This window comes from Ammospiza caudacuta, chromosome 6, assembly GCF_027887145.1.
Source record: "Ammospiza caudacuta isolate bAmmCau1 chromosome 6, bAmmCau1.pri, whole genome shotgun sequence".
Taxonomy (NCBI): domain Eukaryota; kingdom Metazoa; phylum Chordata; class Aves; order Passeriformes; family Passerellidae; genus Ammospiza; species Ammospiza caudacuta.
This window is the reverse complement of record NC_080598.1, coordinates 53,831,419-53,950,771: the sequence shown is the minus strand read 5'-3', so window position 1 is coordinate 53,950,771 and position 119,353 is coordinate 53,831,419. Positions and strand designations below refer to the sequence as shown.

The 119,353-nt window shown below is 40.1% G+C and overlaps 1 protein-coding gene across 4 annotated transcripts; it reads right to left on the bottom strand.

Moving 5' to 3' along the window:
* Nucleotides 1-29,492: 29,492 nt before the first annotated feature.
* EML1 (EMAP like 1) lies at nucleotides 29,493-109,742 on the bottom strand. 4 transcript variants are annotated; one of them, XM_058807542.1, is made up of 23 exons: nucleotides 109,633-109,742; nucleotides 81,985-82,167; nucleotides 76,612-76,744; nucleotides 67,625-67,759; nucleotides 61,316-61,344; nucleotides 59,887-59,913; nucleotides 56,663-56,792; nucleotides 52,366-52,515; nucleotides 51,260-51,329; nucleotides 48,960-49,070; nucleotides 47,295-47,390; nucleotides 46,624-46,758; nucleotides 45,073-45,172; nucleotides 42,817-42,971; nucleotides 41,437-41,562; nucleotides 41,047-41,178; nucleotides 39,654-39,721; nucleotides 38,046-38,134; nucleotides 37,420-37,517; nucleotides 37,207-37,294; nucleotides 36,927-37,022; nucleotides 31,332-31,462; nucleotides 29,493-31,047 (listed from the first exon to the last, which is right to left on the bottom strand). In XM_058807542.1, exons 1-23 carry the CDS (start codon nucleotides 109,697-109,699, stop codon nucleotides 30,922-30,924), a joined length of 2,475 nt encoding a protein of 824 aa, XP_058663525.1. In that variant the 5' UTR covers nucleotides 109,700-109,742; the 3' UTR covers nucleotides 29,493-30,921. The 4 variants fall into 4 exon arrangements, with proteins under 4 accessions (XP_058663525.1, XP_058663522.1, XP_058663523.1 ...); XM_058807539.1 differs by lacking the exon at nucleotides 59,887-59,913; XM_058807540.1 differs by lacking the exon at nucleotides 67,625-67,759.
* Between the last annotated feature and the right edge of the window lie 9,611 nt (nucleotides 109,743-119,353).

Here is a 119,353-nt window from a genome sequence, read left to right as displayed (position 1 = left end):
GATAGCAACAACCAAAATGGGTTGTTGCTATCTACAGCAACATGACAATATAAAAGCATTGAAGTATCACTTAAGATACTTCAATGTATAATAAAACCAAGATCTGTTTTCCTGTGCAACCAAACTGTTCTGCAATGAATCCTACATGTGTATATTCACAGACACTGAGCATTCAGTGTTGTTTCCCTCTATTCTGCCCCGAGGGATCTATTAACAAAGCCTGGGTTACCTTTGGCTCCTGGGGTGGTTGTAACACTTACACTTCTCCACTCTCTAGTTAGATGGCAAGATATAGGCAAGAGGAAAATGAAGGTTGTTTTACAGTTCTGCTCCTTGGCCAAAAGTAACCTCACTGCAGCTGATAAAAGTCCTGATGGCTAAACTATCTGTAGAGCAAGCTCTCTGCAGCACAAGATTGCAGCATCCAGCCTTAGGAGCTGTTGGCTTACGGGGATTTTACATACACATAATGTGAAAGCTCAGACTGGATCAAGGCCCAGAATTTCACCTGGAACAAAGATTTATAGAATGGTTTGGGTTGGAAGGGACCTTCAATATCATCTCATTCCAGCCTGTGCAACGGGTGGGGACATCTTCCACTAGACCAGGTTGTTCCAAGCTCCATACAACCTGGCCTTGAACACTACCAGGGATGGGGCAGCCACAGCTTCTCTGGGCAACCTGTGCCAGTGCCTCACCATGCTTGCAGGGAAGAATTTCTTCCTGATACCTAATTTAAACATCCCCTGTTTCAATTTGAAGCCATTCCCCCTTGGCCTCTCATTACAAGCCCTAATAAAAAGCCCCTCTCCAGATCTCCTTTAGGTGCTGGAAAGCTGCTACATGTGGGGGTTATTCAGTATAGGTGCTGTTGACAGAGAATCTGACAAAACTGAGCTGCTTTGCTATCACATTAGAATGTGTTCTCCCCCTTCTTCCTACAAAAAAAAAAAAAAAAAAAAAAAAAGGGAAAAAACCCCCAAAAACCACAGATTTTTCTTCCCTTGCATCTGATGCAAAGGACATTAGAATAAACACGTGCAGGAATTATTCACACACACTGTGGAATTCTTTGTTCAGAAACAGCTCCTGACAGCAGCACCAGACCTAAGCTGTGGCAATTTCAGAACAACATTTCTTCACTCCCATGAGAGCACACAACGTTCTGATTCCTCCAAGGCTTCATTACATCCTAGCACTCATCAGCACTTTCACACACTATCTGCAATGGCCTTGCTGGCAGGAGAGACTTGGTGCCACTGGAGCTGTGCTTCTGGCCAGGGGAGGTGACACCACTGTCACCCTGGCCAGGTCCTGGCCTGCTCTGCATGAACAAGTCTTGCCTCCAGTAAGGCTTCTGACATCACTTCATTATAGACACATTCACCACTCTAAAAATACAGAATGGGGGAGTAAAGAAGGCAGTCAGACTCTTCTCAGAGGTGACAAGAGGACAAGAGGCAATAGGTACAAATTTTAAAATACAGGAAATACAATTCAGAAATAAGAAGAAACTTCTCTATCGTGAGTGCTCAAACATTGGCACAGGTTGCCATCAGCATCCTGGGAGATGTTCAGAACTCCTTAGGACAAGGTCATGAACAAGGGTTGGACTCAATGATCTCCAGCTGTCCTTGCCAGCCTCCACAGCCCTCTGGCTCTGAGAGCAGGACCTTCCCATCCCCTGGGCACAGAGCAGTTTGCTCCTAAGTGTGTCTGGCTGCTACAGCAGATGTTCCACAGGCAGCACCAGGTCATTCCCACAGCCTCTCCCCTTGGTGACAGCTCCCATGGAATTTGCTTGCTGACCACGCCTGCTCCCCAAGGAAAGCACAGCCAGGGGAGGGGGACTGTGCATCATCCTTAACCAGAACCACTGACACAGAGAGGCCACAGTGCTGGGAATTCACACTGCCTTCTTCCTTTAAGGCTGGAGGAAAGCTAGAGATGGCCACAAGTATATCCTACAACCCAGGAGAACCTCAGGGGAGCTTTCTCTGAACTGCACGTGGCCAGGCCACGCCGCAGAGGGTCAATGGAAATGTGCCAAATTTACCAATCCCTTTGCAGAGCATCACTAAGACCCAATGTTTTTGAGGCAGACTTAGCAAGGAGAAATGTTTTATGATATTTATTCTATGGCAAATCAAAACCAAAGCAGGAAGCTTATGTTGCAAAGTATTGTTATGAATATTGTGTTTCTATCCCTCATTTGTTCCTCACATAAAAAAACCCCTGAAGATTGAAAATTTGTGGGTTTTTTGTTTGTTTTTGTTTAAGAAACTGAGAAATATCACAGCTCCCAGGTTTTTGTTGTTTTTTTTTTTTTTTCCTGCTTCTGCTGGACTCATTGAAGGGGGTCCACTGGCTTTTCCAATGAAACAGTATTATGTCTGACACTTTAATTAAAGGATGTGCCAAAATGAACACAAAAATATCTTTGTAACATAAGCTGCATGTTACCCTTTAGAGTCAAATGCATGAAAATTACAAAAACTGCATCACAGCAAAAGTCTTTGTACAGTCCATGAGCTCAAGCAGCATTTAGGACCCCACATCATCTGAACATCATCAGCTCTCCAGTTTCCATTGGTAGTAGGGATGAGATTCAATTTCCTAACAAAAGGACGAGCACTAAAATTCATAAAAGCAAAACACTAACAGAGACCCCATGTTAGGGGGAGGGTTTTGTTTGTGTTCTATAACCAGAATTTTCCATGCATCTCCTAATCTTCCTATCTCCTCTAACATGAACAGGATTTTGAAGGTGATGGCTGGAATAGTAAAGCCCCAATGTTTCCTTCAGGACTGTGTAGCATAGTTACTGATGAAACCTGAATTCTCATTTTGGCTCTGCCAGCCCCCAGACCTCTGCTCTATGCACAGTCTGAACCAGTGTTCAACAAATCAAGCCATTCCTGTGACCTGTCCCAACAGCCCTAAGCCCTGGCCAGCCACCCCTCCTGCTCCAGACCCAGCCAGGAGAAAGCAGGAGAGCCTGGGAGGAGGAGCAGAGCAGGAGGCCACACACACAGACAGACACACAGACACCACTTGCCCAGCTATAATTGCATGGCTTATCATTTCTCAACTGAATGATCCCCTTTTCTCACTCTGTCTTAAAAAAAACCTGCCTATTTAGCCTATACAACCATGATGAACTACCTATGGTGGAGCCAGTAGCATTTTTACAGCCAAGTAAGGAGCAGTAGCACAAACTGCCTTGCACTACCATGAATCCAGCTTAGTACAACACCAATTCCCTCCCTACCTGTGCTCAGGGGGCCCTTCTCATCCCTTAGGCTAGACTAAGAAGCAAGCCACAAAGGATACATCCAATCTGTCCTACAGTCAGGTCACAATCTTGGCAAAAGCAATGGGACACACTTCTGTCCATCCCAAAACTGCACAAAGGAGGCATCCAAGACCAGGTAAGGACAGAAGGGGAAATCAGATTGGGTTTTGCAATCACAGTGGTCTGGCTCTAGTTCCACTGACTCATATTTGTACACCAAACCCTACAGCAAACAAAAGCTTTTCCTTCCCAGCAGTGCCCACAGCTGAAACATTGCCTATTCCCACTGTCATCCTGCCTGGCAGTGCTTGGGGTTCAAATCCAGGGGTCCCAGCAGGTGTGCAGGGTCTGGCATCCAGCTGGGCTCTGGTCATGGCCATCAGTCCCATATCCAGCACTTGGACACTCCAGGTCATCTGAGAGGGACCTGGGCACCAATTCAGTTCAGACAACTGGCTCAAATCTTCAATTATTAAGTATTTGTTCATGAGTCAAATCCTGCTTCCCTCTTTGGAGGGAAAGAGAGGTGAGCATGACCTGTCCTTTAACATGAGATACATTTGTCTTTTCAAGTATGAATGACTTCCTGAAGCAAATGGTTCAGGTCATTCCAGATTAACATCCTAGTCAAATCCCTGCTTAGCTAATTTCTAATGAATGAAGCTACAGAGCAACCAGTGCATGACCTTGAAAGGGAGGACCGAAATAGCAAGGCTCTGGAAATCAACTCACAAGACTCATCAAATGAGAAATTATCACAAACCATCAAATACTATCTAAAAATGATTCCACTTTCTCCTGAAATTCCTTCTAAGTTTCCAGCCACAGACAAGAATCCCTATTCCTCAATATTTTAAATTCCCATTTCTCTCTCAGAGCACTGCCCATCAGCCTGACACGTGCTCCTTCCAGCCTCACGTTCCTAGATGCATTTCCCACGTCGGCTGCAAATAACTCAAGCTCTCTCAAGTTTCACAAACCTTCCCTTCCCATGCACTGCCATGGGCACTGCCCCTTTTGCCACCTCAGGCTGGTATCAATGCACAATATTAAATGACATTGGTACTGTGCTGGGCCCTTGGGTAGCTCCTGCCCCAGGTTCTCTGCCCTATCTCCCTCACCTTATCTAAACATTCCCTCTGTCCCTGCAGTGCAGGGCTGGGAACAGAGCCCAGCCTGTGCCTCCCCAGCTCCTCAGGAACAGAGAGGTGCTGGACAGAGCAGAGGGGAGCTGAAATGTGGGCTGGGTCACTACAGCACAGCAATGGCAACAACAGGCCAAGGGAAACCCTACAAGGATGCTGGAGAAGAGGATTCAATGTCCTGGGCAGAAGGGTATTTTGAAGGAAGCAAAATCTGAAGGACAGATACCAGTCCCAGAGCCAGACTGTGCTGACCTCACTCTCTTCCCCCAACTCCTCAACTTCCCCCAAAACTATAATGATTTAAGAGTATTGTTGATGCTTGAGGGTCTCCTTTCTGGTACCCATGTTGTGACAGATCCACATGGCATATTTGTACACCATTGAGCCCCAGACCCACATGGCATTGCCCACCACTGTGCCTCAGGTCTCCAACACCAGTGTGGCCTGAGGGCCCTTCTCCCCTCAGAACTCACTAAATTGTACAGCTTAAGTCTCTGAAGTAATTTTATATTCCACCTCTAGATCACATAGGGTATTCAGAAACAGCCACAGTGATTTTCAGGTTATAATCACACCTTTCTTCTCTAATTCCCCTTTCTCTTTCAACTACCTCCTCTGAAACCCTTTCAAAATGCTGCTGACATAATCTTTCTCCTCTTTCTCCCCAAACAACTCCAAGTCTAAAATGCTTCTGTGTTCTGACACTCTCCCTTCAGTTTATTATTTATCCTTATCATGCAGGCTCTTTTATGCCACCACAGCTCACAGGGTGTGAGGGACATAAAGGAAATGCTCCCAAGGAGTGTAAGGATCACAAGTGTGATGTCAGACCAGATTATTCCTAAACAATCCCACACTTACATAAACAGAAGGCAACACTCAAAAAATAAGTAGTGAGAAATAAAAAGGGTATAGAGAAGTAATTATGATAAAAACATGTGAGTTTGCTCAGGAATACTGAAATACCAGGAATTTTTCATTTTGTCTTGGAAAACCTGCCTTTTCTCTATATCCTTTGGACAAGAGAGGTCAATTGGGGTCTTTGGCCTCCTTTGACCAACATATTGGCTTCTCCTCAAGCAAATATTCCTGGGAAGGAGTAAAAAAGACACAAAACACTTGCAAGCTATCACTGCACAAACCCAGGAGACTCCTCACTGAAGAGCCATATAAAAGAAAACTGTCCCAGAGCCAAAATATTCTCCTGTGACAGCCAAGCTTCTTGCAAGTGCCCAAATAAGGCCACAGCTTTAAAGAGTGTGTCTTTTCAAGGCCTCATTGATTTCCATTGCCTGGTGAAGAGGCACATTGTCCACGTGCCTGGGTGTGCTGATGTTCCAGCAGGATGAGATGGGCACAGCTCGGGCTTTCAAAGCCTGGTTTGCACAGAAAATGAACCAGATAATCACAGGAAGCTCCTAAAGGCTGACAGCCCTGCTCTGGCCACTATCTGGCAGTGATTCCTGGGGCAAACTCAACTAGAAGGTGTGAAGATGCCAGCAGGAACAGCCAGCATCTCCTAGCACTCTGGGGATAGACCTCAAGTGAATTTTGAGGCACAATATTATGTTCCATCTCACGTTCCAAAGTTCAGAGGCTTTTGCATCAAAGTTTGGGTTCTTGTTAAAGTTCAGGACATGGTTTGGAGAATCTCTCTGTTCTTCAGATACCAGATTACTTCTATTTAGAGAAATAAAGAAAGGAAAAAACCCCAAGCTTTGGAATTGTATCATCTTTGCTGAATTTAGTTCATATTTACCATCTACTCCTCTCCTCAATGCTCTCCGGTATTTTCAATGTAGCAAATTCTTGAAAATGATCAGGGGCTTCAGTTCAAGTTTTGCACTTGAATCCCAGCACTGTTTCACACAATTCTTTGAAAACAAAGTCCATGCTTATGAAAAACCCTTCACAAAGACTTGGAGGGCTCAGCCACTCCAGCTCCCCCATCTTCACAGTTTTGGTGCGTCCATTGCCTTAATAATCCCACAGCAAAAAACATACTCACAGAACTTCAAGGCCAGCAAGAGAAAAGGAAGCAAAGCAGTGAGAAAGTGTGCCAGTAGAGCCTGTGAGTATTGAGGGCATGAGCTACTCGGGTGATGCTGCTCTGTAGTACTACTGAGGCACAGAGGAGACAAAAAGCCAGAGGCAAAGAGTACAAGCCAAAGCCAAGTAATACATCCCAGCTGTACCTAAACACCAAGAAAATCAAAATTGGTGGTATGTGACTTTAAGCAACTCCCACAAAGCTCATTTCTTCTGTCCACGTGCTGTGCAGCCCAACAGTGTGGGTGGAAGCAGGGTGTCTCTTGCTCAAAGGGTTGACCTGAAGTGAGTTCCCACCCTCTCCACCTTGATCACACATTCACACTCCTGTCTTCACCTGTGGAGCACCATGCAGCCACAAATCAGGTGAAAAGGTGACTAAGCCAACAGAAAACTTGCTGTCATCATATTGCAAAGGTCCAATACCTTCTCGGTGATTTCTCATGGACAGTCCCTGGCAGCACTGACTCCTTCCTCACAGCACAACCAACAAACTCCAGCCCTCTCCTCACCCAGCTAACCCACTCTTTTGTAGCACTCGTATTTTTATTGGACACAGCTGTGGCCTACTAAGGGCAGGCCTGCTCCTAATCTTTGGTGATTAGTGCAGCTGCAACTCCTCAGGTGTGAGACTGCCTTCTGCACTATCTTTATTTTCTTACATTCTATCCCTCCACAAAAACTGATGAATTTCCTTTGCCTGGATTAATAAATTAACAAAACATCCCACAACAAAATGAACTCATGAACTACAACAGGAGGAGAGCAGTGGGAAAGTCCTTCTAGAGCCAAGGGGCAATAAATACATAATTACACTAGTTTAGGCCTAACTAATAAACTGTCCTGTAAGGTTTATCTGCATGAGAAAACTCTAGAAAGGTAATCTGAATTAACATTTCTGTAATGAATGAAACCACATTAGATCCCTGCAGACACACTCATTATTAATTAAATCAACCCAATTTCATATTTGGTATCATTCACTGTGATGTGAATTAAGTTAAATCAAATTAGGGTCACTTGAATGCTGAATCAGATAATATATACAATGGTTTAATTTAGTTTACCTAATTTACTTTACATTCACATTTTTGGTGACTTGGATTAGTTTTCCTTCAAATCCTTGCTCAGGAATAGAGAGAGACCTGAGGAGATGCTGCAAAAATTCTCCCCATAATCAGCAGTTTGGAGTTGTCAATGAACTCACCCCCAAGAAGAGGGGTACTCAAAGCTGTGCATCCCACTAAGATCACATTGCCAGGGCTGCTGCTGCTCAATATCCATAAAGGTTCTGTCTCCACTAAATTCCCTGTCCTCACTAAAGTTCCTCTGATGCCCAGAGGCTGCAGAGAAAATCAGACCCTGGAAGTCTTCACTTCATCCTCCTGCACTGCAAGGGCTGAGCAGATGTTGATGGGCCATGAGAAATGCATGTCCTGAAGGAAAATGCAACAATCCTCAAGGAAGCTGAAGCATTTGATGTGGTTATTTTTTAAATAAAATAAATAAAAAACGAAAATATTTGACATGTTTTTTACTGTTGGGAAAACACAGCAGTTATCAAAGTTCTTGTTTGTAAGGAAATAACAAAAAATCATAAAAGCCTGCTTCTTCAGGCAGACATGTTAAATTGAGTTGCCATGTTTATTCACAGTTTTAAGGTCTTCTCATTTTGCTTACCCTGCTCCAACACATAAAAAGTCACCACTGAGTCTTGTAGCAAACTTCTTTCACATTCCTCTTATGTGACTATGCTTTTTACCATTAAAAAGATTTTCCTGTCTACACAGATGTGTAGACAAATGCACTCTGTCGTATTTAGGGCACCAGTCATCTAATATTTTCTGTGATGCAGGTACCATCTGTGAAACTGAGCTGCAGTTCAGGCCTATCATACTGAGATGGGTGCTGGGAAATCAGAGATGGAAATTGATATTAGATTATAATCCTACTGCATTCAAATAGAAGTCAAGGGCTCTAGCAAGGTCAGGCTTAACCTTTAATACCCAGGCATACCTTTAAATATTTTTTCAGGGAACCTTCAGCTGTGTTGTTTGTTTTTCAGTGTTCTTTCAGGATTATCATCTTTTAAGGGTCACAAAAGGTGTCCAAACCTCTGAAGCAAAAGGATGATGAGGAGGCCCTGATAGCAACAACAGATGACAGCTGGCATCAGGGTGCAGCTAAGGTTGCAGTGACAGACTTCGACCAAAGTGACAAAGAGATCAGAGACTGGAGACCACAGAAAGCATTCCTGGGTAAGGAAAAAGGACTATTCTTTTAGCAATTTAGCATGGAAGTCCTTAGCAAACCACTGGGTTAATCAGACCATGCAGTGATGTAAATGTGAGCTCTTGCAAGGACGGAATCAGCACTGTGAGGAGGGTCAGACACGGAGCATCATTTCCACTTGGGCTGTCCTGCTGCCTTGTGGGGCATCAGAGCCTTCTCTGCCTCTCCCTCTGGTGCTGACAGACATTCACACAGCTCCTTAGGGAACTGATTCAGCAGACTGGGCCAGCTGGAAAGTGGGAGAACTGACTGAACCAGGCCTGCACCCGCACTCAGGGCAGCAGTAACATCTAAGTGCTCACGCAAGGCATTCACCCTGCACACCTCTGAACACATTCATGGCCTGAGAAATGTCCTTGTGTGCCTTCATTGCTCCTACAAACTTGTTTCCACATTCCCTAGCTTGCTGGCTCAGTGGCCCCTCTGCTATTTCTGTAACACTCTCATATTTAATACCATGAAATTTTAAAATAGTATGCTGGCTCAGGCTTTTTGAGCTCCTGCATAGAGTTGCAGTCATGCAGTTCCAGCACTATTTTTATCTAGCAAGCCAGGACAGAAGAGACAAGCAGACCCTTGCAGCTCACCCCTGGGTCACATCTTGAAGAATATAAAATGAGGAGGCATTCCCTGGGGTCAATACACCAAGCCCTGAGGGAACCCCCCAGTAAGACACACACATTCCTCAGCTACACTAAACACACTGCACTGACCACCTTTCCTTCTTATTTCCACTTTTATTGCCTTCTCATTTCCACTTTTGCTTGTGAACCCCTGAAAGGGAAGGACCCACCTCACCTGCCTCATTATATTCCTATTTGTAGATGTTAGAGGTGAGGACTTCCATACAGAGGACAGGAATAACTTTTGTCTCCCCTCCTAACAGCTCCCAATTTCCCCTGTTGAGCTCTGCCCTAAATGAAGAAGAGAGCCTGCACAGCTCCATGAGAGCCCAAGCCCTTCAACACATGCACGTATACTCAAATTGATCACAGTCAGTGATCCCAGCACAATGGCCATTAGGTTCCCAAACCCCCAGGATGCTGTGCCCAGTAATCAGGTCAGGAATGTGTACAAGTCCTTTCAAGATTAAGGCCTTAATGCTGTAGCATCAGCCAGCTTTCTCCCTGCCTCCAGCATCACATGTGGGCAGCTGAAACCCCCAAGGATGGAGGCTGATGGCTCCAGGCTGACCTGCAGGTACAGACAGGTGCCTGTGACCTGCTCCTGGGTGTGTGATCAACCAGACATCCCTGGGCATCATCCAGGGATGAGCAGAAAAGTTGTCCATTTTTTTTAAAAGGTTTCAGAGTTCACAAGTTAAACCAATTGGAGTTCACAAGTTAAACCAAGTTGGAGTTCTAACTATCTGTTGTTAATAATTTCATGTTAATAGTTTTCCTTTAATTACTTGTTCTTGATGGTTAGAAATCCCCCTTTGTCAAGTATGCCCCTGCTGCTTCCTGGAGGATGGCACCTGGGACTGTGAGGATGAGGTGACATCGGGGTTGGCATGCAGATGAGGAAACCCCCCACCAAATCTAGCAGGAAAAACCCCTAGAAACAACAAGCCACCATGGAATTAAGAGACTGAAGTGATGTCTAGACGTGAGGAACAGAATCCAGTGTCCGCTAAGACCCTTTTTACCCCTCACCCTAACCTGAAAAGATGTCGGCTAGATAGAGGACCTCAAATGTCAAACTGAAAAACCAGGAATCTCCTGGTGCTCTGGTGAGGATGGAAGCCCCAGCTCTGCCCACAGAGCAGTGGACACAGCTGCACTCTTCCTCTTCCTCCATGGCATTCCTGGAAGCAGCGTCGGCCTGAGTGCGACACGTTGGTTCTTCCCACCCGAGCTGATTTTTAATAAAGGCATTAAAAAGGAGAAAGATCTCCTGCCCTATTTATTTCAGCCCCTCACCATGGCAGCCTTGTAGACATCTGTGTGTGGTTCTGGATGCTGTGAGCTAACATCTGACAGTTCAGCACCAATTAAAACAAATAAACACAAAGCCAAGAGGCAGCAGGCCGGGCTCTGGGAGGATCCATCACAGCACTGGGCCACCAGTGGAACCTGAACTGGTGCTGGGAGCTGGGATCACTTTGGTGACAGCTGACAAAGCAGCACTTCCAATGGACAATACTGCACGTGCCAAAGTGTGATGAAGGGATGTAACTCCTTGTTCCACGTACTAGACAAGCAAAACAAGGAACAGGGAGAGATAAAGGACATTTTATTAAGCACACAGGTAAAATGAATATATAAGTCCATGTTTTTGCTCTTCTACTTACTAAATAGTCAAAGAAACTAATTGCCTGAGAAGGCTGCTTCATTTGGATGATACAACCCTCACTTCTCAACATAAGAGCTGTGGCATCAAAAACAGTCTTACATTCACCTAGGTAATGTATTTCATTAACGAAAAGAAAGATTAGCATGCAAATGTATTGCAGCACTCAACACTAATTCATGATGAAGTCATAATATTAAAGCTACCTCATTCTGTCAAAATATACTCGTCCAGCATTTCTTTCATTTTGAATCAAAAATCCTTTTCAAAAAGAAATTCACAGATTTTCTCAAATCCCACTACTGTTTGGCAGGTGGGAGCTAGAATGACAGACAAAACAGCCATGTAATAAAATAATTTTAGTATCAAAAGTATTTCAACTGGGTAATAAGAACAGTAAGGGGCTAACAGGAATAGGTACACACACAAACTGCATGAAATATGTGCATATGGGGATGATTTTAACCTGCCTCGTTTCTGATTTTTAAAATTTTTGTAGACATTTTTTGATGTCCTCTGGACCACGAACCATGAATTCAACAGTGCTAGCCTGTTCAGTGCTGAAGACATATTCCTACATGTAACAGACATTTCCAACTGCAGCTTTTACACTTGAATTTACTAATTTCAGCTATCCTTTCGTCCTGAGCACTCAGCAGCCCTGGGTGTGTTTGCTGTTCCTGCAGCATGCAGGCACACACCCTCGGAGCATCGCTGCACCGAGCGCCTGAACCGTGTGCAGCTGGGGAAAGAAAAGCAGTCAGCATGCAATTAGAGGGATTATGGTGGCCATGGCCCTGCTTCTTGTTAATGCCATTTCACTGCATTTTCTAGATCTCCTCATTACTGAGGGAGTGGCTTACTGACAAGGGATAAAGGCAGGAAGCTACACACATGCTGCCTGAGGAGCAGCGAATGATGGGAATGGGAAAAGAAGAAAGGGGAGGAAGGAATGAGTGGATGGCAGTACATAATGAACTTTGCTGTAATGCTTAGCATTTGCTACAGAGATGGTTGTCATCCTCAGAAATGCTTTTTGAACAGGAGACTCCAATCCAGCAGAGCAAGGACTTCAACAGGACCAAACTTAAGCCTTAAATCCAGTGCTAGACTGAGACCCGGCTACTTAATCATCTTAATTCCCTCTCAGGTAAGAATTGTCATCCTCCAGCAGATAAAGCAATGATGCCAAGAAGGCTAAGGGATTTAGCAGCTGCAGAGCAGCCCAGGAAGGACAGCATGGAGCTCACCCCACCAACAAGGACTGGGGCTGGTCAGCCTTGCTGCAGCAACACACACTGCTGGAGCATCTCCCTGTGCCTGCACCCGTGGCACACTGTGAGTCACAGCACTACACAGCTTGCTTTGCTGCTTTTTTTTTTTTTATCTTTTACTCTCTTTTCACAGAAAAAGATGTCTATCCATCCTGACACCTATGTGAAGCTGAAGAAAGACAGAAATACAACTGTGAGATCTCAAGTTGCAGGAATGACACCTACTGCCTGGGAAATGAACTGCTCACCTAAACGAGATGGAACTCAGTGGTGAGGAGCTTCCACAGAACAAACCAGCACGTGGACACGAGCCAGCAAAGTGTGCTCACAGCCCAGAAAGCCAAGTGAAACCTGGGCTGCATCAAGAAAGGGTTGGCCAGCAGGTAGAGGGAAGTGATTCTGCCTCTCTTTTTCATTGTGTGAGACCCCACCTGCAGCCCTGCACCCAGCTCTGGGGTCCCCAGCACAGGAAAATGGGACCTGTTGGAGGGATTTTTAAAGTCCCTTCCAACCCAAATCATTCTGTGACTCTACAAAACAGGTCCAGCCCCAGTGCTGACTGTGAAGGTGATCACATGAAAGCCCACAGAAAATTCAGTAAGGGAGGGAGGTTCAGTGATTTAAAAATGGTGTTTAATTCCTGATAAACAGAATAAAGAACTCAGGGCAGGTAGAAACACCTCCATCATTAACTCAGGTGAAAAGTGCCTTTTTTGGACAGGGAACATGGTTAGTAGTTAGAAAATGCTCATCCATACCAACAGCTAGGCTACACAGTTTGTACCTCAAAGCACCAGGGAGCCTGCAGTGGAAGGGTCTGCAGAGCATAGGAGGAAGAACAGGAGCAGCATCTCAGTAAAAAAATATTTTAATTTGTAGCAATAGCATTCCCTGAAGAAATGGTTTCTTGAGCATTTCTATTGTCAGGGAACTCTGCCACAACCTAACTTCTATATACATATTTGCATATGGAAAGTGAATTTTCTTTTCTTCTGTCTTTCTATGTAAAGACTTCATGACCCAGCTCATCCTACCAAACCACAAGTGGCTAAATCAGCACAGCTGAGGGGAGCAAGAATGGGAACTCAGGAGAAATGTATAAACTAACACTGAACATGAAACAAATGTAATGCTTGAATGCCTGCATCAAGAAAGAAAGTGAAAAGTTTCTGGCGGCCACATGTCTCTGCAACTTTAGGACTATGAAATACCCAGTCAAATGTAATGCTGCACTGCTTGTTGTTGTATTACAGAATGGCACTCTGGATAGTCAGAAATGTGAAAGTTTCCAGGCTCAAATGTTTGGTAAGGACTTGCCCACTCTCTCTCATCTCACATAAAGATAGCTATCCTTAATGCTCCTACAGCTCTCAAAGGATGAATAGTTTTGGCAAGACTGTCAATAATATTCCAAGCATTTGCCCAATGCAAAAATGCAAAGTCTCACAGGAAGAAGCATTCTGCAGTGCTAAATACACCAGAAATGTGGGGAAAAAAATAATTAAACTGTTTTCAGTTCCACAGGGTCACAACCTGGACTGAAACACGCTTTGAGTGTTACTGGGTGATGTGCACACACACGCATGAACCCGGAGCTGTCACAGGAAAACGTGCCAGGTGAACCGTGAGGCTCCTGCAGCCCAGACCCTGGGAACAGCCTGCCCTTACCCTGCAAAGCTAACAGGAGCAAGGTGGGTTAACCCAGGCGAGGCTGGGTGCTGCCATGGCGTGCACCCTGGCTGGAGGTCTGGGGTTGCTCCCCGGGCTGCCCTGTGACAGGGACAAGGGCTTTAGGGTGCGCTGATCGAGTGTGCCCTGCTGGTTTTCGGTCCTTCCCCCTCATTAGAGCACATCAGATCAAACAGCAGATGAAATGGAAGTCTTGGGGAGGTGACTGCAGACAAAATCTGCCCGAGGGCGAATAACAGGCCCAGACAAGGAGCAGGGGCACAGCTCCTCCACCTCTCCTCCCTGCCCCTGATAAACTGAGCCCAGGCCACAAGGCTGAGAAAAAGGAAAAGGAGGAGGAGCACTGTGAGTCCCTTGAGTTCTGCCAAGTGATGACTATGAGAAAAACAAAAAATATATAAGGGCAATACCAATGTACAGCTGGGGCAGTTATTGCTGCTTACCAACTACAGAGAAAGTCAATACCAAAACATCAGTGAGATTTCCTTAAATGTAAATAAGGAGTGGATTAGATAATTCTAGGGTTCTGATTCAGCAAAAAACCCTGAAATATTTATAACGACCTTCTCAAAAAAAGAAAACCTGCAGCTCGTTCAACTTATTTTATTTCAACTTATTCTATTTCAATTCTGTAATTATTAGGGTTAAAAATTAGCTATAATTAGTTTCACTTTGGCATGAGTTTTAGAAACATTTTCTAAAGAGGTTCCATACTGCTCCTTACACAGTGCTCAGAACTGAGCAAAGCTATGACATGACATAACAAGAAAAAGGAAAGAAATCACGAAACTTGCAAGATACAGGAAATTATTTGAAACTGATTTTTGTTTGCACTTTGGAAAGATTTGTATGATTTCTTACAAGCAATACAAATATTTAAAGTAAAATACGTCAAAAGAGAGAAGTACTGCCCAAAGAAGTAGCCAGCCATGTGCAGACAGACCATGCAGACATCTTTAATTGTGACACACTTTAATGGAGCTGCTCTGTATCAGTGTATCTGCTGTTTAACATGGTCTGAGTGACCCAGGAACAGACAGAAGGGACACACCACACAAACCCACAACACTGAGTTAAACAGACCTGTGCACATTTGAAAGATTAACTTCAGCCTCAGCCATACCACTACAAAATACAAGACAAAATACCCCTAAAAAAGAGGAAATGCACAAAAATATGTCCAGGACCTATGCTTTATTTTAGAGAAGGGGAAAAAAAGTGTAAAGTGTACAGAATAACAGCATGAAAGAGGCACAGCTGGCCTGCCTGTTCCATGGCCTGACAGTCAGGGTACACTGATGGGAACCCAGCATTGCCCATGGAACAACTGCTGCCTTTACAGGGCCACAGCCAAAGTGGCACAACCTTCAGTGGAGCTCCAAAATCTCCAGACAAGGAGCTTGTCTGCAGCTAGAGCTTACCTAGCCCTCCAAAGATCAAGGATGAGCTAACAAAAGCAGTGTTCTGTCATCAGCACAGTACCCACACTTGGGATTCTGCTGACCAAACCATGACAGGCGAAGGGCTGGGAGCTTTCCTATTGAGAAAACACTGACAGATCTGCGTGGTACTGACAGCCTGAAAGGCCGCAAACCTAAACACATCCAAGGCAGGGCTGTGGAGGGTGCTCTGACAGCTCCCAGCTGACCCCAGAACACACAGCCACACACCCCAGCACACAGCAGGAGTCAGAACACGGCAGGACAGAGCCTTTGAATTAAACAAAAATTAGCTAAGTTACAGGCATATTGCTCCAGCTCAGAAATCAACTGCTAAGTGACAAGGTTAAATGAAATTTTATAGCCAACTTGATTTTATTATCCATCTCAGGATGTGCTCCTGCTTTTCTGCTGGAAACTCTGAGCTACAAAGTCCACTAGTCCAGTGAGGTTGGTAATCCCAATTTTGATGGCATTATAAATAAAAACATCATGTTCTCTCTTTTTTTTTACAGATGCAAACAGAAAGAAATGGTAAAGAGAGGAAAGTTAGAAAATAACACTGCATACATGCAACTCCAGTTACCCTCCATGCAAACTGAAAGAATTGGCAAAACTCTTGAGTTATCTCATGAACTGCTTAATGAACAGATAATGGGGAGGACACTGAAACGCTCAAAACATTTTGTTTATTGATATAAATGTAAAGACTTTGCTTGCTTATGTCTGAAAACAAAAGGGCTAAGAAGTATAATGTACATACAATACATACATGTTATTAAAATGGGTTTGTACTATGAATATTCAGTCCTCTTTTTCTCAATGTGTTGCTCCATCCATTTAAACTAGAGCTAAATACAACATCTTTTTCAGATTTCCAGTTGACAGCTACACAAAAGCTCAGAACAAAAAGGGTGACTTTAGCTGAACTTTAGGGTGCTCAGTGACACAGTTTTCCCCCAGAATTTCTGTGCTGAACTCATTACTTTGGCTTGGATTAAAGCACGTTATACCACAAAAAAGTAAGGAGGAATAGTTTTAATCTGAATAATCCTGTTTGGGGGCTGGTTCCATCTCCAGATATTAACTGTAGTTCTGTTTAGAAAAATACTAAGTGCTTAAAGTGGGAAGCTTCTCCCCCCACCATTGCCTCAGGAGCACAGCACAGAGAGCAAATGTACACTCACTACAGCCACGGCAAAAAGAGAGATGGATTTTGTCAGGGACACACACAAAATGCTATGTCTGGTTTTTATTTTTAAGAATAGGGGCCACTGAAACACAGATGCCTTATAAACTACAGGTATGACTAAGAAATTACAGGTTATGCCTCTGTTGACAGAATGTAAAAGTTTTATTTTCAGCCACAGCGATATTCATAGACATTTTCCCAAACATGACCTAATTCTGTTACTTCTAAGAATAAATGAATATCCACTGTCAAATAACCACTACATTTCTTGTACTAAAGCAGTATTTTTGTGTACTAAAAAATAATAACACCTCTGCACTTTAGCATTTTCCACACAGGGCTCCTAATCTGTTTCTGAGGCAGAACATCTATTATAACCTGTTTTATTACTAAGGTGGCTGGTACACCCACTATTCACACACTTCATACCTTTGAGGTGAAGACATAAAGAATTACCAAAAAATAGAAACCATCACATAAATGCAACAGTGCGAAGAATAGCACTGTAATCTATTCACCACAAAAAGCAGTATAAATAAAACACACATGCTTAAGCAAATGTTTCAAGGAGGTTTTTATTAAATGATTATGTAGCCTGCCAGGGTATTTTGGAATTATACAGCCTGTATTTATTAAACAAGAATTGTTATTGGAAAAGGTTTTAGGTGATTTACAGGCATATATTTACTGACAATCTATTCAGTAATGTCTGTATATGCAAGGGAAAAAAATCTGTGATGGAAGCGTTTAAAAACAGGAATCCATTAAAAAATCCAACAAAATAATAATGTGCATTAAGTATGAAAGTGGTATTTATAACAAAAGGCCACTTTAAGTGTGGTGCACCTGCAGATGCCAAGTGTCCCGTGGGGCAGCAGGAAAGGGCAGCTGCCCAAGGACAGGACACACCAGCAGCACCCACAGACCAGCCCTGGCTGCCTCAGGTACAGCAGGGGCAGCCTGGGGGTGCAGCCTAGAGAAGCACCCCACCCTCACTGTCAAAAGGGAGGATATGGGGAAGTTCTGGAGCCTCTCCTGGAGTTCAGCTGCTTTTTCCTCCCAAAACACCCTGTGGCTGACCTCCTCTGAGAGTGCCCTAGCTCTCCTGGTGGGGATCACTCTGGGCACATCATGATACCCTAATTCACAGTCTGTCTTGGTGGGCCTCTCCCCCTATTCCCTCTTCCAACAAAAAGTGCAACCACCAACTGTGGAAGTTCATGTGGAGCAGGACATCTCCAATGGGAGAAACCCAACATGGCTGCAGCCTTCCAATCTGCCCATGGTGCCTCCCTGGGGTGAAAGGTGGGCTTATGAGCCAGTAAATAAACTTTCCTTCTTCCTGGAAGAGCTCTCGCAACCCTTCTGCACGGGGCAAGAATTCTCCCAACTGTGCTCCCAAGTGAGCAGGAGGGAGCAAGGGAACACTTCCCCACCATCTGTTGTGTTTGAGGACTTCTCCCCACAGGTCTCTGACTTGCATTCTGAGCACACCAGGTGAGACTGATGCAGACACACCTTTTGTGTGGAGACCAGACACGCATGGCCACAGACACATGACACAGCAGCTCTGTGTGCTCCCCAAGAATGCAATTTTAAGCAAGTGAGAAAAATTAATGGTAATGTAAATGGCAAAAAAAAAAAAATAAAAAAAATTGATGCATCTCCAAGTCTTCAGCACACATGATGGTGCCAGGAGTAAATGTAACTGTAAATGCAGGCAAAGGCTTTTCTGGACTCCCACTGCACTTGCTAGGAGCAATGCCAACCCTGCAATTCAGGAATCAGGCACCACAGAAAGATATCTGGCTTCAAACTGTTATTTCCATTTTTAAGGGTTCCCAGAGCAATTTCACTTTGCTAAAGATAATTGTTAAGTGGGAAAATTCACTAGTGTTAAAGATGAATCAGGGACTGGGTTGCTCCGAGATACTGACAGCTCAAGCGAACTCGAATAAATGAGGAAAGAGAGAGGTTTGGACGAGTATAAACCACAGCAAATAACGCTTCCCCTCCACCCTTCCACCAGGAAATTGGGTTGGCGGGGCTTTTTTGTCCTTCCTTTCACAACTGACAAACTGACCTCGGGAAAATTACGAGCTGTAGCATCCCTGCTGCCTGAGGAGAGGGAGACTGGAGATCCGGCACGGCCCATGCTGGATGCTCCTGAGCAATAAATATCCCATCTCCGCTCCTGCGGGGCACTCCTCGTTCCCCTCCTCGCACCCCGCTCTCCCCGTCCGGGCTCCTCCGCCCGACGAAGCTCTCGCTGTCACCCCGGGCTGCACGGCCCGGCCCTACCGGGCGGATCCCGGCTGCGGGCCGGCATCACCGGGCAGACACCAACAGCAGGGCACGGCATCACCGGGCAGACACCAACAGCAGGGCACGGCATCACCGGGCTGATACCAACAGCAGGGCACGGCATCACCCGGCTGATACCAACAGCAGGGCACGGCATCACCGGGCAGACACCAACAGCAGGGCACGGCATCACCGGGCAGACACCAACAGCAGGGCACGGCATCACCGGGCTGATACCAACAGCAGGGCACGGCATCACCGGGCAGACACCAACAGCAGGGCCCGGCATCACCGGGCAGATTCCGGCCGCACGGTCCGGCAGCACCGGGCACATCCCTGGCTGAAGAACACGCCAGCACCGCCACATCCCGGCTGCGGGGCACCGCAGCACCGGGCACATCCCAGCATTAGGGCACAGCAGCAGCGGGCAGATCCTGGCTGCACACCGAGGCAGTTTCACAGGCGCTTACAGCCTTTTGTAAGCGCCAGATAATCTGTCAGATGGACTTAGGCACTGACAGTCAAACATGCCAAAAACGTCACCACCCACTCCTGCTATCCATCCGGTGAAGGACTAGGAAGCGCCGCATTGCTTAACCTCTCCTCCGCCTTCCACTGGCACAGGAAATCCCCACCCCCACGGCGTGACACCGCCGCGGGCACAGCGATCCCCCGCCGCCGCCCTGCCCGGCACATCCCGCCCGCACTCACCTCATCTTCCCGGCGGGGCGCGGCGGCGGCCGGGGCCGGAGCGGGGCCGGGACCGGGCGGTGGCGGCGGCGGGACGGGGGGGCTCCGGCGGCGGCGCCGCCCCAGCGGCAGCGCCGGGCCCCGGGGCGCTAGCCGGGCAGCGCGGCGCCGGGCAGCCCCTCCGCCGGCCCGGCCATGTTGCCGGCTCCCGCCCGGCTGCGCTGTGTCTGTGTGTGTCTGTGTGTGTGTGGGCAGGACAAAGCAGCGCCGCCGCCGCTGCCGCCCGCCCCGCTCCGCTCCCACGCGCGGCGGGGCCGCGCCGCCCCCCCCGCCCCGCCCCGCGCCGCCACCGCCCCCGCCGCGGGTGTCGGGGGGAGCCCCGGCCCTGCCCGGCCCTGCCCAGCCCCGCCGCGGGTGTCGGGGGCAGCCCCGGCCCTGCCCGGTTCCCCGCCCGGCGCAGGTGGGGCGGGAGCGGCCCCGCACCGTGCGCGGCTCCGAGCGGCGGCTCCGGGCTCCGCCGAGCCCCTCGGCCGGTGCCGGTGCCCGTGCGAGGTCCCCGAACCGTTCCCGGCTGCAGCGGGGCAGTGCCGGGGTTGGAGACCTCCCCTCTCCACAGGGCTGTCCTGTGCAGGCACAGAACCGGTGCTTTTGTGGGTAGAAGCAGGAACAGAAATGGCATTTCCAGCTAGCACCGGAGTGCAGCTGTGTTTCCTGCTCCTTCACCCTTCCCACTTGTCCCAACGAGTGTCCCTGCGACCTCTCCTGCCCTGCTTCCAGCCTCGTCCTTTCTCCACACACACCTTGCCACCACCTGCCTTCAAATCCTGTGTTTCTCCCACCCAAATCTCCTCCCCATTCCACATCCCAGTCCCGTCCCTAACCTGCTGCCCTTCTCCTTCCAGTCACCTCCTGCCAACTCCCCTGTGCAGCCCAAACCACAGGGTGATGATATTGACGAGGTTCAGAGCCTGGAACTTCCCTTGTGTCTCTCCATGTCTCTTTACCTCCTGCCATGCAACACCCAGTAGAAAAAAGATTATCTTGAAATTGGTACCACTTGAATATCCTCAAGGATCTGCCATGATACAGGACAAAATTATGCAGTTGTTTCTCAGGTCTTCCATACATGGATCACCATAACTTGTTTGCCATTTCTCAAGAGGAAAGGCTCTTCACTCTGACTCTCTAGTTGTCCCACAGAGATGGGAGATGTCTCACTGATCTCTCCCAGCTCTGCATCACCCAGTTTAGACACAAAAACCCCCAAACAACCATGTAATCCAAGAGCAAGCAGTGGGTATGCACATGGTCTGTCTGGTACAGAAAAGGCTTCTGGCCCTCTTCTCCCTTTCCCTGTGTGTCTGTATCCCAATTAACACTGCCCCCATCATTCCCTGAGACCCACCTCCATCCATGTGTGCCATGAAGGGCAAGGGAGCTGCATGAAGGGCAAGCCCCTGTCTGTGTGTGGGGGTGGATTTGGGAAGGTGCAGCCAGTGTGGCTGGGGAAGGTGGGAATTAGCAATTAGCAATCTGGGCGGTGTGGCTGGGAGGGTGGGCTCTGGGCAGGTGGGCTCTGGGCAGTTTGGCTGGGAGGGTGGGCTCTGGGCAGTGCCTATGGTGCCAAGCCGTGTGGGGGCTCAGGGGAATGTGCCCATGGTGCAGAGCAGACTGTGGGGCTGCACAGGAGGCGACCAGGTGTGGCACAGAATGTGCAGGAGATGAAGAGCAAAGCAATAGGGGGCATTTTCCACATTAATACTTTACATTTTTATTTCAATTTCTCTGAAAAGTTTATATACTCATACCAATACAACACTTTTACTGTAGTGGTAACCTATGCCACCAGAATAAATGTTGCAAAAATCAAGCCCATAGATTTGATGCCCTACAGAGCTCTTTCACCACTGGCTTGTCAGGCTTTGCTGCAGCTGTCCACTGCAGCTCCGTACCAAATAAAATATACTACAATAATAACAACAAAAATATGACACAACAAACCCCATGGTAGTAATCACGTAAATGATTTTTATTCAAGGCCATGCTTGTTTCTCGGTCACTAATACATATATCTGCTGTTTTCAATGATCATTAATATGTTAAAAAAAATAATTAGAGACAGGGTTACTGAAGGGCTGGGGGGAGGGAACCTGCAGCACTCCTGTGCTCACAAGCACAACTCCCAGTTCGTGATTTCCCTGTCCCACAGAAGGTCTGCTCCATCCTCTTCCCAAGCAACCCCACCAATGGATCTAAGTTCACTTCAGAAAGTGAGGGTCTCCTAAAGAAGCTGCTTCCCTTACATCTAAGGGGCCTCCTTGTTTGTTTGAAACCAAAACTTACAGTCCTTTCTTATTAGCAATTATCCTAAATCTCCTAGGAGGCACAATATGTTGTTTGTGTAAAGGAACAATTGTGTCAGACCACAGATCTGAGATGCAGTCTCCCCCAAGTGACAGTGGCTTGGAGAAACTCATTCACCTAATTTGTGATGAGGTTGCTGAAGGTAGTAAGCAAATGAAGAAATAATGAGCAAAAATAAAACCTATTTTCTTATTACTATCATCTGACTAATCCTTTAGAGTGTGGGTCACTGACTAGCTCATGGGACATATGGGAGACAGCATAAGGCAGGGAGGACACTTATTAAACTAGGGTTTCATGGTAATACTAGAATTTAAGACTTGATTAAAATAGAAAACCCATATGTAATTTCACTGATAATCTGTTTTTTAAAAATATAGTTTACTTAAGATAGGCTTATACAGGCACAAATCAAATAAGCAAATAAATTTATGTAAATCATACTGTGTTTGAGACATAAACTAGAATGTTTTGTTTTATAGAAGCAGAACTGTCTTCTGCAAAGACTTTTATCTCTGCACCTTGGCAGCACAGCACAAAGGGGCACAAAGAGCTGAAACCACCACGTGCCCCAGTACTGACACATCCAGCCCTGGCAGCTGCCCACAGGGGACTGCAAACCACTGGGTAAGGACAGGGGTGGCTTCTGCCACTCCCCACTCTGTACCTGCACTGCTCCTGGGCACAGCTACTCTCTGTCCCTGGGCAGGCTGCAACACCTCACTGCATATAAACTTGTGCAGCATGGACCCTTGCAAAGGGTTGGGAGGTTTAATTGCCCATGAGCTGGCTGAGAAGTGATGCAGAAATGCAGTGAGGTTACTAGACTAGACAATTGTATTTGCTGTTTTATTTATTCTTACAGAAAGAAGCAAGAGAGGAATGACAGATACCAATCTTGCTGGCCACTAACAGCACAAAAATAGAACAGCATTAAAAATCTTTCTAGTATCAGAATCCATGAGACTTCCTTATCAATATTCATTGGTTGACCAGCAGATCACTGTGTTGCCAGAAAGACATCACTGGACCATGTAATAATTGCTTGGCTGGGACAAATCTGACATTACATTGCAATCAGAACTGTATGTCTTCTAAGAGATTTAAAGCTGGTAATTTGTATTGACAGTTATATAGTCCTTGTACTCTTGTTAATTCACCTGCTCCTTGCCCAAGGGGAAATCCTGACCCTCCAGGGTGGTCTCCATCCTGCTGGACTCATTGGTCTTCCCTCTTCCCATTGCACCTCTCCCTGTCTGCAAATTCTCCTGCAGAGCCCAGCACAGACCTGCACAAGAGAAGTGCTGTCCCTACAAATGCACCTTTCCTGGCTGAGACCTCCTGCATGGCAAACCCTGATGGATCTGCTGCCAGGCCTCTGGGTCCTGCTGCAATAACTGCCCTGGGGCCTGCTCTGTTTGTTGTTTCAGAGATTTCATGCTAGGAGGGGAGGAGGAGAAACAGGATGCCCTCCTTATGCAGTCACACAGCCTGGGGCAACATCCTCTGTAAACATCCTCCTATCAGGAGCTCAAGGTCATCCAGCTGCTTCTCTCAGACGCCCCATGCCATGTCCAGGCTGGTGCAGCAAGAGCCTTGTGGTCATTTTTTCCCACTGAATTTGTCCAGCTCAGAGCTTTCTCTTGACACTCTGGCACTTTCTTGTGGACTTGTCCACAAAACGACCTCTTTTCAAGGAAAACAAATGTCCAAAGCTTGTTTTACACACTTACTATTGGAAGGCTTTTCCTAAGCAAGGAGGATTTAACCTTGTGAAAGTGACCCTTGAGTAGAACTAATTATATCAATTCATTATATCACATCCACTAATATATATATGCTTTTATTCCTAGAAGGAATTGTCCCTCAGACAGTAACGTGACTCAGAACTTTTGCCAAAGATGAAGTTGTACAATTTCACAGACACTTCACTGAGGCAGAAAGAATGTGATTTCCAATTTCAGGCGCAAAACAAGAGTCAAAGATTCCCAAAATTCAGGGAAGATCAGTCCTGGATGTTGGGTTTTCACCATCACCACATCCCTACGATCTTTGGCACCATTTGGAAAAGGCTCCACTCCAGGCTGTGGCAGCCCAAAGGAGCCACTCACTGTCTGCACCTGGATTCCCTTAGCAATACTTCATCCAGTTCTGGGATGAAGAAGAAAGGATGAGAAGAGAGTGGAACAAAGAATCAGGTAGCAGAAGAGTGTAGCAGCTGCTAAAGGGGAATGGGAAAATGGAGACCACAGAAAAATGAAGGAATTAATCAGTTTGGAATTTTTATTTTTGCAAGAAAAGGAGAGAAAAGGAAATTACATGAAAAGGGAAAAAATGAGGAAATAATGAAGAAGGGAAAGAAGTAAAATAGGAAAAGGCAGAGAATAAGTAGGAAAAATAGACTGTTGATATACTTGAATTCAACTTTATTACAGTTCCTCCAGTGAAGATGGGAGTCCATCTTTGCTTTCAGGGAGATAGTCAGTGCCTCCTCTTGGAAAGGGAGGAGCTCACTGGCACTTTTATTTTTCCTGTTGTGCCTTCAGAGAGCAGGGTTTACAGTCACTGGGGAGGCTGGAGCAGGAAGCTGCAGACTTCCAGGCAGCAGGGAGGAGCTGTGCCTTGCAGGCAGGCCCTGGGGACCTGCTCCAGGCCAAAGGTGGCATTCCCTCTCACCCAGAGCCAGTGGGAAGGGAGCTGGCACAGGGGAGGTGCTCTGCTCCCCAAGCCAGGGGCACTGGGGCTCTCCAGGCTGCTGGGGCTGCGTGTGGCCGCGTTTTCTGCTGAGCAGGAGCTGCACATACGGGAAATGCCTCAGGGCTTTTCACTTGGGCTGAGCCTCCTGTCAGCTCCCTCTGCAACTGTTCGAGTAGACAGAGACTCTCAGACAGAGCTCAGCTTCTGCTCTTCTTAGGGGTTGTAAAGAGGCCAAAACACTTGAACCTCTGGTGCAATACCTTTCCCTGTGGTTATACACTGATGTCATAAATTTGATGTAATAATGCCAATGAAAGCTGATGAAAAGGAGAAGCAGGGCAGGGAGGAAGGAACCCTAAAATTATGACATTTTTCTCAATGAGAAACTGAATCCAGAAAGAACAGCCAGGCAATTGATTTTGTAGAGAGGAGCTCTCTTCAGGCTCATGCAGACTGTTCCCCCTTCAGCACATCTCTGCAGTGCAAGGGCAAATCAAGGCAACAGCAAATTACAATAATCTAACGTGGCTGCAGAACTCACCCAGGCTTTTTAATTTTTTCTTTCTAACCATAATGACTGAACAGCCTGAAGGAGATTTCTTTATCCTGCAACCTGGAATTTGGAGCAACTGTAGCTCGTGTAGCACTGACAGAATTCACAGAGCAGATGAATTTGCTTCCCTCTGGCTACATGCTTATTCTAGGTAATTCCAAAGGGCAGATTTAAAAAATGTTCATCTCTTACAAGCTCATAATAAAAACCCATTCAGTTGCATAGAGACCCAGAAAACAGGTCATCATTCCTATGGTTCTGAGTTCAGCACCTCAGACTAGACCCAAAGAGGCAGCCTTTAAGGACAAATATGTCCACTACAAACAAACAGAAATGTCTAAATTCCTTTAGTGTAGTCAGCCAGAAGATGGTAGAATCAAACCTCTGTGAAGCTGGTGGGGAGGAACCACTTGAGTCCAAGACATGAAGCTTTCCTAACAAGACAGACAAAATGTGAGGTCCAAAGGAGTGCCTACAGTGTTAGGTGACACTGACAGGCCCTGGTGAAATGAGGCTCTTTCCTGTACTTCCACATTTGGCAGGAAATGGGGGGATCCACAGTGCTGTGACCCATCCTGACTGACACAGGTCTCTGAAGTGGCTTTTGAGCATTAGCCCATTGCTATTACTGCTGACTCAAAAAAGTCCTGTTGGCCTCAGAGCTAGATGGCAGCTTTGGCTGCACTGCCATTGATGCCTCCATGCAAATTGTCACTTGGTCTTCTGCCATTATTTAATGAATTCAGGGGGCAGAGTAGTTCCATTAAGAAAAATTAAATTGCCACAGAAGTTCATGATTAAGGAGAACCATAAATCTCTCCCAGCAAGAGCGTGAACTGCCAATGTCCTCACTCAGCCAGCAGCCTCCATCCACATGCAGACATCTGGGAGTGGTTCTGTCCTTCCTTCCCCAGGAGCTGCCTCCTCATCTCCCATCTCTGGATGAGGAGGGGCCCTGGCTTGAGGCAGCTCCTGTGCAGGGCAGGCTGCTGAGCTGGGGCTGCATGGCAGCGACCAGACTGCCCTGGCACAGCTGTGAATCCTGGCCAGCAACGGGAGAAGAGGATTTCAGTTCAGGCTTCCCATAATTCTGTTCTTTCCACAAGTAATTAAAGTGACATTTTCCTTGCCATCTGTAGGATTTTTTGAGGATGCAAGTGAGTGATCAGCCCCATTTCCAGTAGAAAACAGAGCAACAAGACTGCCTGCTTCCCTGAGCGGAACCAGAAGAAATTAAAAATGCCAACCCTTGCAAAAATGGGACTGTTTTGCCCTTGCAAGTTCTTGCACATGAATAATTCTGAAGGAAAATAATATCTTCTAATATTAAATCTTCTGAAGAATAAAAATCATCCAAACATTTCACATAGGAAATATGACCTTGAATTAACTAACCCCATATTAATTACAATAGTAAAAAATCCATTTTAACAAAATTGATTTGCTCCACAAGGAATTTTTCAAAAGAATTTGAAATGGCAGGGTTTTTTAATTCACCAGCATTACAAAAACTATTTTCGTTTACATTTATCACCTTTTCTTTTTTTTTTAACTTTTTTTTTAATATAGTGACTGGTTTTTGTAGAGCTTATCTGTTGGAAATTGTTAATACCTCTCAGGTTTCACCAACCTGTCAAAACTGAGCACTATCAGAAACATTTATGTAATAATAATCTTCAAGGAAATAATTAAAATACTACATATTGGATTAGGTTGAAAGAGGCCATAGTTTTGATATCATACAAATATGCATCCTTTCTGAGTAAATTAAATATATGAAGACAGACAGAAGAGGCAAACAAAATAATGAAAATCTCTACTTGGAATTGGGCAATGATCCTAAAAACCAGATTGAGTCTATGTTTATTTTAAAAGTGTGTAAAAGAGGAAGAAGGAAGTATTTTGAAAGCATTTGTATTGTTTTCTGAATAACTTAAGACTTAAGAGAATAGATAGTATCAACTTTAGTAGCTAACCACTTTGAATACTCTAACAGAGAAGCATTACCCAAGTACATGCTCACCAGTTTGGACAAATATGACAATCATACTGTTGGAGTGAGTATAGGATCCCCAAATCCCTTTGCGAAATGACACAGAACAGAGAAAAAAAATCCTTACCCTAAAAATATTTCAAAGTCTAAGTACATGGTGCAAATTAGAAGCTGCTCACAGACAAACAGACAATTAAGAAACAATGGGACAGTGCTGGTGCCCTCAGTGTCCCCACTCAGGGAGGTGGCGTTGCAGGGAGAAAGGGCTGGAAGCAGATGCACTCACTGATATCCTGAAGTACAAGTCACAGAAGTGTGAACAGAGGTACAATAAGGAACCAGAAGCACAGCCCCAAAACTATCAGAGAGGTAATCAGAGCCACTGGCTTTATGAGCAGGTAAGGGCAGCAACATGTGGCAGTCATGGATGCCGTCCTGGGAGCTGAACAGTAATGCTGGAATGAAGGGAAGAAAAGCAAGAAATGGGAACTGAAACCAAAGGAAGTTGAAGGGGAATATCTGAATGCTTGGTAGACAATAGCAATACAAAAAAGACATGAAAAGATGAGTCTCTTCTTTGAGAAACACTGCAGCTACTGCACCCAGGATGAGGGGAGGGAACAGACAGAAGCAGAAGAATGAGGGGAGGGAACAGACAGAGGCAGAAGCTCAGGTGTGTCTTCAGCCATGGACTTCAGACCAAACTTATGCTCTGTGGCAGGGCAGGAAAAGAGAGCTGCTGCAGATAGAGTGTCAGGTAAAGAATTCAGGTGTTTTTGAGAGAATAAAATACACAAAGCTCTTTCTTTATTTTATTTTATATTGTTCCCTTTTTCTTGTAAAGTGAAAAAGAAGACACTCCTGAGAAAACAAATAAATGCAAGAACAAAGGAACAAGGATGGAAGAGAGGAGAGCTGAAGATTAGCTGTAACAATGGCAAAATTGTGTAGAGTTTCCTGGATAAAGAAAGGAGAATAACAGTCATCAAATGGATATTTGGCTTAAGACATTACCCACCATTTGCCAATTCAGCTAGTACATTTATCAGGTTTTCATAGAGGAACAAAGACACATTTAACAGCAAAAGTTAGGAACAGAGGAGCAGCAGAGGCACAGATAGGATGGGATTGTTGAAAAGCCCTTTGATCAGTAACCCTAGGGATGAACATGCAGTATTCCTCATCTATTTCTTCTAAAGGATAACAGTTTAAAATGAAAAAGGGATCACAAATGCTTTACTATATCCCAAGAGTAGCACTATGTGAGAAGGATAAAAGTGAATGAGCCAAGCCAATTTGCAACTCCTGTTTTCTCTGCTGCAAGTAGTGACAAGTCACCTACAGTTCCAAAAGCAGAAAACCTGAAAGCACTCCATTTGCAAAAGCATATTAAAAAAAAATTAAAAATCAACAGAAGGAATTGTGGGTAACCAAGCATTCAGACAGTGAAAATCTGCCACTAGTGTGTTTTGGACTCTTATGACTGAGTTAACCTTAGAAAGGACAAGGGTATTGTGCTTTAGCTTCACACATTTCAAGAGGAGGCAGATAACCATCACTATTAAAAAAAGTTGTTCCAGTGCTCCTTTGGCCATTTATTTTTCACATTGCACAGCTAGATCAGAAACTGAGGAAACAGGATTTTTGTCTGCATTGGTTGTTGTGTCCCAGCTGGGTTCTGCTTATGGCCACAATAACTCTTTGTGCTGGTGCACAGGGTCAGAGTAACCAGCTGGGATCAAGACCTCTGCCTGCAGCGACAGCACCAGGTAACATCAGGCTAAAGTGACCCTGACACCATGGCCTGCAAAGGTCTTGCCTGAGCACAAGTTCCTAGCACAGAAATTGTCAGGAGCTCTTGCCACGAGCATAAATCTGAGCAGTGGAAGAACATTCCACCAGCTGAGTACCCAGAAATTGGAGATGTGCACTGGGAGGCAGGACCAAGGCAGTGTGTAGGTGAGGGCATGTGGTGTGTCCTTCCTGCTGTAAAGCTGGAAACTCCCAGGTATGTATTGTATGTAAAGTGAAACTCCCAGGTATGTATTGTCATCATGTCCCCAGGGTCATGGGCACACATAAAATTATGTACCCCAAAATCTAGATTCTACTGCCAACTGTTTTCAAATGCATCTCTAAATGAGAAATCACAAATGTGTGTTGTTAACTAAAAGCCTGTCTCTTTATCACGCTCAAACAAAGACACCTTACTAAACAAGAAGAATGCATTGAGAAGTCACTTTAATACATGTTTATTGGTGTCCTGCACTTTCAGTGTAGGAGGTTGGAGATGTAATAAAAAAGTTTCAAAATTTATTGGTTCAATTTCATTTAAATCACTCTAAACAACCAGTGCTTTAGAGTTCAGAGAATTAACATTTACTGTCCATTACAAGCAAAATTTTAATATTACTTTTTGCGAGTCCACTTAGAACTCTTCTTTTAAAATTCTTCAGATACATTCCTCATAGTAAACAATACATTTCAATCTGTGTCACAATCAACATTGATAAGGCCTTCTTAACCATTTTATACCACCTCCACTGTTACTTCATTGCAAAACACAATCTTATTTCATACTATAAATACCCATCCATGCACAAAACACAGGGGCAAGAAGTTACACATTAATATTTCATGTAGGCTTCCAAGTCTTCCTTTACCCTCTGCAGGTTTATGGTACACTTAAAAAGATATCTTTAGACTTGGTCTACTTGGTCTTAAAATACAAATATACAGTATCCATAAGCATAAAAAAGTAAAGCTAGATGGCCTTACCATTTGTTATGAACTGCTAAAATCTTATACATGTACAATATAGCATCATGCTGATTAATATACATATTAGTTAAATATATGAGCCAATAATGGGGATGTGGCCAAGCTTTATTGGTTTGTTTTCAAAAAGAAATTTTTCATATACAAGTAAAAAGACTTTAAATTCATATGGACTACCTGAACCACACAGACATCTGTATGCCCTGCTGAAAAATTCAGGTCAAACTGGGACAAAGCCTGCTGATTCATTGGAAAAGGAACACAACTCCTCATGGGTGACACCCACAGTGTGCTGTTACCAGGAGAATGCAAATTTACCAGCATTCACATTTTCAGGTCTAGAACACTAATTTTTGCATCTTAAATTGCAGTTTATACTTTATGTATCTATTCATCAGCCTCCAGCAGAAACAGTTCAGTACCTTGACATTGTCATAGATTTTTCTATATAAGTAGATATATAGTACAAAGTGTAGATAGTGAAACGAATAAGCACATATATACAGTCTTTGAAAGGCATTTTTGTGACCAGTTTAGCAGTGTTTATAGAAAACATTTAAGGTAGTCACATTCTGCTGATACCACTGTATTGCAAACTGTCAAGCCACATTTCTTATATTAAACTTGTACTGCATTGTATATTGTACAACAGAGAACGATCAATCTTAAGGTGTGACACAATGAAAAAAAATACTAGACTGAGTAAGGTAACCAGCACAGGGCTTAATTTTCCTGAGGTTTGTAAGAATTTTTTAAACAAAAATCACAGTGACCAGGCTAAACTGCAAACATACTGTTAAGTTTTAAATATACAGTTTATACATAAGTTCTGTGCATGGTCGACTCAACTGTGTATGCTCATGCTGATGTTTCCTTTAAATGACTCGCCACTGCATAATACTTGTGTCCTTTCCTCCTGTGGAGATGAGGTGGGTGTCTTCACAGAGAAAATCTACATTAGTTACATGACTACTGTGTCCACCATACACGTGGCTTGGAGCCTAGAAAACACCATATTAGTGAGAATAAAAGCATCTCATTAGAACATTCAAGCAACAATAAAACTAAGGCATCATGTCATTCTCTTGAAGTACTTTAATATTAAATTAACTTTTAACTTTAATTATTGTCTCAATCAACTTTAAATAAATCCCTTAGATGTACAAAACGCCCCATTCTTCCTGTTCTGATGTGTTTTGGGGTTTGGGTCTTTTTTTGTTCAAAGAAAACAACATTTAATGCATTTGTGCAAACTACAAGAGTAAATTTTTGGGAAATACCTTACCCTGAACTGTGAGCATGGGTATGAGAAGAGATGTACTTTGCCAAAGTCATCTCCTGTTGATAGCAGTTTTCTCCCGTGGGATCGACAGACAGCGTTGATATCTGTGCCATCTGAACCTTCAGGCCACACACCTGAAACACAGAGGGACTCATTAAAGGCTTTGATACAGGACATAAAAGTGACAGCCTAAGTTTCTGTTAAAATGTTAATAAAGGATGACTTGTTTAAGGAAAAGAAAAACCTATAAAAATAACTGCATCTGAGTCAGAATGTGTATACTTCCACACCAGCTAAAGTCCAAATCCTAAGAGGGAATCAAACACATAAAAAACCACTTTATTCCCTCTAGACAGCAAAGTGCTTTGTACTCTGAGAAGATGCATTCTGCTGAATAAGTCATGTGCCTGAGCCTGAAAGAATTTTCATATGGTTATGTGGAAAAGTAACAGTTACTGCCCTTATTTTCCCTTTTCCTTATGTATGAGTTAATAGACTTTTTTCATATTACACAGGTACATTTTTTAGACTAGAATATGATCCAAAAGTAATTTCTTCATATTACAAAAATCTAAAGTCTATGAAAAAAGACGTTCTATAGTTTAAATTATTATTTATTAATTAATAGATCCCTTGAAAATGAACTGAACCTACTATAAGGTTTTTAAATGCTTTTATTCTACTCCAAGTACTTTTCTTTCTTCCCCACATACTGTCCCCTTTGCTGTTCATGCATGAAGTAGTGTCCTAAAATCAAACTGTAAGGTCAACAGTGCAGAGACCAAATCTGTGCACCACATCTTCAAAGCCTCTGAATACTTGTCTGCAATAAATTGCAATTTTACTAAAATCCACCCAGTTATTGAAATTTCAGGATTTTGTATGTAGTTCTGCAGGCTTTTTTTGGTTATGATTTTCTAATTTAGATTTTATCTAATCCCTGCTCAACATAAAGGGCAGCAAGCTTTCAGAGATCACTGTCATCTTCCCATCATGACTTGGCAAAACCCCCGCTGTGTCTTGGCTCTGTGATTTTCAGTGCCTGTCCCTGTGTCACCTGTCCCCTGCAGTGTGCCCTGTGTCACCTGCCCTCTGCAGTGTGCCCTGTGTCACCTGTCCCCTGCAGTGCACCCCTGTATCACCAGCCCTCTGCAGTGTGCCCTGTGTCACCTGTCCCCTGCAGTGTGTCCCTGTGTCACCTGCCCTCTGCAGTGTGCTGTGTCACCTGTCCCCTGCAGGGTGCCCTGTGTCACCTGCCCTCTGCAGTGTGTCCTGTGTCACCTGTCCCCTGCAGTGCACCCCTGTATCACCAGCCCTCTGCAGTGTGCCCTGTGTCACCTGTCCCCTGCAGTGTGCCCTGTGTCACCTGCCCTCTTGCAGTGCGTCCCTGTGTCACCTGTCCCCTGCAGTGTGTCCCTGTGTCACCTGCCCTCTGCAGTGTGCCATGTCATGTGTCCCCTGCAGTGTGCCCTGTGTCACCTGCCCTCTGCACTGTGCCCTGTGTCACCTGTCCCCTGCAGTGCACCCCTGTGTCACCTGTCCTCTGCACTGTGTCCTGTGTCACCTGTCCCCTGCAGTGTGCCCTGTGTCACCTGTCCCCTGCAGTGCGCCCTGTGTCACCTGCCCTCTGCAGTGTGCCCTGTGTCACCTGTCCCCTGCAGTGTGTCCCTGTGTCACCTGCCCTCTGCAGTGTGCTGTGTCACCTGCCCTCTGCAGTGTGCTGTGTCACCTGCCCCTGCAGTGTGCCCTGTGTCACCTGTCCCCTGCAGTGTGTCCCTGTGTCACCTGCCCTCTGCAGTGTGCCCTGTGTCACCTGCCCTCTGCAGTGTGCCATGTGTCACCTGTCCCCTGCAGTGCGCCCTGTGTCACCTGCCCTCTGCAGTGTGCCCTGTGTCACCTGTCCCCTGCAGTGTGCCCTGTGTCACCTGTCCCCTGCAGCTGTGCCCACTCGAGGGCACGCTCCTCCTCTGCTGCTGCAGCTCAGGGTGAGAGAGTTCCTACTCCCCTAAGAACTCCCAAGGCACACTCCAGTTCCTCCTTTGGGATACTTCTAACCCCATAGTGGGCACTTGCCATGCACTGGGGAAACAGCTATCCTTCAGTCACTGGGATTCTTCCCAAATGTAGCCTTTGTTTCACTGCACAGCAATTCACTACGAGGAGGTCGTTCCATGTCTTCATAAGGAATTACAAATTGCTGTAAATCAAATGCAAAGTCTGATTTGTAGACTGCTAAAGTCTGATTTGTAGACTGCTCTTAATTTTCCTGATATGTGTGGAAACATCACATTGCTAGATCAGGGATAGTAAAAGAGGCCCAAAGAAACCTGCAAAGAAACATAATGATTGCTACTCCTGGAATTACAAATATGCAGAACAAAGAGACACAGAAAATCTTTTTTAAATATCTGCTTTGACAAGAAGGAGGCTATATGAACATCAAATGCTAGCTGAACAGAGGTAGGAGTCTTCTCAAGAGGTCACTATGACAAGCTGAATATATAACCCCTGAAGGATAAATAACCTCTGAAGGAAATGGTTAAAGAAACAAGACTGCCATTTTGAAAATGGGGAATGGATAATAGGAGGATTTTTCTTTGAATCTCTTGGTTCTTTCAAAAGTTATCCTAGTGCCTCACTCAGTTTTTATGAATATGCAAATTGAATGCCCTTGCTGAAAAAGTAGTCCTTATTTTTCCCATCCTCTGCAGACCTGTAAAAGAGAGCATTTAATTTCTCTCATTTGAAGACTGATGCCACGCTATTTTTTCCTCCTCTTCTCTAAAATTCATTCATTACATCTCTTCTCCCAGAGCAATATTTAGACGGATAATTAATTATTCTCACTAGTCAGCACATTATCTGTTGGTCCAATGTGCAAAAACCAGAAGCAGCCATTCCAGCTGTGACTGAAGCCAATACTGATAAATGGATGATTGCTTCACATTTTGCATGGCATCCTTTTCATTACACATCTCACTAATGTATCTGCCTTTCCTACAACAGCATAATGCTGTTGACTCATGTTCAGTTTGTACGCAAAAGGAATCTGATCTTTCTGTGCAGATCTGCTCTCAGCTGTTCTGCATTTGTACAACTGGGTCCTGCCATTCTGGTGGGGAGCCTCCTCTTTGACTCTATTGAATTCCTTCCTTTTGTCATACCACTCTGTTTCTCAAGACAACTTGCTAATCCTGCAGCATACACCACCTACAAACTTTACATGCATGCTATTAATAAAGATATTCAAACATAATAATCAATTTACAGTGTTCTAGTCAGTTTTGAACCCAACCAGTCTGAGTTCTGCTTTGCTTGCAATGTTGTCAGGCTTTGTACAGTATCTTGTATTTCTTCTGTTCCTGTCCTTCACCTCAAACACAATTTTTTCCAAAACTGGGCACGTGCTATGAACTGATCCCTTACTTGTTTATCCAGCAGCACATGGCTCTTGAAAGAGCTTATGGATCAGTAAGTGTTTTAAAGTCTTTGCTCCTTCACATTTATGTGTTTGTATCACTAAAACATCCCCCCTCAAGCACACTTCTTTACATGCTATTGACTTTCAGTTGAATCATCTCTAAACACTTGCAGGCTGACTAATCTGTTCCCATGCTCAAAGACAGATGTTCAAGGGATCAGAGCTCCCTTTTCCCCCTGCATTGGTTATGCTGAGCTGGGGATGCTGGGCATAGTTTGGGATTTTTATGTGGTTCTACCAGAGAGAGAAAATATCCCTGGCCTCAGTCAGCCATAGCTACTGAAAAATCAATATACTAGAAGCCCCACATCCTGGATGCTGTGATTGCTGCTTCTGTGTTCTGCTTCTGAGGCCATCCTAGCAAGCATGTGAAGAATGTTCTAACTGGCAGTTCTGAGGCCCTAAAGTACTGATTGACTTTAAATAAAAGTGGACTGGTTTCCATCTCATAATCTATGTGCTTCTTCAGTTTGTTATTCTAGCCATTCACTTTGCATTTTAGCCTCTCTACATGGGCTCTGAAGGCATATATATGATCCTGCAGATATTGATTTCATTCTCCAGTTTTTCGGTACTTTGCCTGTTCTCTGTGAGGTGTTGAAAATAAGTACTAATGATCTCAAGCTGGCACTAACCAGTTGTTTTTCACAGATATAAGGTTCATCACACTCAAATACTTTGAAAATACTTGACTTATTTCAACTTTCCAAATTACTCTTTCCCTACTAAAAGCAGTAGGCACTAACTGGGTTTGTCATTAAATTGTAGTAAGTCTTTTATTAAAGAAATATTTTAAAAAGCATTGGGTTTTGTAACACTTCAGTGTCATGTCTCCCCCCTCAGCAGATTATTTTGTCCCATGCTCTGGCTCAAATAGCTGATCTGTTGCAAGAGGGAGATTCCCTCTCAAGTGCAACATGACTCTGTCCTCTGACTTTCTATGCATCAAAAGCAGCCCCAGATTCTAATAGCATTGTATTTTGTAGGAATCTGAACTACAAAGTAAGGAACCCTCAAACAGGGTATTTAGTATCTCAGTATCTGAACCTGTGATGCTCAATGCAAGGACTTTGTAGCTTTGTAACTATGTGTAGGGTGTACTGAAACCCCAGAAATATTTTAATAGTTCCATAGAAGCTTCTATCCCTTAAATGAAAAATACATCATGTCAACATGCAGCCAATCTTGCAGGGTTTACTAAATCTGTGTGCTGTGATATCCAAGTGCTATCCAAGCACTGCTTGTCAGCTAAATTACAGAAAACTTGAAGGTGTTTTCCCAGCATACTGCTACTGCCATAGCATCTTCAGGCCCTTGAAAATGGAAACCATGCCCTTTCTGTCTGCCTTCAAACACATCACTGCAATCTATTCTACTTGAAACATGAGTGCAAATATTCCTTGTTTACCACTTATACTAAACCAGGCTCTGAACTTCTACCATGGCTCCCTATTTCCTCTTGAGGACTCAAGAATTTGAAGCTTCTTGTACTCAGTGTTTGTAACCATCTGTCCAGCCCTGCACATATTGTGGAATAAGTACAAAGCTTCAGACTACATTGGGGAAAGTGGATTATTCAAATTTAGCAAAAGAGAAGTCCCATGGAAACAAACCACTGGATTTTGTTATGTTTTTCCTTTTGAATTTCTTTCACTCAATTTAATTGCTATAGACTGTATCACAATACATGATAAATTCTTAATGAAGGAGACTATCATTCATTTTGTGCTTGCACAGTAACCAGAGCAAATGAAATCAGTTTTGGTAAGGGAATCGACCCAGTAACTGCCTAAATACATGACAATTTCACAGAACTGGTACTTTCAATTAAACATTATGAGAAGCTGCTCTACTGAGACAGAAAGGGCAGTATGTGATTTTTTCCTTATCTCCCACTTATGTTGTAATATGATATTTGTACTTGAAGCTAGCAAGAATATTAAATCAGAGTCTTTCTGGATTGAAATAAGGAGACAGATTGTAATAAAAATGGCATAACAGAAGTTCTGTATTTTTCCCTGAATTATGAATAGTCATGTTTCATAAGCAAAAGTTGGCATTCCAAATGTTTGTTAATAAGAAGAATGATAAGAACTTTTAAGAGGAAATATACTTACCAAAAACATGGAATCCTAAAGTACAGGTGTAAGTGGCCCATTCTATATCCCTAGTTGTTTCAACACTCACAACTTGTTTACAAGCAGAGGGGATCCCTAGAAAAGAAAAAAACCCCACATAACAACATATTTCATTCTCAAATTGTATAGATTTCTGATTACACCAGATGAATTAAAACATATGGTTGATCTTGGCAGTTATATGGTCTCATTTAAATTTTAAATCTGTGTTAGACTGCATGAACTTTGCACAAAAGGACTAAAAATAATTCTTACTCACAGTATAAGATTTCATAGTCTCCTGAATTTGACACGAGATATTGTGAATTAACAGACCAATCCAGATGAGTAATGAAGCTGGAATGACCCTATAAAGAGAAAATGTATTGTATCAACTGCACTAACAGTGTGCCACAATGTGACAGTGTTAATACAGTGCTACAAAATACCCTTTGGGTGTTGATACTGAACCAGGAGAAAAAAGGTTACTTACAGAACATTTGCCAATTCTAGAGTACTTTCTTCCATTTTCACTTACACCATATATATAAATACAGTTGTCATGGGAACCTATTGCCAAGAAGTTTCCATCTATAAACAGAAAAGTGAAACTGCAATTATTCCTGTAAGAAAGAACTTAGGCTAATTTTGTAAAGTTTGTTTGAAAAGTCACAGACAAGAGGAACTGTTCTTAAAGGCCTTGATATTAAAAAATGAATAAATTAAATTTTGTTTTAAATTTTCCAGTTGCATATTGATGTATTTATCAAGACTAAAAACCAGCAATTTAATACTTACAAATATTACTGTTAAAAACACATGACAGTTTTGGAAGCAGCTACAGTCCATTTAGGGCTAACCCAATTGCAACAACCAGCAGAGTTAAGTCTTTATTTTTTTTCCCTTCTTCACAGTGAAACCATATTGAACATGTTGGGGAGGGAGGTAAAACAAAACCAGAGCTTAAGATACCACCCATAAAGTCCTGCCAATGTTTCATTGCACACTTATTTTCAACTTCAGTGTGGCAAGAAGGGACTTATTATAAAACAAGCCAACCCCTAATTTAATAAAAAAATTCAATGCCTTTTTTTCCCCAGTAAATAAATGCTCTCAAACCTGGTGAGTAACGCATTACAGACAGCTGTTCGTTTCCATCTGTGTGTACAGTGACCAAGTCTTTTGTTTCTGTGTCAAACACAAACCACCTGTTGTGAACACAGAAAGAGGCCAATAAATCATTCCAAAAAGAATTTAAATCTACTGTAATCTTGACCAACTTTGCTTCTGTCAAAATAGCATAAGTTTTATACCAAGAAGAGAAAAACAGCAAATGCAATTTGGTCTATTTTTACTTTAACAAAAGGATAATTTCTTTTACATATTTTTTAACTGTAAAAATGCATGGGCATTGACCCCAATATCAGTCTTCAGATTTTAGTGTGTTTTAGTGTGTTTTAGTATGTAATGCATAAGAATAAAAAAAGCACTGCTTGTGATGTCCCTTCTCCTTTAAAGATCTTCCTGTATGCTATACTGAAAATTGCTATGTTTAAATTGATGGCTGCATTAAATCCTAGAGGAAGGGAAAACACAAGCAAGCATCAAGACCATTCTCTTCTGATAAAAGAAAGGGATGAATTAATTTATTTTAAAGTGAATTGATTCATTATTTTTTCAGTAGTTTAGTTTAATTGATTAATTTTAATGAACCAAAAATTAGTTTGTGAAAACATGTAGAAAGGGCAAACATAAAATTTGCATTTCAATACTTGCATCAGATTACTAAAGACAAAGAGAATATTCCTCAAAAGTTTCTCCTTCTGTTTTACTTTATTTAGTAGAGAAAGTACATTCAGTAACAAAAGTAAGTCCTCTATTTAGGATTGATATAAAATCTGAAATAAGCTCATAACTTTCCTGTATGTTCTCAGTGAACTGGAACTGTTTTCAGTACTAACAGCCAAGCCTGCCCTCAAGTGACACTAAAGCAGAGGGAGAAGTTAGGCAAAGGCAGTCCCTCCTGTGAGAGACAACCACAGATAAACCCTGCAGCTGCCACTGATGTCACCAAGGCTCAACCTGCTGCCTAAAATACTCTCCTGCACCTCAGTTTCCTCTGCCTTGTTTATCCCTCACACTCTGCAAGCAGAACAAGTCTCTTAATGTGCATTTTTACACTATGTCTAGCACAGGGGAACACTTGCCAATTTTTTTAAAGCCTCTCTGGTTGTCACTGCATTAGGGACCATGATTTTCCAACACACAGAATTTTTCTATGGGATTTCCTCCATGCAGCCCTAAAGGCCTTGGAGGAAATCTCCCTCCACTACATCAAACTCCCCCTTTAGCCTTTCCTTTTTCCCAGTGGACACAGAGATTTAACATTTAGATCACTGGTATGGTGACAGCACTTCCCATGCCTGGTCTCACAGCTCACCTAGATTTTCTGCCCTCTCTAAATGTCCTCCTCCCACTGATCTACACTGTTTCTCTCTCCCAGGGCAGAAACCATCTCTGTTCATGCAACACTCAGCAAACACAGGGTGCTGGCCCAAGCCTGGGGTTTCTAGGTACTGAGGCAATACAAATAAATTTCACTGTGACATTCAATAGAAATCAATAGGGAATGAAGATGTGTGATTACATACATCTACATGAGCTTGGATGTGAGCTGGAAAAATCAGAGTTTTTTTTGTGTCCAAGGTGTAGCTCTGCACCTCTTACCTTCCAGTTAGTGTCCCTACTGCAACAACAGATGCTGAAGGATGAAAACCTGAAGACTGTGCTGGATCCTGAAATGTTTCAGAAAGAAATATGCTTTTTTACCAGTCCATGCTATCAAGTTATAACAAAAATACAATTCAATTATTTGCCCTTGGAACAGAGTAAAACGATCTTGTTGATTTTTAGGGGTAATTTCTTCTCATTATATCTCTTTCAGTATAAACTTGAGGCATAAAAAAGCATTTTTAACTAATTGAAATATTTTATTTTCCCTCTATACAAGGCCACTCTTTTCTGCTTTTTAGTCTCTAAAAATAATTTGGTGAGTGATTTCATAACAATAACATTGGCAATGGCAGCTTCTCAATAAATCCAAAAGAAATAAGAGATAAAAATAACTTCTTAAACTGGAGCTGACCTTAGAATTAAGCATCAAAGCTGCAGTTTACCTGTAGTCTGGAGGACAAGCAAGTCCCTTATTCAACAAAGGTGTGTGGCACTTGGCAGGAGGGGTAAAGCCTAACTCCTACACACACCAACACCTTTTTCCAGCACCTACTAAGCTGCATCTCAGTGGCAGATTAAGGGCATAAACTGGGTTTCTTATTTGGATGTGCAATTTTAAAACATTTTACTTGGTAAAACTTTAGTGTTTTTCTTGCAATTTAAACATATGCCTAAAAAAAAGATTAGCATTTTCTTTCTAATACTTGTCCAGTTACAAAGAATGAGGTCCAGAACTTTTCAGGTTATAGCAGAAAATACCAATACAGGGTTTTTTTCCTTATACCATTAAAACATAATTTTAAAATGCAAGCAAAAACCCAGTTCAGGGATCCATCTCATGGAAATGCTTGTGTCTTTAATTTTCTGTATTTTAAAACAGTATCTCATTGTAGCTCTTTCAGTAAACCTGCTGACATTTTTGTTGAGAAAACATTACATTAATTGGTAATTACTAGCCCTAGAGGCTAGGTGGAAAGGATATTCTCATTAATGATAAGCAAGTGACTAATTTAAAATAATTACTAACTCTAAAGAAAATTTCAGAGAATTGCTGAGATCCAGGATTTCTATGCCCAGCTTGTAATACACTACAGCATTTCAGAAAGGAAAATTTCCTAATGTTTTTAAAGTATAATTTCATAGCAAATGCAAAGATATTTCATTGAATAAACCAGAGGTTCAAACCGAGCATTTAATCTAACTTGTACTCAGAATACCTGCATTAAAAAGCTTTTACATTGATCTCTATGACAAAAATAGGTTAACATGAAATGATTTTTTTTCCCTCAAGTTAATATTTTAAGGTAATTTTAAACAATAATCTTAAGAAAAACCAAAATGACTAGAGTATTTCTGTAACAGAGAGCTGTATTTAATAAATGTATACCTCTATAATCTTGTTCCAGATAGGATGGTGAGTGGTTGCATCCCAGAGTGTAATGTGTTTGTCATGTCCACATGTGAAGAACTGAGGCTTAGAGGAATGGACTGCAAGTCCCCAGAGCTCATCAGTGTGGCCCTATGCAAGCAGAGATGTTTTTAGACAAGAAGGTCAGGCCATGAAAACCAAACATGTTTAAACAGTATTAAAATGACCAAACTATATATTAAAACATTCCAAAAATATGTTAGCTCTAGATATATACGTATTTATAATTATTCTTAATGCTGAAAGTACTATAATAAATCAGGTGTATATTTATGAAAATTAATTTTAAACAGGATATTTACTGCTCTTACACATTTAGAAGTGTTCCTGTAAGGAAACCCAGCTTACCTGGGTGATTGGGAAAAAGTCTCCTGACAGGGTGCCCTGTAGGACGAAGTTTCTGGTGGTTCCTATTAATACAACATCTCCTTTTCCCTCTGCTACTGTTCTTATTGGACCAAACTGCTCTGGAATCTGTGGTCAGAACAGACAAAGGACAGATAAGTCAGACAATTCATCAGGTACTGCCATTTTTAAAGTAGTAAATGTGTTTTAATAAATATTGCACAGCGAAGAAATGAATACACATGCCTGTCTTGCAAAATTTTATAACAACTTGCATCAGCTCAGTAACTTCTATAACACTGCAAAACAAGACTTTATTATCTACAGAATACTCAGCTAAATCAAGCATTTCAAGAAACACAAAGGTTCCTTCATGCTGTGTTAATTCAATAGTATTTAATTGCAGCTGTGATATCAGAATAAGCATTTCTACTCTGAGCATTTTCTGGCAATGAATGTTTCTTTAATTGCAGCCTTGGTTCTGAAAGAGCCAGTGCAAATCTCTAAAATAAAGCTCAAGGGAAGATGTAAAACAACCAGGAATACCCAAATATGAACAAATAAGAGAAAAAAGAAGGACACCACAGTTAGAAACAGCACAACAAGCATGTCCCTTGTACTGTGTTAAAAAATGAATTACAAAAAGAGACATGCCAGTTGCATATATTTGCAACATTAAATATGATAAATATTATAAAGTTAATTATACAGTAGTATTATTTAATTATTATTTAATATTATATAGTACAGTTGAAGCTCTTTCTCAGACTTTTCAGCTGATTCTTCTCTTAGATTCAGTATGTAAACAAAGTAGTTCTGTCCAAACAAATTCTGCTTTAGTCTTCTAAGTTCCTACATAGCAGCTGGAGTAATTTTCAAATTTTGTTTAAATTACATTTTAAAATCAACAACATCAACCAAGAAATAAATGAAAAACTTTAATTATTAAAACCCTAAAAAAATCCTGACATCATTCTGGGAAAGAGGAATGCATAAAATCATTTCAATACTGTAATACTCTGAAATTAAACATTACCTCACATTATTAAATGAAAAGAAAGGAAGAAATAATATGGAAAGATACACAAGATTTGTTTTCCAGCTACCACAGACCTTAGAAAGGAAATATTAAGTTAATGAATAGGCAATCACAGGAATGACCTGAGGACTGAAAATTTGAGGTGTCCTGTGCAGGGCCAGGAGTTGGACTTGATGATCCTGATGGGGCCCTTCCAACTCAGCATATGAAAATACAGTATTTTACCAATGATTTGCTTTCCCATAGAACACAGATCCATAAGAAAAAACAAAATAAAAAGATGCTCAGAGAACAACAGAATTTTATTTTAAGTAGCAGAGTAATTTCAAGATAGGCAATATCACCTCAGTTTTGTGAATTTTTTGGTAGTTTCCATTCCAAGAGATCAGCTTTCGGTCTTTTCCTCCCCCTGATACCAAGGTGCCATCTCGCAGCATACACAGGGCAAAGATTCCACCCTCATGTGCTCCTTGAACTGCATGGCTTATTCTGTTGGTACCTGAACAGAAGGAAAAAAGGCATTATTACTGAAATGCTCAGGCTAAGAGCTCCTTTGCCCCCATTTTTTTTTCTCCATTTCTCTACTATCTCTCAAGGATTGCATTTAAACAATGATAACAGTGGGCATGGGATGCTGGACCAAAACACACAGACCCACAGAAGACGCTGAATTAGTATATTTTACAATATCTTCTCCCTACCTCAAAAATAAAAACATACATACTCAGTCCAGGTCAAGAACAAAATAAAATAGGTTCATTTAAACCTTTCAAGGGGGTTTAAGTGAAATAATTTGACCTCACATCTGACCTGTAGTAGCACTACACACCTTATCATCAAAAACCCATAACCCAGTCACTTTTCTCCTCCAGATATAAGATATTCTGCAGCCTCCACATCCTGAACTTGTTGCAAAATCTGACTAAGCTAGAGGTCCTTGTATATCTGGCAGAATGTGCTGATCACTCTCCACTCTCTGTACTTATTTACTGATGAACTTGGCTTGTTTAAGTAGCTTCTTAGACTCAACACTGTCAAAACCAACCACTTTAGATTAAGTATCTCTAATTTGGCGAATTATTACTATTATGAAGTACAAATAAATGATTACTGGTGATTCTATTACTGAAATGTGCACCTTGCATCAAAGCTTTGCTAACTTGATGTTTAGCACAAGTGAGGGGCTGATGGAAGTTAGGAAAAACAAACTGCCTTTCCTTCATCCATGTCTACGGATATAATGGGTCAGGCACAACTGATTTCTATTAAATTTTTGCTAAGGGTACTCTGACCTGGTGGAAGCAGCCCTCTCTTGCACATAGAGCTCTGAGTCAAAAGTAGTGAAGGCAGAGCAAGTACACTGTATGAGACAGAAAAACAAGAAAAAACATTTTTGCCCAACTCTACAGAGCTGGCAGAAGGTGGGATCTTGAGCACACAGAGAATTCCCTTTTATTTCTGGGAGAAAGGTCAGAAGAGGCTGCTTGCAGTCCAAGCAGAAATTGGTCTACCAGCATGATGGCAAACTGGCCCCTGAGCAGTGCACTGCCCCTGTCTCCCTTGTCTGCTGGCAGTCAAAAACAACAATAAAGAACAGGGACATGGGACAGTGCAATTTCTAAAGTCAGTTTAGAAGGAAAAGTGTTGAAGTGCCTTGCTATAAATTACCACAGGAAAAAGGAAAGGGAGATAAATGAGAAACCAAGTTACAAACGCCATATCCACCCCTGTCCCCAGCAGTGTACTGGTCAAGGAGATAATTAGCTGACAGTCCTTGGTTGAAAAAGAAAAAACAAAACAAGTAAGGCTCAACTGTATAATTGATTCACTGTATTGTTTTCAGGGTCTTATCCCTTTGAGTAGTATATTGGGAGAAAGCACTGAGTAAATAGGAAAAAGCTGTCATCCACATCCCTTCTTCCTTTGCTAATAAGGCCTCCTTTAAGGGATTTTCCTTATCCCTATGCATGGCATCTCAGGCACTAAGTACACATTTAGGATGTTGCTGCTGTTTGCCCACTGGGAGGCATTTCCTTCTGCTGCCTAAAAATAGATCTCTTCTTACTAGAAAATGCTTTTTAAGAAGTTCTTCCTATCCATCTGTTCTTCTGAAATAAAGGAATCAATTAGATCTGAATGCATTTTAGCTTGACTTCCTAGGAAAACAAATACTGCTATTTGTTGTCTTTTTAAAAGTGTGTGTCAATAGGCATAATTTCTGCAAACAGTAGAGAGGGACAGGATAGGAGACTGGAGATCATCAGTTACATCAACAATGTTTCTTTCTGTACAGTGATTAAAGAAGGAACTTTTCTTGGCATCTCTTACATCAGTAAAAGCCCCACATGCTGGCATAGCTCTGTGATTCAGTATTTGACCATAGGAAACACATTTGATAGAATTTTGTGCTCTTGTGCAGTTAGGTACAGATATTCTTTAGCTTCCTGTAGAAAAGAATCCAGGCACAATCTCCTGGATTGGTCTTGGGAAAGAACTCAAGATAAAAGAAAATTTCTTCTTCTTGAAATGAAGCTCTACACTCAAGTCTACTCTCATAGTCTAATATTAAGATGGAAGTGAATAGTGACATTCTCTCTTACCTTTCCCCCAAACCAAAATGTTTCCACTTGAGTCTCCTGTAATAGTATCACCATTTTCAGAAAAGGTCACACACAGGACAAACTTTGGCTTCTCTTGTTTCTGCATGGTTATGAAAAATATACATTCACAGCAACACACAACCCATGGATTTTAACTTTATGCATTTGTTAATTTAGTTTAGTCTTATACAGCTCTATTATCACTTAAATATCTATAAAAGTTAAACACATTCCTACAGTCTAAACAGAATAATCTGTGCAAGGGCAGAAGATGCATCCTCTGAGTTTTTTGGCCCAATCCTGCACCCTTTAATTGCAAGCTGGGGACAGAGTGAGTGAGAACACGTGCCAACATGTAACATATGACCAGGACTGCTCTGAGATAAACCCAATTCCCCAACTACTCCAGAATGCCAAAGACTTGGAGTATTTAGAAGTGGCCAATGTTTCAAACAAGCTTTATTATTATAATTCTTAACTCCACAGTATTTAGGAGAAAAAATTAAATATTACTAGAGGGTTTGGCCATAGTGTAAGAATGAAGGGATCATCTCTTGAAAGAAGCCCAAGTTTCCGTAGTGAAACTCTGCATTTAGACACTGACAGCAACAAAAAAATCCAATGTGTAAGGGAACAAAAACATCATTGGTAGCTTCTAAGGACATTATACATTCCTTGCTGACAATCTATGTGTATGATCCCTTTCTCCCCCAAACTAAGAGCTGTTCTTTGCAAGGACCACCACCCTTTTCCAGCTCTAACCATCACCAAGACCAACAGAGCCAGAAGAGGGAGAAAAATCCATTTAAAATGCATGAAAAATAAAATGTGACAAAATTTACATGCATTCTCTCGGCATCTCCTCCTGATTTCACACAAAGTATAAGAACTGACATTGTAAATATTGTTCTGACTCTCCTTGGGAGCCACAAGGAGCCTCCACAAAGCAGTTAACTAGCACTCACTGGAGTTATCTGCAGTTATTGCAAACATCCCTCAGTTGTGCACGCAAGTGCTGTACAGCTTAGTCTATATTCAAGAACAAAACCAAATCAAACCTTGAAATGAAAATGATATTTACCAAATAGTGGCCAGCTCAATCTGTATTTGAATGACATATGTGCATGTGTCTAAGTAGAACAGAGGAAAAGGGAAGAAAATTCATACAAATTCATACAAATTTTTATGGGGTCTTTCATAAAATAAAAATCTCCTCCATCACACATTCTCTCCTTTTTTTTAATCATAGAGAGTTTTAAGGTAATTTTATTTTCCACAGGTTGTGAGTGGGAGAGTGGGGTTATGTAGCAAAAAGAATACAGGAAAAAGAATAAAAGGAAAAATGGGCAATTGCATTTCAAAATTTCAGTGTGGAAATTTTATCCATGGAAAAGTTCTTTGTGCCATACCATGAATGCCACCTGAGCTTCTGCAACACTTTGAGTTTAATAATAATCACTTATTTTGATTTACTCAAACCTTATTAAACCTTATTTCTATATGACTATATCATTACTATAAACATAAAATTAGAGAAACATTTTATTTTACCTCAAATAATCCTTGCTTTTTAATAAGGGAATTTCCTTCTAGTGTCCAAAAATAAAGGTGTGATTTTCCACAGGTGACTATTATATTTGTATCAGTAGGGTGAAAATCTGCAGCAAATACAGCCTCATTAGAGCACTTGGAAGGAAAAAGAAAAACATTGTATCAAAATCTAAAATGCAAAGGAAGGAAAACAATATTACATGGTTCTCTAGTTAGGTAAACTGATACTTCTGACAAAAGAATAATTCTGAGCTATGAATTTACTAACATAGACTGGAATACTCTGTAGTCAAAAAATTAATGTTATGTCTTTATAAGTTAGTATCAAAATGTATCCTTAAAATCATGTCACATAATGAGCACTTCTACACAAAAGATTAGTTTAGGATCTTTTTCCTGCACATGCTCCTATCATTGCTGCCTAAAATTTTCTAATAAATTCTAAAATGACAATTCTAATCAATGACAAGAATGACAACAACAGCAAAATTTTATAAAAACCAAAACTATTCGGGTAATCTTAACAAAGAGAAAATATTCCCTTTCTTCATGTTCCCTGCCTTTTATACAAGTGTTAAAAAGGCACAAAAAGTTAAATACAGAAAGACATTTTATTACAAGAAACCAGATCTACATACAAGCAAGTAGTACAAAATATCTTATTGCAACACCTTGACATCTGCCAGCTTTTCTTCTTTCTGCCAGTCCCACACTGAAAGCACATGGTCATTGGAGTCATCCACAGAGCACAGGCTACTTCCTCCATTCTGAGGCAAAACATGGGAAATATTAATGCATCATCCAAACAACAAGAGGAACATATAAATACACATTCAAAATAATGAAATACTTATGTGTAAGTGGAGATATTTACACATATTTACTCTTTAACTGTTATATTTGTAGTTCAATCTCCATAAAATATAATAATTTATAGGGTCATCCTAAAAAGGGAACCAGAAGAAGGACTCTTGCAAGCTGCAGACAGGAACGTGGTAGGTATCTCTTTACAAATATTCAGTAGTGGAAATTCCAAAGGCAAACTACACATCATTATCTATTTTATTATGAAAGCTTTTCCTGATAACTATACTGGATTTCTTTCTTTGCAATTTAAACCAATTATTTCTTCTCAGATGCCTGTTAATACAGGAAACCATTTTATTCTTCATATTAGTATAATAGACCAAAATCAGAAAACATAGTAAGGAATTAGAAAACAACTTATTCTTGACAGGTGTCTTTTTTATAGTTATGACATTTATCATTCTTTCTAATCTCAATTACTCTAATTCCTCCATTCTTTCTTCATTCTTCAGGCCCATAACATGTCAGACACAGCTACAAAAACTGCTGCCCTAGCAGCCCATGAGGTGGGGCAGAGGCAGGACTAAGGAACCTGAAGAGAGGGCATCTAAAGTGAGAGAGCTGCTGCTACTGGGTGGGAAGTGATGCTCAGAGCAGGCCAAGCTGTGACCAAAATCACAAAGCAAACATATTAAATACTGACTTTCTTCTGGCAATTCTCCCAATACAGCCCTCTCTTTTCTACTTTCTATAAACATAAGTATCAATGGATTTCAAGTGTTTGTAGAAACTTCCACTGAAGTAAATTTTGCATAGGGAATAGACCAGGTAGTCATCTCCTGTCTAAAAATGCTGTCAGGACAACCAGACACCACCCCATACACTGCTTACAGATTCTGTTGTGCACAGGGGGCTTTGCAGCTTGCACGTGCCAGGTGACAGACTCAAGTTTTTATATGGAACTGAAATGCTGCCTATATCAGCATGTAAATATTTCCTTTATCTCTGTGACAGAATAGAGTTCAAAGGATAGTGCCAAGAGGCAAGCAACAGGATTCTACTTTTTTACAATCCTTTATTCATATGCCTATGCTGCTTTTTAGCAAAAGATTTTCATTCTCCTATGGGAGCCTCAATTTTTAAAAGTCTTTCTTCAGTCATTTTGGTCACAGTGAGAGAGTTAGAAGGTGCAGAGAGAGTAAATTTCTTATGCAGGGAGAAACCGAATAGGACGATTCAAGAAAATTAGGGATGCTGAAATCTCAAGTACACAAGTATTTTTCAACTGCTGAAGAAATTAATTGCAGTTTATTTTAAGTACATGGTAAATCTCTGAGAATGCTGAGATATTGTCAACTTTAATTGCAACCTAAACTGTTGGAAACAACTGGGCTGCAAGCTTTCCTCCTCTAAAGAGGAACTTGAGAGAAAAGACAGCTTGAAAGTTTGTTTTGGTCACCTAAATTTGAAAGATTTAAAGATCTTTCCAGCAAACAGTCTTGATATGACTATTCATATACTTTACTTACAGATTTAGAAAAAGCAATGCAAGTGACAGCTCGGTCAAAAAACCCCATTCCGATGACATGAAGTGTGTTCAGAGTTACAGAATCCCAGACACGCACGTGTGGTGGCAATTGCTATAAAACACACAGAGAAAACATCAGCTCAAACAATGATGGAGAAAACCCATCAGGATTTGAAAAAATGAGAATTCATCTGGAAAAAAAAAAAAAAAGCACAATTGAAGGTATAAAAATTGTCAGGACCTCTCTAGAGTCACCCATGTAAGCACAGATACATTACAAATGGTTTGCTGATTATTGTGCATAGGACCAGTATCTGGGACTGACTATGCAGAGGGTACAGCAAGTCAGATACCAGTTTGTTCACTGAAGTTCACAGCCACTGAGACACTTGGCATGAACTGAAAATTGTTGATGACTTTGTGACATGAGATTTACTGGTAGGCCCAGGTAGAATTGTAAGTGTACCAACTGAGATAACTCTGGTAAATGTAAAAGGTAAAAGTGTGAAAAGAAGCTCAGGAATTTTTAAAATGTATCAACATTATAAAAATGGCTGGGGAAAATAACTTTATGCTCAAACTCTTTTTTAGAACTGTAATCAGAATGAGATTGCTTTTGTAAATTATTTTGCAAATAAAATTCCAGATGTATATCCTGGCCCCAGATCATCTCCTCCCCTCTGCCTTTGGCTCCGGGCGCCCCGCGATGCCCCCCATGGCCACCAGGGGGCAGCCCCGGGCAGCCGGTGGAGTCCCGCGCTCAGAGGCCGCCAATTCTTCCTTTAACATAAATTAATACATCTCTAAAAACCCCAAGGACACAACAATACCTCAGTTAGATTAGTGGCTTTGATACACCTATATACCGTATTCCACTCAAGCCCAGACCTCAGACTTTTAGGCTTTATTTCATAAATCCAGTTGTAAGTAAAATAAAGCTCCAACACATAATAAAAATTAATAGTTTATGTTATTCAGCTAAGTTATCTTTATACAAAACTTATATTGCATAGCTGGTATTTCCTTTTTTTCCCCACTGTCCTGGTTTGAACTGGGATAGAGTTAATTTTCTTTTGAGTAGCTGGTGCAGTGCTGTGTTTTGGACAAGAATAATGCGGATAACACAGATGTTTTGGCTGTTGCTGAGCAGTGCTTACTCTAAGTCAAAGACTCTTCAGTTTCCCATGCTCTGACAGTGAGGAGCAGACATGAAGCCAGGAGGCAGCATGGTCCAGGCAGCTGATCTGAACTGTCCAAAGGGATATTCCATACCACAGAATAGCATGCCCAGTACATAAACTGGGGAGTTGGCCAGGAGAGGCCGATTGCTGCTGGGGGATGAGCTGGCCATCAGCCAGGGAGCCATTGCATTGTACATCACTTTCCTTTCTTGGGTCTTATTTATCTCTTTTTGTTGTATTTGTTATTATTATTATTATTATTATTATTATTATTACCACTACTACTATATAACAACAACCATACTTATTTCAAACCACAGAGTTTGTCCTTTTTCCAATCCTCCTCCCCACCCCACTGAGGGGTATGGGAGGGGGGTAGGTGAGTGGCTGTGTGGTACTTAATTGTTGGGCATAAATCATGACACTCAAAGTAATCAACATATTGATAATCCAGACTTTACCCCCAAATTCTCCTTTGGCATCTGCCTAGAAGTTTGCAATAGTTTGGTTGTGACAACAGCTGCATACTCTTCTGAGTAACTTTTTCCTCATGGTTTTTACTGCGTGTGCTTGTTCCCATTCTTTTTCCCCTTTGTTAGCTCTTTGGAGCAATGTTCATCTTACTCTGTTGAAATAGTCCCAGCTTACAACAAAGCTTACAATAATACAGGTGGCAATAGATAGAAAAATATTCTTGCCTAAATGATGGGAAGAGTAAGTTTTTTTTCCAGCAAATAATTCAAACCGGTTCTTCATAGTTTGGTTTTGGTGGCTGTGATGAAAAATGATGTTGTATATGGTACAATTTAATGTCCTCTTTTCTTCCACATCCATCTGCCCTCTCAGGTCTCCTTTGCAGCCTTACCCCTCCATGCTTCCAGAGACAGTTCCAAATTTACCTTCAGCCTAAGTCATGGAACCAGAAACCATTGGCCACTCTTGATAATGAAATTGGGTAAGTGCGAGAGCGTGCAATAGGAACCCTCAAATTAAGTTTTGCTTCTGTTCAGTCCAAAAATGTAAGACCAATTACAGTAGGAAAAGAATACAGCATGTATCTTCTTAATAACATATTCTTGTGAAATATAAACAATTATACATCAGTAAAGAAGCCACTTACTTTCCCATCCTTGGATGTCCCTGCAACTTGACCTGTTGCTATAGTAATCCTATCAGGATGAACAGCCAGGCTACAGAAGAAAAGAAGAGGCCAAACTTTAATCTATTGACGATCTATTTCAACAACTATTACTTGAGCCTGTAATAAATAGCCCTGTTTTAGTCATATAAAGCACACAGCACAAGTGTAAACTTTAAAGAATATAAAACCAGAACTGACAAAACAATTGTCACGCTCTTGTATTTTAAAGTCCTCTGAATTCTTTTTCACTGCATCTGCTTTGCATGCCATTCTAGAGGCCGAGTACCCTACAAAATGAACTGCTGCAATAATTCATTTAGCTTTACAAACCAGAAAGGCATTCTCTTTCCAGTAAACCTGATAGCTTTGAAATATCTAGAGACAGAAAATTTGAAAGAAAGAAATGAGATAGAACAGGTCCAAGGTAAAAATCTCCTTGTAAAACAACCAGATTATGCAAATAATTCAATTTATGAAACATGCTCACAATTCAAGCCAATTTGGTTATCAGACCTATTTTTGGCTTCGAGGTACAATGGGTGTTTCATAATGCCCAATCTAAAGAAGGGATGTCAAACTCATTTCACCCATCGGATAATCCAGGTGCTCTTTTTCAGCTACACTGCACAAGTAGACTGATACCATCAAGATAAACCATTGGTTTATTTGGATTTCAGTTTAATGATTCTGATGTTTGCTGGTATCCAGTAACCTCTGATCTTCAACAAACTTAAATCATTTTGAAGCCAAATCAGGCATGTGTGCATGGCAGCAAACAAACCAGGTCCAGTTTAGAGGTTATCTGCCATGGGGTCAGCATGCCTGAAGACTACCAGGAAGGCCACAGGTGAAATTACTATTATTTTGCTGGTTAGGTTGAACCTAAAGGAACTGTACACCTTGTGAACTGTACACTGGGTGGGAAGTGTGAAGGGCAATAATTCAATCCTACTTAAAAAATGCAAGGAGAAGATTCTAAAGAAGATAATTTTCAATCATCCTAAAAGAAGAGTAAGGAAAATGATTTGATCTCTCTCAAATAGATGTTTTATGAAGAGAAAAAGAACTGCTATGAGATGACTTACCACTTGACATCATCATTGTGACCAGTGTAATGTCTCTGGAGCTGCTCTTCCACGTTGAAGAGCACGACCACAGAGGCGATGAAGTACACGGTCTCGCCCGTCGGCAGCAGGTACAGATTGCTGCGGCAGTCCCGGCCCCTGTAGCCATAGCTAGAGTGCTGGTCAAGCTGCAATAACATCGTCTCCCCATCGAGAATGTTAAAAACAAGACAAAAAAAAAAAAAAAAAAAAGGCTTCTCTGTCCTTGTAGTCTGTAGTCTCTGTCCTAAAGTCTCCATCTCTTGGCTTGAGCACAGCTTTATTACTTGATAACCTTGAGAACTCTTTCCCTTACTACACTAGAGAGTTGAAGTACGTTGCAGATTTTAAAACCTACATATCCTGCAGAAAATACATAGCAAGGAATAGGGGAAATTGCAGATGTACTCTTCCTTTAGCATCCTCTAGAATTTGCTAAATACCATACAAAGGCAATACTAGTTTTGTCCCAGGTGTACTTACTATTTACACTGCTTGACTAATTAAAATAAAAAATTAGACTTGATAGAAACACTAACAAGTCATTCAGCACATCTCCCTGCATTACACAAGGATTGATTGCATTATCCCATGTGCAGGTTGATTCATTTCATTAATGTGGACATGACCAGCCAGATGGACAAAAACCATAAAAAGGTTACATCATCCATTCCAATTTATTTTTGTAGTATTTAAAAGGCAGTAGCCCAGATTCTGATGGTAGTCATACCAATACGAATATAAAATTAATTCAATGAAACGACTGGAATAATAATCTCATTTAAACTGAATGTTAAATCAGCCAAATGTTGTAGTTTTATTCTTCTGAAGAGTCATTAGGGACTACAACTATTTTGGCTTTGTTTTTTTTATGGAAACAGAAAGAAACAGCATTAGCAGAATCTTGGCAAAACAGAAGTGCATTCTAATGCAGTCAGTATGGAGGAACTGGCTGTGAAAAATACATGGGCAGATAATGAAACCCCATTTACATGCTCTAAACAAGACACTTGTGCACTATTCTAGATGGTCAATGACAAGCCACTCAAACTAAAATAGTCATGTTAACATTGTTGAAGTAATAAGGTCAATTGTTATCCTATAAAAATACCTATTTTATAAGAAACAGCTTGCTGATTTTTTCTTATAAATGCAATAGAAGTAGTGCAGCATACCCAATTATTAAAGTGTGAATTCAGAAATAGAGCTTTTAGTCTCATAAATTGAAACATCTCAGCCAAAGTTTCTTGAGATATTAAAGTGCAATGACATTGAAACAATCAATATCTTAAATTACATAGAATTTACTATCAATTTGAATCTGTGATGGTTGGTGTTACTACTCTAGATTGCCGGACAATGATTAATTTTTTTACATTTTTTTTTTTCTCTAAGGCCAGATAGCATTATGAATTGAAGCCAACATAATATCCCCTTAGTTCAACAACATATAATCAAATTTATAGTGAACCAGCAGCTGAAGTTAGTGTAAGGAATTGAACTTCTAAAAAAAGTGGAGAACATTACACAAACATGCATAAGTAACAAATCTCAGTGCACAAAAATAGCCATTAAATGGGAAAGATTACATTCTTTAGGGAAAATCTCCTTTCTATACTATTCTTCTTGTGGGGAACAATGCTGCATTCAACCCTTCACATGACTGCTGTTGTCAAACACTCAATTTCTTTCTATCAGCCTTTTTTCTCAAATGCAAACTCCTGGGGTTGATCCCTCCTTCTCCTCACTGTTTCCCACACTTGGATTTGGTGGCTTCGACTCGGATTTGGTGAGCTGGCATTTCAGGGAGTGTTACCTTGACCTTTTCTTTTCATTTGGCCTGCGGTTTTTGTTTCAAACCTCCTGCCTGCCAAGTGAGTTTCTCTTAAATGGATCTGGGCAGGCCCTGATGTCCCTAGTGCAAATTCTTACTTGGATTTTCCACCTCTGCTCCAGCCCCCCTCACACTTCATCACTCATTGTTTTTGTTTCTTTGTGTCCTAATATATATGATAATATATCAAAGGTGTGAACCTTTTTCAGCTTACCCAGACAGCTGTTAACGTGACTGTAATAACTCTTCATGGTTCTGGAATGCCCTGAAATCTGTACACATTAGGTTTTCTTCCTGCTGTTTCTCATCATACTCTGCTTTCCTTTCCATTTGTCCACACCACCTCCAATATCTTGTTTCCCTATCCCCATTCTTACATTATAGAGCATTTCTGGCTGTACTCCCACAGCTGCACTCATTTATCTGTTACAAAGATTTTTTTTCCTATTCCAGTTCCGTTACCCTCCAATCAAGCAGTGCAGCTTCTCCAGCTCAACTGGAATGAATGCCTGCAATATTGCTTGGTTTTCTGCTGTATTTATCTTTCTTCATAAATGATCTTATGCTCCTGCTCACAGTTTCTCTTCCCCTTGTTATAGTCTGTAAAGTAGGCATTACCTTCTCCCCCATTTTTAAAATTTATTTTTAATTGTCTTTCTAAATCTCCCATATACATTTAATTGTCTTTCTATACCTTCCATTGCTATAAATATTAAGTATGGATATCATGATTGGACTTAATTGCAAATAAATTAGAAACAGAAGAAGCTAGCACAGTATTTTTGGAAAAAAACTACCTCCTCCTCAATACCATTTAGTATAACCATCTAGGGTTAGTTAGATTGTTTTATTAATTCACACCTCTTCTATTCTTAGACAACCTTAGACAGGATTCTGCTGGGTATATGGACACACACCTGGAAGGACATATGAATATTCAAACTAAAAATAATAATCCATCTGGCAAATATTCAGTCATTTAAATAAGCTTAACTGAGAAACTAATGAGACTGAAATTATGACATACTCTAATGAGAATTTCTTGTAATAGTCTGAAATATTGACGTCAGGTTCCACCTACATGCTGCTAATGACACTCTGCTTTGTGTCATGCTTGGGTGTTCTGTTGTTTCCGTGAGCTTTCTAACACTTCCTCCTTACCATCCTTAGGCCCTTGAGTGAAGAGCTCCTTACAACTGCAAAAGACATAATTCAGTTCTGTTGTGATAAATGGTGAGAACCTGTACAATTAGATGGTAAAACGTTGCAAGCAGCATTTATCACTGTAATCTCACCTGTTTTATTAATTTTATGGATTTTTTTGTCTTTTTGACTCCTCTTCACTTATTTGTGCATGCACTATCTATGCAGTTCCAGCAGAATGGGATAGAACATACAGCCTCAGCTGAAATAGGAATAATAAGAATGGTTACTAAATCTGTCATTAATCCCTTGTGAATACAAAGGGACTTTTGGAAACTCTCTGAACATTCTGAAACCACATGCAGTTCTATTTATACAACTTTGAAAAAGACTATATGCAGTCTGTCTTCTTTTATGAAGTCAAAGTAATTTCCTATTTTCACTGCAACCAGAAAAGAGATTTTTCTTTCAAGAGAAAACCTTATGAAGACGTCATCTCTCTAGAGATAACAGATATTACAAATAAACTCAGATCTTGATTCAAGAAAAAACATAAACATATATTTGATCTTGAATCATTTATTATATATAAGATTATATAAAAGTGAAATGTCTTTTTTAAAATAAAGAATATATTCTATCATTATACTTAAATGTGAAATAGGAAAACTTTTTTATGTCATGAAACACTGATTGCTTTCAAGTTATATTTCTGCAGTTATGTCCATTCATAGAAGTCAGTGGAAAAATCTGGTTGCTCAGTATTTGTGGTGTTTAAGCCCCCTTAAGATACAAATCCAAATATTATTCTATATATTACATTTTATAAATTTTATGGCTAAGCATGTATCAGCTGCACAGCACTACTCAATTCAGGGCTTATTCCAGTTGAATGTACCATCCTCTTAAGGACAATGGTGTACATTTTATAAAACAGTTTAAAATGATAAATTACTGCTAAGAACTAGAAAAAAACCTGAGCTTGTCTTATGCATATTATAATTAATAATCCCATCTCACTACATTCTTATGCCCAGTTTAATCCTTAGCTAATTAGAAGGCTCCATACTTAACCTTCAGGCAACATTTAAGCAAAATCTTTCTTAAGCTGCCGCCCTGTACTTTACAAGGTGAAGAACAGCAGCCTCAGGAAGTTAACACCTATTTTCAATGGAATGTCACTTCAGCAATTAAATGAACCCTATGACCTTAATCCTGCTATACTTTAGCTCGAGAAGTTATTTAACCCAAATCATTATGGAATGATTGATTTCCAGTAGTCCTCCAGCACAGAAAGGATACACCCATTCCAGTTTAAGCCTCTTGGCTGGTAGTTCTACTTTTGCTTCCAAATTGTAAGATTCCACTTGCTCTTTGGGCATGTACATGGTAACAGGACGTCCACGAAGAAACATTTTTACGTATCCTTCCTCTACAAAAGGTCAGAAATGTTTAATGTTACACAAAAAAGCCATTGGGGAGAATTCCAGTGCTCCTCCATCCCTTCACACATAACAGTTTGGTGCATTACAATTATAAAATGACATGCAATCTCAAACTTAGAAATTTAGCAGGTTTTTTTTTTTCCTAAATCATAATCACTAAGCAGAATTTTTAAAAACATACAAAGTCCCTTCTTCCTCTAAATATTCTGAGCAGCAGAATTAGAACTAAACAATGTCATGAAGAATTACAAAACAGAAAGGTCTGAAATTGAATTTTTTAAAAAAATGTTACAATATTATGGTTCTTAAATATTAAAAATGTAGGGGAATACATCAAAGATTACAATTAACGCAGAAATGCCACTTAAAATTAATTTTATTTTTTAATCAATGTTTACAGTTGAGCATCAGCATCTAAATTATTTTCCAACACTCAGTCGCATTCTTTGCATCCCAGTGTAAAGATATGCTTTACACTTGATACAGTGTTAGAGATACATTCGAAATAAGGAACTCAAACAATTAATAAGAGGAATCATGCTGATGTACATGCAGAAAATAAATGTGCTTTAAGAATTACTAAACATTGAGAAAAGAATGACAACATTGACAGCACATTAAAAGAAAGGAAAATGACATACAGGAGAGAAGCTACAAAAACTCAATTGGCTGACAGAAGTAAACATTTCTAGAAGAAAATACTAAAAGTAATCTGTTGAACTGGTAAGAAATATTTTTGGGGCAGAGAAGCAGAGATTAATAACAGATCTGGAAGTACTGACTTGGGGACTTCATGGGGCTTATAAAACTAGGAGATCTGGGAAATGCCATGAAGGTCTGACTAGGACTTTTGGGAAGTGGCAAGGCCAAAGTGGGTGTCCTGTGAACTTCTGATGAAGTTTGTCCAGATTCAGAACGTGCTGGCTCTTGCTGCTCCATCGGCAGATCAAGGGGTTCAGCCTTGTTCGCATGCGAATCAAGCAGTTTTGGAGTCAGTGACATCTGTAGAGTTACTAGACAGAATAATCGTGGGCACAGAGGAAATGGAAGGGCAAAAGTAACAAAAATCATGTAAATGAAAAAAAAATTATACAATTTAGGACTGTTAAATTATGCTATGAATTTTTAAGTATCATTACAAATATACCACTATTTTTTAAATTTGAAAGCTAAGGCTTTATTTTAATTTGAAATATGCATATGCTACAAATCCTGACTAAATTAATAAGAATTATTGATTGAACAAATAAACATCATAGCAATGCTGTATTACCTAACTAGATGTGTATTTTGCCTTTACACTAAGTCATATGGGAAAGAGATCTACCTGACCTATCACAGTAAAGTTACATTTAGGTCTCTCTAGCTTCTTTACAGAACACATACATAAAGTGAAAGCAACAGAAAACTTAATGTTAAAAAGAAGAGATAATAATGATGAAATAATGGTGACAGAAGGTTGGAACTTCAAGATGTCTGTTAAAATGACAGAATATTGGAATTGTTTTAAAAATCTACTCCAATATATCTGTATTGGAAAATAAAATAGAGGGTAGAGCATTAAATAGCAAAGCATTACAGCACTATTCGTATGCGCATGCAGCATCTATTTAATGAGCTTCAAACACGTGCCAACACTGCTGATGCTGGTGCACTGGAAGTCAACAGATTTTCAGCAATGACAACTACTGGCTATACTTATCAAAGGCTGTGAATGAACCAAAGTTTAATTCACCAAGCTGCTTTTCTCACCTGAAGCTTACAGGACTCATAAAACTTGCATTTAGCCATCTACAGTGGGAGCATTTGACCTAGTCACACCAGACTAGGAAAATAAACTATATCAAGAATATTACAACAAGTATATGAATTATGCCTTTAGAATGTGTGTATGTTTCTCTCCTAACTGTAAAAAGGAACTTAGGCTGATTAGGCCCAGTATAGAGGTCATACTGTGGAGTTATTTCTAACTTCTGGTAATATTCCACCTCTACTAGTTTTTGTTCCTAACCCAAATACATCATCTACACAATCAATCTCCTCTTTTTCATACTTTTCTTAAGTAAGTTTTAAGACAGCAGAGTTCTAAATGTAAAGATATAGATGTAAAGAGAGACAATCATCAAACTACAAAGACAGACCAAGAGTGAAACTTTTAGACAAATGTATCTTTTACATCTGCAGTTTTGTAAATTTGATATTGTTTTTGCATAAATGAACAGCTAATGAACTGAAATAAGAAGGACATCAATGCCAGTGGGATCTGCAAAGGAGACCACCACCGACTGCATGTATAAATTTGTACAAAGAATACACAGAGGTAGAGACTCTCTAATAGACTTTGCTTTGAGAACAAACATTTTTTGCTTTGTGAAATTCACATTTATTGCAAAGCTGAAAGACGCTGATTAGTGGAAAAACTGTTAGGATAAAGCTATTTCTAAAAAGCAGATAAATCTGTGATTAGATCACAGATATAAACATGCATGAAAAATGTGCATATTTACACTACAACTTAACTAAAGCTTTAAACACCAACATGGTATGTTTACCAAATGTAACTCTGCTTTATGACACTAAGCAAAAAGCAATGAGAAATTAGTTGTAGGCCTAGGTCTGTTTATTTAAGATTCAGAAAAATCTACAATCTACTCAACAAGAAAAAGCAAGAAAAAACAAAGGCTTCTATGATCATGTTAGGCTAACAGCAAAACAGCCAACAAAGGGGCAAATTCTATACAAATTTCAGCAGAAGTGCAGAATGCCATTTCAAACACAGTGAACATCCACGTGTTGCCATATAGCTCTCTCAACATTTTTTATCTAATTCAAATTCTTAGGACTAAGTCCGCAGGAATGTAAATTATAACCCATTATTACGAATAAAGTGCACCTGAGGGTTATAATTCAATAGATCATATAATAAATGGTATAACGTTTTTGTTTCACTCAAAAGAACTAGAAAAGTTTTCACATTGCAAAATGTACACAAGTTAGAAAACTGCTGTATAAATATTGAGCTGTTATCCCACCAGAGCCATTTTGCTTCGAGAGCTATGAGGTTTTGGAAGTGAAGCCTACCTTTGCAGTGTGTCACACGGCGCTTCCCTTGTGATTACAGAGACAGAGACAGAAGGGCTAGATAAAGATGTGTTTGAATACAATAACTCTCTAAATACCTGCTCTAGAGGCTGTCCAGTCTTAGTTTGCTGCAGGCTAACCTGGGGCTTGACAAAACACTGAGCCATACACTGAGTAATTACCTTCTAAACCTCTTTCCTCAGTTAGGGGCCTCTGTTTGGTTCTACCATTAAAACACTGGCTTAAACTCCATTATGTAACCATGTACTTAAGTAAAACACCAAGTATAACCTTCTAAGAAAAAAAATTTATTTCAGTAGGAATTTTGTCTAGGTAAGAAGGACATCAATGTAGTGTCACATCTGTTTAATTACTGACTTTTATCTATGGGAAAAGTGGCAGAAGAAAAAATATTAAAAACACCTTTTTTACATGGTATAAGGGAAGGAGAAATATTAGGCAAGGAAACCATATTCTGTGCAAATCAGAAGTTTTGTTTTTCTAAACCATCAGTTTTTATGGAAGGGACATGAACCATGAATACATTGTCACAAGAGACTTAAGTGCTTATTTAATTTCATGTATTACTGACTTCAAAATCAGTTACATTAAACCCTGAAACATGGCTTAAAAGCCTTGTTGGATGCTGATCAATCCATGCAGTAAACAAAGGATCTCCAAATTTTTCAGCTTAATGTATGATTACTGTAATAGAACTATGCATAAAAATAATACAATACATCTGATACATTAACACAGTTTTTTCCCTTCCCTATTTTGCTAAAAGAAATTTTTATTTTAGTTGTTGTTGACTTTTCAGAACAAACATAACTGTTATATATACTACTCAGCTTCATATTTTCATTAAGACTCTTCAAAATTTTTAACTGTCTAATGACAAGAACAAATACTGCTTTCACTTATACCTGCTATTTCACTCTCAAAATCCTTCAGCAGGGATAATACCTAAGTTGGAAAAAATTGAAGTGCTTTTCAAATTAAAGAGAGATTACCAAAACTGTAGTAACAAACCACCTTTTTATTTTTAATTTGACATATTGCATTACAAGGCTTTGGGACAGATGTAGCAATCTTTAGAGGGCACCGTTTTATGATTAACATAAACTTGGCACTGCTTTAATTACCAAAACCTTAATACTGCTTTGAAAGAGAAGACATATGTGGAGTAAGAAGACATGGTGTTTTTTGTCCTTGTCTTCTTACAAACAATCTCAACTGTTAAATAAATCTATTGCATCAATAAAATCTAGAGTGAATTGATAAACTTTTTAATAATATATCAGCAGCAGCCTGTAAGTATCATGTTTAGATTCCCAATCCCAATTTCTAGGCAGCCACAGAAGAAAGGGGGCTAGTGGGGGAACCCAATCACAGTTACTATCTGCTTAAAAATTTTAAAAGTTCCTACCTGCACTGAACATTGGTTCCTTGGGTTTGCTGTGAAAATAATGAAGAAATTACTATTTTAAAAGCATGTACTTACAGTCTGCACATGTATATGTATCAATATGACATAAAAGTAAAAATAAAATAAATTTTTCTTGAGTGTATGTATGAATAAAAATACTTTTACAATTAAATTATTTACAAAGTAAATCCCCAGGCAAAAACAACTGAAAACAGTAAACATCCTTGATTTACACTTTCCATTCAATTCTCATTACATTCTCAAAATTATAGATATTCCTCTACTAACTACCAAATTCTCTTCTGCTATGAAGTTAGTCCAATTACAGGAGAACACAGAAACTGGCCACGAGCAGCCAGGTTTCCAGCCTGGATTTAAGGAGCAAATCAAAGTTTGAATCCTGCTTTTTCCAAAGACTTCACATAAAGCATGGAACTGCCCAGTTGTTCCTGGGTGAATGACAGTACTTGATAAAACACAGAAAGCACATAACCATGATTAAAATGTCTTCTGTTTGTCACTGCACAGCTGCCTGCAAGACAACTGGAAATGGGTTTTTCTTTTTGTCTTCAGAAAATATTTGGGAAAACTTGAGGGGAAAATACATACAGCATGTTGAGAAGCTCTCTGGATAGCACTACCCTGGCCATAAGGAAAGAATCTTTGTTAAGAAATTTGTTTCTAGTCATTTGTTGTTTTTGTCCTTTGCCCCTGTAAATCAAGTTTGAGAGTGTTGTTTCTGATGAAGAATGGAAGGACATGAAGTTATATTATGCAGGTATTTCTCTTCCCAGTTCCCTCTTTTTTAATGCAATAAAACTTTTGAAGTATAAGACAATGCTGAAAGTTTCTTAGGGTGATCCCAAAATGGGTGAACCCCCCATCATTCTGATGGAGAAATACTGAAGTATGAAGTATTCCTAGAGCTTGATGCCATCTCAACACCCTCTTCTAGACTGCAGTGGGCAATAAGGAGAAATCAAAAAAAGAAACAAGACTGTGTTGGATTTTTGCACACAGGTTTTTTTAAGCATAAAAGATTCTCTCTCAATAAAATGAAAGATTTAGCAAATAATTCTAATATATTTTCCCCCTTGCTTTGGTTTGACACTTATATTGAGAATAATACTTTACTTAATGATAAACCAAAACCAAACCAAATTAATTCTGATTCTACTCCTGATTTAGCAACTTTCCATAATATCAGCCTTTGTGTTAATCATGCATCAAAATACATGCTTCAAGCTGGCATACACAGCCAATGTCATTTATATAAATAGCATGATGTGCTGCCATTGTTAACACCAAGATGAACATTTTCTCTTACAAATGAAGATATTTTTAGAAAACAAAAAAACTTTATGGGATGAAGCACTAGTCAGAAATGCAGCCATATTAGAGACAAAACAGTCCCTAGCTCTAAACAAACCATGCCGACTTATTCAAGCTAATCAAGCAAATGTGAAAGGCTGATTCATGACAGTAATAAAGCAAATCATCTGTACTTCCTAATTACACAAACCCTAACCACACACAGCTCAGAGCTCTGACTACCCTTTTCTCTGAACTTGAGTCACATCCTACTTAACTAGCCCTCAGGAAGGCTTACTCCTGGCTGATAGCTACAGGAGGGGGGACACTTCACAGTAGCATGGGAGATTATGGTCATCTCCTTATGCTCAAAGCTTCTTGAAAGAGCTTTCTATAGCATTCTGGCTTTGCATAACAGCCTACAACCCTACAGGCTTTCAAAAACAGAGTCATGGAATATCTCAAGCTGGAAGGGATGCAAAGGGGTCAAGAACACAAACAGACTGTGAGTAGATGGTTAGGTTAGCACACTCTTCCTCACTCTTTCACACATACAGACAGCGTTTGGGGGCCAGTCTTAGTCCCAGCATACAGAATCATCATTTTCCTTCTCATAACTCTTGCTTTGTATTTTGCATGGTTGCTCAGTTTCAAGAGGAAGCACGAGGCAAGTCTTTAGCCAACCCCTTCCACAGGATAGGGACACTCATTCTTCAGGGAGGTGAAAGCTGGGGTGCTGAACAGGCTGCATGGGACAGAAATGAGGGGGAAAGTCTCTACCCATACAATGACTGTTTTCACAGTGGTACCAACATCACGAACACCACTTGAGGCAATCTAACATGTGCTCTTGATTAGTTCCTTGGAATACTTGCACTTTACTTAACCATTGCATGCCTTGTGTGCTGAATCTTCTCCCCAAATCCTGAGGGATTTCCCTCAACCTTTTGTTGCCTAACAATTGCAAAATGACATAACCATTGAGTTTCTGTTGAAATAGTGCATAAAAATTAAAAATGCATCTCAAGTACAGTGGTCAATCATAAAGGAAAACCAAAACATTTTGCAGATAACCATTATTTTGTTGCAATGTTTTTATTTCTCAGCTATTTTGGAATCAATTTTCAAGCATACAGTACATCTATATAGTTCATAGAAGTCGTAGCTTTCCTTAATTTAAATGAATAAACTAATAGTCTCACTTCATGTGTTCAGTAGCTTTAACATATAACTAATTTCAGATAATTGTCACCTTAAACAGGTAGCAGGATCAGAGATATATCCATAAACCTGACTTTGCAAAGCACTGTATTGTTTTAGATTTTGACCTCTAGATCTTCCACTGTACAACACACACTGAATTCATCTTTTGGGCACTTGATCTAATGCAATTTTTTATATAAAATACACAGAGCAAGGGCACTGTAGGATCATGTTTGTTAAAACTTTTACAAAAACTATAGTAAATTACTACAGCAAATTGGAAAAGCAATGAGATTCCCCACTGGTAGGTGAAATAATAGTTTTTCATATTCCAGAAAAAAGTCTACCCATCTAAGTATAAAAACTAGTTTTTTAACAAAAACTATCCATAAGATGTTTGTTTTGTTTATAGAAGATAAAGTTATTTTAATCAATGAGGTAATCACATAATGGCTGTTGATACAATTTGGTATGTGTGATAGAGTAGGAAGTTATACATAGATGTAAAATAAAAAGCAAAGCCTTAGGAAAAAAATCCAACCATTTCAGGAGATCAATACAGAAAACAGCAGCTCCATGCTAATAACTTCACCAAGTCAAAGTAGCTGCATGAAGTTACACATCCTTGCAACACTTTACAGAATTTGCAACTTAAATTAGAGTGAGCTGGTCTTTTAGCTGTCCCTTCACTGGTCATTATGGATTTTGATTTGTTTTGCCTTTAAAACCTTTCAGGCTCACTTGTCCCTAAGATTGTTGATGCTTGGTTTGCTAATTCAGATGTGTGCAGTTATATATTCTCTACAAGGGTAGAGAGATTTTCAAATCTGCACATGCAGAGAGACACTTTGTTCCCAAGTAAACTAATAAGAGATTGCTTTTCCTTTCAACATTAATATTATTTATGGATATTATGTATTGCTACAGTAAGTTTTTTTTCAGTTATATTTGTCTTTTAGAAATCTTGAAGTACAAAAATCTTAGAAACAAAATGAAACCCACATCTATTAGTTATTTGTTGCTTATAATTATCTTACAAAAATATTAAGGGAAAAAAAATTCAGATGCTAAGATAGAGTCAAATTTCTATAAGTACCAGAAGGCCCAGTCCTGTGGAATTCTGTTGGCTTATCAAACTTCATTCACATGCATAGATGCAGAATGCAAACAAGATGTTAATTTGTGTAAATATTACATCTTCCTTAGTTACAATTTTATAACGTTTTCTCTGATAGTATTTAAATTTTTTCATTATTCCTTTGATTTTCTAAGCCTTTCACTGAGTCACAAGTCAGGCTGGAAGGGATCACAGTTGTTCACCTGGTCCAATCTCCCTGCTCAAGCAAGGCTGTACCAGAGCACATGGCACAGAATTTTGTCCAGTTTTCAGATATCTCCACTGAGTGAGACTCCACAATATCTCTGGACAATCTTTTCTAGTGCTCAGTCACCCACACCATAAAAACATTTTCCTCCTACTCCTGTGCATCAGTTGCTGCCCATTGCCTCTACTTATTGCTTGGCATTACAAGAAGAGCCTGGCTCCATCTCCTTGACACCCTCTGCTCAGCTATTTGCAGACATCACTGAGGCTCCCTCTCAGCTGTTTTGAGGCTGAACAGGCCCAGCTACCTCAGCCTTTCCTTGTAAGAGACCTGCTCCAGTTCCTTGATCAACTTTGTAGCCCTCTGCTGGACTCACTCCAGGAGCTCCATGTCCCTCTTGAACTGAGGAGCCCAGAACTGGACACAGCACTCCTGATGTGCCTCACCAGGGCTGAGTAGAAGGGCAGAATTGGATGGTTGGACTTGATGATCTAAAAGGTCTCTTCCAACCTTGACAATTCTATGATTTTCCTCCCTCAAGCTGCTGGCAATGTTCTTCCTATTGCATCCTAGGATTCCACTGGCCTTCCTGGCCACAAGGGCACATAACCCATGGACAGCTTGCTGTCCACCAGAACGCTTTCTCCTTTATCCATGCATGCAGGTCTCTTGCCCACTTTTTCTGATTTCTTGCTCATGTGGATGCATGGTTCTTGAGCCTAGAGGAAGTGATCCTTGGATATCAACCAACTCTCTTGGATCCCTCTTCCCTGCAGGTCCTGTTCCCATGGGATTCTTCCAAGATTCCTGAGCAGGCTAAAGTTAACTCTTGAAGTCCATGGTGAACATCTTACTTGCTCCCCTGCTTCATCCCTTCCTGGTACTGAACTCCAGCTCATGGTCATGACAACCAAAGCTGCTTCCAACCTTCACATCTCCAACAGGGCCTTCCCTGCTTGTTATCACAAGGTCAGGCACCGCACTATTCCTTGTGGGATCTTCCACTACCTGTGACAGGAAGTTGCCATCAATGCTTTCCAGGAACCTCTTGGACTGTTTGTGCTTTGCTGTGTTGCTTCTCCAGCAGATGTCCAGGTAGATAAAGTCTCCCACAAGAACCAGGGCCTGTAACTTTGAGGCTGCTTCAAGCTGCCTGTAAAAGACCCCTTGCACTTCCTCCTGTTCAGGCAGCTTGTAGCAAACAGCCACAAAGTGCCACCCTTACTAGTCTGCCCTTTTATCCCAATCCATAATTTATTCTAAGTTCCATAGTTTGCACACTTGCTGTCTTGCTTCATAGCTGAAAACATAGGCCAGAAACCTAGCTATTAATAATGTAATCACCCATATTTGGGTTGTAAAATAGTACACAACCAGCTCAGTCACTCCTTACTCGAGCAAATATGCTAAAGGGATAAAAAGGGAGGAACATTTTGTGCCACAACATTGACAATGACTTGTGTAACGGCATTGATGCCCAAAGAGAGCAGGTAAATTAAGTTATTAGTTGAGCTTCATTAACATTGTGTTTTTATGGCCACATCATCAGTGAGACAGTGAAACAGTACCATCAACACCATTTCTTGCAAAGGAAACTGCAATAGAACAGGTCAAGTGAAATGACTGAAACTAAATTCTGACTAGGAAATACAGGAAAGAACTGCTTGACCTATACTGACAATATTGATGAACCTCAATGAAAAAGCTATTTGTTCAAGGCTATCCTAAGTCTGAAACCCTTGACAAGATATCCTCTTTTCTCTGTGCTGTCAGCAATACAGAGAAGCATGATCAAAGATACACAGAGATAGGCATCACTTCATTCTGCTTCATTGAACAGTACTTGCATGTAAACCTCTCTCTTCGTTTATATTTAATCTGGCTGTCAGATCAAGGCATTCATAGTTCAGAGACTGGCTGGACATCAATCTACATGTGGGATGTGGTGGCTGAATGCTTCTCAGCAATTGTTTTGGTTTTTCTTCCTCTTTCCTTCACTTCTTAAACTAGCTTTATCTTGATTTATGAGTTTTCTCATTTTTGCTCTTCCTATTTTCTTCTCCTCATCCCACTGGAGGACAGGAAGTGAATGGCTGTGTGATACCTAGATGCCAGCTGGGGTCAAGGCACCACAACCAGAAACTCAAAGAAGTACTTGTCAGGAATACAAAGACCAAGGGAAACCACTAAGATATTAGAAAAGGCATGTTTAATAATTATGAACTTTCCTGGGAAACTCTAAGTTCTCACACTGTTTATAGTTTAGAAATAAGGCAAATAAATTTAATCTAAATATGAAAACCTGTTTTATTTCAAATGTTTTAATATATATTTTGGTCCAAGAATTGGAGCTTTGTTAAAAAAAAAGCTTCCAATATTTTAAACAAGAAAAACTAATTTCACTAAAGAAACTAATTTCATTATTAGAGCAGGAGGCAGAGAAAGGGGATAGGTACTTAGATGACATTACCTTTCACTGTTCTTTTTACCACTAGATGAACTGCTGGTGGAACCAGTGCGGTTGCGACTCCCTTTGGAATCTCCATAGCTTTCCCTCCGACCTCCTGGGGACACACGCTCAGCTGAACTGGTTCTCTTAATGGTGCTAATAAAACAAGGAGCAAGTTTCACAGTGGCACTTGTAAAAGTATATATTCTATAATAAATATTTATGAGAAATGTATCAAGTAGAACACTAACCCTAAAAAAAATAACTATGATTTAAAAAAAAAAATCTTGATTTGTTAAAGAGCCTATGTAAGCGTTTTGGTGAGTATCTGGTGCAACAGAGACAAACATACTGCTTTTTACTTAATCATTAAAAAGAAGATGGGCTAAACCAATTTCATAGAGTGGTTGCAATCTTTCCTGGGTCACGTTTCAAATCCCTCACTACCACTCCATACTTCTGAACTTCTGGATTCTCTTACAAAGAAGTGAAAGATTTAAAGAGAAAGCATTGCCTGACATTTCCAGCCAGACTACAGAGAATGCCAAAAGTATGTCAAAATTTGAACACAAGCAAGCTAACTTTGGGTCTTCATCCAATATCAATTACTCTGTGGTTCAAAGCTAGTTTTAACAAACTCCAAACTGCAATTAATGGTGAGCTAGCCTGCATTTTTTTGTTGTTGACAAAAATGTATGCTTCCTAGTTACATGTATGAATAGATTATATGCCCCACATGTCCTGACAGGACGTTTCTCCAAGGCTTAAAGCTCACCCTACCCTCTCACTCTTCAACCATCCTTCCTGCCAAGATAGCTATCAAGGGAGCTCCTGTGTGGCTTTATGGCACCCCTTAGACATCCAGCTCTCCGTGATGGAAAAATGGGAGCCAAAACATAAGCAGTGCTACTTAGTAAATTAAGAGAAGCTCATTCAGAACTTACACTTTATAGGAGACACATTATTGACCAAAGCACTTCTCTCTAAAGCAGTGCTTCCTAGCAAGAGGGGGAGCAGCTAAGGGTGAGGCCCCAAAGCAGGTAATGCTTTACAGGTTGCTGCAGGCCCTTTGCAGCAGAGAAGCTCAGGCAGCAGTACCCAGACTGAGGCAGGAATCAGCCCCATGGCAGCAGCTGAACAACAGGACTCAGTGTCAGGGTCTCATTTCCCCCCATTTCAGTCCTGCACTATTTTCTCCCCTGCAGAAATCATAATGAAAATATCCCCCTTAAGTTATAAAATCCCCATACTAAATAACCACCTTCTACAGCTCTCTCACCCCAGAAACCAGGGAAACCAATGATTCCAGTTCACATCTCTCCACCCAAATTCTAACCACAACCTCCATCCCACTGTGAAAACTTTGGTACTTGCTCCTTTAAGGCCAGTCTTATCCTAGTAACACTTTTTTTTATCCCCCGCCACCTCCCTCTTAGCCTCCATACACCCTCAGAGATGTTCTGCTTATCAGAATACTCATCTCATTCTTGAGGACTACTCCAAACTTCCCCAGCAGTCCCTAACAGCTATCCCTGCCCTGCCATCTCAGTCAGCTCCTCTGGCTCTGTCCCACTTCATGTATGGTGTATGTTGGCTCTCCACAACTAGTGGAACCAAAATGGACTTTTCTGTCTGGTCAAAAAACACCTAGCCTAGCAGCTGTACACTATCTGCTTTAAAAAACCCCAAACTTCTTTCTGCTCCCCGATGGAATTTTACCAGCAAGGAGGGGAATGTTTCAACACCACAACTCAGACTCAGCTACAGAAATGATGGGAACACCTGAACCAGAGTCTTTCTGGAAAGAAATGGCCTTTCTGAAAAGAAGGCAGTGCCCATCCAGGGCAGATCTGCATGTTAAGGTGCATCTCAGGCAACTTGACAAAAAAACCTCCTGGTACATGCGATGGTAGGACAGATGTTCAGCGCTGCATTCTTGTAATAAAAACAAGCTTCAAATGATTAAGCTGAAATTAAAAAAAAAGTGTTTCTGTGGAGAAAGCAATGTAAGAGAGCAAGCAGAATGCAAAATTACACAAAGACAGAACAAAATACATTCATAGGGGAAAAGGCAGCAACAAGAATTTAGTTCTGTCTTAATTTCAGAAGCGTACTTCCTACACTAGACTAACATCCAAGCCATCTCAATGTCAAATGCATGAAAAAACCTTCTCTAGTAAATTAAAGAATTTACTGTTAATATTTAACTATTCTTCCCACATCTCATAACATCATCCAATTTAATACTTCTCCATTTAAAAAATAAAACTTTGATGCTGAAAATGTTTATTCCAAATTAAATAGTTTTATTAGTATGTGTATTCCACTATTAAATACATTAATTACAGAAACATCCTGTGTGATTTGTCAGGACCATATCTTTATTTTGACATCCTTTCCTGGTTAGGAAAATTTCAGTGTAGGCTTATGTTGACGCATATTTTCTTCTTTAAGGATAAGAGGCGTCAACGTCAGCCTACACCAAAATTAAATTAAGGACATTATCAAAGTATAATAATCTTAGAGAAAAAAATAAGTTACAGAAACAATTTGAAACTAATTTTAATGTTGCTTGGGGTTTTATTTTTATAGCTGTCAACATTCAAAAGATGAGATGAAGGATAAGAAATGAAAGGGTGTGACTAAAATTTAGAAGTTTAATTCTATCTTCTTTCTGAATAATGAAGTCTCAAATCAGTAGAAAAACTACTTTAACCTCAGGTGTAAAATTCTTTTAAACTGTAATGATTTATGTCCATCACTGCTTAAGCTAATTAGTAATGCTATCTTCTGACAAATTTTATTTTAAACTTTCAACAACAACAAAAGCCCAATGAAAAGTATTAGTTGGTGGTTGGAAACAAGGATTATAACTCCATTATATTAACTCAGTTTTGGCATTATACACATTTTGTTAGGTAGACTGTTAAACACCAGTAATTATATCCACAGCTACAGTAGAGATACACTGTCACCTGAGGAGGAATTTAAAATGACAAAAAATACTCATTTAACTTACGGGTTTGTAAGAGTATAACTGGATCCCAGAATTTGGCTTCCACATTAGTGATATGAAAGGAGAGCGTTTGCAATTATTTAAGAAGATAACATTTAGTTGCACAATTTTTGACTTATTTGAGACAGCAATGTGGTCTAATACTCCCATAATAAAAATTATATTAGTATGAAATAATGCAGATACAGTCACTGACGTTATTATTGTGTGATGCATTTATCAATGATGAAAAAGTTTTAGACATGTACTTCTGGAAATGTTAAAAATGACAATAATAATTACAGTTCTATCATGTTAATGCTTTTACTAAAACAGCCACTTTCTATGTGTTGAATTGAAATGGAAAGGAAAAACAACTGAACTTCAACACTACAAAGCTATTAAGAATCCCTCACCTTAGAGCAGGCTTTTTCAGTTTGCATGCATTGAGAAGATTCACAGACCTGCTTAATCCAGATTGAGAGGTGCGTAAACAAAGCAGAATAAAAAGTGAATGCAACGATCAAATGTGGAAACAAGACATTTACAAGACTTACATTAAAAGACAAAATTGCATGCTTTCAAGATATGAAGTCACGTGCAAGAGTAAACAACAAAGTGCTTATTCACTCAGTTAGATGTTTGATCATTTCAAATCATACATTTAAGAACACCAATGTATCTTTGAATGACAAAATCTCAGCAGTGCCCCGATAGACTGATCATTTGTAAAGCGACTCAAAAATAAAATTAAAAATAAAAAATAAAAATCAAAGAGGCTATCTTAAGGAACACGACAGATGATCCAGCTAAAAGACAAAGACTATTAAAAAAGCAACAACAAAGACAAGAAAATAAATCCTCATATATACATACATATACCACTGCATAGCATGAATGTTTCAGGCAGTTGCATTACTGAATTGTGGTGAACAAATCTGGCCAAAATTAAAAAGATATATACCTTATTACTAAAATTACTCGGGAAAATATAAAAGCTTTTTAATAAAAGAAATGAAAAACCAGTGCACAATGCTCTTAAGACAGAAACTGATGGCATTAATATTTCGTCTAGCACTCATTCTGACCCTCATTTAAATCAATTAGAATGAACTCAGGAATAACATATGACTTTAATTTCAATACGCCTCTGAGCAAAATGTGCTAATAACTTTAATTGTTAGAGATATTGTGAAGTGGTGTAATAGTTTTGCCACTGAAGTTCAATGGAGAGGGATTTCTTTTTTAATTTATATTCTAAATATTTTAAACCATTTTCTTTGAGAGATGAGTGTTACACAGAGCAATTAATTGAAGGTTTGATTCAGAGTTTGTGTGTGTGCCAGTTACAAACCCTCGCTGCCCCCCAACATTAATTCCAGGCGACTGAACAATTTCCTAGGGGCCATGTGTTTAGAGTTTAGAAGAACAGGAATTTATCATATTAAAGTATTTTATTCTCCCTGCAAACAAAGCTCTTTATGTTTTCTTTGTTCCTGCTTCTTCCTTTTGATCTCCATTGTCAGAGTTTTGTGCCATTGTAATACTTTGCAATCTGCTGGAAGAGAAAGAATGACTGATTGTTTCCTTTTGAAAGGCAAAGTATGTGCAAGCCTGCAGCCTGCACCAGCATCCCTGCTGGGAAAGGTACTGTCTGCATTCTCCTCTCTTACTATTTTTTCCCCCTCAACTCTTGGAAACAAAGCTATTCTAGATGAGTCACAAAACCTTAGATTTTGATAAAGAACACAAAATACCACTACTACACACTGGCCAAATTCCAAAGACAAATTTAGTGTTAAGCAGCAAACTTCAAGCCACATTAAATGCCAAAAAAAAGTGCAGGGGGAAGGGAAAGTTCTACTCACAATACACTAATCTTATTCGGAATGAAAATTTCAAATAACTATTCTAAGCACAAAGTTTAGAATAAAACTATGGCAGCATTCAAAAAGCTGTTACTCAAAATAGCTCATACACTTCTAAACCACAGATTAGTAAATATTTTAAAATTCAAATCAAATCTTCTGATGGAAGGTTTCTTGTGAAGATGACATGGAAACATTTTTCAAAGCCAGGCAATTCTTGATTGTCCATCTGTGTCAGGCGTTCAGCCCATCTCAGAATCACTCCAGCTCTCTGTTAGCTGGCTGGCACCCAGAGCTGTGTTCACATGGTCCCCAGAGCCAGAGTGCAGCAGCTCCTCTTGGTGCTTCACCACAATTTCTGGTCCCAGTATCACCAACATCACCAAGCTTTCTATCTTGCACTCTATTACCACCATTTACTTTTATAATCCAGTTGATCCATGTTTTGGATTTGTGCTTTTGTTTCATTCAAGGCATTTCAGTCCTTCCTTAACCCGGACAATTGGGTATTGACTGTGAGATCTCAATGCTGAAGAAGGGTTTGGTGCCCTCAATTCTAAATGAACTCGGAGTCAGTTGAGGTTATTCAATGCTTTGCAAGATCTGGATCTAATTATCACATTAGGCCCTATAAGAACCTACTGATATCCAGAGATACACGTTTTACATAAGGAAAAGCAATATGCACAGAGGTTAAATGATTTGCATAAGGTCACTGAGAGAACATATGACAGAACTCAAATAAAAGCCTGCTAGTTCCACCCTTTCAGCCTCAAGCATTTTTTATTACCTCCAATTTTATATTCCTGCCAGAAGAAGTAATTTCCATTTCAAATATTAAATGGGAAATCAGAAAATGCAGTGAACTCTGAACCACATCTCCTTGGTAATCCAGCAAGGCAGATAAGCCATATACCAACCTGTGGGTTCAAATGAGTTAACCAACACATTTAATACAGCTATTGTATGAAATGAGATTGTGTCTGCAGACATACCAGTAAATACTTCTATCTCTAAGCAGGAGAATGTATGGATGTACACATAGTCCCCAAGCAGACTATCTGCATATATTTACATAAATAATGCACAACAAACTGTTTCAAGGGACAGACTGATGTCATTTCAATTGGACATCACACAGTCTCAACCCAAACAGTGCCAAGTATAGGAGAAGAGAGGAATCAGAAAATATTTGATTGTAAGCTCTCTTTTCATAAGGCAGTAAAACATTTGGCAAGGACTCAATTCACCTGCAGTTTCTCTTGTATATATGGTCATAGGTTAATAAAAAAATGGAAGATGCTATTTTTTACTATTTGCTAGAAGATATTTTTCAGTCTCAACAGCCGATCAAAAGTTTAGAAGATGACTGCAAAAAATATTTTTCCCCTTTCTACTGTTGCTTTTAACTTTCATTTTTCAAACTCCATCTTTTCAATTGTGCACCTGTGTTGTATGGGAAAACTATTAAAAGCATTCACGTAAAAATTAAGTTTAAAAACATCTACAAACACTTAACACTATTTACAGCTGCTGTGTCACATGACCATATTTTGGACTAGACAATACCTAGACTATAAATTAGCCACAGTTCTGGAAGCAGTTCATAAGAAAAGAGCACTGCCTAGCAGAAATCAGAGCTAAAAAAAAATCTCAAATTTCCCACCATCTGTAAACTGTGCAACACTGAGAGAAGCTTCCAACACAAATAAACAAGTCCTACCCCTTGAAAAAGGAAGCTCTTTGATTTTGCTGATGTATTTCCATTACTGTTTTATGCATAAACACATGCATTTCCCGAAGGTAAAAGGGTCCAGTATAAATACTAAGTGTGATTGAATTCATCTTCAGGTTGCATAATGAATTATTCTACTTGACTGTATACAAGAAAGATATTTGGAGCACTTACTGTATCATCTTTGAATACTGAATATGTGGAATACCACTTACTATAAAACCCTGAAATCCAACCAGTTATTTCAAGATTCTCTATTAAATGATTACAGAATAATTTACAAAAAAAATGTTTTGTACAGTAATTAATCAATGAGGTTCTTACCACTCCACTTTATTCCTCTTGAAGCACATTTATAGGCAAGGCATAGAAATATGCTTTAATATAGTTTAATAAAGGTAACAAAAAAGAACATTTTCATGTTAAAGACGCCAATACAGAATTTGAAAGGAGCAATAATTATACAGCACCTGAATTTACAACTGCTTTTTTCAGGACATGAAACAATCCTGCCTCCTAAGCACTCTTAATAAGTGCTCATCTATTTCAGCAAAACTGTCCATATATTTTTGTCTTTTCCAAAACTGAATACACATTTTCATGCTGCATATTTAAAGCACCTTCAGCCTAGCTTCTTCAGCAATGTGAAGAGACAAAGCATGATAAAAGGACACTAAATACTTGGCCTGTGGAAGAATTTCTCACACAAGAATCAAGGCAGTCTAAAAATACTCCCTAATGATGCTCTCAGGGCTTTCTCGCTGGCATGCTGGGTATCCAGGCTGCACGTGGCTCAGGTGGAAGGGATACAGGCTGCCACTTGTCTACAGGGATCCTGAGCTAGGTTAATGCCTACAAGGCAATACCAGATGAAACACCTGAACTACATAAAGGCCTCCATGAATAGAGAAAGCACGAGTATGATCCTGAACTGCACTTCACCCACCCTACTCTGGGGCAGAAAGTCTTATGCTGAGACCCAGAGACAGAGCACAGACTCAGGAATCACACCCTCTGTACACAGGTGAAATCTCCCAGTTCTCATATGTTTTATAACTACTAGTTGAAACTTAATTAGGAGGAATGAAATTATGATAATTATTAAGAAAAAATAATTTGTGAAGAACAAATGTGCTTTAAAATTCAGCATGTACTAAATAGTACTCCTTTTTAAACATTAATACAAGTCCTTTTCTAAAAGGAGATTTTAGAATTTTCAAACTTCTACAAATCTAATAATGAAACAGTTTGGATAGTATTTGATTTCCTTCTCTTCTGTTAAGGGCTGATTCAGACCAGCCTGCCAAAGCCTACAGCTGCAGCAATCCAGCTCCTGGGAGCTGACAGGAGTTCATTTTTGTGACATAAACAAATATGGTATTTTCCAATTTTAATTGTGCACAATGTAACTTCTCTCTACTCTACAATAACAGAACCTGGAGTTTCTTGAAAATCAGTCTCTTTCAACACAGTAACAAAAACTGGCATATCCTTAGCCACCATCTCCCCTTTGAGGAAAAATTCTTTTTAAGAGAGAGACCTCAGATCTTAGCAGGTTAATGCTCCCATCTCTACAACTTAGCCTCCCTCAGAGCTGACAGCATCACCGCTACAAAAAGATGAGACACAAAAGAAATGTACAAAAAATCCCCCAACCTAAACCCCAAACCCCACACTATTATCTTTTACACACATATCACACAGCAGATTAGCACCACAATAACTCCACACATAACTTGAACTTGCTTCACCCAATCCATTCCATTCCTTATAACCCAGATGTATAAAACATTTAGTATATTTAAAAACAGCTACACACAAAGCAAATTGGGACAGAGCAGTAATTTTTAAAAGGGCTTAATACATGCTAATGATAAGATATCTAAAGATGGATGTTTCCATTTGCATAAATATGTGCTAGGCATAGAATTTTCCTTCTCCCTGAGATGCTGTAACCCTGTGCATGCAGTTTATATGATAATTTTGTTAGTGAGAGAAAACCACCAAAGATAACATACTGATTTGCAATGATAACACTGTTTCTCTGCACAAGATATATTTTTACTAGCTACTCAAAGAATTCTTGCACCACTTTTCACATCATGTTGGGCAACAGCACAGTAGAAATGCTTTATTCTCTCTATGCTAAATTCTTAAAAGCTAGAAATGTACACAAATCAGTAAGACCAAGCATTGTGCATTCTTTCAATAGTCATGGCAATAACCTTAATTGTAATTAGAATGAATAAATTAAAAGCCTCTTAGAATGAAATCCATCTTCTTTTCTTTCCAAACTAAATATTTAGTCTGCTGCTTTGCAAGTAAGAAAACCTACATATCTAGCAGGTTAGAACAGGAGCTATACCATGTTGTCAATTCCATGGTTCTAAGGTTTCTCATAGATGCCTACCTTTTTGCTGCTGGTGTTACAGTCTCCTTTCTGCTTCCTGATGGAGAAGGTAAAGAGCCACTTGGTTTCTTTGGTAATACAGTTCCATTGTTAACTGTAGTCCTTAAAGGCAGGGTTTGTACCAGTGGTCTTGCTGTAAAACAAGTGTAAGATGAAATCATTGCCTTCATTTTCCTTTCTGTGTTTTTTCTTCAGCAAACAACACTAGAATATTTTACATTTTCCATGTAGTGTGCCATTTTTGTGTCACTATGGCCAAATTCAGCATAAATGAGGGTTTTAACGTTGAGGAATTAAAAAATATATTATTATTATTCATAATAATAATAATAGTCCTATCAAATAAAAACTCTGTCTTAGGTTAAGGAGCTTAGTGGCAAGCACAAAAGTAGTTGTTGTACTCAAAACCAATCCTGCTCTGTCAAAAGAGCATCAGTCTCTTGCCCACCTGGATAGCATCCAGAGGAGTGCTAGAAATGAAGGCAAGTTGTCATCTCAAACTCCTGCTCTTCATCCCTCAGTCTTCTTGGAGTTTTTACACAAGCAAATTATCTATTAAGAAATTTCTACTTCCCCCAAAAAGTCTTTTTTCAAAGAATGTGGGCTTATGTTTGACAGAAAGGATTTGTACCCTTTATTCAGAAAAAGCTACCGAAATCAGCAGAAGAGTGAAGGTAATAAGCTGGCATTATCTACCTACATTCTTCTGATCAAATGTTGGCTCAAAAAAAAAGATCTGTGTGTCATAGCTGTAATTAACATTAGAATGACAGAAAAGTCCAATTCAAGTAGTTAGAAGTTAGTTGCAAAAACAGTGTTTAAAACTGCAAGCAATGAGTACCAACACAAATACTACTGTGGATCATAGCCTTGAAACACAGACACAAACATGACTAGTGCTCTGTCTACAGCAGAGAAAAAGCTTGAATCACATGAAATTTGCCAGGACTTTGTATTACAAGCCATTGTAAAGATGCCAAAAGCCTCTGGGTTCAGAGAAACACTACCTGAGAGAAGGCAGCAGCAACCAGTCACTTTAGGAACATAAAATTTCATTGAACTTGGAGAGGATGGCAGGGAGAATACCTATGAGATGCTCTTCAAAAAAGATTGCCAAGGATAAGAGAAATAAAAGGCTAAACTGAAACAGTACCAATTGTATAGAATTATAGGTCATACTGTAACAACATCTTATTGTAGCACTGACAGCAAGCATTTATTGACTTGTTCACCCTAAGTTTTCATGTACTGATCAAAAAGATAGATGTGAAAAACTGTGCCTTCAGAAAATTGTCAGTGCATATGGTCTACTAGAGAATGCAACTTGCAAGACAAATGTTGTCTTGGAACTTTGTTAGAATACTTACTAGTCATGTATTTGTCATTTATTTGTTCAGAGGAGAGAAATTTAGAAAACAAGCTATAAGGGAAATACTGAAGGAATGAGGCTTATTTGGCTTAGAAGAGTGAAGTATGACAGGAAAGAAAGTCAACAAAGGAAAAAAAAAGAAAAATTTCTCTATGCTCACTGAGGGTGCCTTCCAGCCCTGCCTTCCATGATCTGTTTTAACTGACTAATGCTTTCTTTAGAGCTTATACAAAACATCTGAAGTTTACTTGGCTTCCCAGGCTTCTATTTTTTATTAATGGATTCAGATATAATTCTATTTACTTCTCCTTTATTATTTTTTGTATATTAAATTCTTTTTACAGTTTTGTGCTGGAAGCTCTGCTGCTTGTTTCCTAATTGCTGCCCTGTTGCAATTAATCCATATGTATAAAACTGGTTCTGTTGCATTCTACAGAATCACAAGTAGCTACAGTTGAGAAGTTGTGGACCTGTCCCCTTGCAAGCTTTCTGTAGCTCACAAAAGTTTTAATGAACTTGGAGAAGACAAATTAGAACAGCAATAAAAGTTAAAAAAATTAATTATTAAAATATTTTCCTTATTTGTAGTTATTTTAAAAGAATGCCTACTAAAGAGCAGCTGGAGTGAACTAGCTGGAATCTGTTTACTTTCCTAACCCTATGAAATTGAAACTAGCAGCAGCCAGGAATAAACCCATAACCTTTAACAGAAGTTTTGCTTCAGATCCAGCACCAATCCACAAACCACACTTCTGGAAAAAGAGATTTAAATGGTCAGCTAGTGAAGAAAGCAACATCACGAAACTCTTACACAAGATAGAGAAAAACTGTGCATTATTCAATAAATTCACTATTTACTTAGGAGCTGTTTAGTTTTACTTACAACAGCTAGTTCACACCAGTGGTAACTGGCATCACAGTCACACAATCCCAAACTTGTCATTGCTGTTAGAAGTCAGTAACACACCATTACTGCTTTGTCAGTAATGTTTATTTTTGAAGTTCTGGTGCTTCAAGGTCTTACCTGTGGTAGCAGGACTGACAAGTTTATCAGCCTCAGCAGCAGCTTTTTTAATCATACTCTGATCTATGGATTAATAGGGCTGTTAAGTTTACAAACAAACCAATAATTGCAAAAGGAAAGAACAACAAACACAAGTAAAACAAAGGCAGGAAGCCATACTGAAACTCCACCAAGTAGTAGAATTAAATAAGGAAAGGAAAAAAACCCAAACAACTAAACAAAAACTCAAAACACCATTACAGAAGGAGCTCCACAAATGGACAAGATAAGCCACTCCCTTTCCATGATGTATGCTGCTTTTAAGCTGCTTAGCTCAAGAACACAAAGACTGAAAACAAGCTCAAGATTTTTCCATTATAGATTTGAAAGTCTGAAACTTGAAATCTTTAAATTAATTTTAAATCTGAGGTACTCAGAAAAAATGAAGGCATTTGGCCCATGAAGATTCTTGTTCCAGACTTTATACAGTACTGGGGTGATCCTGTTTTTCCAAAGGCACAGACCTCCCCCAACACACACACACTTAATCCTGATGCACTTCATCTATAGATCAAATGATACCAGCAGCATGCAGTATGCTTCAAGCCCCAGTTTGCATGGACACAATTTCTGTGACATTCTGTGGGATCAAATTCCACTTTTTAAAATTTCAAATGTGGAATTAGTGATTAAACAATATAGGGAGAATAAACACAGATTCCATGCAGCCCAAGGGGTAGGAGAAGCCACCACTCCAGCTCCTCCCATGTTTAACAAAGCTCCTCTCCTAAGAGTATCCATCAGAAGCCTTCATAATGCTATTCCAAACTAAAATCAGTCTTATGCTAAGTAATTGCATATAGATTTTTATAAAGTAGTTGTGCCTATTAAGGAATAATAGGTAATTATGTGAAATAGATCATATTTGACAAAACAGCTGGAAAAAAACCCAAGTATTCTGAATACTTCAGATTGTCTTTCGTGTTTATAATTCATGTTTAATACATCTGTATCTTCCTAAATGATATAGCTGATGTACAGCAAAGTGAAAGTTCTTTACATAAACAGTCACAGTACTGATCTTCTCCAGAAATTAGGTGGGTTTTGTTGGCAAATACCAGGACTCATTCTGGTAATTTGCAATGGAAGAGCAATTGACATCTGTAGTCCTCCATTTACCTTACTACAGTAAAAGTTCTAACACTGTAATTTCACACAGACATTAAGAACCAGGCATGCAATATATACATTAAAAAAACCTCCAAACCACACATACACAAAAATCCGACAACCAAACAAACAAATAAACAATTCCCTATAAAACCAGCCATAAAAGACAAGGGGATAGGCTCACAGCAGCTTTTCTTCAATGTACATTGAACTATGGCTCTAATGGTCTGCCATGACCAAGAAAACTTCTCCTGATTTAGAGCTGAACTCTGCTTACAAAATACATGAAAATCTGGTTTGTATTTTGCTAAGTAAAGCCAGCAGGCATGAAGAACAGATTTGGTTACAACTCAGTAATAATTACTAGACTTTATTTCCTCCATGCATCAGATAATATCTATTTTACAGGCAACATGAAGCCTCTTAATCCCTTGTAAAACCAGATTTGATGGAACATTTTAACACAGTAGAGGCTATCTTTAGTAACATTTAACTTATCTGATATTTTAATTTTTTTCTCAATAAAAGAAAGACAAAATAAGAAGATTACAACAGAAAGAAAAGAGAACATGAAGACAAGATCTCAGATACTTAGTGCCTATTCCATCTGACAGCTAGCATGAGACACAACCAACTCATTATTTGGCTCTGTAATTCTGTCCCTTTCAGCTGTCCTCATCTCCTGACACAAAACTTTGTAATGAACATGACATCTCATGTTCAGTTCAGCAAATTAAGTAGTTCCTACCAAGTCTGTTAAATCAGTGACTAGAACTAAATATTTGTTGCAAGGTCACAAATATATAACAGAGATTAAAGGAAGTCCTAACTTTAAAGTGAGAAAATTATGAATCCATAAACATGTAGCATAATTCTCATGTAAAGTAAGGTTTTAATTAATATTAATATGTATCAGGATCCCCAAAAAAACCAACTTCCTAAGTTAGACAACAGAGAGCCTGTGAAGTCAGTACTTTCTTTTCACATCTAGGCTGCCACCACTCTTACTCCTAAGACCCAAAATAACTTGTGTGTTTCTCTAAGCTGTACACAGGCAGCCTCACACACTCCAGTAAACCACGTTGCTTGGGTTCTACTAAATCTTTACCCCTGTGAAGTGCTCAGGTCCAGCTTTCCTGAATTGTGCTCAGAAAAACCATTCCTGCAAAGCAGGAGCCACAGGAGAACACACTGGCACGTGGGCACAGCACAGAATTCTGCCAAGCAGTGACATCTGTCACATCTTATACTCACTGGCTCTGGCTCTGCTGCTCTGGAACGTGGTCAGGTAACAAGCACAGCTCTGCCTTTCTTTTGTAGCTGAGCAGCTGGTGTTGTACCATCTCCTCAGTCATGTCAACTCTGTGCTAGCTTAGAGCTCTGTCTTATGTCTGCATGATCCACAGACACTGAAGACATTCTAAATTAAATTTTGATTACATTTTACTTAAGTTTAATTCATTTTTTAGGATAATAAACCTTCAACCTATTAGGAGTTTCACCCACAGAAGACAATGTCTTCCATAAAGAGTTTATAAAATACCTTGATCAGAAGTAAGGAAGTGGTAGCAATGGTTAAATGTAGATCGTGGATTAAGCATTAAGAAAATGCAAATGCTTTGCTGTTTCATGTAAACTGTAGAAGGTTCACAGATTTAACCATCTGGATTTCTATGTGTTCCTTTTACCAGGTTGAATTCCAAATGTATTTTTTTTAGAGTTTGATTTGTTGAATTTGAATATTTCAAGATCTAATGAACAACCTATTTTAATACATATGAAACACTCATTGAACTGCACTATCTATTTTACATCTGTCTGAAATGCAAACCTTTGGTAGGTCCTTTCTTGTTCTGCATGGCCTGCTGCTCCTCCGTGATATTCAAGCGTCGGACCACATCAGCAAGGGCAGATTTGAGCAGCTGGATGTCATCTTCCTGCATCTGCACACGCTGCTCCAGAGAGGCAATGCGATCTGTGACCTCCATGCTGCTCGCAGCAGAGGCACTGTCATCTAAACAAAGCAGCAGAAAAAAAAAAAAGCATTATCAATAAAGGATGGACAACCAAAAATACCTTATTCAACTGGCTGCAGGTAAAAAAAAAGGCTTTTCTCACACCTGATGACTTCTTGAGGAAGAAAGAAAGTTTTTGAGTGACCAAAAGGAAGAGATGGAAATAAAAATAAATAAATAAAAGATACACACTTAAGTAAGATGTTCTGATGAGGTTGGCTCCAGGGCCAGTTGTTAATTGGGTTCCACTACCAATTATGTACATGTCAGAACTGCAGAGATCAATCATCACCCTTCACTGTCCTGCTCAACACAACATTCTGACACTGCTGGCCATTCACATAGAGAGCTACACATTTTCTGACATGCTACACACCCCTCCAGAGCTTTCTGTCTCATATAGGTCATAGAGACACTTTACAAATACAAAAGTAAGATAGGCTTACACTTTTTCAAGCTACCACACACAGGCTGAAGAACAGACACTGACCCAATCTGCTAACCCCTAGTTTATACCAGCAGCTTTGAGAACATTCCCTCTAACTGAAATAACAGCTTAAATAATTTCAGAATTACTCAGTAACTATACTCTAAGCCTGCAAATTATTAAAAGGGTCATTTCTTTGATACAATTCACCCATTATTTAGAAGTAACCCATAGAAGCTTCAAGACTGCAAATCCATGATGGGGACTACACGTTCTTTCCACTCAAAACTAGTAATAAGAATATTTTTTCTAAATGAGCACTTTTGTTCCTATCACATAGAAACACTGTCTCTTTTTACAATATTAAGTTAGGAGAAATAAAAAGAAAGCAACATCAAAGACATCAAAGTCAGTATCAAATAGGGAAATAATGTGTAGTTTTTCAAGAGAATTGCAAAGATTTATTTAAAGTTTTTGAAACCTAAAAAAAAAGTTAGGTACTAACTTACTGGACAATCTTAAGTAATGTTAGTCAAGGATCATAGCTTTCAGCTCATGATTCAATAAGTCATACTGTAGCAAAAATGGATATTTATGCTGCTATCTGCAAGCATAATTGACTTCTCCCTCATTCCCAATGCAAGCCTGTAGCCTTTATTTCTTCTGTTAAAGCTGAGCTCTCTTTGTGAAGAAGGTGGTATTTGTTTTCATTTCTTGTGTTCTTAATTCTCCTCTGTTCCAAACCAGAGTTTTCCACTTATTTTGTAAAAGGGCGTAATGTGAAAGTTAAATGGTTTGTGTGAAATAATAACTCCTCTTGAATTTTAAAACAAAGTTAAGTGCTTAAAAAAGGAAAACAACTGTTTCTGAGTACATCTAAAAGCACACCCAAAAATGCTAATGCATAAAAACTTTTAATCATAAGCATCTAGGAAAAAATGGCATTAATTTATTTTTTTTAAATTTATTCATCTCCAAACCACTCCAATACAGAATGGTTTTGAAATCTGTTCATCAGATCAATTTTGGCTTCCTCATCTCTCACACCCCTAATAGCTATCTGTGGTTATCAAAAGCTGAATTAGAAACAACTCAGAAACAATGTAACAATATTGACAGTCCATAAATAGCTACAGACTATTATAGTTTATAATGCTTGTTAATTCTGTTACAGGAGTTTCAGACCTTATTTAAAATATCACCATTAGGATATTATTAAGCTGAATATAGTAGCAATGTAACTATCTTGTTCTGAATGAACTAAATCAGAACTCAAGTTCCTGAAAAATATTAAAAAACTTTCCCCATGACAAAACTTTCCAAACTTTGGCCTAATCAGACTTCTGCTCAGCACAGGACTCTGTCCTGTAGCTATTACAGGTAATTAGTTCCCAAACTCAGATTAGCAGCTATGCTGGCAGCAGTAAGAGCTGCCTGCAGAACTTAACCTTTCCTCTGCAAACAAAAGCCCCACGCTGCTCTAATGACTTTACACTTTAACTCAGCTGGAAATAACATGGATTAGCATACTGGACAATAGGCAACCAAATCAAAAGCTTGATTTAACCAATACAAGCCAAATTCAAACTTCAGCCATTCTGCCAAATTCAGTATCATCAGGAATAGTTTTCCTCTGAATTCAGTCAACAAGAAATAGCCAAATCCCAAAACCAGGGCAGTGAAGAAAATCCAGGGGAAAATCAGTTGGTGTTGAAATGATCTACTCTTGCTACAAAAGAAAACATCCTCATTGAAGTATCCATTTCACTAATTTTTAAGTGTGTAGAAACAGTAATTTTGCCCAGACATTAATCTTCAAGTGCTAAATCAGTGGCACTGGTTTATTTACAGCCCTGTAAGAAATCACTCCCACTAATAACTATTAAGATGTACAGTTCTCTCCCTTCTTCCCCCTTCCCCCATCTGTCACTGTGACTCTTCCCCTCCCACCCTCACTGACCAACAGGCCCCAGCAAACCCTTTCTTGAACACAACATCTGAATCTTCCACTATCATCATTCTTGTAGGGTCCTGGCAACATAACCCTCATCCTTGCTGCAACCTACAGCTTGTTTGGTTTTTATGGTGGGTACTTCACTGGGTGCAGTTCCCTTCCAAGGATGAAGAAAAAAATAAAATTTTAACAGCTTTCTGCAAGATTGCAGCTGGAGACACAGTGCTTATAGTCCAGTACCATTTCACTTTACCTCCTCTTTGCATGCATGTACAAGTAAGCTAGAAAAGAGACCCTGAATACAACAAAACTACATTTTATGAAGAATGCAAAGTTCAATTATAAAATAAGCACAACCTGTTTGTTATGCAAGTTGAGGGTGGAATGTTTTTGCCATTCAGATCATTACATCCCAGTATGTTGAGCAATAAAGTTGCACCTTCAACACAGCCAAATAAGTGAAATGGTACAGTATCAGAAGAGAAAAAAAAACAATAAATGCTATAAACTAACAATACAACAATGAAAATGTCCCTGCAGATGTCACCTACTCTGCCCACACAAGCAAGAGTGGTGTTGTTAGCCTAATTTGTGACCTGCCTCTGCAGTGTACCATTCATCCTCAGAGCAAAGGATATTTGCAAGGCATATTTTAGCACGGATTTGTAATGAAATTTGGAAAGGCATATGAAGGACACTGCAAATCCAGACAAATTGCCTTCAAGTATTAGATCTCCTTATCAGTCACTACCACCCCTTGCCCATGGATGGGCAGAACAGACATCACACCACCTACATGGGCAGCATCAATAGCACAGCAGAATTATCATTCCTTTTTTCATCAACAAGAAGAAAAAGGACTTTACAGTGAAATTTATGCAACATGTTTTTAGAAACCTGAAACCTGAGTCACTTTCTATAATGTTCATTTCTTTTCTTTTCACTAAGAAAACATGTAAATCATAGAATGGTTTTGGTAGGAAGGGACCTTAAAGATTCCTGCTCACCTGCAATGGACAGGAAGTTAATCTACATCTCATGAGATAAATGCCACCTACAATGTCCAAAATTAGATAAAACAATGAGGTATCAATTCAGATGCCTCATTTTTCATTGCAAAAGACATTTGTGGTAAAGCTTGGGAAAAAGAGTCATCTGTCATTTTTGTTTTGCTGAGATTCTGCAAGTTTCAAAGGGAAGGCAGCAAAAAAGGGGAATGTAATACATGCCTCTCTAAATTGTCCAACCAGCTAATCCATGATCTCATAGATTGGAAAGATTTCTTATGGCAAACTAAAAGACAATACTGAGTCAAATGATTAATCTGCTTCCAGAGTGTATTCCAGTTTTACAGCAATTTAGTACTTGAGCTTAGCCAAATGTGAAGAAATAGCTGAAGCAAAGCCAACAACAGGATGTGTATGCTGTTCACAAAAGCGATTTCAATACTATTTCATTGTATGTAGGCTAAAGCTAAATTACATACTTACACCATTAGTTAGAAGGAAGTCTATTAGATGCATACTATTTTCTATAGATTTCTTCTGTAGAAAAACTTAAACTTTCTGAAAAACCTAAATCTTACCTGTATGTTAATGTGTATGAAATAATTAAAATAGGACTTGGCATTCTCCCCCCCAGAAGAACTACTTTATTAAACATATTCCACCTTTGCACTATGCAGACATTAATTTTGAGGCTATCTTGTCCAGCTCAGACCACAGCAGTTGGCCATGCAGTGGAAATATTAGGTACCAATTCTCAAAAGACTGGCAAACAAATCTGAGTTTACTCAATCCACATGGCATATTTGGAGCACCAATTAACAAGATAAAACTGTACATGAAGTACTTCCAAAACTGATTGCAAATGTGGTTGCTAGACACTTTCTTTATAATACATTTTAAAAGTGGCATCTCAAAGTCTTTGCAGAGTTGTCCTTGTGTTTAGACACTCTGCAGGATGTCAGGAAAGAGAATCCAAGCCTTCTGAGGACAGCAAATGCCAGCAGTGGTCTTTGGCAAAAACTAAAGATAACCCACATGATGGAAAACATGGCAAGGGATGGCAGTGGAAAGGCAGCATCACCCAAACACAGAGCAGCTCTTCTTCTAGCATAAAGACATAGATTGTGCCAGCAAGCCTCAATTGAGCTCAACTGGCAGCTGAAAGATTTTCTGTCACTGAGAGATTTCATTAAGTGTATCACATTCTGTACTTGTCCTGAAATCAGTTGGTACAAGTATTTACATTCCTTGGAAATAACTATGAACTTCAGGGCCACAACTACAGCCTTATGAAAATGTACATGGACAGAAAGGAATTTTCTACCCTCAGCATGCAGCTAACTCTATAGCAGAACACAGTAACTGCTGAGAAAGATATGCCATAAAAGGAGAGAGAAAGTTAAAAACAGTAGTTATGAAAAAATAAGCAAACAAAAAAAAAGCACAATCCTGCAGATTAGGAGATCATAGCCTGAATTTGACTCTGTATACTAGCAAGCAATTAAGAACACTGAAGATCCTACACTTCCAGAAACAGCTTTCCACCCATGAAGGCCCATGGCTTTTGCACTCCACTAACTGCAAAGCTGTCAGATGTGGCACATGTCACTCAGCATGTCACACGTTTGGCAAATTCCCCTTCTCCTGCCCGCATCACCACTGAGATCTCATGCAAGTAACTGAGATACTTCAGCAACTTCCTTCAAGCATCCTGGGAGTAGCACTACCACTAATTTTCAAATGACCTCTCTGCTTCACCTCTCCTGATACCATATGTTTAGCTTGACACTCTAAGAGAGCAGAAAAACATTTCTCTGTGGCAGGCCTCTCCTACACCTTCCAAATCCTGCCCTCCCTATTTGGTTCATTTCATGCATCTTTGAGTCTGGGTCACAGAAGTCAGGCAGACAAGCTATTGGATAGAAACAGTTGTTCTGAGTTGAGAGCAACAGAGAGAAAAAAAAAAAACTGGGAAGAGAGACAATCATCCAACTTTTCTCAGAATAAACACAAGCAATTCACTGTAGCACAGAAACAGGGGAATGCAGCCACAACATTGTTGGCAGGCTTTGAAGCAAGATTGGAAAGTACAAAGTATTCTCCTTGTATCAGTTTCTGTGGCATAATGTCAGTGGCCATTAGGAGGCCAGAGCCTCTGTGTAAGGGAACAATGGGAAAATAAACCAGCAGGTTTCGTTTCCTTTGACAACACCACGCCAGGCTCCTTTGTTTAAAAGATTAATGTCAACAGTATTTCACAGACTAAATATCTTTCCTCTGCTCACTTTTCTAATGCAAAACACTGTACCATACCTGAAACACAGCAGCAGCCCTCCCGGCTTGTCTCCTGGGGACAATGACAACACATATGGGCAACAGCTTATCATAAAGTCTGGTACATACTAGACTGGTCTGCCAGATTAGAGCTTTCCACTGTGAGAAGCAAGTGGATTTAGAGCCCAAAATAATGTTTTCCTATTTAATCTTGTTACTTTGTGTGGTAACTAGTGGAAAAAAACAGGCAGAATCTTTTAACTACAGGTAAAACTGTAAACATTGTTGCATTATGTGAAGTTTCGGAAATCAAAACTTGTTGCCAGCTGAAAGTCTAATTCTCTAACTGTATTTTGCTATAAATGTATATATAATAGGATAAAAGTATAAGCATAATATATACTTTTTGAGATGGAAAATTTGATGATGAGGAACAAGAAATCATATCTAATATTTAAACCAAATAGCTACAGGATCAATGCCATGCCTATCTGTAAGCTTATGTATGTATACACACATACCATTTTTGAACAGGTAGGACAACTTTTCAATTAATTCTTTATTGTAATGCATGTTCTTAAGATAAGAGTGATTAGCAATGTAAGGAGAGCCCTAGTTGGGTACAATCAGGTACATCTCACATTAAGTAATCTGAACAGCCCAGATTAGTTTTTCCATGTCCTCACATGATATGTGTGTGTAGGAGGAAATGGGAAGAAAACTCAGTCTCACACATTTGCCTAATGCCCTACTCTGGATGTGCTGGGAACCACAGTAGCAGTAAAGCATCATCTTATCAGAACAGATCGCTTCTAAACCATTTTTATTAATAAAAAAGATAATTTTGGCAACTAATATGGACTACAGATGGTTATATTTTTGAACGGTATTTTCCTCTTCTAATACAGCTAGCTATTGCAGCCCAGTACTTATAAAATCTTATTAGTGTATTTCCCAACACTCACTGAGGAATAACTTGTCCTTTTACAGTTTCACCACTAGAAACCTAAAGACAGGGAATATAATTTCCTAAAATTAGAGGCAGAATTTGAAAGGATAAATCCATAATAGCAATCATCACTCAGGGCGTCACAGCTGGGAGCACTGCATTCATTAACAAAATGGGAGAGAAGAAAATGATCTAACAGAACATTTTCAGAAAGCTCCTCATGGCTAATTAGTTAGGAATCACTGCAGCAAAATTATAAGCACGTGCCCTTGACCTGCCTGTAGCTGTCAAGCTATAGCCAGCAGCTTACTGTCTTTTCCCAAGCAGATGGTAAATGAGCTTCTACTTGGAAATCAACCAGTTAAAAATTATCTTCCCCAACAGCACTTTAGAAGAAGATGGAAGAAAATTTTGACACATTAATAAATTAGAGGAATTTCACTCAGAAGAGGTCTATCAACATAAATGCTTTAACTGTTCAGAGCTACTGTGTTGGCTCTGTTGAACACAGAAGTCAATAGAAAATGTTTTAACCAATTATGATTCCTCCACATTATGCTGGGATCAGCCCACACCATTGAAAAAAACCCTTAAATGCCAGCAATGCAAACAGAAACCAGGAGGGTAAAGATGATATTCCATAGCATGATATGAATGCAAGGATAGAAGTGTGAAAAGGCAGGGACTCCATGGTACCTGCCTGGAGTTAAGAAACTGAAGATGCAGCCTAACAAGAACTTGCTAATGAAGGAACCAGTAGGGTAATTAAGGTACTAGGGCAGAATAGCTGGGCTGTGTTTTACCATCATATATCCTCAGTGCTGAGACCTGTATCAAGAGACCTGCCTCAATCTTATATTCTCAGTGATGTGCTGAGACCTGCATAAAGACCTTAAAACAAGAAAAGAGAAATAGATTGTGGAACACAGGAGAACATCTCCAATGACTCTCCATCTCCATGCCACAGCTATGGCTCAACGTCCAAGTCCTCCAACAACAGCCAGGAAGGAATGAATGCAAATTCACCACATGATGTAAGGCAAAAATTTTCAGCTTTTGTTTAGCACTACTAGACAAAAAGAACCAATTCAGAAGAGATTTGCTTCTCCTAAACATACTTTAAACCACACACAAATAGACATCACACATCAGTTCACAAAAACTTTCTCCTTGAAACTTTATAGTGTTTAATTCAATACCTTTTCACTGCTGTAAAAAACTGGATGTCTCCATTTCATTCTTCAACTATGCCATATGCATAAAAGCAGAAATAATTACTTTTACTTGCAGTGAGGAGAGATTCCAAAGGCAAGAAAACTGACTTAAAACACCTTTTAAAAGTTACTGATGTTAGTCTGTGGTAATGAATTACAAGCCAATTTTTTTTTCCTTCTTTGTTTTGTATTTAAGTTATTTTACAAAAGAAAAGTTGATTCACAGTCTCAATAAACCCTAAGATACATCAGCCAGTAGCTGATCTGCAGTTAAATGCAGCCTTTATGTTACATTCGAGACAGGACCATTTAAACACTTCAGACACTACTTAGGTCAGCATACATTTTGTCATTTTCCTAATTTCCATATTCAATATTAAAATGACAACTGATCCTCAAATTTACTTGGACCACTAGCTTTTTCCTTATATTTTTTTATAATTTACAGTTTAATGAAAATTATAATCTTACATATCTATGTTTATTTAAAAACAAATTGAAAACACTGTTAAACTTTAGAAATACATAAGCAATTAAACACTTTTCCACTTAAGAAATTAGAAATTTATTAAACTGAGACTGCATCAACAGCAAGTAATCCAAAATTATCAATTTGAAATAGTTTATGTTTTATCTTATTTCATAAGTGTATCCTCTGAGAAACAAGAATTGGAAAATCTCAGCCTCTAATCAATGGCATTTATTTGTAAAATAAATACCACTCCCATTCTACATTTACATTTCTTAAAGGCTAATCAGCTTTATTAATTGTTTTCTGTAGAATCAAACTATACAAACAATACAAAGAGAATAAAACATTCCTCCTGCACCTGCAGAAGGGGCCATTGATGTCTAAAGCAGATTTATCACTTTCACAGACTCTGGCTACTTGCTCTCAGCTAATGGCTTTACTTTCAGCAGTGGTCTGACTTTTCTTTAGAACTCTGTACCTCCTAAATATTTTAGTTTCTGAAATTAATGCAGTGTTAGACTTCATTACAGGGTGTCACAAAGACAAATCACAATCTAAATATTTAAAGGAAAAATTATTTCAAATTTAGAAGACTATTAAAAGTCATCTTTTAAAACCTGTCTTGTTCAGTACTGTCTCTAACAGGAATATAGAATTTTTTTTCTAGAATGGGCAGTTAATCTAGTGCACGTGAGAAGTACTTTAATTAACTAGTGATAGCCTTGCTTGGATGGCAGAGGCAAAAAAGCATCCAGAATGCCCAAAACTGAATGAAATTTTACCCACTGTCCATCCTCATCTTCAGTTAGGATTAAGTCTTCCCTTCATATAACTCAGGCGAATATAATACAATATAATAATATAATTATTAGTAATATAACTTCTTACTGTAAATTCTTCCCATTACATATTCCCACTCTCCAGCAAAAAAATCTTTGCTGACATAAATGCAGAAAGAACAAACTGCCCTTGCCAAGGACTCAAACACGGCCAGAGATACCACACTTGATATAATATTTGATGTCCTGGCATTAACCAGGAAGATGACGGCATTAAGGCTATTTAGGAGAAGGAAGAAAAAAACAGACCCTTTATTTGCTATTCTTAAATAAAAAAATTAATTCAGCTTATTTCAGGAAACAGAGAAACACATATAATCTGAAAATTTATTTGGTTAAAAATGCGACTCCTCTAATTGCCAAAAGAGACAATTCCATTAGAAGAAATTTTCCACCCTTTTTATTTATAATTGGGTTCCCTAGCATGAGATCATATTCTTATTTCGCCACAATAGGGTGCACAGCATTGTCACAAATGTCACCCAGCTGCAGTGCCATTCCCAGCACACTGTGAAGTGTGGTCCTACCACCCTGTGAGAATGAACAACTTGTATTCTAAGGCTTGCCCCATCCTCTGCAGCACTTGGCAATGCCACAGCATGCACAAATTTTTGAAAGAAATTCAGGCTTTCATGGAGGAGGAGACAGAGACAAACTATTTTATATCTTTCATATTGAGTGAAAAAAGTTTAGAAATACACTTTGATCAATGAATGCAATACTGTCTCTCCCCAGAGCTACGGAGAGCCCTCAGTAAAAGTGACAGAGTCAGCAGACGTCTGGTCTGCCCTTGGCTGGGAACAAGCCTCAGGCCAAGGTCCAAGCTGAGCCTGGCTCATGACTGTTCCTCTCCTTCAAGGACTTTGTGCGACTGATTTCCTTCTGGCGGCAGTCAGTACTTCTCCCGTAAGAGTTTTCACTCCAGAGATTAGATGGATGATGGCTGAGCAGAGCAAATCCTTTCCCAAAAGCCATCTCCTAATAGCACTGTGCTGAAGGACTAGTGTGAACAAACCCTGCAGAAAGCCTGGCTGATAAGGCTCTTGTAGCCCTGTGATTATGGGAATCTGAGCTTCAGCTTCATGATAAGGTGGAGCCTATCAGCAAAGACAAACCTTTAAGGCTAATACAGCCATTCAGCCTTAGGGCAAGAGCTCTCTTACGCTTTCTTAGCTCTGGATGTGGGTGGAACTCACATAAGTCAGACTTCTGTATGCAAGAGTACAGGCACAAGTTAGGTCAAGTGCAGGCACTTGAACTAAATGAATTTAGTATTTTAAAGGCATTGTTTAACAATACAAACTTTATTTACAATTCAAGAAGGAACATTTTTTAAAGTGATCCTGCACATAGATTTGTGGTCTACAAGTATGTAAAGATTATTGCAGTGATAAGATTTGCCCATCACAACATTCAGGTACAGTAAACTTCCCCAACACAGCACAGAGGAGTGATTTCTAGGGCAGTAAACTGAGCACCACATTGAACTTGAAAATCACTAGATTTACAAGAGATGGAAAAAAGTTGAAACTGGTTGGAAAACATTTCTCCCAAGTCCACTGAAGAGATAGTTCAGAAAACAATATCTGCTCACAGCACATAATTTTTTACGTCAGCCAGGAGATGTCTTTTTCAAAATATCCTTCATTTTAGCACCAGACAGTCAAGATTAAAGCCTAGTACAGTACAGCTTCATCACAAAAATACTTAGTTACATAAAAGCAACAAACTAAATACATAAGTTCATGCTAAGATACATAGATCTCCATGGGAGAGAAGTGATCAGTGACCTGAGTCAGTGACTCAACTCCTCACTCTCATTGGCCTTATTTGTAACAGTTTCCAAGTGTTGATTCTTCACCAAAAGCAAAAGTGTTCAGTATTTGCAAAGCCAAAAGGTGAAAAGAAAGGAAAAATGATCCAGTTGATCAGGAATCCTGTTACACTGAAGCCAACAAGCAACAGCTCTAGCAGTGAGTGCCACTAAGACAAAGGGGTCACACAGTCAAGTAAATCTACCCACAGCTCTCTTTTTCTTCCTTTTAGATGGGAACAAGACAGCTTTGTAGGCCCAAGTAAAAATAACAAACGAAACAAAACCCAAAGCAAAGAAACAAACAAGTTGCTCCTCAAAAGATCCACACAAGAATAAACTAAAACCCAAGTAGTAAACTGGAAACTACATTTTGAGAAGTCATTCACAGAGTGTGATAGTTCCTGCTTCCCTAATCATTAAAAAAAGAAAAAAAAATTTTCCTAATGTATTGCAAAGTAGTTCAATACCCTACTAGCTCCCCTTGCATGAAAAAGAGGCTTTTGAACTGGACATCAAGTTTGCTGGTTTCATATTTACTGCATTTCAAAATCACATTAAATACATTTATCAGATTTATCTGATGCCAGGAAAGTCTGTCTTCTGAAAGGATGAGGCCTGATTCCTACAAAATTATAAGGAATTATTAAATAATTTTTAAAAATCTTATAAAAATTAATAAAACAGTGTTGTTGTAAGCTTCATTATTCAGCCTTGCATTTTCTTACTCCCCAGAGGTTAAAAGGAAAGCTTAATAATTTTTCCAGAATTGCTAGAACTTTCTGTTTGCCATTTCATCCACAAAACAACCAACAACAAGGACAGTGCATTAGCATTCATAGATCTGTACCAGATGATTTAAAAAACCCCATTTTGTTTCATGGACAATTGCTTACAGAAGAAAAAGGCAAGTCCCAAAAATTTCAAAGCATTTCCTCACAAACTCTGCAGGAAGCTACCCTCTCATGGAGCAGGTTCTGGAGTCTTCTTCTCTTCAGCCTGCCCAGTGGTTGCTGGGGCACCAGAACAGAGTGCCCAGAGAAGCTCCAGATGCCCCATTACTAGAAATGTTCAAAGTCAGGCTGGATGGGACTTTGAGAAATCTGATCTAATGGAAGGTGTCCCTAAAATCACCAGTAAAATGTACCCAGCCCAAGCCTGCAGCCCTCAGTCAGGGCTGTCCTGTGGGGATAAACACTATCCAGTCAGGCATGGCAAAGGCTGGAGGACATTCAGCTGTGCTGCTGAGACCTGCACACAAAGCCTGATCAGCATCAGTGCTGTGAGAAATTACAGCACACTCAGCAGAAACATCTGCTATTTTGGCAGCTCCCATCTGATTTCTGAAGGACCTGCAGGCTGGCAAACAGGACAGAGCAGCAGTGGGGTGGGAAAAGGGTCCCCCCAACAGAGCTGAATCCTCCAGAACTCATCCTGACCTTCCCTTGGGAAATCAAAATGGTACTAAAAAATTACAAAGAAAATAATATTTAAAAACTGCCAGCACAGACCAGGCCCTCTCAATGCCTCTTGACTGCCCACAGACATGTCCCTGCACACAGGCAGCTGTTGCTGCTCCCTCCTTCAGGGAAGAGATTACCCCAAATCTGAAGTCAGCACATGCAGGGATACCTTCACATCTGAGCTGCACTCAGGAGTCGTGGTCCCAGGGTACAGGGTGAGTGACCACCACCAGCAGGTACTGGAGAGAGCTGGCAGCACTGCCAGGCTGGGAGCTCAGCAGGTGGGAGTGGGTCTCTGTTTGTTCTGGGACAGAGCTGGGATCCACTGTGCAGGTGGAAAGTACAGAATCAGGCTCCCAGATGGCACAGGGCACAGAACATGGACACAGTCCAGTGCAAGAAGCCAGAAACGTGGCAATAGGAGTGGGGCAGTTGCCTGAACCCAATTCTGCTGCCACCAGTACATTTGGCCTTCTGATGACACCCTGCCGAATTAAGCTGAAGATCCCCAAATCCCACAGGAATACTAAATGCCATGTATTGTCTTCTGCCTTATGTGTATCTCTCCATATACAACTTTCCTGTGGACTAATCACAAAATTCATGCACTATAGGTAGGTCAAGGCCCTGCTTTGTCTTCACTTCTTCTTCCCATTCCTCCTTCTCAATGCAAATTACAAAAATCACCCTCTCCTTTAGCTTTTTTCCTGCATCCTTGACACGTTGTAAAGGCAGTAAGGAGAATGTTCAGAACATACAGTACAAGAAAAAAGCTTATTATTCCTGAAAGTTAAATTGAAAGTGAATAAATAAGACACTTGGTAAGCCAATGCACACAGTTCTAAGATTATACCCAGAATATGCTGTATTAAGAACTTCTTAATGAGGCAAAGAGTTATTCAGAAAAAGAGTGCCAGTAGCTTTCCACAGCTTCCCTTGAATTATTTCAAATGGATACAATCCATTTTCACTTTAAAACCTCTGCTTTACACAACTGTTCAGAGGGCTTCATCTTCAGCACAACATTGCTTAAAGAGAAATGGATACAAACCTGCATATCATTCATATCTAATGCCTTGCCAACCCACACCTTCTTTTTACTATCTAATTCTCATGTGCAAGCCTGTCAAAAGTGTCAAAAGCTTTTTTTTTTAAGCTGCTACTTTTATCATGTGAAAGATGTCATCACTTTAACAACACTCATTTGTTTCCCAAGGTTTGTGCCTCCAAAAGGTCAGAAGAATTCCCTGGACCTCACTGCACTCTGCACCAGTCACCTTGGGAGGAGCCTTGAGGGACTGAGTTTATTTGACTGCTTCCCATTTCTACTCCCACAGCTGTGGAAGTGGGAATTCTGCTCATACAGATTGCACAATATGATAACTGACATTTAGTATGCAGTGCTCAAGCACAGCTTGCTAAAGGACAGGTAACATGGACTTGTAAGAACAACATGTCAATTTTTCCCTGTCATAACTGGAAAAGAAAAGGGAAGATTTCACAACTGTGCAAGTTGCTGACTTGTCAGCAGAGTTACAGAATTGCTGTTTGTAGCACAAAGTGACTTTAAATTTTTATATAGGTCTATCTATTCATGCAGCAGAAGAAAAGGTACTCCAATAAACTGCATGTAAAACCAGATAATTTACACTTCTTAAAACAAATTTTCTACGAAAAACTCTTACTACTACATTTACAGTAAACATAAAGCTTCCACAGTGCACATTCTTTGCAGCACAGAAGAACACAGGCAGCTTGTTAAACTGAGCAATGCCTGCATGACACCAATTGTTTTAAAATCACTGTATGGATTTTAGCCACCATTAAATCTAGTAAACCTAGTTAATACAAACCAGTGCAGTGTCAGAAGTGCTCTGTGCCAGGAACAGCTGGAAACACCCAAACAGAAAGAGTTTCACCATGCCATAATCAAGATGTTTGAAATAGCTTTTTCCCCTCCCTGATGTATTGTCCTACTTCTTATTCTGTACAACAAGACACTTATTTTAAGGGAGCCAGACCGGAAAAGTTAGGGGTAGCCAGGAGAAGGTTGCCTGTACCTATTTCATTCTTGGGGAAGTACAGGAGCAGTGCTGAGACAGAGCCTTGCCCAGAAGGTGAAGGTGCTCACTCTTTGGGATAGATTGCCATGGACTTGGCAATTGTTTGCTCACTGAGCATGGGACTGGCAGAAACTATGCAGAACCAGAATTACAAAGAATGAGAAACTTCTGCTGGGGTTTTTGCCCCCACCCAAATATCTCACTTTGCCTTTTCTGGTATTTGTCAGTGGTCCATTGGGCAACATCTAAGATGTTGGGCTGGGCTGCAACATCTCCCTCTTGAATCTCTTGTTCCACTAAAATGGATTAACCAGTTCCTAATGCCAGATATTAAAACACTGACAAAATGCATGTGGCTTTCCACACCACTGATTTTAGCAATTGTTCTAAATGAAATCCAAACCACAAAAGAGACAATCTTAGCAATTCTGTAATTTTAGAGTCTTTACTAAAAATCAGCTGTTTCACTTCTGTTAAAATATCTGCATGATGGAAAGAAAGAAGATGTCAAAACTTTATTATCCTTCTCCTTGCCTCCAGAGAGGCTTCAGCCAGGCAATAGCTACTTCAAAGCTTCACATCCCACATGCCTAGAGATTTCAACCAAGAGAAGCAACTGCCAAATTCAGGAGACAGTAAAAGGCTTAGATTTTGAGGGCTCCCTGAGGCTAAATATTTTTTAAAATTAAAAACTCAAATATAACAACTAGAAAGGAGGAAAACCCCTGAAGTTACCCTCTCCTAGAACAATATGCACACAAATCTCTCATAACCTTCTGAGTCACAACTACCAAGGTTAATAACCCAGCACCAATGAAATGGTTTCTGGGCTTCACAAAATCCTACAGAGCCTTGCAGGAATCACTCGTGCTGCTTTAGGCCTTTTTAATCTTCTTGGAAACAATGAAGAATAAACAAACAAAAGAGTAAACTCTCTCTCAAGCACAAAATTTTTAATCCAGGCCTTCCTATATGGGACTGCCAAAGATGATTACTAGTTCTTGCAAGAGTATTTGTGTTAAAATTCCTCAATGCACAGAGATCCTGTGAATCTTCCTCTTCTCTTCGCAATGACTCTCCTGTAATCAAAAGAATGGCCAGATTTGGTTCTGAGAACTGTGCAGCAGCATCACACTGATGATATTTGTTACTGATTAATTCTGGTTTTAGGGTATGTCTTTTGCTAAAAAAGTTATGGAATAATCTGATGAACATGCCTCTGAAACAAGTATGTTCCCAATTAAAGTAATGTAAGAAAGAAGAGAATATTGTTGTTGTCATAGAAATTTTACTTCTATCTCAAAACTATAAAGGCAAATTCTAAGAAATACAAAGCTACAAATTTCCAAAGTGCAAGAAAAAAGGTAGGTGATATTCAACTACTAATTAAAATTTCAGTTTAAAAAATATTGAGTACACCTGTGTGCCTGGGGCTAACTATGATGCTTTTTTTAATTGAATGTGATGTCATATTCTGAAGAGCACATTAAAAGGATTACAAAAAAGATTGAGGTCCATCGTTTCCAAGGAGGGAAAAAACCAACAAAACACACACAGACACACATGAAAACAATGACAAAACCAAAACATTCACCAAAGAAAGAGAGAAATCTCAATGGTAAAAAATTTATGTTCGTTCACTCTGCTTAGAATGGGTAGGTGGACTGGAAACTAAATTTATGATGCATAGCTAATTTTCTACCTCTATGAACCTTAATTCAATTTTCAATCATATTTGTAGCAGTCAAAAAGTAGTTTCGCTCTTTATTACTCCTCAGCAGCTCCATGTCTCTCCCTTGTACTGCCTTATGCACTGTTTTAAAAGTTTGCCTACCACCACTATGCCTGGCACAAGACTGAAAAAAGGGGATCACTTCTACCTGCTACAATACACAACAGATGGGCAACACTTCTAACTTGGATTAATTTATTGATGCTGTGCAACACATGGTGCCACAAGCAGCTGCAATGACAAAAGCAAGGGTCCAGTTCTACAAGACACAATGGCCATTCTAGAAACCCACAGTCTGCCTGCAGCACCCATTTCTCCTACAATATATCTTTTGCTGCCTCTGGAAACTGATTTAATTCTCCAACTTGGCAGAAAACTAACCCAGCAAAAGCAAAATCAAAATACCACACACAGATACTCCCTGGTTTTAATTTTTTTTTTCTGTTAGGTTAGCATGTTAAACTAACTCCTGACAATTTAGTCCATCAAGTAGGTAAAACCACAGACAGCAAGGGAAGGGGAAATGAGACCTTCCTTCAGCAGCTGCACAGTGTGGTGTGGTTTATCAGCCCCAGGTGAAAATGGAAACGGGCAGTGGGGCAGGGACAACAGGTTTGCCCTCAAGATCGGAATCCACTTAACCTCTGTCTTCTGAATTTTACAGTGCTATCTTCAAGCTCCCACAGCTCTCTGGTTTATTAACCTTTATCCCAAGGAACACTATACACCCTCTTATCACATAACATCTGAAGGACTGAGCCTGTCATCTTTAACATCCTTTTGTCTCCCCATCTATGTTACTTTCTATCCTTTCATTTCTTTGAAACAGTTGAAACATTATCACATAGTGTTACTCATCTTCAAAGTTAGAAAAATGATTGTATTACATCCCTATGCATCAGAAACAAGGTACATTTTATTTTATTTTAAAAGGGCAGATGAAAGGAGAAAGAGTTCTTTTGATTCATCTTGGCCCTGTGGGAGAGTGGGAAGTGGTGGGTTGCCCTGCCATAGACTCCCCCTATTTAAACAAAATTTAGAAATAAACAGATCAATCACCCAGGGGTATGTGTTCACAGAAAAAACTAAAATACAAGCAACAGATCTTACCAAGAACTGACAGCTACAGAACAGAATCTCTCAAAGAATTTACACGAGGCAATGCTGGAATAAACCACACTACTCTGTTCACTGCTGTAAAGTTTCACCCTAGTGCCTAAAACCCTGTGCTCCATAAAAAATGAGTGAGTAGATACAAATATATTGCTCTCAGGAGACCACACCAACAAATGTGTTTTCCAACTTCCATGAATTTTAGTTATAAAGCATTCACTTAACACAACGGCAACCATTTTTCAATTCCACAGCTGAACATTTAATCCCACAACTCAGTTATTTAACTCTTTCCTAAAACCAAAACAAAGCCTCCAGATCATAAAAGAAAGTTGAAATACCATTCAAATAACGAACAACGTAATTCAGCTATAAATTTGTCCTGAAATACTACTGGTGTGATAGTCAGAACCATATTTTTTCAGGCTTGCACAGATAACATGCTTATCCTAATTCTTTCAAACAACAGGTCATCCAATACAGCAAAAACAATCTAAGCAAAAGCCACCACACAATAATCAATAACAACCTAGGAAGGGAACCCCATAACCAAAGCCCTTACGATTTGTATACTGTTTATTCAGCTTAAAGCAGGGATGGAAACACCAAGCTATTAAATAACAAAAAGGACAGGTAGACTGCTACACCCATATTCCTTCCCCCCTTTCTGCCTTAAAAATGACTGGGCTTAGATCTTTCAGTAAAGCAGAATTGTTGTAAATGCAAAGCCTTAATTTTAGTTCTGTCTGATCCACTAAAACTTGCTCAAAATAAAGAAATCCAGAGTTTTCCATTTTTTGTTCTGAACATGATCAACACTCATAGTGATCTTTCTGACAGAGAAACTATTAAAAAAATATTTAGACCTCAGGAACTGCTCAAGTTCAACACAGGTCCTCTGGTCCCTTGTTCATGATATTAAAAATCTCTTAAGAAAACCAGGGCAGAACATCAAGGAAGCAACTTCTCTCTTGGTGTACTGACCATGTTACTTCCCAAATCAGAACAAACAATGGTTAAAGACTAGAGAGTAGGAGAAAACATCTCTAAAAGACTATGACAATTCAACTGCCCCAGCTCTAGCTGCCCCAGCTCCCTATACATATTTCAGTTTGTTCCCAAAGATGCTTATCCAGTGTTTGTCACCCATCACCCCTCTTTGGCTCATAGAGAGGCCAAGTCTTGGGAGAGCACTCCAGCAGCACAGCTCCAGTGCTGAAGTGTGTTTGGAACATGGCAGAAAGTTAGAGCTAGCCCACAGTAAATGCACTGACACTGGATACCCCAGGCCTCACCACAAACTGTTTTGCTTTACAGATTTCTTTCTCTTGTCCCACAGTTCCTGCTAAGGTGGACATGCAGGTGCTGAATTGCAGCATCAAGAGCCAGTGCACCTTATTGCTCTTTTAAGAATGCAGCCCTTCAGCTGCAGGACCCTGCAGTACACCAGTCAAGAAAAGGCTTGCCTGTATGCCCCTACACCAGGGGTCTGCTGGACCACACACCATCCTCCCAAATTTAAAAATGGATCTTTTCTCACTTCTCAGTAGAGAAAGGCCTCAAGACTTGAAAAATATATAAACACTTAACTTAAAAATTGTGTAAAATATTTAGTCCCAAAAGACCTCTCATTAGTTCATTAAAATCTCTAAGTACAAGGGAAAACACTTCTTTCCAAACTGACATACAGCTATTACAAGGATTCTCACACTATCTAGCATAAAAGGGAGAAAAAGCAAGAACCTGACCTCACACCTCCTTCCCTGCATGGCATTATACAGAGTTCACTAAATTACAATAGATACATATTTTACTATGAGAGCCAAAATTTCTAAGAATACTAATTTTTTTTAGATTCAACTGGACTTTGCTATGATCATTTCCAGAGTTTCAAAGTTCAGTCCTACCAAAGTCCACAATTAAATTTCTATCACCTGCACAATGTCTGGATTTTGCTTCTTACCCCCAGTCACATCAGTAATTATTTACTGTGTTACACTGAGGTATTGTACATGTGCTTTATAACACTGCCTCATATAATACATGGACAGAAACTCCTTAAATTCAATTTTAAAATTTAATACAAAATTCAATGTTTAGGTTCACAGTTAGTAACCTAAAAACAATAACCTGATTTTTCAGATCATTTAAGCAGAGTCCTGTCTGCCACTGCCCCATAATTTTGGCCTGTATTTGGAAGCTGTAAAGCAAAAAGGCAGGAATGCAGACACTGGTTTGAATAAAGACTGAGCCTCAGAATATGCTAATGCCTGTAAGGTTTTTATCAGTTTAGATAAAGACCTCGTTGCCCCCTGTGGCCCAGCCAGCCTTGCTGGACCACCCATATAGCCACAGAGCTCGGTCACCCCCAAGAAGCCACCCTGGGGCACCGTGCTGTTCATGGGGCACTGAGCAGTGGGACAGTGTGGGTAACACACTGTCCCTGCTCCAGGGCCAGCACAGGGACACACCTGCCACATCCTGCAAGCTCTGTAAAGCAGCATCTCCACGTGGGAGATGGGAGGATGCTTCCCAGGCAGCAACAGGTCTGGGTAAAAGGGCTTGTGAAATGCTGCATAGGGAAGGGGAAAAGGAAGTAACAAAATGGTAATTGGTTTTATTAAGTATAAAATAAATACAAAACTCTCCGTCAGGATCTTTCTCTGGTTTCACAGGGATTTTTTTTTCACCAAAGGAAAAAAATAAAGAGTTGCTCCTAATGCTTCTGATTTAAGGTACAGAAACTCTTAGCAACCTCAAGGAAATTCTAGACACCAGTGCCCAGTCAGCCCCACTTGAGTGTACAGGAGCTGCACTGGGAGATGTCAAAGGCTGTTTCAGTCTGCTATGTTTGTCAACACAGTTGAAAGAAAAATAAAGATGTAATTTTCATAAAACACAAGATTCATTACAAAGTTTTAATTTGAAGATATTTGCCTTTACTAGCTTGAAACAAAGATTGTTTCTCTATGTAAATAGAGAAACGTGTTCTTCTATTTTGCTTCTTAGGAACCTCACATTTCAAAGCTTAGCTGAGGCTCCTGTTCACATTCAATTCTCAGATGACTAAAAGCCAGTAGCAATGCTTCACATATTGGCCTGCAACAGATTATAGAAGTCATACTGAAATCCAGAAAACATTTCTTCATTCCTATTTGCAGGAATCTAGACGTAAGCTTACAATCAAATACAGGGTCTATACTGTTAAGAAATGCAAACTGCTTTTATCACAATGAAGTGTTTATTTCAGATTTTAAATCCAAAAAGGCGATTAGTTTCTACATTCCACAATACCTAAAAACAGTGCTAGAGATCTCCAATGCTAGTTTTCAAATGAATATAATATATTTAGTCAATAATCAGTCATTTCAAAGCAAGAGAATATGATGGACCATGTCAGATTTTACCCTTTGGAAGTAATGGAGTGTGGACAATCTCACTTAATTACTTTCCAAAGAATTAATTTAGTGAAATCATGTTAACATATCATTATCCCCACCCCATCTCCCTAAAAAACCTCAGGGAGCTACTTCCACATTTTAATTATGTAATGGGCGAACATTTTAAATTGTGATTCATGGAAGAAGAGCATCATCCACAGCTCCTTTAAGCTTTCACAATTCCTTATGGTTGCCCAATTAGTGTCATTTGCAAAGAGCAAGCACCCAACATAAAATGTACTCATTACACCATTTCATACAACCTTCCTACTTATTCTCTCTCATCACCCCCAAGATTTTAGAGATCAAAAGACAGGTTCTTTATTACAGCTTCACAAAACTTCTCTTGACAAAAGAACTGAACATCAACTTTAGAATCTTCATCTTAAATTCCTAAGGAAAGGAGAAGGAAGAGGGAAGTCAGAATAAAACCTATTAAAATGTATGTGACTGACTGGTGCACTCCCTCACTGTCTCCTCACGTATATTCACTTTTTAATAATGTACTTTTAATATAATTTTAATCTTATTTGAATTATTTGCATGTGGTTTAAGGTTCAATAAAGGAATTTCAGATTTGCTATTTTTAATTAGAACCTAAAACATATATTTTACCAGCTCCGTAAAATACTATTAAATTTTTTAAAAACTCCTTGAAGATCAGATAAAGCATGTTTTTCTGCTGAGAGCCCAATGCTTTAATTTGCAATTCTGTATGTTGTTTTATTCATGATAAAATACTTGATACTTGTAGTTTCTCTCCATATTGCTAACACTGACACAGATTCTCTGTTGAGGTTTGACTATCACTAGAGGATTCTCTCATGACTGGTCTACATTTTCATTTGTTTTTAGAAGCTTAGTTAAAAAAAGAAAAAAAGGGAAAAAAATTAAATTCCAGTAACTATAATTAACACCACTCATGACTAGCACAAGTGTTAATAATTCATGTTTTGGAAATAAATAGCTAATTAAAGGGCAACAAATTCAGTTTACTTATATAGTGTCTTATTAGCAATAATATTTTGAGCTCTAATAGGCTAACAATATATATTGTGCAAGTGTCCATTGCAGCAAGTTATTTTTAATTCATAGCATACTGATTTATTCTGCATTCAATTACTGCACATACCAACAAAAAAAGTGTTTCTGTATGCCACCTCTCCCTCCCCTTTACTCCAGTAGTGAAGAAAAATATTCTAGAATCTACTTATACTCTGTATAGCTCCAAAATGCATAAAACTGACTCTTAATGTAGAGTCCAATTCAGCATTTCCTTTAAGAGTTTGACTGCAAGAGCCAGAACAAATCTCACTGAAAGAAAAATTAAGAAAATGCTGTCTAAGCAATGCTGTCTAAGGCAATAAAATCCTCTGTCCTACAAAACTGGTAGAAGCTTCAAGTGGAGCATGGCCTCCATTCCTGAATTCAAATCATGCTGCTGTTCTGGAGAGAAGAGGTCTAGAGATAAAACATGGGAAAGCCTGATTTGTCTCTCTGACTGTTGTTTTGGACTTCTGAGAAAAACAACATGAGTAATGCTATTAACATGTTTGCAACATCTTTTTGAACATGCTTGCAACACCTTTTCCTACACAGAGTGCATGAATCTGCCCAGTGAACACTGAATTAAATCCAATTTTGTTTTGCATTATTGCTAGGAAGTTATCACAGTAAAACAAATTACAGTCTCTTCCAGCCCTTGACAGATTTGAACTGGTGCCCTGAAAGCTACAAGGCTCAACTTACCATTGTTCCTTCCCTAACCCATTCCATATTGTGTGACTTTGGTCCAGCTGTAGGAAGATGTGGCTGCATTTAGGAAGGTTAAGGAGAGGAAGTGTGAGAGTCAAATGGGAAAAAAGAGACAACCACCAGAATAATACTGTCCATACAGATTTCCTGTTTGTGGTGCTCACTTCCTCACTGACAGGCACTGCTCCACTTGCAGATACAGGGCTCAGAGAGAAGAGGTACACATACTCAATTTGTTTTCAGGAATGGAGGAGAATTACAGAAACAGAAGATTCAAACCATAAATAGACTGACAAAAACTGAGTCACACAATTTACTTTTCGTGACTTAAGTGTGACTGATAGTTATCAAAGCTATTACCTGTCAAAAATCTTAATGTGATTTTGGGGGCAGAGAGCCAAAAGGAATCCTTGATTTTAAGGAACCATAAATTTTTAAGAAGTGTTTTATTATTGGTCTGTTCAGCCTGGAGAACAGGAGACTGAGACCCCATCACAGCCTACAAATTCCTCATGAGGGCAAGAGGACAGGCAGCCACTGCAGTGAGCAGTGTCAGAAGCAGAGGGCAGAGCCTGAAGTTGTGTCAGGGGAAGTTTGGTTGGATATCAGGGAAAGGGTCTTCACCCAGGGGATGGCTGGGCACTGGAACAGCTCCCCAGGAGCCTGACAGAGTTCAAGAAGTGTCCGGACAATGCTCTTGGCACATGGTGTGACTCCTGGGGATGGTCCTGTGCAGGGCTAAGAGCTGGATGATCAGTGATCCTTGTGGGTCCCTTCCAACTCAGCATATTCTGTGATCCTGGGATTATTCGGCTCTCTTAAAAAGATAAATTACAGCATAGTTTGTATCAACTTAAATTTTTGTCTAACTCTAAATTTTTTACTAACAATTACACTTCACATAATCTGTTAAACAGAACTGTAATTAATATTATGGAGTCCCTTGCCAAATATATCAATTTCATTAAGAAATAATGTTTCACACTTTTTTTTTACTGCTTTACCCAGATACTCTGAAGTTGAAGCTTCTGTCAAACAAGGCATTTGTAATGCAGGAATGGCCATTTGACAGCTATGACTTTCCCAGTAGCCACATGAAGGACATTTAAAAGCTGCTACAAGTTCCAAAGAAATCATAGATAAATTTTCACTTCCATCTTTAAGTCTACAGAGGCATTTTGCAGGAATCCCAGATTTCACCCTTTACATTTCACGTACCTAATAATCCTGCCCACAGCAATTACTGTGGTGAAGGCTGTGTAAATAGATAGAGAATAGATAGATAGGGATTTGTGGTCAGAGCACCCACAAAACTCTGCCCACACCCTTCGTGTCTTCCCCACCTGTCTGTAATCAGTACTGATCACAGCTGCAGCCTAATAAATCAGCTGGGGGTGAGATGAGTGCTGTCTCTAATTCCAGGATGTGTCTTGTTTGGCAGTGTGTCATGTCCAGCATGGTTCTCTCCACCAGTTTTTAAGCAGATGCTAAAAACCTCAACACTATCTTGCCTTATCATGATCCTTCCACTTTTACCTTCAGCTTAAATAACACATGACTAACAACCCGATTGACTGTAGATAAACATACTGGCTTTCTACCTAAAAGTAACTTCTGTACCAAGAAAGGTATCTATGACCAGGCACAGTTAATAGTATCTAAGTTTTACTTTACAACATGCAAAATAAACAAGCAGAGTCCTTCATTACCTGGAAAGTGACACGTAAGTTGAGAACTGTCCTTGAGCTTTAAGAGGAGTTATTTTAGTGTCTTTCTTAAAAATAAACAAACAGAACAGACAGAGCAACTAACAAAACATCCTGTGCATCTGAAGACTGTCCTCTGAAACTGAAGAGGGAGATACCAAACAAATCAATAAATATGATAAACTCCTCCAGAGCAGGCATGTACTTTCTGCTTAGTTTATAACTAAGGAAACTAAGGCATCAAGAATGAAATAAATTGCCTAAAATTGCATTGGAAGTTTGTATTTCTTGCTTTGATGTTATCTCAGATTGACACTTGTGTTCATTAACACAATGTTTCTCAAATGCCAACTGTAGCTTTACTATTCTGTAAAAAGGAGTTTGAAGAAAGTAGGTGTCTTTGAACTAGCTGTGCTAAATATTTGCCCTAGATTTTAGACATGCAGCTCAAAACTAACATATTTGCCTCACCCTCTTTCTTCTCTCCCTTCCTTCTCCATTTACCTTCCTTTTTACACATCACAAGCTGTAAAAACACATTACTAAATAATCATGCAAACTAAATCTGCATATGAGTGAAGACCCAAATTCTTCTCCTGAACCCAGGGCCCTTTCTAGAAAGAAAGGAGCAACTCTGGGGCAAGTCTGCTCTTGTATTAACTTTTTTCTCCCTGACCAGGCCTTCCACCAGTCACAGTCCTGCTCCCTCATCCCCACCACAGCCTCCTGCCCATTACTGCTCCCTCCCTCCCTGTCCCCTCTTGGCCTCCCACCCACTCCAAACAAGGAGAATGTATGGAGGAATGGGAGAAGCTGCAGCCATCCTTGGCCAGATCTTGGTTGCTGCCCTAGAGGTGACCCACAGATATTTTTTCAGGAGCACAGCCTTTACATTCTGATCTTTCGAAACAATACATATTGGCAATCTCTTTATCCTTTATTCTGTTTGAGAGCACCAGAAAATTCCATCATATCTTTTCTTGTACAACTAAAATTAATCCTATTCAGAACAGGAACCTTTACAGCCTACAACAATGATCACTTTGAGTGCTTACCAGGCATTCTGTATTTCACTTTACCATATACTAAAATCATATTGTCGTTCTATCTCTACCATTCACTTGCTTTGTTTGGCTTCTTCTGTATGTCTGCCCCACTCCCAACTTCACATCATTTTTCATACTGCCCATTATACATGCAAGAGCTTTCCACTTTCCTGTAATGCAATTTTATTTATCACTTTTAAACCTCAAAACCCTCACTGGATCTTCTATTTGTATTTTGTTCCTCATGGGTCATGTGTGAAATACCTGATTACCTCAAGGCTGTACTCAAAGGCTTGATTATCTTTTATTCTTCATTTAATATAGTCTCACTAAAGGTAACTTGTAAAATGAAAGGCTTCTGAACTCAACCACTTTCTTTTATAAGCAGAGAATAATACAAACTTACAACAGCCCTCGAGGTCGCTATCTACAGTGAGACAAAGCTAAGCAAGTGATTTGTTCTAGAAACACATTCCAGAATATAATACTTAAGGATTAACTAAGATTTTAAAGCCTATGTACAGTATAAATACATACGGCTTATTTCCATCAAGTATTATAGGTGCTCAGAGTTACCAAATAAACATGAGGGACAGTCCACAGGAATAAGTTACGCTGCTTTTTCAAACTATTTAGAAAGTGATGCAACTCTCCTTCTGCTCCCACATGCAGGCTACTATCATGACCACTGTAAAAGCAAAGCCCAGGGATTTTGATAGGAAGATAGCTTGCTTATAAAAGGATTAGAGTATAAACTTTGAAATACATTGCTGTATGCTTCCTCATTAAAAACACTTACAATTAAATATTTATTAAGTTTAGGCAAAACAGGCATCTGCTATTAGTGTGCAACCCCCATACATAGTCATAGTTTTCTCTCCTGAGGAGCTCCAAAAATAGGGTGTCACTGCACAATGCCCACACACACAACTCCTGCTGCCCTAAAAAAACTGCTCCCACAATCTCCAGGTCCACACATATCAGAGTTTTCTGCAAATCTGTCCCTTTCTCACACCACATCACAAAGAAAAAATGTGAAATTTGTCATCTTCACAGCTTCCAAGGAGAGGCAGCTATATCTGATGCAGTTGCTGTCATGAAGCAATTTTGTATGAACCTGACTCCAGCTGTTCAGACAGCAGCAGAAAGCAGAGACCACTACTAAAATGTAGAGCAATAAGAGATCCACAAATATGAAATATGAGATTATGAATGCTCACAATTTTGCTGCTAGAAAGCATTAACTCGTACCAAAGTAAGGTATTTTGAGATTACACTTTACCATGAAGAACTCTCTGTAATATTTAGAATAGCTGATTTATTTTCCTCCCGGAAAACATCAGCTACTTGAATAATCCCAAGTACTCCGCAGGCCAATCTCCAATACTGCCTGTGAGGACACTTGCAGTTCCTCATCTCCTTCCTACTTTACGACCCATCACTGCAGCCTGGCAGCTCCCCTGCCATGCTGCCACCCAGGTGACGCCACCACCTCAATAACCCCTACCTTAAAATAACAGCAGAAAGAAAAATCAGTAAGTGCAAGCCAACTCCGGTAACTCCACTCGGGTACCTCGCACCTCCACACCGCCCTTCCCTTCTCCGGTGAGAGCGGCGCCGGGTGGGCTCCGGGGCTGAAGGACACCTGCGTCCCACTGCGCCCCCGCGGTCACGGGCAGCTCGGCCATACACATGTATATGAACACAAGTCTTATACATACATATATATGTTTATTTATATATATACATATATATATTTATATGTATATGTGTGTGTGTTGGCATACGCGCAACGGAGCCACGCAGCGGTGGGCGATCGCTTGAGCTGCCGGATCTGCCTTTGGGGAAGATGCACACAGACATCTCTGCCGTCCGCACACGTAGCTCCGCACATTCCCGTGAACGAGGCGCAGAAGTTGCTCGCAGAGGCGCCCCGAGGGCTGGCAGGTTTCCCGCCGAATAACGGGGGAGGCTGAAGGGGGTGAAGTTTCCTCCCTCCTCCTCCTCCTCCTCCTCCTCCTCCTCCTCCTCTCCCCGAGTTGCGCCGAGGAGCCGGGCGGCCCTGGGCAGCGGAGACGCCGCCGGCAGCCCCGGACCAGGCCCGCTCCCGGCGCTGCCTTCCCCGCGCCGGCCTCCGCCTCCGCCCCGCCGGAGCGCCGGGACCCCGACGCGCGCCGGGGCCGGCCCCCGCCCTTACCGTTGCAGAACTGGAGCAGCGAGGAGGTGTCGTAGAGGCTGCTGTAGCTGGAGAAGCCGTCCTCCATCCTGCCGCTGCGCTCCCGGCGTCCCCTCGGCTGTCCCGGCGGCCGCCCGCTGCCTGCTCGCCCACACGCTGCGGAGCGGAGGCGGCTGGGGCCGCGGCGGCCTCGCTGCCTGCCTCACTCAGTTGCCATGGCAACCCATTCACTCCGCCGCGGCTGGGGCGGCGGCCGCTCCGCTCCGAGCGCGGGGGGAGCGCCGCGGGGCGGGCCGGGGCGGGCCGGGGCGGGGCGGCCGCGGGCACGGCGCGGAGCCGAGCGGCCCGGGAGGCGGGGGGGACCCGGGGCGGCGGGGCGGGCGCGGAGCCGCGTCCCTCGGCCGGCTCGGCCGCCTCTCCTCGGCGGAGCCGCCGGCTCCGGGCCGCGGCTGAGAGAAGGACGAGCTGCCGAATCCCTCTGCCTTGCCCGGGGCTCTGACGGCGAGGCCCGGCGAGAGCGGGTGTCCCCATCGGGCCGAGGCGGAGCAGAGACACTGCCCGGCCCTGCGGCGGGAGATGCCCGCCCATAACCCGGGGGTTAACCCGGGGTACCCCCATGGATGGGCTCGGTCAGGGCTGGATGCGGGGCAGCGGCTTTGCCGTGCCGGGGAGCCCCGCGGACACAGCCCCGGCATCCCTCCCTGCTGCCTCAGCCCGGCTCCTCTCGTCTCTCCCGCTGCAGCCACAGCCTGCCTGTAACTGCACCTTGTGCCCACCGCTGATTCCAGCGGCGATTCTCCTGGCTACAGGACGGAGCTGTCACGATAACATTGTAGTTGATACTCTCTTACAAAACCAAAAAGAATTATACACACTGTAATTCCTTGTGCCATTTCATACCGTTTAAACTATGTACTTCGAAGAGTGATACACTTTTCCAATACAGGATATTAAAATAGCTTTAACTGTTTAACATGTTTTTGTCTAGGTGTATTCATAATGTTCATTTGTGGTGAGGTGAAGGTGGTGGTCCAAAACTGGTGGCCAGTAATATTGTAAAATTATTTGAGACATTTTGGGCTTCAATTTCTGTTCTAAGGAATGTTGAAATGTCCAGTGACTGAAAGCCATTTTTAGTTCAAGCTCCTCAAGGGACACAAGGGAAATAGTTCATTGCACATCTATAGCACCTTTCAGCTTGAAAAATGCCAAAGCACTTGACACATCCTGCCTTCAGTCCCTAGTCCTTCCAGGAGCTTTTTGCAGGGCAGTTCCACCATGTGGATCCACTTACAGGCGTGGGTTTGGTATATGTGAGTCTTTTCACCAACCACTAAACCATGGCAGTGCTAACACAAAAGTATGCTATAAAATTAGGCAGAGATATCAGTTCCATGTTAAAGCAGAGTGAAAAGTGCTCCCTCCTGAATTGCCAGTGCCAATACTGGTAGAGTTGAAGTCATCTCCAGCACAAGCACTTGACCAGACTGATGTGCTTAAATTGTATCAGACAAAACCAACTGCATTTTATAGCTGTGGGCTGTAAAAAACAGAAAATTGTGGTAGTTTGGTGTTATATTTTTAAAAAAAACCAAAACCAGAGATTAAAAAAAAAAAATTACTTCAAAAATACAAAACCATATAGGTATTCTTAGTGTTTTAAATGAGTCATTATTTGTTCTCATCTTTAAAATTAAAACAGAGTCCTTAGGTTTTCTCATGACCTTTTCATTCATAAGCCATCAAACCTTTCAAAGATGCTACATTATTCTAAAACATTTTACACACAGAGAAAGACATATGGGATTTTTGGCAGACAAGTTACAACAATAGAAAAGTGAAGCTCATTTTCAGTAAAAATTCTGATTAAGAATTTCCTTAATTTTAAAACATTGCCATCATTTGGTTATTATTTTTGAGGTTGAAAAGTGTTTTAATGTGCTTATTTTCCACCATCTTGAGACAAGAGGCGTACTCACCATAAGATGTCAATGTTACTTTAACCTTTACCTCCTTCTGATGTGTAAGTTTTGGAAAACAAAAATATTTAACCTATGCTATCTAAAAGTATTATGTTTGTAGTAAAAACTGTGTTGTCAGAGAGATTGCTACAAAGATAAGAGAAGGTAATTCCCAGTAACTTTTATGAGATTTGTCAAAGTAGGAGAAAGGCCAGAAAGAGGCAATGCAGCTCCATTTCAGAGAGTAGAAATTAAAAGTCACTTAGAAACTCAAATCTAATCTCTTCTTAGAGAGAGATGCAGCATGTAAAACCTTGCAATGGATTTCCCTCTGAAATTAACAGTGATGGTGTCTGTGAAGCCTTTCAGCTCAGCATGCTGCAAATCAGCTCAGAGATGTGACAGAAAATGGTCTCAGCTCCAATCTCCAGATGCTGTTATGATTCCATTATACTCTAAGAGCAAGGGTTAGAAGAGGGAAACACTTTCATAATTTAATGATTTTGAGACCTGTAACAATCTCATTATACTAAACTGCACCACAAGGCACGAAATGAAAAAGAAATTCTGTCTGGCTGTAGGAACAATGGCACAGTGGATTGGAAGAATGCACTGATGTGTCTCTGGGAATTCTTCTGCTATGGTGAAACAACAAAAAACTTCTAGTTGTCCTTTTTTCAGTATAGTGTGGCCTTCATATTTTGTACATTTTAAAGCCAGTTATTTTGGTAAGTGTGAAACCATAAAGGTGGGAATGTGGCATCCTGAGCAATACAGTGGGGCTGGTATATCAGGAAAGGATTTGTTGCTGTACACTTGTCAGAAACTCTATGATGTTACATTTTTGAAAGCTGTATTTTATACCAATTGATTTAACTTTTGTTCATCTTGAGTAGTATAATGCAAATAACTATTAGCTAAGTGAGAATAAAAGAGCTTTCACCCATCCCTCAATGAATTTTCAGGAGTTAATATGCTCCAATATTAGGACAAAGAAGACTTGCTTTCACTTCCTGTTAATATGCTGTAGTCAAATATCACCGAATCACAGAATATTCTGAGTTTGAAGCGGTTCACTAGGATCTACTGAAGTCCAACTCCTGCAAATTTTGATATTCCATTTACCTCTTCCTGTAAACAGGATCGGGCTGCTTTAACCATGTAGTGGTAGCCTGGACAGCCTGCCCTCCATAGCTGCCCCCTGGGTGTGTGCTGAATGCCACTGCTGCCAGCAGCCTGTGGGGGGAGAGGTGATGGCACTGGCTGTGGGAAGGACGCTGGGATTTGGCTGTCAGTGGCAAAGCCTGCTGTGCAGAGCTGCTGATGAGCCCTTCTGTGCAGGTTTTACAGGAGGTGAAGGCTCAGCTCACCACAGACACTGGAGGGCTCTTCTTTCAGGTCAGTGCAAAGCCTGTCTGCTGAACAGATCAGGGAAGCTTGGATGGCTGCTGTGCACACTGAGTGTATCCTGCAACTAGAGAAATCTTCATCAGGCAAAGCATCTAGCACCATCAGCAAATGTGCTGGTTTTGATAAAATTTATCAGTGGATATAATTATAGCATCTATTTTACCATGACTAACTTTTGAAGAACCCCTCAAGCTCTTTAGCAATCATTTGATAGGTCACATTTATTGCAGCATGATCAAAGGGAGCTAAGCTCATTTCTATAGCTCACTGTGTTTCCATTTAACATGCAAAAGTCCATTTCACCATTCACAGTCTTACTTAATGCAGCAGTTGGTCTCTGCTAGAGCCTGGAAGCTTTTAAATTATATGCTTGTTCAAGGTTTGCTTTTCCTCGGTGAGTCAGAAGTTTCACCTATTAAAAAGCTGAAGCACTGCAACACTTGGTGCCTGGGCCCAGACTGCAATCCAAAACACAAGGTACCATGTGTGTGCTTCTCCCTGAATCATCTCACTCAGAAGAAATGGGCGTCTTTTCCAGCTGTTCATCCCCAGCACTGAGAGTTAGATGGTCTGAAAGCTGGCATCACAGCACAGGCACAGTGCCCTGCCTCAGCGTTGGAGACACAGAGCTTTGACAGAAGCTGGGGCCAGGGCTGAGCAGCACAATGCCCAGCAGCAGCAGCAGCAGGAGCAAGCTGCGCACAGCAGGAGCCCTGGAGAAGGAAGAGCCAATGCCTGGTTTAGGAACTAGCAGGATGAGACCAGCACTTAGAGAGAAGTTGTGGGGTTAAGTTTTGGATTTAGCTTCCTGAAATCTGATTAAATCCTGATTTATACTGTTTTGGGTTTTTTTTATTGTTTATTTGTTTTCCCTTTCTATTCAGAAAGCAGCAGGAATGTTTGGGTTTTTTTAAGAGAATTTCATACAGTGAATATATTGTCTTCATGTTGCAGAAGTGGCTTTTTCTCATTGCTAAGACTATCTCCAGGTACTGGCTGTCAGGATCTCATCACAGGCTCAAATAAGGATTTCCTCTCCCAGTGTGGTAGGAAAGGAAGAAGTGCCTTGCTGCCCAGTCTCCTTTGTGAGAACACTTCAACCACTGGAATAATCATTCATTCTAAATAGCAGGACTCCAGTGTTTCAGCCACAGCAGGGAGCTTCATGAATGTCACTACAAAGCAGACTTCATGCATGTGGGAAAGATGGGGTATAAGAGGAGAATCACCATTATACCAGCACAGTCTGAGTGCATTAAAAATACAGTACAGCAAATGTGGGATGAAACCATCAAAGCTATGCAGGTTTAACAATCCAAATGAAAATATGTTGCAATATTTCTGTATATATCATGTTGTTTTGAACTACATATATTGGAATTATGGAAGTTTCCCTATAATTAATAAGAATAGTCTTAATCATATTGCCCTGGAAAAAATATTCTTTTGCAGATTGGTTAATTTGTAAATACAAAGAGAATACTTTGAAGATGAAAAGAATAATGCTTTCCACATCTATGACTTCCTATTCAAAGAGGGGAGGCTGCTCTGCAAACACTGATGCTTTCAGATTTGCACCACCTTTTTGAAATAAATGTTAGCTTTATTTGCTTGTTTGGAAAATGGGAAGAAAAACATGACACAGCCAAGGTCATGCTGGGAAGTCTGTGACAGAATCAAGCCAAAATAACTACCAGTTATTGCACCAACTGCAATCTGAGTCTACTGAGAATATCCTGCCTGTAAACACTGAAGATACTACTTGTACAGTTTGTTATGAAATGTTTTCAAGTACAGTGCCTGTGGTAGAAATGCTCTTATTTTTGCAAGGCCCCCTAACACGTTGGGTTCAATGCACATCAATGTATGTAATGGCCAAGTGCAGCCTTACTACATCCACAGCTGTGACATTGAGATTTGAAACTGATGAGAAGCAAAATGTACTACAGATACACAGGAATGCAGCCCCTGTTCCATATGCCATTGCAATCTGCAGATGGGAACAGCACTTCTGAGATATTAATACTCTGTGAGATTGATGTGAAGAGGCACAGTGATGGATGGCATCACACAAAATGATCCACTCTTCAAAATTACTCCTTAGAAGTTTTCAGTTATAATTCAGTTATGCAACCCTATTTTTGGTGGCTGCAGTCCCCAACAGAGGCTGAAAGCTTCTGCTAGCAGATCTCTATGAGATCTATGTACCCAGGGGCACAAATCCTGCCTCCTGTGAGAGGGGCATTTCTGGTTCCAGCTACAATAGCTTTGGCACGGGTTCACTGGTTCTCCATTCAGGGCACAGGAGGATCATCCCTACAGGTCTGTGTCACTTCCCAGGGGGAATTCCCTCCCAGCAGAAGGATCTTTCCTGCACCCACTGGAACCTCAGGGAGCCCCCAGAATGTAGGTATGGGGAAATGCTTTTAGCAAGGATGAAAAAGTGATGCTTCTGTGTGGCTTGCAGCACACTGACACCCTTCTGCCCATGGCTGAGATGAATAGTTTTGTTTTAATTTCTATGCTATGAATATAAAGATGTTACTGTGACAGTATATATTCCAGAGATCTATTTTATGCATATATTTAAATAATATTTTGTTAAAATTTAATGTCTGAGTTATATTATACAAAGCCACACCTACATAAATCTGTGCCTTCTGAATTATATTAGAGAAGAATGAGACTAGAGTAAGCTATAGTATAGACATATTTCTTTAAAATTATATTTAAATAACAGCATAGCAAGTTGCTAATTTAAGGTGTACACAAAAATTCCCACTTTTTAACAAAGTGGTTCTACAGTACCCATTCTGTTCACCCTTTAGAAGGAGCATTTTAACTGGACTGTAACAATTGACATGAACATGTAAAACCCAGGCTTACAAAACAGGATATTTCTCCAAAGGACACATCAGCTACACTGTGAGAAAGAAATCTCTCTCTTCTGCAAACAGGTACCCACAGTGCCTATGATGAGAGGGAAGGATCTCAGCACTCTATTTTATATTCCCTGGACAGTATGATGCTGGTTTAAACCTGTGCTTTACCAGAACTGATATTCCAAATTTCCCAATTTCCCATGTCACTGTTTCACTGGTTTTGGGATCCAGCACAATCAAGGGCATCCTGTGGGAACTGATGTGTACCAGGATAATTTATTGTCAGCCATGTAGATAACAAAGCACACATAAAAATGTATGGGTAAGACAAAGCACCATGTTGGTTCAATATATTAATGTTAGAAGGGGCTAGACAATCTCATTTACTGCACTTTCTACATTTGCAGTTATGTTACTGGAAATTTGCCCAGATATGGCAAATGAATGATGGCAAATGTCTTCTGAGAGATAGCTGGAAAAAATAATGTATTTCTTCTAGTAATTTCATATGTCATGCTTGCTTTTAGTGAGTGATCTATTGGAAAAACTGATTTGTGCTATTAAACAAGTAATAGGAAATGACTGCAGAGAGTTTACCTGTAATTTTAACTCCTGTCATCACATAAGCCCATTTACCACTTCAACTAACATCTTCAAGTTTTACTTATCCATCCCCCAGTATCTTTCACCAAATAGAATATTAATTATGCTGAAAGAGGTAGGGAAGAAAGAAGACAGTATTTCATTTGTATGGTGTGGGTTATTTCTGCAGGGGACCATACCAGCTCCACAGGTTCAAACTCATTGAATTTCCATGAGTTTTCCTTGAGTGGGTGGAGGAACAGGAGAGTGGATTGCAGTGTGACCTACAAGGACTAAGCAGGAATTCCAATCCACTACACTTGCAGATTCCTTTGATATCTTACAGAACCCAAGACCACCTACAATGAGACCTTCATCCCTCCACTGCTTTTGCTGCCTCAGTTCATTTCTGCTCTTCCAGGTCAAGATCCCAAAACACAACCTGGGGATGGAAGGAAACAGTTAAACCATCAGCTTATCTAAGCTTGGCTGGCTGGAGAAACAAGCAATAGGAAATAATCCTTTAGTACAGTTTTCAAGATTACTTTACACTGATTTCCAGCATAGACTGTAGCTTTTATTTTTGTGGGTAACTACAGTTCTGAATTAAAATTTTTATTTACTTTGGAACAGAATTTGCCTTGGAAGAAATTTTTGTTTTGTTCTGGTCTGTGCAATCACCCAAGGCCCACAATGTGATCAAAGCAATTCTGTATTAAATATGTTTATTCAAAGCAATTTCTTTCTGCAGGTTCATAGCAAGTGCATCCAGAAATTTAGATAAATTTCACTTTTGAACTCCTTTGAACATATAAAACGTAAGCAACAAAATGCAAGAAAGGAAGTGGTTGAACCAAAGTAACCTTCACTGAATTGCCCAGAACATAAATAGGCATGAGGGTTTACATGGCAGGATCAGGTCCATACATTAATAAAATATTTGGCTTTGGTGAAAGAATTCTGGTTGTTCTTAAAACACCTCTGCCAGCCAGTGCAAGGTGTAGGATTACTAATCCTCCTCAGGGTAAGCCATGCGTGGCATTCTTCTCTTTGGTGGTGGCATTCAAAAGAGTCCTGGAGGAGGAAAAAGTAATAGGGGCAATAATGGCAGTGTCTGAATGAAGCCCTGAGAGCCAGCCCAGCCCTGCTGCCTGGCTGCCAGCCATCCAAGATGAAGAACAATCGTACATTTGTCTCAGATACCAAGTTACCTAATTTTCAAAACGTTTCCTGATGCAGCTCTTTAATTCTTAAGTATTTCACCACCTGACGTTTCTCTCTCAAGCTTTCAAAGAAGCAAGAGAAAACCAGAGCTACAGATAACTAAAGAAGAAAAACTAAAATGATTTTGTCATTAGTAGTCATAATTTAAGGAAAAAAGGGACAAGAAGACAAGTTCTTTTCAAGTTTTCAATGTCAGATAACCCCTCATTGTCCCACTCACTTTCTGTGAGGATAAATGCTAGGATAAATAATAGAGCAAATCTCAAAAGAAAAATATGTATTGTGGGCCATAAATTACACAAGCAGATGCAGCCACGAACAAGAGAATTAGGAACATAAAACCCCTGCAGTGTACATGGGCTGGTGAAGGGCTGGGAGTTGCCAAGGGACAGTCTGTGACCACCGTGCAGTCCAAGCTAAGATCTTACCCCAAACATCAGCCTGCAGCCCTGTAATGCAGGGGTCTGCCACCTTTTCCTTTGCATTCTTCCTCTTAAACAGCTCTTTTTTTCTTTTTTTTGTCTTTTTTTTTTTTTTTCCATATCAGTAGCTGTTTAATGAATGTTTTTGCCATAACCAGCTTACGGTATATTTTATAGATGTCTGAGAAATCTTGCACTGAAGAATTTTGCATCTTCTGCCCACACTATCCCTTCAAAGATTCCCATATTAAAGTGAATCAGTTTCCCTAAACTAAGGGATAGGTAGAGTAGGTCAAGGGCCAGCTCTTCTTGTGTAACCTCGCAGAGCACCATCAGCTTGTTTTCATTCTGAAATTCTTGTTTTCATTCCTTTTTATTTATTAGAAAAAGTGTTACATAGCTTTGTGGCACTCTACACAGAAATAATTACAAATAACCTAGCTGCTAAATGCTCGTCAGAGACTCCATTCAACTAAACAGTCCTTTGGCAAAGTCAGAACTCTGGGTCCAGATTTTTCAGATTTAAGCATCCTTAATATCTTGTTGTTCTTTCATGATGTCTTTTATTTCAAGACATCAACAGATATTTTTTATTCAGCACTCATTTCAGCAGGGGGAAAAGAGTTTTGCAATATTGATGCAATTTATTTTTATGTGACCAATTAAAAAAATAAAGATATTTCAAAGAAGTTGATGTCATTCATTTCAGAAAAGTAAGATGTTTTGCAGAAACCCCACATAAGACTGTGGCAAAGGACTTTTTTCCAACTTCACAAATGACATTAAATGCCATTTTATGACCATCCAAGAGTAAGGAGTAAATAATACTTTATGCTGGAAAAGAATACATGTGACTCATGATTTACAGCTGTTGTAGATGTGAACTTGTGGAAAATGATGCAATTAAAGGCCAGAGGCAGAGCAAAATATCTATTCAGCTCTACTGAGCAGATCAGAACTGCTGAAGGACTGGAGAAAAAAATGTCATTTTCTCTTTTGCTCATGTCCTCCATAAGCTAAATTTTGCTTGGAGTCACTTCATATTCAAGCAGTACAGTTAAGGGAGAATCTTTATATGATTTAGCATTTTTTATGTTTTCCATTTGTCTGATGAAGAGTGCTTGCTCTGTCATTCATTCACCATTTCCTTCCATGGGAAATTAGGAAATATGGCACATGAAATCTGAAACCCAGGTTTTTTCCATCTCTGCATGTTTTCCCTTGGAGCTCAGAAACCCAAGTTCTGCCAGTGTAGAGGAAG

What these genes read in the sequence shown, in the direction of transcription:
- EML1 (XM_058807542.1), bottom strand. Translation starts at nt 109,699, where the DNA reads ATGGAGGACGGCTTCTCCAGCTACAGCAGCCTCTACGACACCTCCTCG. An exon ending in CATTTTGGTTTGGGGGAAAG is followed by an intron (nt 42,972 to 45,072) that starts GTAAGAGAGAAT and finishes CCTTCTGTTCAG; the next exon opens with GTACCAACAGAATAAGCCAT. An exon ending in ACCCATGCTCACAGTTCAGG is followed by an intron (nt 31,048 to 31,331) that starts GTAAGGTATTTC and finishes GGTGTTTTCTAG; the next exon opens with GCTCCAAGCCACGTGTATGG.